The sequence below is a fragment of the Oncorhynchus kisutch genome, linkage group LG21, assembly GCF_002021735.2.
Source record: "Oncorhynchus kisutch isolate 150728-3 linkage group LG21, Okis_V2, whole genome shotgun sequence".
In the NCBI taxonomy this organism is placed as follows: domain Eukaryota; kingdom Metazoa; phylum Chordata; class Actinopteri; order Salmoniformes; family Salmonidae; genus Oncorhynchus; species Oncorhynchus kisutch.
In genome coordinates this window covers 23,707,990-23,808,920 of record NC_034194.2, presented here as the reverse complement: position 1 = coordinate 23,808,920, position 100,931 = coordinate 23,707,990, and the positions used below count along the sequence as shown (strand labels likewise).

The following is a 100,931-nucleotide window of genomic DNA, read 5'->3' as shown; positions in this document are numbered from 1 at the left end:
CCAGTCCCGTTACTGACCCTTTGGGTGTGACTGCTGTAGATGAAGTAAGTCTGGACTTTCCCCTGCCGCTCACTCACTTACAATAACACAAATAAAAGGAATAGAAAGCAATACCCTAATTTGCTGAATTCCTCTTAAAGTGTACAGTACTATATACTATGTCCTCATATGGCTCTGGACAATAGTAGTGCACAATGTGGGGTATAGGGTGGGGACAGAGCTACACCCCCTCGATGTAGATCTGTCCCCTCAGCTCCATGACGAAGCCCCAGGCAGCCAGTATCCCTTGTGTGGCCTCAGGCACCTGGATGCAGCCGCTTATGCCTGTGCTGTCCATGCGGCTCGCCAGGTTCACCGTTGTCCCCAGATGTCATACTGAGGCTTGGTTGCGCTGATCACCCTGGCAACCACAGGCCCATGAGCGATGCCTGAGTGGTGGTTAGAAATAAACGTGGAGAGGCTTGATTGGATGAGTATTGACTTAGTAAAAGTTACGCTTATTACACCGTAATCATTATTTACCCATCTAGCACATTTGGCTCCTTGGAAGTTGTGGGAACATATGTTTTTGGTTTCACATTGGTTGTGGGAATGAAGCAAAATGTTTCCTGACTGGTAAAACTGATTTAAAAAAAAAAACTTTCTGAGAACAGAAGTGGAAATTTAGCCTGTTCTGGGAACTTTTATTTTGAGGTTGCAGGGAGGTTCTAGGAACATTTTACACTGTTTCCTTGAAAATGTTCCTCTGAAGTTTTATTAACACTTTGAGTAACTTCCTTAAAACTTTCACTAAATGTTTCAATAAGACTTTTAATAACACTGTCAGCTTATTTGGGGTTCACTTTCTTGAACTACAAGCACAGATAGGACACATGGAAAATCAATTCCTTAGTCATTAATCATGCAAACACATACATTTTTTATTATGACACAGCATTAGTGAGATTTGAATCTATAATCGTTTGTTCTCTATTCATGGAATTAATCCACTGCACCACCAGGATGGAACTAGCATGCCATGTTTTTTTACGCATACAAAGCTGTTCATTTTCAAATCCATTTCAAAGGAAACAAGCACTCATTAAGATCAGTTGTGACCAATTAGTGGGTGTGGACAACACACCTGAACACACTTAAGATATAAACTGGACAATTTTTCAGATTGCTTAGTTTGATTTTGAACGACTCTTTAATCGCCTGATAGAATAGTCTACTAGGAATTATGTTGTAATTGAAATCCCTGAATCAAATATTAATGATATGGTTATGAACTGAATATTTGCTTGTTAAAAATTGCATGTGTTCGTTTTATTACCTGTAGCCTAATCAGAAGGGACAGTTACTACATCTAATTAATTCTAATGATGGCGGATAGACAATTGCGATAGATCTGTGACCATGATCATAGTTGATAACTAAGTATGGGTATTAATTATTGCATGATAATACAAGGCTACAACAGCAATGGATTAATGTTGTGGACAGAAAGAGGCTCATTGTGAACTATTAGCTCCCATCGAAATGTAATTTTTCTTTATGAATTGATGGATGTATTTTATTTGGCGCAATACATGTTCATTTTAAAGTTATGGACATTTAATTAATAAGTGTGAAGCAGAGGTTGGTATTAAAAATATAGACTAATATTGTTTGGGTAGACTGAAATGAAAACAATGCCTTTGTAACAGTATAGCTTCCGTCCCTCTCCTCGCCCCAACCGGGGCTCGAACCCGGGACCCTCTGCACACAGACAACAGTCACCCTCGAAGCATCGTTACCCGCATCGTTACCCATCGCTCCACAAAAGCCACGGCCCTTGCAGAGCAAGGGGAACCACTACTTCAAGGTCTCAGAGCAAGTGACGTCACCGATTGAAACGCTATTAGTGCGCACCACCGCTAACTAGCTAGCCATTTCGCATCGGTTACACCTTCTATTAATTTGAATGGAAATATGTTGTTAGTTATTGGTGGTTTTTGGATAGACAACTAATGCCATGTTTAGTCTCCTGGTGAAAGTTAGTCATGTTCACTGGACTATATCGATCTGTAAGGGATGCAGTGGGAAATTTGCAGCAGAGGTCTGAATAGTTGAATCGGAAACATTCTTTGATAGTTTCTGATTACTGTTGCTGGGTTTTAAAGTTTGGGTAACACCATTGAATTTGAGCAAGAAATGTATGTATTCTTAAACGATAATCTATTCCCATTGCGGGGAACAGTGTTTATGCTGATAAGACAGATTGTTTTGTCTTAAGGTTCTAGGTTTGTTAAACAGGTTCATATTTTTACTAAATCAATGTAACAGATTAAAATGATAACATTACCTGAAAGGGGCACATTCTAAGGCGATACAGCTATTACCAACAACCACACGCGAGGCCTTCCTGCGGATCTGGTGGTTGATCTCATCAATGTAGATGTCGGTGGCGAAGATCTTACGCACTGGCTCCACCCCTACCTATCAACACTTATTGTACACTTACAATATCAATCAATTGTTGTTCTGATCCCATTTTCATGACTTCTAATCTGAGATGAGTTTCTGAAAATGTGAGAGTACCATGATGTAAAGGCATCAAGTCCCACCTGCCCCTTTGGTTAAAATAATGATGACTACTAGACACACTACTTTCATTGTACCTATTAGTGGTCAAGAGGGAAATGAGACAAAGGAAGGAAGCAAGGAATGTGAACTCTTAGAAAAAAGTGTTCCGAAAGGGTTCTTCGGCTATCCCCATAGAAGGACCCTTTTTGGTTCCAGGTAGAACCAATGGAACCGAAAAGGGTTATCCTATGGCAACAGCTGAAGAACCATTTTAGTTCCTAGATAGCACCCTTTATTCCAAATAGTGTATAGTTAAGACATGGCCAACTATACTCATAGTGTAGGAGGAGAGATGATTTGTACGTGTCATGTAAGTTCACATGCTCATTTATCTCCTGTTAGCTAATGATGTGTTTGACAGCATTTTTCCACATCAGCTGTTTACGCCGCAGCCCAGGGGACAGATGTGTGGTGATGCATGACAGCTCCCTAAGCATGGGCTGCACCCCCGACGTCTCTGCAAAGGTCCCCATGATGACCTCCAAGTGACCCGACCTCCACCATCGGAGTTGTCAGGAGGTCTGGGGTGTTCCTCCTCTCAGCTCACGAGGGGTTAGGAGTCAGGGAAGGGTGGGGCGGCATCGCCTGAGAAGAGTAGAGAGGAAAGAAGGTGGGAGGGGATAGGGGATGAAGTGTGATGAAGTTAATAAGGTGGAGCCAATTCCATTTCAGAAAATGAATCAAAGTGTCGGTGCAGGGACAATCTAATCTGGTCATTCATGTGATATTTTATTGCAAAACAATGTTATTTCAGTCCTGAAAAAACGAGAGTATGATGCCCAAGAAAACAAATACTGTCCAAAGCTCTAGACTCTAAATACTAATCTGGATCATCTGCTGACTGCTGCTTCCATCTACCAAAGTTCCAACAGTCACAACTCAACATGGTGTGTGCTCTGACATCGAGGCTTGGACCACATGTTAGAGACAGGTACTGTCTGGGGGCAGGTTCTCAGCTGTGACTGAGCTGGTTGCCAGATTTAGACCTGAGCTTGTTAGGAATGAAGATATGCTATAAACTCCTGCCTGGGCTCCTTCTGGCATGTGGCTGCTCTCCCACGGCCCACTGTCACCACTCTGATCCCCACGGTGAGGGTAGAAATTTAACACATAGAACAGATACAACACTCTGTGGCATAGGAAACATCATACAAACACTGGGAGCAATGTTTGGTTGATGATTCATTCTTTTGAATTCATCTATACATTATTTCCCCATGCATCTTGCCTAGCTCTTTGATTTGTACCCTCGCTGTGTGCCTGTCTGACCTGTGCAACATGTTGCAATACATTTTTTGATCTCCACTGTGCCTTGCGTATGAAAGTGACAAGACTGACAGCTTCTCTGGGCACGGAAAAATAATTTATTAGGATCATTATATTAGATATATTAAAAGAAAGGACAATATATTAAAACAAAGGTAAAACATAAAAACAAAGGTAAAACAAATGAAAATGCACATACTGTAGTTTTATTTAATTTCAGCTGCTTGACGTGATTGTGGGTTAGATTTAACGTTAGTTGGCTAGCTAACTAGCAAAGCCAAGTAACATTAGCCTAGCCATTCTCCATAACTTTATCAACTTGACAATCAGCTGGTTTTTGCCTATTTATACATTATTTATCAAATCATTATTTGTTGATGTTTTTGTTGCCTATTTATAAATTATTTATTTAATCATCATTTATTGAAGTTTTTGTCTCTTGTCATCATTGAAACTCTGCTTGCTAGCTAGCTAGATGCCAATGATCTGTTTAGCATACCAACGTGGAATGAATAGATTGAACGACTGTGTAAAAACATCCAAAAATAATTAAATACTAGGCTGTTTGGTTAGAGACTTCAAAACCTAAGAACTAACAACTGGCTTTTGCCTGGACTATATCATCTGGTGGAAAGAGGAAATAAAACAAATGTACTAATTCAAATAAAACAATACGAAGAAGTATTCAAGACTTGAAAACAGCGTCTGCTAAAGTGCAAGTGTCACACCCTGATCTATTTCACCTGTCTTTGTGATTGTCTCCACCCCCCTCCAGGTGTCGCCCATCTTCCCAATTATCCCCTGTGCATTTATACCTGTGTTCTCTGTGTGTCTGTTTGTCAAGTCAACCAGCATTTTTGTCCCTGCTTTTTCCCAGTCTCTCTTGTCTCACCCTCCTGGTTTTGACCCTTGCCTGTCCTGACTCTGAGCCCGCCTGCCTGACCACTCCGCCTGCCCCTGACCCGGAGCCTACCTGCCGTCCTGTACCTTTGCCCAACCTCTGGATTATTAGCCTCTGCCTGCCTCGACCTGTATATTACCTGCCCCTGTTGGATTATTGAACCATTGTTAATTGGACATTTGACCTTCATACCTGATAGCAAGTGGCTTGCCCAGTACGACACAGAGATGAAGCTGAGATGCATCTCCAAACGGAGTAGGAGCCGTCATCTCACATGTTCTACCATCAGATGAAGCACACCCTACTGCATTTGCATCACGGACTCTGTCACCAAGTTAGAAAAATTATGCTGATGCACTATCAAGACTACCAAGAAAAAGTGACACCAACAGTGAAGATGATAGAGCAGTCTTCCAGATCTCTCTCATCGGCTAACTGCCCATATCTGTTTCAGACATATCAGAGGAAACAAGGAATGACCCAGTGCTTTCAAAAGTCTTGGAATTAACATTGGCAGGCTGGCCAACCTTCATAAACAAAACCTTTATCCATTCATCGACAAGAAAGACCAGTTGTCTACTGATCAAGTATGTGTTCTGTGGGGATCAAGGGTGGTGGTACCTCACAAATTCAAGAGGAGACTGCTATCTGACCTGTATGAGGGACATCCAGTGATCACTCGAATGAAAACACTCGACCGCAGTTATCTGTGGTGACTTGGAATGAATCAGGACATTCAGCGGCATATAGGCCACTGCTCACCCTGTGAAGCTGTTCGCAACAAGCCTGCTACTGCACCTCTCCATCCATGGTCCTGGGCTGCTACACCATGGGAACGCACCCATGTGCGAGAAAATCGTCAATCTTCTCAGACACCTGTTCGCATACTTTGGACTAGTCAAGGAGCTTGTCTCGGACGAAGGCCCACCTTTCACAGCGAAATATTTCAAAATGTTTCTCAAGAACAACAGAGTAAGGCACATCCTGTCACCACCTTACCATCTGGCATCAAACGGGGCAGCGGAAAGAGCCGTGCAAACCTTTAAGAAGGCCTGGACTAGACTCGGGGATCAGTCGGTGCCCACCCACCAAAGACTTCCCCATTTCCTGTTTACTTACCGTAACATACCAGACAAAGTAACAGAACGTACACCAGCTGAACTCTTTCTGAAACTTCAACCACGTATCCGTCTGACATTGTTGAACCCAGACTCGTCAAACAGTGTGGCAAAGCACCAGATATAGCAGAAGAAAGCTCATGACAGACACAAAGACAGTCAGAGATTTCAAAGAGGGAGAGAGGGTGATGATATGTGACTTAAGACACACCAAGTGCCTGTGGAATCTTGCAACGCAGAGGACCCTTGACTTACCAAGTCCAAGTTGATCATCGCCATGTCAACGTTCATGTGGATCATCTGCTATGGTCCAACGCCCTAGCAGAGACATGCCGAGAGAACAAGAACAACAATGACCCCCCAGGACTATTCTCCTGACTGTGGACATACGGGGGAGACAGAGCCTGACCTTCCACCCGAACCTGGCCCACCACCGGAAGCCCAGGAGGAGTGGAGATATCCTGTTCGACAGCGAAGGGCACCTCAAAAGCTTGACCTGTGAATTGAGCTATTTCAGGAGGTAACGAACAGTAAAACAAACAAACACTTTTTTGTAACCTTCATTTTAATAAAATGAAAGAAAAAGGACATTACCTGGGCTAGTTATTAGTACAGAATCCATCTTCCAGGTAGAATAATCCCCTGGATTTGTGCTGGGCTCTGGAAAATCTGCTTCAACCCAGTAGTTGAGAAATGCTTATGAATGCATTGTTCAGATATTGCATTAGTATTTCCCTAATGTATTTCCCTTGTTCTCTGGAAGATAAAAGCTATGGGGGAGGAGTGTAGTATTGGTTATCTATATCTGTTATATTAGTTACTATGCTGTTACTAAGCAGTAATGTATTAAGGCAGTATTATGTTACAACGCCTAATAGAAGTGCACATGCGCGCTATTGGCCCGGGAGCTGTAGGGCAAGAAATGTTCTTACTAAAAGACAATAAACTGTACTCCCGTCTCCAGGTAATTACTCCCTGTAATTTTCTCCAAAACACAAATATTACACCCGCCATCCCAGGATCCTGAGCCTGTGTAGGGACCTGATTAAAACTGAAAAGCAGGCTGATTTAGATTAATTAACATTTCGTTACTGATAGTTTGTATGGACTTTTTAAAAATGTATTCGATATTTTTACCCCGCATTTTTTTCCTTTTTGGATCCTTATTATCCACCTGTACTGTAGGTATAATTGTTGCAAACGTTATTAAGCGAAAGAAGAAGAAGCAGAGGGCAGTAGCAGCAGTAGCAGCAGATGAACCCACTACTGCCCCCAGCTGGAATAACAATCAAGGTACCGTTAGTGAGGTGGTGCATCATCCAAGGTCCAGTGAAGATACAGTACTTCAGTATTCATTCCATAGTCAGACATATACACATTTTATTGGTTCAGCCCAAATACATATTAGATTAACTAAAGCAATTGCATTTTTCTTATCCTAAATATTATGATAGACAATTATAGAAGTTCAAGAAAAAGCTAACGAATAATATGCTTAGTTAGGCTGCAGGATAATACAGCTAGCTAAATATCTACATTATTATCAATGTAGCTTACACTTTTGTTGTAAAAAGCCATTTATGGCTTCAAAACATCTGCCAGAATGTCGAGGATACTGCTCCAATAAGTGCACGTTGTTCTTGCACAGTAAACTCGAGCGTGCGTAGCGTTTTGGGGAAAGGACGGGACAGAATCTGACTGAACACTTTGACACGATGAACTGGGTGGACCCTTCTTCAAATTCAGGCTACGGGGGGTTTAAGACGGTAGCTAGCTAGCAAGATAGACAACGCAGCTGGACAGCAAGTTAGGGATACTTTTCGGCGAATCATCAATTTCATGATCTCAAGTCAACCCACGGTAAGAGCGTTTTTTACGACCACTTCTTCATTCACAATTATAGTTGTCTTTGAGTGATTCAATGAGCCAGCTCGAGCTAACGTTATTAACTAGCTAACGTTATTAACTAGCTAACCAAATGTGTGAATGCTGTTGTTGTGGCAAGCTAAGCAAACTACTGCTAAAATAACGTGGTGCTTGCAAATTGACGTTAACAATATTAGCAGAGTTTCCAAACCTACTGTACTGTCTTTGATATTAACTAGTTACTTGGTGTTAAGAGGGGAAATGATTAGCTAACTGACAAATGATGGCTAGCAGCAGCATCTAGCTAGCGTATGTGTCAAAATATGTTAGCTATCTCACGTTTAATTGTTTTGCAAGCGAATATGCTGTCAGATAGCCAATAAAGTGGTTGGTTATAGTTAATCATAATCTAGCTAGCTGGCCAGCCTACTTGTTAAAATGCTAGCTAGCTACACATGGGTTAACGTTACCAGTTAGCTAGCTTAGCTGACAGTTCATCAGTGAGAATTTGCATGTATAAACAGCCTATGAACAGAGACAGAGAAGGCAGATTGTCATCTAGCCAATGTTTAACAATAATTTCCTTCCAGTAGTTGCCTACTGTGCCAACTGTACAACCTAGCTACAAGCTAGCCTAACAACATTTTTCACAGGCCTAAGGATATCCTGCGGTTTTCCTTTTGTGTCTGCCCCCGGAAAAGCATTACTTTGGGGGTCTCTCCCAACTCAACCTCTACACTGGATTAGACAGAACCAGCTCGTAGAGAACAACGACGCCTGGTGACGAATATTGAATATGACAGGTAAGCAATATCTGCAATTTCCCCAATAGCTTTAATACTGTTGTACACAAGAGGGTTATGCATCCTGAATGCAGTGGAGGTCATTTCTAAGCTGAACTGCTGCAGAGGCTGAAAAGTCCCTGAGCTGCTTAATCAAAGTCTTCAGTGAATCACTCAAGGAGGTGCCCCTGTCCCTCTTATGTGATAGGTTGTCTGTGTGTATGTATTTGTGTCTTGAGTGTGTCCAGGTTCAGTGTATGAAAATATACGTTTCCAGACGTTTCCCCAGCTTTGGTGTCTGCTGGCAAACCTCTCGCCAAGTAGCTGAAAGGCTGCCTCTCTGATCAGTCAATCAAATGTATTTATTAGAGGGGCGGCAGGTAGCCCAGTGGTTAGAGCATTGGGCCAACCAAAAGGTTGCTAGTTCGAATCCCCGAGCTGACATGGTAGAAATTATGTCGTTCTGTCCCTGAACAAGGCAGTTAAACCACTTTTCCCCTGTAGGCCGTCATTGTAAATAATCATTTGTTCTTAACTGACTTGCCTAGTTAAATGTAATAAGGGCCTCATTTTTTAAAATCAGCAGATGTCACAGTGCTGTACAGAAACCCATCCTAAAACTCCAAACAGCAAGCAATGCAGCTTGTTCTCTCTCTCTCCCTCCCTCTCTTTCTCACACAGAGAGACAGAGGGTGGATAGTGAAGCCCATTGTGTTAGTGAGATGTTTATTAATGAGAGAGGGATAGAAAGGGAGGCAGAGCAGCTATAGAAGGGGCTAATCGCTAATCTCATAGTGCACTGAAAGCCAAGGCACCCAGGCTGTTCTCTGTTAGCTCCTCCACTAGCTGAAGAAGAAACACAGGACAGAGACTCTGAGGGAGACACAAGTTGTCTTCGGCAGAGGCCATAAGGGCTGTGTGAGTGTGTGTCTGTGAAATTCTTCACATTGGTTGGAGCTGTATGGAGGGTGTGTGTGTGTGGTGTTTTGTTGCTGAGGTTTAAGCTGGTGCGTATGTGTGAAGGGCGTGTTGTTAGTGGTCAATCCATGTGTTAAGGATTTGACAAGGTGGGTTATGGATATGTGAGTTTCTGTGTTAAGAAATGAACAGTCTTTAGTTAGTGTTGTCAGTGACACTACAGGCTTGTTTGAGGCTCTGAGCGGTTGTGTAGATTTACGACAGGACTGATTTGTATGCAAGACTAGAGAGTAATTTTTTTGTCTTGTCATTGGAACTTGATATTATATAGCCTAGCCTATGTGTTTGTATGTGTTCCAGCGTATCAGTGTGTGTTTTTGTGCGAGAATTTGCTTCTGTGTGTGAGAGACTAGCTGTGTGCTTGAGTGTGTGTGAGCCGGTGTGTGTGTGTGTACCCACCATGCCCCTGCCTGTGCCCGATGTCCCAGCCTCTCGGAGGCTGACACTGGACTGTCGTTTCCTCCTGGATCATCGCGTTGGCAGGGGTAAGAGGTCCCATCTCCACCTCACACTCTCTGTGTCTGTTTCTCTGTTCCTCTAGTTTCTTCCCACTTCTCTCTTCCTACAACTGTCTTTTTGTTTCACTGTGGCTGTGCAGTTAAAAAAAAAAATCAAGTACAATATTAATATCTCAATGACCCTTTTTGAATCTGTTCATCTTAAGATGTATTGTTTGGAACAGTATACTCTACAAGTACATCACATTTCCATAGTGGGTGCTCTGCTAATTTTGAAGTTCTGATCCATTTTATGAGCACCACCAACACAGTGAATGGTAAATGGATTCAAAGGGAACTCCCTGTGCTGGTGGTTTGCTGAATGTACAATCCTAAAGCAGGGCTGTGATTGGTTTTTAACCTATAATATACATTTCTATGTAAAAGAAAAATGGGTCATATCATTAAAAGAACCAGAGAGCAACTCTGGAAATGTTGTGTGTCTGAAGAGTATATTGTTTCAAACAATATAATGTAAAAAAAAATATCAAAAAGGGTTGTTTTGAGACATTCATACTAATGTATTTGAAAAATACTATTTCAGAATCTAGACACTCCATATTTGAGGGCACACTATAAGGACTATGCTGTAGGTCTTCAAAGGCTTAAAATGGCCACTTTCATCATATTGATTTTCAAAAAAATGGTTTGTGATATAAATGTAAAAAGCATGTTAATCGGTTAACCGCCCAAAATACATTTGATTGGTCATGCTTATCGGTCTATAGGTAAATTTTCATAATTTAGTGGAATTAAATTGGCGAATGTGTATTTTCATTAGTCCTCATTAGTGATGCACCAATATGACGTTTTTGACCGATAGCCTTGCCAAAAAAAACTATACCGCTATTCACAATTTTAATGGCCTTTAAGCATTCTAGTATAGTTAACACACACGGACCCAGCGGTCTAAGGCACTGCATCTCAGTGCAAGAGGCGTCACTACAGTCCCTGGTTTGAATACAGGCTGTATCACATCCGGCCGTGATTGGGAGTCCCATAGTGCGGCGCACAATTGGCCCAGCTTCGTCCGGGCCATCATTGTAAATAGGAATTTGTTCTTAACTGACTTGCCTAGTTAAATTAAGGTTACACCACACTGACGAAAAAGTCATTTTGTTGGTATTTACGTATTCCTAAATCATTGCAGGATTCCTAAATCATTGCTAAGAATAATGAAAATGACTGCAGGTTCTACTGGTCACTGTTTTCAGGCTGATTGTATTGGTGCTAGCTAGGTACCAAGCTAAAGCTAGCTACCCCAGGAGTTACGGTCAAACAAATGATGCTTTATTACCAACGCGGTATTGTGAACACATCGTTCGTGGCCGGTGTTGCTTTTTTGCAGACTTTTTTTGTACAGCTTTGACAGTGCTACTGTTTATTTTTTGACACGCAAAAACCCAAATGGAATTCCTTAGTATGTACAGTGGGGCAAAAAGTATTTAGTCGGCCACCAATTGCAAGTTCTCCCACTTAAAAAGATGAGGCATGTAATTTTCATCATAGGTACACTTCAACTATGACAGACAAAATTTGAAAAAAAATCCAGAAAATCACATTGTAGGATTTTTTAAATGAATTTATTTGCAAATTATGGTGGAAAATAAGTATTTGGTCACCTACAAAAAAGCAAGATTTCTGGCTCTCACAGACCTGTAACTTCTTTAAGAGGCTCCTCTGTCCTCATTACCTGTATTAATGGCACTTGTTTGAACTTGTTATCAGTATAAAAGACACCTGTCCATAACCTCAAACAGTCACACTCCAAACTCCACTATGGCCAAGACCAAAGAGCTGTCAAAGGACACCAGAAACAAAATTGTAGACCTGCACCAGGCTGGGAAGACTGAATCTGCAATAGATATGCAGCTTGGTTTGAAGAAATCAACTGTGGGAGCAATTATTAGGAAATGGAAGACATACAAGACCACTGATAATCTCCCTCGATCTGGGGCTCCACGCAAGATCTCACCCCGTGGGGTCAAAATGATCACAAGAACGGTGAGTAAAAATCCCAGAACCACATGGGGGGGGACCTAGTGAATGACCTGCAGAGAGCTGGGACCAAAGTAACAAAGCCTACCATCAGTAACACACTACGCCGCCAGGGACTCAAATCCTGCAGTGCCAGACGTGTCCCCCTGCTTAAGCCAGTACATGTCCAGGCCCGTCTGAAGTTTGCTAGAGAGCATTTGGATGATCCAGAAGAAGATTGGGAGAATGTCATTTGGTCAGATGAAACCAAAATATAACTTTCTGGTAAAAACTCAACTCGTCGTGTTTGGAGGACAAAGAATGCTGAGTTGCATCCAAAGAACACCATACCTACTGTGAAGCATGGGGGTTGAAACATCATGCTTTGGGGCTGTTTTTCTGCAAAGGGACCAGGACGACTGATCCGTGTAAAGGAAAGAATGAATGGGGCCATGTATCGTGAGATTTTGAGTGAAAACCTCCTTCCATCAGCAAGGGCATTGAAGATGAACCGTGGCTGGGTCGTTCAGCATGACAATGATCCCAAACACACCGCCCGGGCAACGAAGGAGTGGCTTCATAAGAAGCATTTCAAGGTCCTGGAGTGGCCCTAGCCAGTCTCCAGATCTCAACCCCATAGAAAATCTTTGGAGGGAGTTGAAAGTCCGTGTTGCCCAGCAACAGCCCCAAAACATCACTGCTCTAGAGGAGATCTGCATGGAGGAATGGGCCAAAATACCAGCAACAGTGTGTGAAAACCTTGTGAAGACTTACAGAAAACATTTGACCTCTGTCATTGCCAACAAAGGGTATATAACAAAGTATTGAGAAACTTTTATTATTGACCAAATACTTATTTTCCACCATAATTTGCAAATAAATTCATAAAAAATCCTACAATGTGATTTTCTGGATTTATTTTCTCATTTTGTCTGTCATAGTTGAAGTGTACCTATGATGATAATTACAGGCCTCTCATCTTTTTAAGTGGGAGAACTTGCACAATTGGTGGCTGACTAAATACTTTCCCACCCCACCATATGTCATGAAGCTAATAGCAGTGACGCTATTACTGTGTAACTCCGGTAGGGCAACATCTGAAACAGCGCACTTGGTGGTGTGTACCGGTGCTCGGCCAGTCGGTGAAAGCCAACATCACCCACGACAGAGAACGGTAGATTGTCAAGCGCAATGTATTCCATTACCTTGGCTTTAATCGATTTCACCAAATTTTGTTCCTCTTTCAAATGACTCTTTCAAATTGACTTGTTGACTGCTCGATCCACACAGCAGACATTGTGGGCTAGGTTAGGAATGCTGTGTTGCACACACAGCGCAAAATTTTATGTGCCGTTATATAGGTATGCACGTCAGCGTTGACATTGGTTTTGCACATCGGGGCATTAAACTTGACATCGGCCGATACTGATGTTGGCATTTTTAGCTAATATCGTCCGACTTCGACATTTTCACCGATATATCATGCATCCCTAGTCTTCATGTATTTTGTTAATCACACACGCACAGCATGCAGAGCCTAGTTTGAGGAGCGGAATAGCCTACCACATGTCAGACAGCGTGAGAGTAGCTCCTCAAAAAGCTGGTAATTGAGTGAAACGTGCTTTTATAAGCCCAGTCAATGCGCAACAAATAACAATTCTAAATGCAATCCCGTGTTTACTGTTTTGATGGCCACAATTTAAAAAGTGCTACTTTTTTATTTCTCTATCTGAACTCGTAATTAAAGAGCGCCATGGGTTATAGACAATGACAGGCAGGCAGTCAGCGCGTCACCAACCACTACAATGTCAGCTTGAGGCAGTATAATTGTCTAAAACCTGAACGCTTTACTTTACTTCAAATTATGAGGCCTGTCTTACCTTGCTTCAAAGTAGTCTAGTCAAAATCCAACCATAGAAACGTGGAAGCAATTATTCTAAAAATAAAATTGATTGGTTTTCATATAAACTTTCTTACGTTGTCCAGAAGCCAAAGGCACAATCCTAGTCATATTAGCAACCCATCCTAATTGTTGCTATGAGATCCCTAAGGGATTTTCTAATGGAGATGTTCATCTCTATCCCAGAACTGCTCGCATTAGGTGTACTGTTTACAACTGTGTTTTCCTGAGAATTGCGTTTTGGTAAATATTTGAAAAGGACGTTTTATTAGCGGCATCATTACAGGAGTTGCATGTTCAATAATAGACTATCTGCGTTGCTTCTACATTTGCATTGCTTGCTCTTTGGGGTTTTATGCTGGGTTTCAGTAAATGAGGAAATGGGAAGACTGATGGTGGATTGGGGGGGGGGGGGGTGATGCAGGCAGAGGGTGGAGAGAGGGAGCGAGGGAGAGCAAGGGAGCTGAAGAGTGAGTGGGTGGAGGGTTTCTTCCTCACAGCCCCTGTAGGTGCAGAGCTGTCCCCCCCACCCCTCTCTCTCTTTCCCTCTCTTGTGTGTGAATTGTGATTGGATGGGAGGTGTGTGTGCGTGTGTGTGAATCAGCGTCATTCTCTTGAGACTGAGCGATTGGGAGCGCAAACGGGAAAATCCAAGGTCATCGCGACACGCTTCTCGCTGATGCTGTCTGTCAGCCTTCTCGTACATGCGTGCGTATGTGTGTGTGCATTTTTATTGCAGGGAGCAAGCTTGTGTGCCTACAAGACTGTGTGTGTATATGACCGTGCACATATGTATTAATCCCAAAGAACACTGTGTGTGTGTATTTTTCGGTGTCTTGTTTGCACAGCAGTGTGTGTGTGTGTGTGCGTGTGACTATCCGTGACCGCATCAGAGAAGCTGCAGGCAGATAGTGAAACGCGTCAGCATCGTGATCGATGTATGGTAAGAATGCTAAGTATCCTTTTCTCTGTGTGTGTGTGTGTGTGTGTGTGTGTTCCTGCGCAATGTAAATCATCCTCCGTTGAGCCAGTTTTCCTACATTCTTTAAAATCCATGGTTTCTTATCTTCCCAGTGATGGTCACTGCTCTGGACAGTCTGTGTGATATTTTATGCATGTAGACTAGTATGTGACTTGTATGCATATGGAACCGTATAAAATATGGTACTCTAATAGCGTTAACTGTAGTGTTGTGGTGGTACTGAAGAGGTGTCCAGCTGTGTCTGATCATGTACGTTCTAGGTGAACTATGTAAGTTGCTGCTTATCGTCATCTTCTTATACTGTCCCTGAAGTTGTATACGTCTGCTGGTCCTCTATGGTATATTGACATGTTTGTGTGGGCACATCAATATGTGTGTGTAATACACACTCTTATTGCATTAGCCTAATACATGTGTGTGATACACACTCTTATTGCATTAGCCTAATACATGTGTGTGATACACACTCTTATTGCACTAGCCTAATACATGTGTGTGATACACACTCTTAATGCACTAGCCTAATACATGTGTGTGATACACACTCTTAATGCACTAGCCTAATACGTGTGTGTGTGATACACACTCTTAATGCACTAGACTAATACGTGTGTGTGTAATAGCCTAACACAGTCAACCCTGTTGAACGATCAGGGAAAAAATGCATAGTTACCTATCGCAATATTCTTTTTGGACAATATTATATTAGTACTTTGACTCCAAGTATTGATAAAAAAAATCGAATAAAAAAATACTTATAAATATATATGTATATGAGCGCTAGCTAGAGCTAGTCTGCTGTACCTGCGCCAAAACTCTGGTATTATTCATCCTAGAGCTTGTTCTCCATCTTCTTTTTAAATAGTTTGCACTTTTATGTATTTCCCTGACTGATGAATACAACTTGTTTTCTCATGCTCTCTTGTCCCTCTGCAACAGACAATAAAATCGCAGTATCGAATTGCGATACATATCGTATCATGATAATATCGAATCTTTAGGTCCCTGGCAATTTCCATGCCCTACTAGCTGTACTGCTAATATATAATTTTGCCGTTCAACCACACACACTGGCTATTGACGTGTGTGTGTGTGTGGAGGTTGTTATGTTCCAGGAGGCTGTTGTTTATTGAGATAAATCACTGTATTGATGTTGGTCCATTAGCTAAATGAATGGCTATCCACTGTTAATTTAGCTAATACAGGATGTTTTTCATTCTTTCCAATAGTGATTCAATATGCTGCCATTCATTCAGCTGTGGTATGAATGCCACATGCCGAGTCTGAGCTCACATTCAGTTCAGTGCATTACTGTACACTATAGATCTGTATGGATCATGTTCATGTAGGTCCGAAGGTACATAGTTTAACTGAGGTATGATGAATGACGTACATATAGCCTAATGATATTGTGTCGTGTTTAGCTGTGCTCATCCAGCATGTTTTCTCTCACCCACACAGCATTTGACACGTTCAATGAATTGGAGGTGTGCAGTATGTTCCGTGATCTTCTTTACGATCGGGGTGTGTGTGTGTTTGGCTGTGGAAATGTCTGCTAGTGATAGTATGTTGCATTTATTATGGATCCCCATTAGCTGCTACCAAAGCAGCAGCTACTCTTACTGGGGTCCAGCACAATTAAGGCAGTTTATACAATTTTAAAAACATTACAATGCATTCACAGATTTCACAACACACTGGGTGCCCTCAGGCCCCTACTCTACCACATCTACAGCACTAAACCCATGTGTGCGTGTGTGTGTGCTCCAATGTTTGTGTTGCTTCACAGTCCCCTCTGTTCCATTAGGTTTTTTAAAATATCTAAAAGTACTGCTTGCGTCAGTTACTTGATGTGGAATAGAGTTCCTTGTAGTCCTGTGTGCCTCCCATAGTCTGTTCTGGACTTGGGGACTGTGAAAAGACCTCTTGTTGGGTATGCATGGTGTCCGAGTTGTGTGCCAGTAGTTTAGACAGACAGCTCGGCCCATTCAACATGTCAATACCTCTCATAAATAAAAGTAGTGATGAAGATTCTCTCCGCAACATTCAGCCAGGAGAGATTGACATGCATATTATTATTAGCTCTCTGTGAACATCCAAGGGCCAGCCGTGCTGCCCTGTTCTGAGCCAATTGCAATTGGCAAAGTCCTTTTTTTTGTGTCACCTGACCACACGACTGAACAGTAGGCAAGGTGCGACAAATCTAGGGCCTGTAGGACCTGCCTTGTTGATAGTGTTGTTAAGAAGGCAGAGCATTGCTTTATTATAGACAGACTTATCACTATCTTAGCTACTACTGCATCAATATATTTTGACCATAACAGTTTACAATCTAGGGTTACTCCAAGCAGTTTAGTCATCTGAACTTGCTCAATTTCCACATTTATTTATTTGAGGTTTAAGGGTTTAGTGAGGTTTGTTCCAAATACAATGCTTTCAGTTTTAGAAATATTTAGGGCTAACTTATTCCTTGCCACCCACTCTGAAACTAACTGCAGCTCTTTTGAGTGCTGCAGTCATTTCAGTCGCTGTAGTAGCTGACGTGTATAGTGTTGAGTCATCCGCATACATAGACACTCTGGCTTTACTCAGTCAGTGGCATGTCATTAGTAACAATTGAAAAAAGAAAGGGACATAAACAGCTGCCCCGGGGAATTCCCAATTCTAACTGGATTATATTTGAGACTTCCATTAACGAACACCCTCTGTGTTCTGTTAGACAAGTAACTCTTTATCCACAATATAGCAGTGGGTGTAACGCCATAACACAAGTTTTTCAGCAGCAGACTTTGATCGATTAATGTCAAAAGTCACACGGAAGTCTGTCAAACGGTGACGGAGGCTCTCGTGTTTCTGTGTCTGTGTGTGGCCTGAGTGGCACTCAATGGTACTCTGTCTCTATTTCCTGTTAATGACTTTAACAGAGACTGGAGCTACAGACCATTATACTCTCCTCTACTTGGTCTGTGTCTGGGTGGGGCTGTAGATTTAGTGATGTTTGGTTGCTCTCTGTGCTGATAAAAATAGAAAAGAAGTGGTGTGTGTGTGTGTGTGTGTGTGTGTGTCTCTCTCTCTCTCTCTCTCTACCCCCCCCCTCCCCCTTATGTAATGGCCCTGAAGGCTCCCCGCTTTTAACCATCATGGTGAGCAGAGTACAGAGTGTGTATATGATTGCTGTGCATGTAGCATACAATAATGTGCTGGATTATCTTTGCAGTATGCACTGGTTACAGTGAAGCGTGCTGAGCACAGTAGGTAGGGAGTGTGTGATGTCATTTGGTCACGATACTTCTCAGGACATGGGCCTGCCACACACACACACACACATAATTACTTCACACCAGACCATGTGAGCATTTTTAAGAAGCAAACATCATTTCAAATTGGCTACATGTCATATTAAACCGCATATAAACACTCTAAATTGGTCAGGAGCCAGACAGGGAGCCTAAGGAACGAAAATAAATTGTCTGTCTATTCTTTCAAGGCTATAGCCTGCAAAGAAATACATTGAAGCATTTGCGAGTGCGACACAATAGGCTGGTAGGGACCTAAAGCGCACAGCATTTAAACAACATTTCATTGTATTAAATAATTCTATAAATTGTGCATATACTGTACGCTGTGACTTAGAATTAAATACAAGTTAAACAAAAAAAATGACTTGGTGCCTTTTTTGAATTCATCTTTAGAAACACGAGTTTGGCCAGTCTGTGGCTTCATGCTCATGCAATGGTGTCTGGAGAGCAGGCAAGCAGTGGAGAATATCCTCTCTACACTGGCTGAGCCACTGGGGATGCTAAACACCCTTTTTCTGGGCAGAGATGCGGAGGAAGGGAAAAAAATTATAATAATTATACGTAGGCCTAAAAGTTTTTAGGCGAAAGTCTTTAGGCAAAACCTAATCAAAACGGAAAGCTCCTTGAACGTGGGAATGGGCCAGGCCTATTGGACCAAAGTCTATTATGTTATACAGATAATAGAACAAAAATGAACTAAACATTTCAGAGATCAATTTTTTTTGGGCCACCCTCGAAGCAGCGTTACCCATGCAGAGCAAGGGGAACAACTACTCCAAGTCTGAGCTGACAAGGTAAAAATCTCTCGTTGTGCCCCTGAACAAGGCAGTTAACCCACCATTCCTAGGCAGTCATTGAAAATAAGAATGTGCTGTTAACTTGTTATGGCTGCAATCCCGTTAACGGGATAATTGTCATCAACAACCGCTGAATTGCATCGCGCCACATTCAAACAATATTACTAAAAATATTTATATTCATGAAATCACAAGTGCAATATAGGAAAACACAGCTTAGCCTTTTGTTAATCCACCTGTCGTGTCAGATTTTGATAATATGCTTTACAGCGAAAGCAATACAAGCGTTTAAGTTTGATCGCTCGACAAAACATTATGTACACTTAGCATTAAGTAGCTTGGTCACGAAAAGCAATCAAATTAATCGTTTACCTTTGATCTTCGGATGTTTTCACTCACGAGACTCCCAGTTACACAATAAATGTTCCTTTTGTTCCATAAAGATTATTTTTATATCCAAAATACCTCCGTTTGTTTGGCGCGTTATGTTCAGAAATCCACAGGAAAGAGTGGTCACGACAACGCAGACAAATTCCAAATAGTTTCCATAATGTCCACAGAAACATGTCAAACGTTTTTTATAATCAATCCTCAGGTTGTTATTTAAAATATATAATTGATAATATATCAACCGCAACTGTCTTTATCAGTAGGAGAGGGAAAGGCAATGGCAGCCCAAACTCTGTTACGCATACAAAACGCTGCTGGCACCCAGCCATACAATGACGCAATGTTATCGTTCTCGCTCATTTTTCTAAATAAAAGCCTGAAACTATGTCTAAAGACTGTTGACACCTTGAGGAAGCAGTATGAAAAGGAATCTGGTTGATATCCCTTTAAATGGAGTAAAGGCAGGCTATGGAACATGGAGTTTTCAAAATAGAAGCCATTTCCTGGTTTGATTTTCCTCAGGGCTTCACCTGCAATATCAGTTCTGTTATACTCACAGACAATATTTTGACAGTTTTGGAAACTTTAGAGTTTTCTATTCAATACTAATAATAATATGCATATATTAGCAACTGAGACTGAGGAGCAGGCTGTTTAGTTTGGGCAACTTATTCATCCAAGCTACTCAATACTGCCCCCCCCAGCCATAAGAAGTTAACTGACTTGCCTAGTTAAATAAAGGTGTAAAAAAACAATTTTTTTATATATATATATATATATATATATATATATGTGTATGTATATGTAGATATGTATGTATATATAAAAAACCATCGGAAATCTGTACTTTTTGACGGTGACTTTGCCGAGATACATATCTATATATATATATATATATATATACATACATATCTACATATACATACATACATATATATATATATATATATATATGTATGTATATATATATATATATATATATATGTATATGTAGATATGTATGTATATATATATATATATATATATATATATATAGATATGTATCTCGGCAAAGTCACCGTCAAAAAGTACAGATTTCCGATGGTTATGAAAACTTGAAATCGGCCCTAATTACCTCTAGTCTACCTCTAGTCTACACCAATTGCATTCGGCGCTTGTGACAAATAACATTTGATTTGATGAGTGTCTTTTCAGATTCCACAGTGATTCTTTAGTTGTGGACACTACATCACTGCACTCCCTCTCTTGCTCTTGGTCCTCATCTTTGTACGTCACCTTGGTTTAGCATCTGTGTGTTTTATCAGTTTCTTTATGAAAATATTTAGTGAACTCCATGACAGTAGCTAAAGCAAGGGGCCATAGCAGCACACAAGTAGACTACAAATGCGTGCTGGGGTGGGCATGCCTGAGCTCGTGAAGTGAGCACTACTGGAGTGAAATTGGAGCGGCCTTGAGGCTCCATCCTTTGGGAATCTCGCTCCACGCTCCAGTCAAATTGGGCACGCTCCAGTTCAAATGGTTGACTTCAGACACACACATTTTAAAGATGTACACATAGCAGAGGGCAATCAATCTCACGCAGGGGAGTGAGTAGCAGTTCTGTTGAAGTAGCAGATGGATAAGGCTTTGGGAGACCATATGCGCACACGCACAGCCATGGAAAGATTTAAAAGCTCTCTATTTCCTGATATTGATAGCAGGATAAAGTGCTGATGGGGACTAGGGTATACTTGCTCACATTTGCAGGCCACGTGTCTTTGGAAAAACACAGAGCAGCTTTGTGACAGCAGGTGCAGATAAGACAACGAGAAGAGCTGTTGATGACATTCCCTCCCTGTCTGTCTGTGTACTAAGTCCATGTATTTCTCTTTAGGTTAGGTTTGTCTCTCTCTTTCTCTTCTTCCATTTGTCTATTTTTGTCTCCTTCGTTCCTGCTCACTCTATCCTTCTTTCAACCCCTCTCCAGCTCTCTCTACCCCCCTCTTCCTCTCTACCTCCCCTCAATCTCTCTCTTTCTCACACGAATGAGAAAAGTACGAGGAGTATGCATAACTACGAGCACAACAACCTATCAAAATCAGAATGCACTGACATATATATATATATTAGTTGAAGTCGGAAGTTTATGTACACCTTTGCCAAATACATTTAAACTCAGTTTTTCACAATTCCTGACATTTAATCCTAGTAAAGATTCCCCGTCTTAGGTCAGTTAGGATCACCACTTTATTTTAAGAATGTGAAATGTATGATAATTGTAGAGATTTATTTCAGCTTTTATTTATTTCATCACATTCCCAGTGGGTCAGAAGTTTACATGCACTCAATTAGTATTTGGTAGCATTGCCTTTAAATTGTTTAACTTGGGTCAAATGTTTTGGGTAGCCTTTCACAAGCTTCCCACAATAAGTTAGGTGAATTTTGGCCCATTCCTCCTGACAGTGCTGCTGTAACTGAGTCAGGTTTGTAGGCCTCCTTGCTCGCACAAGCTTTTTCAGTTCTGCCCACAAATTTTCCATAGGATTGAGGTCAGGGCTTTGTGATGGCCACTCCAATACCTTGACTTTGTTGTCCTTAAGCCATTTTGCTACAACTTTAGAAGTATGCTTGGGGTCCATTTGGAAGACCCATTTGTGACCAAGCTTTAACTTCCTGACTGATGTCTTGAGATGTTGCTTCAATATATCCACATAATGTGAAGTGCACCAGTCCCTCCTGCGGCAAACCACCCCCACAACATGATGATGCCACCCCCGAGCTTCACGGTTGGGATGGTGTTCTTCGGCTTGAAGCCTCCCCCCTTTTCCTCCAAACATAACAAAGGTCATTATGGCCAAATAGTTATATTTTTAGTTTCATCAGACCAGAGGACATTTCTCCAAAAAGTATGATCTTTGTCCTCATGTGCAGTTGCAAACCGTAGTCTGGCTTTTTTATGGTGGTTTTGGAGCAGTGGCTTCTCCCTTGCTGTGCGGCCTTTCAGGTTATGTCGATATAGGATTAGTTTTACTGTGGATATAGATACTTTTGTACCTGTTTCCTTCAGCATCTTCACAAGGTCCTTTGCTGTTGTTCTGGGATTGATTTGCACTTTTCGCAGCAAAGTACATTCATCTCTAGGAGACAGACCGTGTCTCCTTCCTGAGCGGTATGACGGCAGCGTGGTCCCATGGTGTTTATACTTGTGTACTATTGTTTTTACAGATGAACATGGTACGTTCAGGCATTTGGAAATTGCTCCCAAGGATGAACCAGACTTGTGGAGGTCTACAATGTTTTTTCTGAGGTCTTAGCTGATTTCTTTTGATTTTCCCATGATGTCAAGTAAAGAGGCAATGAGTTTGAAGGTATGCCTTGAAGTACATCCACAGATACACCTCCAATTGACTCAAATGATGTCAATTAGCCTATCAGAAGCTTCTAAAGCCATGACATAATTTTCTGGAATTTTCCAAGCTGTTTAAAGACACAGTCAACTTAGTGTATGTAAACTTATGACCCACTGGAATTGTGATACAGTGAAATAATCTGTCTGTAAACAATTGTTGGAAAAATTACTTGTGTCATGCACATAGTAGATGTCCTAACCGACTTGCCAAAACTATAGTTTGTTAACTTCTCTAGGGTATGTGGGACGCTAGCGTCCCATCTGGCCAACATCCAGTGAGATTGCAGAGCGCCAAATTCAAATACAGAAATACTAATTTATAAAAAGTCAGAAAACAAAACATATTTTACATAGGTTTAAAGATGAACTTCTTGTGAATCCAACCACGGTGTCAGATTCAAAAAATGCTTTACGGCGAAAGCATACCGTACGATTATTTGAGAACATAGCCCAGTTGACAAATTATTACAAACAGTAACCAGCCAAGCAGAAGCGTTACAAAACTCAGAAAGAGAGAGAAAATTCATCCCTTACCTTTAATGATCTTCATATGGTGGCACTCAGAAGATGTTCATTTACTCAATAAATGTTCCTTTTGTTTGATAGTCTGTTTATATCCAAAAACCTCAGTTTTGTTCGTGCGTTTTCTTCAGTAATCCACAGGCTCAAACGCAGTCAAAACAGAAGTTCATAGAAACATGTCAAACGATGTTTATATTCAATCCTCAGGTTGTTTTTAGCCTAAATGATCTATAATATTTCAACCGGACAATAACGTCGTCAATATAAAAGGTAAACAAGAAATGCACTCTCTCGGCATTGCGCATGAAAAAGCTATGTGACACGTCAGGGTCCACTCATTCAGACTGGTCTTACTCCCTCATTTATAAGAATACAAGCCTGAAACCATTTCTAAAGACTGTTGACATCTAGTGGAAGGCATAGGAACTGCAAATTGAGTCCTAAGTCAATGGATACTGTAATGGCATTGAATAGAGAACTACAAAAACAAAACAACTTCCTGAATGTATTTTTCTCAGGTTTTCACCTGCCAAATCAGTTCTGTTATACTCACAGACACTATTTTAACAGTTTTGGAAACTCTTTGGAGTTTTCTATCCAAATCTACCAGTTATATGCATATCATATGTTCTGGGCCCGAGTAGCAGGCCGTTTAATTTGGGCATGCTTTTCATCCAAAATTCCGAATGCTGCCCCCTACCCTAGAGAGGTTAACAAGACATTGGTAAAGTGGTTGAAAAACGAGTTTTAATCACTTTAACCTAAATGTATGTAAACTTCCCACTTCAACTGTACATACACTGCTCAAAAAAATAAAGGGAACACTTAAACAACACAATGTAACTTCAAGTCAATCACACTTCTGTGAAATCAAACTGTCCGTTTAGGAAGCAACACTGATTACTTGTGAGGCACAGCTAAGTGAGCATAATAATTGGCTTCTTTTTTTTTTTTACTGGACTGATGGCGTGTGTCTGGTGGGGTTAACATATGGAATTGTTTTAAGATGGTCATATCAAATAGCTTATGATACTTGGTGTATAATTTTTAAGACCCCTTAATAAGGTATTACATTTTTTTTTAAATTTGACATTACTGCTATTAGCCCGTAGAAATGTATTGAATAACAGATTCACGACATGGAACAGAAAATCTAAAGGACGTTTGTTCTGAAGTGTCTGTCCTATATCTGCGAGATCTACACGGATGATCAGGAAACTATTTGTGGTCTTTCTTTTCTTTTTTGCATATACAGCTCATTCAGAAAGTATTAAGATGCCTTTTTTCCTCATTTTGTTATGTTATACAGCCTTATTCTAAAATGTATTAAATAATTGTATTCCCTCAGGAATATACAATACCCCATAATGACAAAGCAAAAACACGTTTTTTGACATGTTTGCAAATTAATAAAAACATTTAAATATATCACATTTTAAATAAGTATTCAGTCCCTTTTACTGAGTACTTTTGTTGAAGCACCTTTGGCAGTGATTACAGCCTCGAGTCTTCTTGGGTATTGATGCTATAAGCTTGACACACTGTATTTGAGGAGTTTCTCCCATTCTTCTAGAGCTCTGACTTTCTGACCTGAAGATCACTGACGTCATGGTTTGACCTTATATTTTTCAGAGTTCCCAGTTGTCTTGAAAGCACCATCGTCTGCGTTAAAAACAAATATCGATCCAGGTTGGATGTGACAGCAGGGATGACGTGCGACCTCGCCATCTGACTTTGAAAAGCTCCTCGCGATATGCATCAAGCACACCCAACTCATTAGTGGTGGTGAGCTATATTAAGTCAGACTAATTTGCAATTGACTGTCATAGCCCCACATTAAAAGTATGTGATGGTGAGATGAGAAGACCATCAGAAAGACTTCCATAGCCCCACATTAAAAGTATGTGATGGTGAGATGAGAAGACCATCAGAAAGACTTCCATAGCCCCACATTAAAAGTATGTGATGGTGAGATGAGAAGACCATCAGAAAGACTTCCATAGCCCCACATTAAAAGTATGTGATGGTGAGATGAGAAGACCATCAGAAAGACTTCCATAGCCCCACATTAAAAGTATGTGATGGTGAGATGAGAAGACCATCAGAAAGACTTCCATAGCCCCACATTAAAAGTATGTGATGGTGAGATGAGAAGACCATCAGAAAGACTTCCATAGCCCCACATTAAAAAAGTAAACATTGGCTGTTAATTACCAATTAAAATTCACATGGTTGGGGTCACGAGAATTTTCAGATATCAAACTGGGGTCGCGGGCCTAGACTCACTGGCTGCTGTACAGTTGTGGAGTTTGCTGTGCACTTTCCACCCCTTTCTTGCTTTCTCTTTTGTCTCGCTCTCGCTGTGTGTGTGTTATTGTGTGTTGGTGTAGGAGAGCAGAGGAACATGACGTACGCACAGCTGTAATAAACCTGTTTACTGTGAGTGTGAATGGACAGCCAGAGACCCCTCGCTGTGCTGCAATGTCACAACTACCATCTAGCATCCACCCCCTATACTCTCCTGACGATTCTACCATTCCTAGCTCCCTCTTCCGTACTGCCTCCAACCAGCCCACACCTTTATAGGCTAGTTCAGTACAGCACCCACCAATATGCTGCACTGCTGTCAAGAGAATTGTTATTCACCACATTTTTATTCACCCCCCTCAACAACAAAACAGAAGTCCCCAATGTCCATCCCTTTCCCAATGTGCAACCCTTTCCCCCAACCAAACTATGAACCTCCACACATACACCCTTACACACAGTTAGGGCTGGGCGGTATACCGTGTTTTCCTATATACCGGTATTGATGCACGGACTGGTTTGGTCTGTTTGGTCTGTTAAATGCGATACAAAGTGTGTAACGTCCATTTTTGTAGTATACTCTGCTACTTGAGTCCTCTCTCTCTGCTCTCTTTGCTCTCTCTCTCTGCTCTCTCTCTCTCCAAGCCACTTTCCACACAGACCTAGCCCCGCCCCCTGTCACTCAAGGAGTGCATTTGTTGTTCCTCGATCACGAGACACTTGTGTTCAGTCTGCATGGTCAATGCAGCTACAATCTAGGCCTTATTGTTTACTAAATGTTGCAATTGTGATTTGACTTGCGATTTAGTGCAAAACATTTGGGTAAACTGTTGGAATCATGGAAATAGAATGATTATTCTAATTCTATAGAATAGTGGGCTCTTTGAATACAGTTGTTTGGCATGACAACGAATTAAAATGCCAGGGAGTAGTTATTGTGTCAGGGTAGGGAAAAAAAGTGTAACTAGTGATTAGCATTAGCGGCTAACACAAATTAGGTCCAACTTGATAAGAAAATACAAACTAACCATTTTCAGATGTAAAAAAACACAAACCAATAGTGTAATTACAGAGCACTAGTGGATTTATATTAAGAAGCAAAGTGAAAAAAGCATTGTTGTCATCAACATTGTTGCTTGCCCATATCGTGCAGCCCTACATGGCAGTTTGGAAATTCTCAAATAAGTGCAGGAAATGCAGAAGGTGATAAACGCAGAAATGTACTTTTGCTTAAAGTTAAATTGAAGAGTTTAAAACAATCAGAATGGATAAACATTCTAAGTGATTTCAATGAGTCTATGTGTTGATACCCTGGGATCACTCACTACTCATAAAGCAAATGTACAACTTTTATTATTATTATTTATTATTCATATTATTTACGTTATGATGTTTTTTTTTGTTTTTTTTAAATACCGTGATATTATATTTTGGTAATATCACTGTGTATGTGTGTTCCACACAAAGTTTGTTCCTCGGGGGACAGACTTGCAGTATGTACAGTAGCACTTCTCAGTGACTCACTCACAGGACCCACCTCCACCCATCCCTCAATCCTCCCTGCTTTCTTCACCGGGGACCCTGATGCAGTCATTAATTCAGTGGTGACTCTTACTCCAGGGCCCCCAGCCAAGATGGGCGAGGAAGGGATGGAGGGTGTAAAGGAGAGGAGAAGAGTCATTTAGAGTTGGAAGTGATGGAGGAGAGGAGGAAAGCTAAGAATAGCAGCAGGGAGGGCGGATAGAGAGCTGGAGATAGCGGCTGCTTGCAGCTAGCAGAGCCTTACGGGGGCGTTTAACACCACGATGACAGAAACTTTACTGACAGACGCACAGACAGAGGCCCTAAGCCTAAATCTTATCTTAACTCCCAAGGCTAGGATGACTGAGGATACCACCTCAGAGATGTGACAGAGGGATAGACAGACACAGAACAGTTGCCTAGTGAGAGTAATTTTGAAATGCATCCTTCCTCCTTTCTACTATGAGGTGATCGCTGATGATGATTGACAACCATTAATTGATAATGATTGGGTAGCCTAGGTGAAAGCAATATGGTGGAGAGTTCAAGAAGATCTTCATGAAAGGAAGAAAATAAACTAGGAAGGATAGAATGAGGGAAGGGAAGGAAGGATCTGTATACAGCCTGACTGTCTTCAAATTGTTGGGAGCTATCTTTTTCTCATTCAGTTAGGCAAGCCTATTTGAAATTGTTAAAAGCTTATTTCAAGGTTGTCTATTGGGGGGGGGGGGGGGGGGGGGGGGGGGGGGCTAGGAATTAACTAGGAATTAGTTATATTTAGGAAATCTGCACAAATATTCCCACAAATAAAAAATAAATGAGATCTTGTCTCAATGTAATCAAGGTATGATATTTATTTTTGGGATTAATTATGTTCCGGCCCCCCGACCATCCACTCTGAAAAAAATCTCCCTGCGGCTGAATCTAGTTGCCTGCCCCTGCCCTATGACTCATCACTGCCGAGTTCTCTGCTCCAATCAGCTCCCAGCGCGTTCTCTCTTTCTCTTTCTCTCTCTCTCTCGCTCTCACAGCTTTCTTCCCTCCGCAGTGTTACACAACTTTCCTCAAGGTTGTCAATTGTGAGACTGTGATGTATAGATTGTGTGTGTGTGGGCACCTGAGTGACTGTGTCTTTTCGAGAGAAAAAAAATGTGTGTGTACAATGTCTTTAAAAAAAAAATGTGGGTGAGTCTTTCTCGTCTCAGTGTGTCTTTGTGCTCCAATGCCTTTGTGGCCACATTCTTCAGATATCTGACCTCTTTTAAAGGGAGCTTAGAACAAAGGCATCTATTTCTCAGCCTGTGTGACAAAACTGGTATTGAAGAACTGTGCAAGGACAGGCTTTCTAGTCTCCGCTGCTGTGTAGTTCTTTCCAAGCTTTTTTTTTCTCTCTCTCGTTCTCTCTCTCTCGCTCCCCCCCAAGCCCTGGGTAGATGGATGTCTAAATTTGATGAATCTTTGAGCTGTGCAAGGCTTATTTAACTTTGTCAATAATAACGGTGTTCTTCAGTCAACATGAGGTGGATGCTGCTGACACTAAGGTGTACTAGGTGACAGACTTGATGTAGCACTGTAACAACCTGAGCTTTCACTGTAGTCTCACTAACTCTCTTTGAAGGAGGACTTATTTTATTGGTGGTTTATCATGGTCAGGTATCTGCAGTTGCAAACATGATTTATTCATTCATACGTCTTTCTGTCATCTCACTCGCTCACTCACCCACTCTCCGTATCTCCTTCCCTCTCTCCTTTAGGGGTGTGTGGTTGCTGTGGGGCTCTGAGGCCCCGCTACAAGAGACTGGTGGACAACATTTTCCCAGAGGACCCAGAGGTGAGAGTTCAACTGACACTTCCTGTTTCCTGTGGCAATGCGCTCTACATCCTGTGACCTTTTTGCCATTTCAATATTTCTAGTGGTCTCCTCATCTTCACTGATCTGAAAAGACTAGACAGACATAAGTGAATTCCTGGCAGGCAACCTCTGAATTACTTTTACTGGTCCTGTCACAATGAGAGAATATGAAGGACAAAGAAGAAAGTCACTATTGAAGATATTCTACATATATCACCATATCTGTGAAGGAGAATGACTTGATTGAATTAATTTATTTGTGAACGTTATAAAAATATCCCAGTCTACCTGTCAGATCTGTTGCCAGCAACACATCTGATTTCAGAACGCAGAGACCTAATTTCTCTGCTGTGTGTGCATGTCAATTGTGAGCTGCATGCCCCAAAAACCAGTCTGTTTCTAATTTTGGGTTCTACGCTCCCGTCACAGAGACTGTAACTAATCTAATCCCCTCACCCAGGGACTGACCCACAACCCTCTATCATTCACTCATTCACACTAACAGTGTGTCTGGAATGTGTGTATGAGACTAACCAGAGCTCTCCGATAACATTAACACGGCTGCAGGGGAGATAAAAAGTGTCTTCAGATAACGTTGAGTCAGACTCTAAATACAGAGTCTGGGAGAATAGACCAAAGTCAGGTTAATTGGTTTATCATATAGAGTTATGTATAGCTCTGTCTGGTAATGACTTTTTAATTCTATCTTTGTATTATTTTCAATGCTTTACCACACATTTTATAGTTCAAGCCTTATAAAAAGTATGTCATTCTGTTCTTGTCTATTGACATTATGTTTTGTCGACCCCAGGAAGTGTAGCTGCTTTTGCAACAGCTAATGGGGATCCTAATAAAATACCAAAATACAATATACAATGGAGACAATTCCTGTGAGCAAAGTTCATTATATTTTATTGGATCATTACTAGTCTAAATGTAAATGAGAGGCTATCTCACCAGACTCTGTGGAGTGGACGATTTTAGTCCTTGAGCCCAGACTGTTTGACCTGGAGGGGGTGTGTGTTGGGGTGACCGAGAGTTTGGGCATGGCCGCATGCTTGTGTTGTTGTCCTCTTTTTCTGTCACCCTTGGTGAACATAACTCTGAGAAAATGCATATCACATGTGGCGTTCCACAAGGTTCCATTTTGGGTCTGGTACTATTCAGTTTATTTATGTTATCCCTTGGCAGCGTTATCAGAAAGCACAGCATTGATTTTCACTGATATGCAGACAATACACAACTTTACAACTATTTTAGCTCCCCTGATAAATTATTAGACTGTATTAGTGATGTAAATACTTGAATGGCCCTCAACTTCCTCCATCTAAATCAAGACATGACTGAGGTACTTATTGTTGGAGCCAAAGCACAGAGAGATAATTGAGTCTCACATTTTAATTCACTGGCAATAAAGATAAAACACCAGGTAAAAACCTAGGTGTTATTATAGATTCTGAACAAAATTTCATTACCAATATAATCGAAATGGCTTTTTACCAGATGAGGAACATTGCCAAGTTGCAGCTGTTTCTCTCTCAGGTTGATACAGAGACACTCTTCCATGCTTTTATTATAAGCAGGCTTGACTACTGTAATGCTCTCCTGTCTGGTCTACCCAAGAAAGCCATTGGTCAACTGCAAAACATACAGAATGCTGCAGCACGGGTACTGACCAAGACCAGAGCGCACTCATTACACCGCTTTTAAGGTCTCTGCACTGGCTGCCTGTAAGTTTTAGAATTAATTAAAAAAATATTCTATTGGTTTATAATCAATCCAAGATTGTGCACCCCAATACATGTCAGACATGCTTTTAAGTTATGTACCCAGTTGGTCCCTCAGGTCTTCTGGCACTGACCTTTTAACTACCCCAAAGCCTTGGACCAAGAGGCATGGAGAGACAGCCTTTAGTTATTATGACCCCAGCCTCTGGAATAGCCTGCCAGAGAACCTGAGGGGGACCAAGAGGCATGGAGAGACAGTCTTTAGTTATTATGACCCCAGCCTCTGGAATAGCCTGCCAGAGAACCTGAGGGGGACCAAGAGGCATGGAGAGACAGTCTTTAGTTATTATGACCCCAGCCTCTGGAATAGCCTGCCAGAGAACCCGAGGGGGGCTGAAACGGGTGGACATATTTAAAAGAGAACTTAAAACATAAATGTTTAGCTTTGCATTTTATTAGGGTGCTTTTTAGTCATTCAGTTTGTCATTCTTTAAAAAAAATGTTTTACATTTATTGTGTAGTAAATGTTTAATCTTTTTTTTAATAGTTAATTTTTTTCCTGTAAAGCGCATAGCATTCCATGTCTGAAATGTGCTGTATAAATAAAGCTTGATTTTGATTTGAGTATATTCTTGTTCTGTGGAGACAGTGAACCAAGAACTCAAACCTAACCCTTTTCCACCTTCATCCTCCACCTTTCTCTTGTCTTTCCCTCTCTCCCCCCCACACCCTCGATCTCTCGGTCTGTCTGTAGGACGGGTTGGTGAAGGCTAACATGGAGAAGTTGACGTTCTATGCCCTGTCAGCTCCAGAGAAGCTGGACCGTATCGGGGCCTACCTGTCAGAGAGGCTCTCCAGGGACGTGGCTAGGCACCGCTACGGGTGAGCAACACCACAGTTACACCGGAGCCATGAATATACTGCACAGATATCTGTCAACTGTCATCCATGTCGGCTCAAAATGCACCATGGCTATTACTTTCTACATTTGCATTCTAGTTGAATGTAATGGTCTTAAGACATATGGTGTGTGGCATAACTACCGTGTGTGTGTGTGTTCAGGTATGTGTGTATAGCTATGGAGGCTCTGGATCAGTTGCTGATGGCGTGCCACTGTCAGAGCATCAACCTGTTTGTGGAGAGTTTCCTTAAGATGGTCCGTAAACTGCTGGAGGCCGACAAACCCAACCTACAGATCCTGGGAACCAACTCTGTGAGTAGAATAGAAGACGCCCACCTTGATAAACAGCCTGGTTTTATCAGACAATACACACTAGCAGCTGGCTGCAATGAATCACAAAGAAATATAATTGCAGGTCTATTCTGTAGGAAATGTAATGTAGTAACGGCCATGTAAATAGAAGATGCCAGACTGTGATCTAAACATAAATGTACATTTTTACCAGGGAGGGAGGAGGTGGAGAGCGTGGGTATGCATAGAGAGAGAATGGTTATCTGGTTGATGTGTAATAGCAGCCAGCAGCAGCTATCGGTGTTATCAGACAGGGCTGTCAGAGCAGCAGGGTCAGGAGGGAACAGGAAGTATCAAGGAAATAACATTACCCATAGAGACAGACTTACCACACTGGCAACACTGTCTAGTGATACCATGGATTACACACACACTGATACACATACTCATACACACACTAGTGTTCGACGATTTTACGATTACATTGTCTATCGACAATGTTTGACAGCAATCGTCGATGGTGACGACATTGTGATTTCACAAACGATGGTTTAGCATATTTGAATTTGACTGCACCTTTGGAGTCTGGTAGCGCACAACAGCGCAGTGAGCATGCAGCAGGGCGCCATGCCAAATGGCCTTTTCCACATTTGCCATAGCCTAAATGTTCAATACACATGAGGTAGTTAGACTAACACATTGCAAGAGAACAATGTAGATTGTAGAAAGAGCGGAGAGCACCAAAGCAGTGCATAAATTCCGATGGGACCTTAAGTTTATTCCCTGTTTATTGTTTTAAGATCTTGATTTTCCCCTTTTCTCCCCAATCCTCATTCGATTTGAATGTGACTTGTTATATGCATAGCCTACTATTTCATGATCAACCATTGAATGAATCTATAGGTCTCAGAGTTCCATCTCAAAAGGGTTTTGCAAATAGCCAAAATTACAACAATAATAAGAGAGAAAACTAACATCTGCAAGATAAACTAATCAAATAGAAAGTTTTGTTTAAACCTGGTTTGTTTAAACCTGGTATGTTTCTGCTTTACTTCACCAAAATGTAGGCTAAATAAATTGTGCCATCGGAAAATCCCTCCTTGCAAACCAAAGAGACAATAATATAGGCCTACACATAGGTTACTGTCAATACAAGTTAAACTTATACATTTTATATTTAGAATATTTTCAAAGTATTTATTGATATCCTTGAATTGCACAACGGGCAATCGTGGCATAAGCTCCCGCAGCAGCACTTTCAGTAAGTGGAAACAAACATCTATAAATGATGAATTGTTGTCATACTTGTCTCACAAACTACTTTATTTTGAATTGCTTCGAAATTGTGCGTTCATATAAATGTCAACAATCAAATAAAACAAATGATTATGTAGCTTATAAGTCTTTATAGCTTAACACTTGACTACATTGGCTTAGACTAAAAACAAATAGGCCTGTTATCCTGTCTGTCTTGTGCCTATTGAACTGTACAAATCCTAATTATGCAATCAGATAAAACTAATGATTACTTATAATATTCTTTATAACACTTAAACGAATTAACAATGGCTAATTCTAAAATGAATAGACCTATTAGGATATTGAACTGTAAAAATCCTAAATATATGCCTAGACGTTACAAAATTTAAAAAAGTAGCCTAAACAAAATAAGTATGAAAATGACCTAAATTACGGCAAAAGAAAGTGTGAATAAGTCTCAAGGTTTGGCACAATATTTGAGCCTATCCTATAGGATATGTCTTTCCAATAAGATGCATCTGTATTTTAATTATAGGCTACATTAAAAAATAAAATATAGTGCAATTTATTTATTTTTATTTTTTACACCTTGTCTTAGGCCTACCTAAAGGTTTCTGTTAAGGAAAACCAGCATGTTCAGAGTAGCGAACTCCGCAGGATAATGGACTTGTAAATGTTGGAGGTTTGTTGTCCGTCCATCCTTTGCATTGATCATCTTTTTGCAAATTCTGCAAGTGACTTCAGTCAGGTCTGCTGGCTCACCTTTATCATTCAGCCTGAAACCGAAGAACTGTTTTTCTTTCCCAAGTCAGCCATCATTTAAAATACTGTAGTTACTAAGGCAGGCTATACTGTAGTTACTACGGCAGTAGTTACTAAGGCAGGCTATACTGTAGTTACTACGGCAGTAGTTACTAAGGCAGGCTATACTGTAGTTACTAAGGCGGTAGTTACTAAGGCAGGCTATACTGTAGTTTACTAAGGCGGTAGTTACTAAGGCTGGCTATACTGTAGTTATTACTAAGGCAGGCTATACTATAGTGAAATCCTTTTTACAGTCTGAAACTGTCAGAAAGTAGCCTAATGGAAGAATGTTGCATAAGCACTTACCCAGATGATCAAGATGAAATAACAATAGAATACACTTGATACAGCTATAATATCCCTCTTTAAAAGGTAGGCTTATATAACTGATATCTGAGTATTTTTATGGACAACAGAAACATAGCCCTACAAATTTGAAAATCATTGCAGCCTAGACTAGATAAAAAAGAACTAGGCCTAACACTGTTTAGGCCTAGCAATGTGTCCTTTATATCAACGTTGTTTGGACAGGACGAGGGGACGTCGCCTAATACACTGATACATACACAGAAGCACAGACCCCAAAGTAATGTGTTTATGTATGATTGCTAAATACACCAGCCAGCACATCAGTCTTTGCCTCATGCTGTGGTGTTTAATTGGGAGAGTCAGAGGGAGAGTGGGGGGGATTAGAAAGAGATTATTACCACAGTCACAGTGGTCCAGGACAGCTACTGAAGGTCTCCTGTTCTCTTTAGGACTCACCTAAAATGACTCAATACACTGAGCCTAAATCAGTTCAATTCAAATATCCTGTCTATGTATGCAGATTCCTTGTATTTATCTCTGTTTAAATGAACACTACACATTAGTCTAGACTACATTGCATTGTCACACTTGAAATAACAGTGGTACCAGATATCCTAGAGCCCTGGGTACATCACAACCACGGTGCTATTTTAGCCTCTGTGTCTGGTCTGGTCCGGTCAAGGTCACCTCCAGTTGTTTAGCCTGGTTTGTCCATTAGAATGGGTTTAATCAGGCATCTAATTAAAAAGTCATCACCACAGGTTGGCTTCAGGAAGGCTTCCCTCTGTTCCATTCTCAAGAGGAGCACTTTGTTTAGTTGTTAATTGGGGAGGGGTGTGAAAAGAAATGCTAAAGTGTTAAAGTTGAAATGGTGACATTTCAGCGGCAGTCAGAATCTGTTCTTTGCCTGGCAGTTCAATACGAGGCTTTTGTGCTACTCTTTTCCCAGAAACTAATTGCAAAATTCAATTTGGGATTTGGGATTATATTAGACAAAGAAAGCGGAAGAATATGACAGTTAGAGAGACAGATTTATTGTGTTCTTCTCCAGTTGATGGAGATTAATGTTAATTTACCTCTCTCTCTTCCTCTCTCCCCCTCCCTCAGTTTGTGAAGTTTGCCAACATTGAGGAGGACACTGCTTCTTATCATCGCAGCTATGACTTCTTTGTTTCGCGCTTCAGCGAGATGTGTCACTCCAGCTACGAGGACCCAGACATCCGCACCAAGTGAGTGGACGTTATATGGATGATCAATTGATGTTGCAGATTAGGGCTGTCCCTGACAAAAAATCTTAGTCGACCGAGAGTTGTCTTTTCTTTCAACCAGTTGATTGGTAGAAATTTTAAGACGTATATTTTTCCTTATAGACACACCCTATGTGTTTTAATAAAATCAACAATATGTACTGAATTGTCTGATGCTTAACCTTTTCTCATGTGAGTTCCAAATATCTCTAACGGTCGCCCCAGCCTGAGATTGTTTTATGCGCGTGATGTCAGAATGCACTCACTTCAAAAATGGGATAGTTACGAAACAGGACTGGTAACCCACACTTCCCTCAATCCAAGACACACGCCACCTGCTAATTATCTATAGGCTATATTTCAACATGTTCATTTTAAATGATTTCATAACAAGTTGTATTAATTCACATAGAAGTAGCCCATTTCATTGTTGCGGCCAATTTATGTTTGAGGCTTTACTGAACTGGACAAACTTCTCCCTTTGAGAGCCCAAGCACCTCACCAGTTGTTCCCCAGATCAAGTATGCAGACATTTGCGCAGTCTAGCACAAACCTTTCCCCCCTGGCACATTTTCTGGCTGGTGCTTGCATTGCCTTCACTGTTGTTTTCCTTACAAATAATAACTTTGGACATGTGTGCGTTCCAATCAAAGGTAGTGTGTTATTTTCTGTATATCGTGTTGTCGTTTCTACTGTAGCATACCGTATGGAGCATAATTCTGGTGACAAATCATGCATTCTGATTCTTGCGTAGATTGTAATGGACACATACAGTGCATTGGGAAAGTATTCTGACCCCTTGACTTTTTACACCTTTTTGTTGTGTTAGTCTTATTCTAAAAATGGATTAAATTGTTTTTTCCCCTCATGAATCTACACACAATACCCAATAATGACAAAGCAAAAACAGTTTTTTCGACATTTTTGCAAATCTATTAAAAAACTGATATCACATTTACAAAAGTTTTCAGACCCTTTACTTAGTAAAGTAAACAAACAAAAGTTCTTTGTTGAAGCACTTTTGGGAGCGATCGAGTCTTCTTGAGTATGACGCTACAAGCTTTGCACACCTGTATTTAGGTAGTTTCACCTATGTGTCACGTTCTGACCTTAGTTCTTCTTGTTATGTCTTTGTTTTAGTATGGTCAGGGCGTGAGTTGGGTGAGTAGTCTATGTTGTGGTTTTGTGTTTGGCCTGGTATGGTTTTCAATCAGAGGCAGGTGTCGTTCGTTGTCTCTGATTGAGAATCATACTTAGGTAGCCTTTTCCCACCTGTGTGGTGTGGGTGATTGTTTTCTGTCTTTGTGTATGTCACCAGACAGGACTGTTTCGTTTCATTCTCTTTATTGTTTTAGTGTTCTGTGTTTAATAAATTCATCATGAACACATACCACGCTGCGCATTGGTCCTCCATGCTTCTCTGCAGATCCTCTCAAGCTCTGTCCAGTTGGATGGGGAGCATCGCTGCACAGCTATTTTCAGGTCTCTCCAGAGATGTTCGATCAGGTTCAAGTCCGGGCTCTGGCTGGGCCACTCAAGGACATTCAGAGACTTGTCCCAAAGCCACTCCTGCGTTGTCTTGGCTGTGTACTTAGGGTCATTGTCCTGTTGGAAGGTGAACCTTCACCCCAGTTTGAGGTCCTGTGCGCTCTGAAGCAGGTTTTCATCAAGGATCTCGCAGTACTTTGCTCCATTCATCTTTCCCTCGATCCTGACTAGTCTCCCAGTCCCTGCCTCTGAAAAACATCCCCACAGCATGATGCTACCACCACCATGCTTCACTGTAGGGATGGTGCCAGGTTTCCTCCAGACGTGATAATTGGCATTCAGGCCAAAGAGTTCAATCTTGGTTTCATCAGACCAGAGAATCTTGTTTCTCATGGTCTGAGAGTCCTTTAGGTGCCTTTTGGCAAACTCCAAGCAGGCTGTCATGCACCTTTTACTGAGGAGTGGCTAACATAAAGGCCTGATTGGTGGAGTGCTGCAGAGATGGTTGTCCTTCTGGAAGGTTCTCCCATCTCCACAGAGAAACTCTAGAGCTCTGTCAGTGACCATTGGGTTCTTGGTCACTTCCCTGACCAAGGCCCTTCTCCACATGATTGCTCAGTTTGGCCAGGTGGCCAGCTCTAGGAAGAGTCTTGGTGGTTCCAAACATTTTCCATTTAAGAATGATAGAGGCCACTGTTCTTGGGGACCTTCAATGCTGCAGACATATTTTGGTACCCTTCCCCAGATCTGTGCCTCGACACAATCCTGTCTCGGCGCTCTACGGACAATTCCATCGACCTCATGGCATGGTTTTTGCTCTGACATCCATTGTCAACTGTGGGACCTTTTATATAGACAGGTGTGTGCCTTTCCAAATCATATCCAATCAATTGTCTCCAATCAAGTTGTAGAAACATCTCAAAGATGATCAATGGAAGCAGGATGCACCTGACCTAAATTTTGAGTGTCATTGCAAATATTTACACTTATTTACATAAGTATTCAGACCATTTGCTAACATTTCTAAGAAACAGTTTTAACTTTGTCACTATGGGGTACTGTGTGTAGATTGAGGATTTTTTTTACATGTATTTTTAAAATCCATTTTTAGAATAAGGCTGTAACGTAACAAAATGTGGAAATAGTCAAGGGGTCTGAATACTTTCTGACTGCACTTTATGATGTGTGGAAAATACTTTTCTGAATGTTGTACTGATTATGATGAGCTAATGCTGAACTATTTGCCGGGCCCATATTTGTTGACATTATACAATGCATTCTGGGTGTCACGTTAAATGTCTGTCAGACCAAAGATGTTATAACAAAATGAGGTGAGGGATGGTTCACTCATCTTTGGAGTAAACTTCCGGATGTGAATGATTGTAGTAGACACACCCTCTTCAACATTCATTCTGCAAACAGATTAAACTAATCTTGTTTTCTCTTCTTATAAATGGTTGACTCAAAAAAACAAACCTGGCAGCTCGCACAAACTACCCATCGTCGGATTACTTTCATTTTTAGAAATAGTTTTGCTCAATTATTTAGATCAATGGGGAGCTCACCCGTAACGTGATTAATTGTAAATAATAATTTCTATTGGCTAATTCATATTGTGGTTTATTTCAGCCAAGAGTTCGCTAAATATGGCCGCTTGTGTTAGGTCAATCTTCCATCTGTTAGTGCTAGGACTAATGTAGCCTACATTTCCAGTTTGGATGATTGTGTTATGCTGTCGCCACTTCTGTGAATGTCCGAACATTGCATCCAAATATTAACTGGTCACATTTAGGACATAATGTTGTAATGACTGTTTGTCCAAACTTTTTTCTGTGAGGGGAAAAAAAAGTGTTGCCATCTCAAACACTGTTTTATCAATGGAAACTGGACATTCTAAATAAGCGTTCTAATCACACAGGCAGGGACCACTGTAGCATGATCACACCCGTGGGTTAAAGGGTTAAAGCACACGGTTTGATTAAATAATTAAGACACATATGACTCGAGGGAGCCGGAGATCAAGATCGCTTAACCAGAAGGAAAAAAACCTGTTCCTGACTCTCCTCCCGCTGCTGGCCTTCACAGATTCTGCTGTTACGCTCCTGAACCTTTTCTATTTGAACCTTTTCCGAGTGCCAATTTATCTTAGAATTTCTGCCGATCTGCGTGCCAGTTATGATTTTCATATGTACATTTTTGTGGGACAGTTTCATTTAATTTACAATAGTTTTTATATCTCAAAGTCATTGTTATGTGGTTAATCTAAATTCTAACTTCTATTGCCAACCATGTAAAAATAGCCTACATAAAGCAAACCAATAAAAACATTGCAGCCTGCAGGAAGAAAGTATCTTATACATTACATTGGCTACGCATGGCCTGTCAGCAATGAACTTAAAAATTGTAACTATCAACTGTGTCCGGCCTGAAGCTCCTGCTAGCAAACTTGCAACATTGTATAAAATATTCTGGGGCCTCAGTTTCCCGCACCAGTGAGCTCAGGACAGACACCGCTGTAGGTTATTTGTGCAAGGGATAAGAAGTAATGAGGCATTTTTTGACATTTCTACTGGATCAGAGCATTGCATGTTTCCCTTTTATTGCTGCGTGATTATTGAAAATGTCCCAAACAGGTGTTGTTAGATTACAATATACTTTTCCTGACCATATGGAACAATGTAAACAACACAAAATAAAATATATTACAGCAAAGATTAAAAACCGTTGCATTCCTTTGTGAATGCAATTTCCGAAATGGAACGGTTTCGGCCTATTTATTTATGTTTATTGTTTCAAATCGTGAATGACTTGTATGCTGTGTGATGACATGAACAAATAAGTGATTGATTGATTGATACAGAAGCCTACAGTTGAAGTCGGAAGTTTACATACACCTTAGCCAAATACATTTAAACTCAATTCCTGACATTTAATCCTTTAAATTTAAATTTGGGCAGTTAGGATCACCACTTTATTTTAAGAATGTGAAATGTCAGAATAATAGTAGAGAGAATGATTTATTTATTTCAGCATTTACTTCTTTCATCACATTCCCAGTGGGTCAGAAGTTTACATGCACTCAATTAGTATTTGGTAGCATTGCCTTTAAATTGTTTAACTTGGGTCAAATGTTTCAGGTAGCCTTCCACAAGCTTCCCACAATAAGTTGGGTGAATTTTGGCCCATGCCCTCTGACAGAGTTGGTGTAATTGAGTCAAGTTTGTAGGCCTCCTTGCTTGCACACACTTTCAGTTCTGCCCACAAATGTTCTATGGGATTGAGGTCAGGGCTTTGTGATGGCCAATCCAATACCTTGACTTTGTTGTCCTTAAGCCATTTTGGAAGTATGTTTGGGGGTCATTGTCCATTTGGAAGACCCATTTGCGACCAAGCTTTAACTTCCTGACATGATGCTGCCACCCCCATGCTTCACGGTTGGAATGGTGTTCTTCGGCTTGCAAGCCTACCCCTTTTTCCTCCAAACATAACAATGGTCATTATGGCCAAACAGTTATATTTTTGTTTCATCAGACCAGAGGACATTTCTCCAAAAAGCACAATCTTTGTCCCCATGTGCAGTTGCAAACCGTAGTCTGGCTTTTTTATTGGAGGTTTTGGAGCAGTGGCTTCTTCCTTGCTGAGCGGCCTTTCAGGATATGTCGATATGGGACTTGTTTTGCTGTGGATATAGATACTTTTGTACCTGTTTCTTCACGTGGTCCTTTGCTGTTGTTCTGGGATTGATTTGCACTTTTCGGAGCAAAGTACGTTCATCTCTAGGAGACAGACCGTGTCTCCTTCCTGAGCGGTATGACGGCTGCGTGATCCCATGGTGTTTGGAAATTGCTCCCAAGGATGAACCAGACTTTGTGGAGGTCTACAATTTATTTTTCTGAGGTCTTGGCTGATTTCTTTTGATTTTCCCATGATGTCAAGCAAAGAGGCACTAAGTTTGAAGGTAGGCCTTGAAGTACATCCACCGGTACACCTCCAATTGACTCAAATGATGTCAATTAGCCTATCAGAAGCTTCTAAAGCCATGACATCATTTTCTGGAATTTCTCAAGCTGTTTACGTACACTAAGTTAACTGTGCCTTTTAAACTTCTGACCCACTGGAATTGTGATACAGTGATTTATAAGTGAAATAATCTGTCTGTAAACAATTGATGGAAAAATTACTTGTGTCATGCACAAAGTAGATGTCCTAACAGACTTGCCAAAACTATAGTTTGTTAACAAGACATTTGTGGAGTGGTTGAAAAAGAGTTTTAATGACTCTAACCTAAGTGTATGTAAACCTCCGACTTCAACTGTATATAAGTATTGAAATATATGCCTAAGTAAGGTACGGTATTAATACTCAACAGAATCACTCTTAGGTCTATAGCTCGGTGGTGGTTATACAAGGCTGCTGTACTAAGCATACTAATGATAATGACATTTCTTATTATTATATGATGATTTTTTTTTAAATAAGGAGATCAAGGAAAAGGAGGGTTATTTATTATTATAAACAATGTCTGGCAATTTGGAACCGTGTAAACACTAAATAAATAATAACAGAGAGGCTGTTCTAATGATAAGTGTAAAGCCTTTATTACAGTATAGCAAATTTTGTGAAATTTATTAACTTTATTGCCTATTGGTATTTTGAGAATATCAATGAGGTGCAAACTAGGGTAATTCAAAGATTTAAAAAAAAATATGTAAAACTCAAGATGGGTTAAAATGGGGGAGAGAATCACTTGAGATACCCTGTCCGCTCTGGTTGGGGGCATGGCACTCTCTCTAAAAATACTGAACCAGGCTTTACCGTAGACAACCACAAACTGCCATGTAGAAAATTCAGTTCTAGATATTTTTCTGAAACATTTTGGAAAATTGTTGGACAATAAAATCTAAACATGGCTGAACAGAAAAGTATTATGTTGTCCCAGTTAGGCAACCTCAATATTGGCCTATAGTTCATGCGGTGCAGGAACTGTTTAAGCTATACTATAGGCCTGCTCTGGTGACAGTGCAGTCAGTCTATAATAAAGCGGAATAACCAACAGGACCTCACGCTCGGAATAACAGCAACATACATTGGCCTCTTCTCTTTTATAATTCAGAAAGGCTGAGGGGTGCATTATTTCCTTTCCTCTTTGGGTATAGAAGAATGTCACGAGCCACCCGGGAACATCATGCACACGATGTTTAGATTCACTGAGAGGGCTACATCAGCCTGCCTCATTTAATTCTAAAACAAAGTTATTATAATGGTCCAGGGGTGCTTTAAACCTTTATGGGAATGGAAGCCGATACGGTCGGGTACATCCTCCTGAATTTACAGTAGGCCTACCTACCGAATGGGACGTCTGCCTTATAAGGGCACATATAAATAACTCCAAGATCAGTCCTGTGTTTGGCTCAACCAACCCGAACAGCGCATCAGATGTCCACTGCTTGTTACATTTTTCTCATCAAAATATCAGAATAGGTCAAACAGAAAGAGAACTTGTAGGCTATTTGGTCTATTGATTGCACAGTGCAATTAAAACGAGGCTTATTTATTTATTTATTTATTTATTTATTTTAGGCTTACATCTGGCTATCTGATGCACTCAAACTATTTTATTAGAAATACTGATCTTAGCATAGGTATACCCCTAAATTAAATCAATATGTTGAATAATTCTTACATGTAGCCTAGGAACATAAATAACATTATTTTATTTATTTCACCTTTATTTAACCAGGTAGGCTAGTTGAGAACAAGTTCTCATTTGCAACTGCGTCCTGGCCAAGATAAAGCGTAGCAATTCGACACATACAACAACAGAGTTACACATAGGAATAAACAAAACATACAGTCAATAATACAGTAGAACAAAAGAAAACAAAAAGTCTATATACAGTGAGTGCAAATGAGGTAAGATGAAGATGAATGTGCAGGTAGAGATACTGGGGTGCAAATGAGCTAAATAAATAAATACCAGTATGGGGATGAGGTAGGTAGATAGATGGGCTGTTTACAGATAGGCTAAGTACAGGTGCAGTGATCTGTAAAATGCTCTGACAGCTGGTGCTTAAAGCTAGTGAGAGAGATGTGAGTCTCCAGCTTCAGAGATTTTTGCAATTCGTTAGTCATGGGCAGCAGAGAGCTGGAAGGAAAGACGACCAAAGGAGGAATTGGCTTTGGGGGGGTGACCAGTGAGATATACCTGTTGTAGCGTGTGCTACGAGTGGGTGCTGCTATGGTGACGAGTGAGCTGAGATAAGGCGGGGCTTTACCTAGCAGAGACTTGTAGATTGGGTTTGGCGACGAGTATGAAGCGAGGGCCAACCAACGAGAGTGTACAGGTCGCAATGGTGGGTAGTGTATGGGGCTTTGGTGACCAAACCGATGGCACTGTGATAGACTGCATCCAGTTTGTTGAGTAGAGTGTTGGAGGCTATTTTATAGATGACATCACCGAAGTCGAGGATCGGTAGCATGGTCAGTTTTACCAGGGTATGTTTGGCAGCATGAGTGAAGGATGCTTTGTTGCGATATAGGATGCCGATTCTAGATTTAATTTTGGATTTGAGATGCTTAATGTGAGTCTGGAAGGAGAGTTTACAGTCTAACCAGACACCCAGGTATTTGTAGTTGTCCATGTATTCTAAGTCAGAGCCGTCCAGAGTAGTGATGCTGGACGGGCGAGCAGGTGCGGGCAGCGATCGATTGAAAAGCATGCATTTAGTTTTACTTGCGTTTAAGAGCAGTTGGAGGCCACGGAAGGAGAGTTTTATGGCATTGAAGCTCGTCTGGAGGTTAGTTAACACAGTGTCCAAAGAGGGGCCAGAAGTATGCAGAATGGTGTCGTCTGCGTAGAGGTGGTTATCACCACGCAGCCAAAATAGCAGCAAGCGTGCCATATGATGAGAACCCCCCGTGAATAAATTGCAGTTAAATAAATCACAGCTTAGAGCTCACGGAATCAGTAGGATATTAAACAAACACTCAAACAGGCTAGTTTCTGTAGATATACCGTACCAGTCAATAGTTTGGACACACCTACTCATTCCAGGATTTTTCTTTATTTTTACTATTTTCTACATTGTAGCATAATAGTGAAGAAATCAAAAGTATGAAATAACAATCATGGAATCATGTAGCAACCAAAAAAGTTTTAAACAAATCAAATATATTTTAGATTCTTCAAAGTAGCCACCCTTTGCCTTTTTTGACAGCTTTGCACACTCAACCAGCTTCTTGAGGTAGTCACCTGGAATGCATTTCAATTAACAGGTGTGCCTTGTTAAAAGTTAATTTGTGGAATTTCTTTCCTTCTTAATGCATTTGAGCCAATCAGTTGTGTTGTGACATGGTAGGGGTGGTTTACAGACAATAGCCCTATTTGGTAAAGGACCAATAAATATGGCAAGAACAGCTCAAATAAGCAAAGAGAAACGACAGTCCATCATTACTTTAAGACATGGAGGTCAGTCAATACGGAAAATGTCAAGTGCAGCTGCAAAAACCATCAAGCGCTATGTTGAAACTGGCTCTCATTAGGACCACCACAGGAAAGGAAGACCCAGAGTTACCTCTGCTGCAGAGGATAAATTCATTATAGTTACCAGCCTCAGAAATTGCAGCCCAAATAAATGCTTTACAGGGTTCAAGTTACAGACACATCTCAACATCAACTGTTCAGAGGAGACTGCATGAATCAGGCCTTCATGGTTGAATTGCTGCGAAGAAACCACTAGTAAAGGACAGAAATAAGGAGACACTTGCTTGGGCCAAGAAACACGAACAATGGACATTAGACCGGTTGAAATCTGTCCTTTTGGTCTGATGAGTCAAAATTGTAGATTTTAAGTTCCAACCGCCGTATCTTTGTGAGACACAGAGTAGGTAAACGGATGATCTCTGCATGTGTGGTTCCCACGTGATGCATGGAGGAGGTAGTGTGATGGTGTGGGGGTGCTTTGCTGGTGACACTGTCTGATTTATTTAGAATTCAAGGCACACTTAACCAGCATGGCTCCAAAGCATTCTGCAGCAATAGGACATCTCATCTGGTTTGCGCTTAGTGGTACGATCATTTGTTTTTCAACAGGACAATGATAAACACACCTCCAGGCTGTGTAAGGGCTATTTGACCAAGAAGATTGATGAAGTGCTGCATCAGATTACCTAGCTTCCACGAATACTTGATCTCAACTTAATTGAGATGTTTTGGGTTGAGTTGGGCTGCAGAGTGAAGGAAAAGCAGCTCAGTGCTCAGAATATGTGGGAACTCCTTCAAGACTGTTGGAAAAGCATTCCAGGTGAAGCTGGTTGAGAGAATGCCAAACGTGTGCAATGCTGTCAAGGCAAAGGGTGGCTACTATGAAGAATCTAACATCTAAAATATGATTCCCGTATGTGTTGTTTCATAGTTTTGATGTCTTCACTATTATTCTACTATGTAGAAAATAGTCTAAATAAAGAAAAACCCTTGAATGAGTAGATTTGTCCAAACTTTTGACTGCTACTGTGTGTGTGTGTGTGTGTGTGTGTGTGTGTGTGTGTGTGTGTGTGTGTGTACAGGACAAAAATAAACGCAACATGTAAAGTGTTGAGCCCATCTTTAATGAGCTGAAATAAAGATTGCATACATTTTCCATACGCACAAAAAGCTTATTTCTCTCAAGTTTTGTTCACAAATTTGTTTACATCCCTGTTAGTGAGCATTTATCCTTTGCCAAGATAATCCATCCACCTGATCTGTGTGGCGTATAAAGAAGCTGAATAGCATTATCATTACACAGGTGCCCCTTGTGCTGGAGACAATAAAATATGACTCTTAAATGTGCAGTTTTGTCACAACACAATGCCACAGATGCCTACATTTTGAGGGAACGCGCAATTGGCATGCTAACTACAGGAATGTCCACCAGAGCTGTTGCTAGAGAATTTTATGTTAATTTCTCTACCATAAGCCAAAAATTTGGTAGTACGTGCAATCGGCCTCACAACCGCAGACCACATGTAACCACACCAGCCCAGGACCTCCACATCTGGCTTCTTCACCTGCGGGATGATCCGAGACCAACCACCCCGGACTGCTGATGAAACTGTGGATTATTTCTGTCTGTAATAAAGCCATTTTGTGGGTAAAAACGAATTCTGATTGGCTGGGTCTGCTCCCCAGTTGGTGGACCTGGTTCTCAAGTGCCCACCCACCCATGGCTTCTTAGACTGATGGACTGTGCCATCCCCACAGCCTCCACAATGGATCAGTCCGCTCAGACATGCACCAATCAGACAGGTTTCTTGTACACTGTGATGATGATTATCATTATAATTATTTGCTACTGCTCGACTAATGAGATCTCGGTCAACCAACAGCCTATCAACCAAACAATCGACCAGTCGACTAAATGGGGTCAGCCCTATAGGAACTATTGTCATTCTAAAAACAGTTTGTTTACTTGCTAATTGAGGTGAAGAAAAAATTACTTTGAGAAGCTCCACAAATGATTTAGTGGTGGTGAGTTAAGACAATCAGAAATACTATCAGACATCCCCAAATAGGCACATTTATAGACTTACATTTGCGCACAGGCCAGGTTGCCTAGGCATACTTCTATATGTGTAATCGGGTGCTTGTCGTTACAGTATGAAAAAGTACAACAACAAAAAAAATGTGTGCACTCACTATTGTCAGTCGCTCTGGATAAGAACTTTCTCACAAGTGTAGCATAGGTTGTGAGCTCTGCAAACAACGTGTCCACTCCGACAATGAGAACGGTAAACTCCTCTTCTTCTTGGACCATGGCCTCCTCAATGGATTAGTCCACTGAGAAGGGCGTGAATCAGACCGGTGTCTCGTGTGCCATGAAAAACTGCTCGACTAAAGAAATCTCGGTTGACCAACAGCCTATCGACCGAACAATCGACCAGTCGACTAAATGGGATCAGCCCTATTGTAGATATTGATCTATGTACCTGTACTGTCTCATACTTGATCACTTTGTTACAAATCTTCCTGATGGGAGAGTGATTTTAAGATTAAATTATCCTCAATTAATATCAAGAGACTGACTAATTGGTTGGTTGATTCATTAATTTGTCCCCTTTCTCTTCTCTATAGGATCCGTATGGCTGGGATAAATGGTCTACAGGGGGTTGTGAGGAAGACTGTGAATGATGACCTACAGTCTAACATCTGGGACCCCCAGCACATGGACAAGATCGTCCCCTCACTGCTCTTCAACCTGCAGAGTGGAGAGGGCACTGAGAGGTGAGGGGTCAATGTGAGGGGTTATCAAGAGGCTTGCGGTCAGGGGCAGGGTCATTAGTAACAGTTTCCTTGGTAGTTAATTATATTAGAAAACTACGAAGAGGTTGTAGAGTAGTGACAGCCTGACAGGAAGACATATGTCTATGTTCAAATAGCCCATCCATGTTGTGAACGAGAGGTTTGAAAGTCCAGGCCTACAAGGACTGGAGGGTGGAGTTGCTGTGGATGGGTCATTGTAGCTGTGGGTGGGTGGTTGCACATGCCTGCTAGTCCAGGTCAGTTGGTGTTTGTGTTGACACTGCCAGCCAGCTGTTATCCACTCATCTGTGATTGATGTCACTGACAGTCCAGTTAACCTCAAGGCCATGTCTTCAGCACTGCATCCAAGGACAAACAGAGTGAACATGGGAGGGATTGGGGGGGGGGGGGGGGGGGGGGGTGGAGGGATGAAGAGATGGGGAGGGAGAGGAATGGAGGAAGAGAAGATGAGAGAAAGTCAGAGGTAGGTAATGATTGACTCAAAGTGATTAAGAAAGATAGAGACAAATAATTAAATGCATCTACAATACTGAGGGACCAAATGAGTTCTGGAGAGGAAAGAGGGGGCAATGTGGCAGAGATGCTGAGAGAGGGAGGGGGGGTGGAGAGGGTAGTGGAGAGCCAGACTGCCTCTATCCACTTTTTGGCAGGTCTCCACATGCTCTGAATCACACTGACGCCAATAAATCAGAGAGAGAGAGAGAGAGCGAGTCCTATATTTATGTTGATTTATTTTCCCTTTTCACATCATTACAACACTGTATATAGACATAATATGACATTTGAAATGTCTTTATTCTTTTGGAACTTTTGTGAGTGTAATGTTTGCTGTTAAATTGTATTGTTTATTTCACTTTTGTTTATTATCTACTTCACTTGCTTTGGCAATGTCAACATATGTTTCCCATGCCAATAAAGCCCCTTAAATTGAAATTGAATTGAGAGAGAGAGCCTCAGATTTTTTGAGAAAGAATGAAAGATAGTCAGCAAAAGAAAGATGGAGCAAACAGTTAACCTTGAAAGAGCCTAGGCCATCTCCTTCTGTTCCTTAGGCCTCAGTAGGTCAGTCAGTCCCCTGTCTGGTCCTGCTGTGTCCTCCTATAGCTCTCCTGCTGAACTCTCCATATTATCACTGGCCACAGACAACAGCAGTAGTACTGGGACTATGATACTGGCTAATAACTATTATTACTGGCCACAGACAACAGCAGTAATACTGGGACTATGATACTGGCTAATAACTATTATTACTGGCCACAGACAACAGCAGTAGTACTGGGACTATGATACTGGCTAATAACTATTATTACTGGCCACAGACAACAGCAGTAATACTGGGACTATGATACTGGCTAATAACTATTATTACTGGCCACAGACAACAGCAGTAGTACTGGGACTATGATACTGGCTAATAACTATTATTACTGGCCACAGACAACAGCAGTAATACTGGGACTATGATACTGGCTAATAACTATTATTACTGGCCACAGACAACAGCAGTAGTACTGGGACTATGATACTGGCTAATAACTACTATTACTGGCCACAGACAACAGCAGTAGGTCTTAGAGCTTGGACTATAAACCAAAAATGATCAGAACCGACCGTTTATCGCAGGCATTTTACTGATATCGATAATCACGATAAATACAATTGAATTGTATTTGTCACATGCACTGAATACAACAACTGTAGACTTTACCGTGAAATATTTACTCATGAGCCTTTTCCCAGCAATGCAGTTCTTTTTACAAATAGATCAAAAGAAATTAGAAACACAATAACGAGGCTATATACAAGGAGTACCGGCACTGAGCGGGTGATTGAGATAATATGTAGGTTTGGTTAGGTGATTGATTGATTGATTGATGTCCATGTAGGTAGGGGGTGAAAAGCAGAACGTCCGGGTAGCCATTTAGCAGTCTCATGGCTTCTGGCGCTAGCAGAAAGAGTAGACTGTGACTTGGATGGCTGGAGTCTTTTACCATTTTTAGGGCCTTCCTCTGGCACAGCCTGGTATAGAGGTCCTGGATGGCAGGGTGCTTGGTCCCAGTGATGTACTGGGCCGTACGCACTACCCTCTGTAGCGCCTTGCGGTCAAATACTGAGCAGTTGCCGTACCAAGTGGTGATGCAGCCAGTCAAGATGCTCTCAATGATGCAGCTGTAGAACTTTATGAGGATCTGATGACCCATACCAAACCTTCTCCGCCTCCTGAGGGGGAAGAGGCGTTGTCGTGTATTCATGACGGTGTATTTGCACCATGATAGGTCTTTTAGTGATTTGGACACCGAGGAACATGAAGCTCTCGACCGTCTCCACTACAGCTCGGTGGATGTGAATGGGGGCGTGCTCAGCCCTCCAGTTTCTGTAGTGTTCCTTTTGACCCAGAGGGACAGAGCAGTGTGGAGCGCACTAGCGATTGTCATCTGTGTAGCCTTTATTAGAGGACTGTGACGTTAGAAAGGAAAGAAGTCTGCTCATATGGACTATTGCTAACAGGACAATTGAAAGCACATCATTCAAAGTCAGTAGTAGTAGTATTAAGGGTGATATAAAAAAAGTTACCGGTGCACATTTCATGTTATACATTTATCGTTCAATTTATCAGTATCGTAAAAATTCTGCCAGTTTATTGTGATATCTTTTTTTTTGTCCTTATTGGCCAACTCTAGTAGGACTGCAGGGGCTAGCACACTACTAGGACTGCAGGGGCTAGCACACTACTAGGACTGCAGGGGCTAGCACACTACTAGGACTGCAGGGGCTAGCACACTACTAGGACTGCAGGGGCTAGCACACTACTAGGACTGCAGGGGCTAGCACACTACTAGGACTGCAGGGGCTAGCACACTACTAGGACTGCAGCTAGTGCACACTAGCACACTACTAGGACTGCAGCTAGTGCACACTAGCACACTACTAGGACTGCAGCTAGTGCACACTAGCACGCTACTAGGACTGCAGCTAGTGCACACTAGCACGCTACTAGGACTGCAGCTAGTGCACACTAGCCCGCTACTAGGACTGCAGCTAGTGCACACTAGCCCGCTACTAGGACTGCAGCTAGTGCACACTAGCACGCTACTAGGACTGCAGCTAGTGCACACTAGCACGCTACTAGGACTGCAGCTAGTGCACACTAGCACACTACTAGGACTGCAGCTAGTGCACACTAGCACGCTACTAGGACTGCAGCTAGTGCACACTAGCACACTAGCTGCAGGGGCTAGCACACTACTAGGACTGCAGCTAGTGCACACTAGCACACTAGCTGCAGGGGCTAGCACACTAGCTAATTAACTTCTACAATGTGGTTATGTCTTCTTTGATTATGTAATTCGAAGGACATTCAAACTAGAAATCTTCATTTATTGTAAGGCTGGAAAATAGGTCTCCCACAAGAAAGAGATTGTCCTCTCAGCGGACATGTAGAATGAATAAATAAATACAGGTAAACGTGAGGACATAATTAGAGACATTTATCTCGTCCCTCACTGATTGTTTTTAACTAGTTGTTAAGGAAATGCTAGGCTTATTGAAAGGTCGCTGATACCAATCTGCTGTGCACCTTCTCTTGGTGTATCCATTGTTTCATTAATAGCGAGGAACATATCATTTTCTTTTCTCTACCTTCATACAGCATTACCCACATGTTGAATAGATGAAAATGCTGCTATCTATGTGTTGTGGCAGGTTTTGTTTTGAATCATTTCCAAGTGTATGTTTATCTAATATTTTCTGGGGCGTTTACAGTAAGAGCATGGCTGCTAATGAGAGAGTTCTACAGAGACGGGACCCATACAGAGACGGGAAGTCCCATGACCTCTTCTTCAGTGGTGCTGGTGGTGGGGGGGCGAGAAGAAAGGCGTATGTGGTTAATAAATGATGTTATTGGAGGACCACCTGATGCCAGGCGTGGTAGAGAGTAGAACAGAGAAGACTTCCGCTCAGCTGAGAACGCTTTAACTATGTATAAGACAGGAAAGCCTGGGCCTGAGAGAAGAGGGCTTCCATGCACATTTTACAAACATTCTGTTGCACATACACACAAGCACATTAACACTTTATGCTCACGCACACTCTCGCTCTCTTTCACATTCAAGTGTACACGCATACACGATAACCATTTGTGCAGTCACCACAAACACACCACAACAGAGAGGGAGAAGTGCCTCAGGCAGGTATACACCAGCAAGGACACAACACCCTTGTTTGTGTGATTTTTATGTGTGTCGAAAGCGTGCGTTTGTGTGTTTTCGTTGACTCAAATATATTTCTGCTCCTCTTTTACTCCTTCACTCCCTACCTCCTCTCTCTCTCTCCCTCTCTCCGTCATTCGTCCTTCTTCACCCTCGGTCTCTCTCTCACCTTTCTGTCACCCTCCCTTCCTCTCTCTCGGTCTCTCCAGCCGCTCCCCCTCTCCCCTGCAAGCGTCGGAGAAAGAGAAGGAGAGTCCGGCAGAGCTGACGGAGCGCTGCTTCAGAGAGCTGCTGGGACGGGCTGCCTACGGCAACATCAAGAACGCTGTCACACCAGTACTCATGTAAGACTTGGTCCCCTCTGTTTTAGGGGACTAGGGCTGTGGACTAGGGCTGTGGACTAGGGCTGTGGACTAGTGCTGTGGACTAGGGCTGCGCATTGGTGGACTAGTGCTGCACGTTGGTGGACTAGTGCTGCACGTTGGTGGACTAGTGCTGCACGTTGGTGGACTAGTGCTGCACGTTGGTGGACTAGTGCTGCACGTTGGTGGACTAGTGCTGTGGACTAGGGCTGTGCATTGGTGGACTAGTGCAGCACGTTGGTGGACTAGTGCTGCACGTTGGTGGACTAGTGCTGTGCGTTGGTGGACTAGTGCTGTGGACTAGGTTTGTGGACCAGTGGACTAGTGCTGTGGACTAGTGCTGCACGTTGGTGGACTAGTGCTGCACGTTGGTGGACTAGTGCTGCACGTTGGTGGACTAGTGCTGCGCGTTGGTGGACTAGTGCTGGGCGATGGTGGACTAGTGCTGGGCGTTGGTGGACTAGTGCTGGGCGTTGGTGGACTAGTGCTGTCTGTTAGTGGACTAGTTCTGTCTATTAGTGGACTAGTTCTGTCTATTAGTGGACTAGTTCTGTCTTAGTGGACTAGTTCTGTCTTAGTGGACTAGTTCTGTCTTAGTGGACTAGTTCTGTCTATTAGTGGACTAGTTCTGTCTATTAGTGGACTAGTTCTGTCTTAGTGGACTAGTTCTGTCTATTAGTGGACTAGTTCTGTCTTAGTGGACTAGTTCTGTCTTAGTGGACTAGTTCTGCCTATTAGTGGACTAGTTCTGCCTATTAGTGGACTAGTTCTGCCTATTAGTGGACTAGTTCTGCCTATTAGTGGACTAGTTCTGCCTATTAGTGGACTAGTTCTGTCTATTAGTGGACTAGTTCTGTCTATTAGTGGACTAGTTCTGTCTATTAGTGGACTAGTTCTGTCTATTAGTGGACTAGTTCTGTCTATTAGTGGACTAGTTCTGTCTATTAGTGGACTAGTGCTGTCTATTAGTGGACTAGTGCTATCTATTAGTGGACTAGTGCTGTCTATTAGTGGACTAGTGCTGTCTATTAGTGGACTTGTGCTGTGTTAGTGGACTAGTTCTGTCTTAGTGGACTAGTGCTGTGTTAGTGGACTAGTGTTGTGTATTAGTGGAGTAGTTCTGTCTTAGTGGGCTAGTGCTGTGTTAGTGGACTAGTGTTGTGGATTAGTTCTGTATTAGTGGATTAGTTCTGTATTAGTGGATTAGTTCTGTATTAGTGGATTAGTTCTGTATTAGTGGATTAGTTCTGTATTAGTGGATTAGTTCTGTATTAGTGGACTAGTGCTGTGTATTAGTGGACTAGTGCTGTGTATTAGTGGACTAGTGCTGTGTATTAGTGGACTAGTGCTGTGTATTAGTGGACTAGTGCTGTGTATTAGTGGACTAGTGCTGTGTATTAGTGGACTAGTGCTGTGTATTAGTGGACTAGTGCTGTGTATTAGTGGACTAGTGCTGTGTATTAGTGGATTAGTTATGTGTATTAGTGGATTAGTCATGTGTATTAGTGGATTAGTCATGTGTATTAGTGGACTAGTGCTGTGGATTAGTGGACTAGTGCTGTGTATTGTGACTAAGATGCAACATGGTTCTGTGGGGAATGTTCTGTATCAGCAAGTTCTCTCTGTCTGTCTTCCTCTTGTCTGTACTTTGTAACTTTCACGTTTACACTTTCTGTCTCTTCTCTGTCTCTCACTCCAGGCACTTAGATAACCACTCTCTGTGGGAGGGGAAGACCTTTGCAGTCCGCTGCTTTAAGATCATCATGTACTCTATCCAGGTGAGTCACCTCTACTCCCTCTATTCCTCACTCTCTCCGTTCCTTCCTTCCGCCCTCCCGCCCTCTCTCCCTGCTCTCCCTCCCTCCCTCCCTCTCTCTCTCTGGCAGCTGTTACCTGGGGATGATCAAATAGCAGAAAAGTCAGTCAACCTAAAGTGCTTTTTGTATCCTCCCCCGTCTCTCAGAACAACCTCGTAATTTCACCCCAATTCAACTGAAATCCTAGTTACTTCTCACTCCTAGTCTCTGTGTTGCTTTGATGTACGACTGTTTTTATATTGACCCAATAAAGTGGTTTGAAATGAATTCTCTCTTGCTCTTTTGCCCTGTTTCGCTCCTTCTCGCTCCCTCTCTCCTCCTCCTCCAGTCGCAGCACTCTCACCTGGTCATCCAGCAGCTGCTAGGTCACCTGGATGCCAACAGTAAGAATTCAGCCACAGTGCGTGCTGGGATAGTGGAAGTCCTCCTGGAGGCTGCAGCTATTGCTTCCAGCGGCTCTGTAGGTGGGTAGAAAGAGGTCTGCCACACACACACACCTTGTCCTGGCTTGCCTGTCCAGATCACATTTTCTTCACACTTTCTTCATTCAGTATTATAATCTCTCTACCAGAGAGAGGTGTGTTATCATTGAAAGTGTCTATCTACTGAAGTAGGGGTTCTTTCTCTAATGACGTGTGTGTGTGTCAGGCCCCACTGTGTTGGAGGTGTTTAACACTCTGCTAAGGCAGCTGCGTCTCAGTGTGGACTACGAGCTGACCGGCTCCTACGACGCTAGCGGAAACATTGGCATCAAGATCATCAAAACACATGAGGAGAGACAGCTACAGGAAGCCGTCATCAGGACTATTGGTCAGTGTGTGTGTGTGTGTGTGTGTGTGTGTGTGTTCTTTAAGGAGAGACTGGCTGCAAATCTAGTGTGTGTGTGGACAATCACACACACCATCTCTCTCCACCTTCCTCACTCTGATATAGTCCCAAAATGTTTTGCATGTCAGCAGTCAAGTTTTCAAGATCTATAACTACCAAAATATTGACTTTCATTTGAACTGTTTGTATCTCTCCAGGGTCGTTTGCGAACACCCTCCCTACATACCAGCGCTCCGAGGTCATGCTCTTCATCATGGGCAAGATTCCTGTACCGGGGGTACACCCCGCACTCACAAACGCAGGCTCAGGGTGAGGACACACACGCACTCGCACGCACTCACGCACATTCTCACACTTTCCTGACAACTTTTTTTTATTTGAAGGGGTTGTGAAGGGACCAGGATGATCCAGATCATGCTGCTGAAGTCACTGGTTCAGGTGAGACATTAACATTAGAGACTTCTCAGTAGTCACCAAACTCTGTGTGCAGGTTTCTGTCAACTGGCCCACATTAATCTTCCTCTTTCTTTCTTTAAATCTTTCTTCCTTCTCCTCCCTCCCCTCACCACGCTCTCTCCTCCCTCTCCCCAGGTGACGACAGGGTTCCAGACCACCAACATGCTGACGGCGCTACCCAACTCATTCCTGGAGCCGCTGCTGTCCTTCTCTCTGATGGAGGACCCGGAGGTCAGACTGCTGGTGCTCACCATCCTTCTCAGTGTTATAGACAGACACGACAACACACCCAAGTTCTCCAGCATCAGGTCAGAACATTCCTTAGGTCTAGCTCTTTGTGTGACTCTCACTTTTTCTCTCATTCGCTTCCCCCCAATCTGTCTGTATTTCTGCCCCTCAGACATACCTTCTCTCTATCCCTCTGTCCTCTCTATCCCTCTGTCCTCTCTATCCCTCTGTCCTCTCTATCCCTCTGTCCTTATCTTTCACTGTCAGGCTTTTGTCTCCCCTGTCAGGCTTATTCTCATCCCTTCTCTGTCTCTGTCACTATCATTCTTTCCTCAGGCTTGCACTTGTCATTTTGAGGCATCTTGTCTTCTTGACCTGTCCTTACAGAAGCACTGCGCTATGCTTTCACTCTCTCTGTATCTGTCCATATAATAATGCTAGTCTCCTGTCTCCTACAGCATTATATCAGATATCTCTGTTCTCAAACTGAAAGTGGATAAGTGCTCTCGACAGGACAACCTTTTCATGAAAAAGGTAAACCTCTCTATCACCAGCTTGCTCTCTCTATCACCATCTCACCTTCCTCACTCTCTCCCTCTCTCCATCTGCCACCCCCTCCTGCCTCACTCTCCTCTCTTTCTCTATTTCCCAGCATGCACAGCAGTTGTACCGCCACATCTACTTGGCGTGTAAGGAGCAGAGCAGTGGTCCACAGCACTTTGAGACGCTTTACACCCTGCTGGCCCTCATCAGCATGGAACTGGCCAACGAAGAGGTGGTGGTGGACCTCATCAGACTGGCCCTGGCCCTGCAGGTACACACACACACATACATACTCATAACTACACACACACACACACACATACTCATAACTACACACACACACACACACACACACACACACACACACACACACACACACACACACACACACATACTCATAACTACACACACACACCTACTCATAACCACACACACACACACACACACACACACACACCTACTCATAACTACACACACACCTACTCATAACTACACACACACCTACTCATAACTACACACACACACACACACACACACACACACACTCATAACTACACACACACATACTCATAACTACACACACACACACACACACACACACACATACTCATAACTACACACACACACACACACACACACACACACATACTCATAACTACACACACACACACACACACATACTCATAACTACACACACACACACACACACATACTCATAACTACACACACACACACACACACATACTCATAACTACACACACACACACACACACATACTCATAACTACACACACACACACACATACTCATAACTACACACACACACACACACACTCACTCACTCACATTTAAGTCTCCCAGAACCAAGGTTATCAGTGTCATCTCTCTCTCTCCTGTAGGAGTTGGCTCAAACCAACGAGGAGTCTCTGTCAGTCTATAACCGCTGTGCTGTCCATGCCCTCTCTGCTGCCTACCTCAACCTCATCTGTCAACTCACCACCGTCCCCACTTTCTGTCAGCACATACACGAGGTACCTATGTGCATCAGACCACTCTCTTCCTGCAATGTGCCGATGTAGGACTCCTCTAATGAATGACTTGTGTGTCGCTCACTCCCTCCCAGGTGATTGAGATGAGACAGAAGGAGGTACCCTTCCTTCTCCCTGAGGACGTCTTCATAGAAAACCCCAAGTAGGTTTACATCACTTTGGTATTTGTTAAGATTGGTATCGGTAAAGCTGTGTTTTCCCTAGGTTTTTTGACAGCAGTGGTGACAAGAGTAGTGGGGGGAGGGGGTAATGACATGCTAGCTTTTCCCACAGACTTCCAGTCATTGAGCAAATGACAATCCAATTAAAACGCTTCTCGGCAGAAATATGTAATAATATATATATTCAAAAGTTTGGACACACCTACTCATTCCAGGGTTTTTCTTTATTTTTACTATTTTATACATTGTAGAATAATAGTGAAGACATCAACACTATGAAATAACACATATGGGATCATGTAGTAACCAAAAAAGTGTTAAACAAATCCGAGAGAATGCCAAGAGTGTGCATAAGGCCCTAATCTATGGATTTCATATGACTGGGCAGGGGCGCTGCCATGGGTGAGCCTGGGAGGGCATAGGCCCACCCACTGGGGAGCAAGGCCCAGCCAATTAGAATACGTTTTTCCCCACAAAAGGGGTTTACAGACAGAAAAAGTCCTCAGTTTCATCAGCTGTCCGGGTGGTTGGTCTCAGATCATCCCGCAGGTGAAAAAGCCAGATGTGGAGGTCCTGGGCTGGTGTGGTTAGACGTGGTCTACGGTTGTGAGGCTAGTTGCACGTACTGCCAAATTCTCTAAAATGACATTGGAGGGAACTTATGGTAGGGAAATTAACATTACATTCTCTAGCAACAGCTCTGGTGGACATTCCTGCAGTCAGCCTGCTAATTGCACACTCCCTCAACTTGAGACATCTGTGGCATTGTGTTGTGTGACAAAACTGCACATTTTTAGTGGCCTTTTATTGTCCTCAGCACAAGGTGCACCTGTGTAATTATCATGCCTTTTAATCAGCTTCTTCATATGCCACACCTGTCAGGTGGATGGATTGTCTTGGCAAAGGAGAAATGCTCAATAACAGGGATGTAAACAAATTTGTGCACAAAATCTGAGAGAATTAAGCTCTTTTTTGCATGTGGAACATTTCTGGGACCTTTTTATTTCAGCTCATGAAACATGGGACCAGCACATGTTGTTTTTATATTTTTGTAAATGTCGATATGGTTTGTTCTACTACGAGTGCCTCTTGCGTCCCTTCGATATTTTAAGTAGAAATGTTTCCCCAATATTGCACCCTGTGTAACTTCTAGGAAGATTTTAACCCACTTAAACCCACAATTTCTCCCTAGTTTTCACCATCATTGTCAAGCCCTAGTTATTTTCAAATTGTATTTATCACCTACAGCAGTTCGAACTTAAGGTGAATGACTTACTTACAAGCCCTTAACCAACAATGCAGTTTTAAGAAAATAAGAGTTAAAAGTTCAAATAAAAATTACTTAAAGTTTTAAAAAGTAACACAATAAAATAACCATAACGAGGCTATAAACAGGGGGTACCGATTTAATGTGCAGTGGTACAGGTTAGTTGAGATAATATGTACATGTAGGTAGGGTACAAGTGACTATGCATACATAATAAACAGCGAGTAGCTGCAGTGTAAAAAAATAAATAATCATAATCAAATGTGTGGGGGCCAGTGCAAATAGTTTGGGTAGTCAGTTGATTTACTGTTCAGCAGTCTTATCTCAGGCCTTTTGGACCTGGTCTTGGTGCCCCGGTACCACCTGCCGTGCGCTAGCAGAGTGAACGGTCTATGACTTTTCGGCCTTCCTCTGACACTGCCTAGTTTAAAGGTCCTGGATGGCAGGAAGCTTGGACCCAGTGATGTACTGGGCCGTACGCATTACCCTCTGTAACACCTTACGGATGCCAAGCAGTGACGCAACTGGTTAGGATGCTCTCGATGGTGCAACTGTAGAACATTTTGAGGATCTGGGGACCCATGCCAAATCTTTTCAGTCTCCTGAGGGGGAATAGGCGTTGTCGTGCCCTCTTCACGACTGTCTTGGTGTGTTTGGACCATCATAGTTTGTTGGTGATGTGGACACCAAGGAACTTGAAGCTCTCGACCTGCTCCACTCCGGCCCCGTCGATGTGAATAGGGGCGTGTTCGGTCCTCCTTTTCCTGTTATCTACGATCAGTTGACGTTTTTTGTGTTGACAGTCATTTCTGAAGTGTAGTATTTATTTAGTGTGATTAGTGATTCATTTGTGTCTACGGTGCCTTCAGAAAGTATTCACACCCTACGACTTTACCCACATTTTGTTTTGTTACAGCCTGAATTTTGAATGGATTTAATTGCAATTTTGTATCACTGGCATACACGCAACACCCCATAATGTCAAAGTGGAATATGTTTTTAGAAATGTTTACAAATGAATAAAAATGTAAAGCTGAAATGTTCTTAGTCAAGTTTTCAACCCCTTTTGTTATAGCAAATCTGAAAGCAGACATTGAATATCCCTTTGAGTATGGTCAGGTTAATAATGACACTTTGGATGGTGTATCAATACACCCAGGCTTTATGAAGATACAGGTGTCCTTCCTAACGCAGTGGCCGGACAGGAAGGAAACCGTTCAGCGATTTCACCTCGAGGCTAATGGTGACTTTAAAACAGTTCCAGAGTTTAATGGTTGTGACAGGAGACAACTGAGGATGGATCAACAACGTTGTAGTTACTCCACACTACTAACCTAAATGACAGTGAAAAGAAGGAAGCTAAGAAGAAAAATATCCCATATGCATTCTGTTTGCAAAAAGGCCTAAAGCAAAACTGCAGAAGATGTGGCAAAGTAATGGACTTCATTTCCTGAACATTGAATGTTCCTGAATGGCCTAGTTAGTTTTGACTTAAATTGGCTTGAATATCTATGGCGAGACTTGAAAATTGCTTTTCAAGGAATTTTTTAAAGAATAATGTGCAAATATTGTACAATCCAGGTGTGCAAAGCTCTTAGACTTACCCAGAAAGACTCATCGCTGTAATCGCTGCCAAAGGTGCTTCTAAAAAGTATTGACTCATGGGTGTGACTACTTATGTAGATTATATATTTCTGCATTTCATTTTCAATAAATTTGCCAAAAAATATATATGTTTCGACTTTGTAATTATGGGGTATTATGTGTAGATGGGTGAGAATTATTATGATTTGTGGAATAAGTCAAGGGGTATGAATACTTTCTGAAGGCACTGTATTATATTATAGGTCTCAGTGGTAGTTCTGTGCGATTAACCGAAATGTTGGTTATTTTTATTTTTTTAAACAACTAATTGACCGACATTGGTTCAATTATTTTGAATTCCATTTTGTTCTTTGTTTTCTGCAAGCTTAATTCACACATTGCACAGTTTCTCTAGAGATAAATCAAAACCAGCCCGAACTGTGCGATGGGAGTTTCCAACAGGCCAATATTCTACATAGTTTATCGCATAAAATGTGGTAATTAACTACAATGAGCATCATCTTTTGTGCATCTACTTGTCTGGTCTGTGTTTCTTTTATGCCTCCTACGGAAGAAACAGAAGAATGCGAGATTGAGGAGATAGAGCAGCTGTTGCTCCGTGAGGTATCTACCTGAAAATACATGATCATAAAAGTATGCCTTATTTACTTTGAAGAACTACTAAAATAATGATTTTGTCAGACAGCATAGGCAACAGCTCTATAGAGATGAGATGAAGACTTGGAATGAAATAATAGTCATCACTTAAAACAAATGTAATATACACAACTGAAATATTTTCGTAAAGTAATGTGAATAAATTATGGTTAATTAGTGATGAGCAGTAATGGGCAGTCACTACCATCATGGGACTTTTATTCATTGTTTTATTCTGTGTTACAGCGTTCAACCCAAATCAAATCAATTTTGAATCGAACCGACCTCGAAGTTCACTAATCGCTCAGCACTACTCCGTGAATAGGAGTAGTAGTCTGGGATCTTGTTCTTCCCACAGCCCTCTAGTATTCTTTCCATTAGAAAGACATTTCACTTAAGATTCATGAAGCATTCAGCCACAGTCAACACAGCTTTTAACAGACCTTCCTTCCTTTTCGTGTCAACCCGAAAATCCTATTAGTGATGCATTTAAAGAGAGCTATTCTAAGTTCTGTGTGTGTGTGTATCTGTGTGCTCTTTGCTGTTTGTCGCTCTGTGAACTTCCTCAAGGCTTTTGTGAACTCTACAGATAAAAGCGGTGCAGCTTATGGATGCAGGGTTACTTTCCTCCATATATTGCTTTCATTCTTCATCTCCCCAGTCTTTTAAGATGTGGAGTAAATAAGATCTGGAGTAAATGGAGAAGTTTCCTCCCGTTTATTCCTTCTCTGATCTTCCTTCTGTCTTTCCATGTCTTCTGTCGCCGTCCTGTACCCCTCTTCTTTCATCTCTCTTCTTCCCCATCTCTCTTACCGTTTGTCTTCGGTCTCTGCGCTCTCCGTCTCTTCTTTCCCGTCTCCCAGGCTCCCTGCCTCTCTGGAGAAGTTGGAGGGGGATGTTCTGTTCCAGCAGTCTAAGATCACAGAAGTCTTGGGGGGCAGCGGCTACAACACAGACAGGCTGGCCACACCCTACATCCCTCAGTTCACAGGTAACACACACCTTTCAACATGTGCTCAACTCTTACTAAGATCAGTAGCTTCAATAAGGATGGGTGATGAGGAGTAATCCAACTGAAATGGTTAACCTTTGGAACAGCAATGCACGCAGCCTGTGTTTTGATCCATGCCTGTAGAGTGAATGGAAATAGAAAACCACTTTGTTGTTGATTGAATCCCAGATTGCCTCTTTAATCCCAAGCCATTGTACTCATCGTGGGTCATTTTTCAGCTAAATTGTTGTGTTGTCTCTAGACGAGGACCGTCTGTCCAAGAGGAAGAGCATTGGAGAGACCATCTCACTACAGGTGGAGGTGGAGTCTAGGAACAGCCCAGAGAAAGAGGAGGTAAGGAGAAACACAAACACATGCACACCAAAAATGTCCCCCGTCTCTTCTGTCCCTCAGTCTCTCTCTCTCTCTCATTCTACAGAGGACTCCAGCAGAGGAGATCACATTTGAAACTCTGAAAAACGCCATTGGTAAGTACCCATCAGCACGATATCACTCATGAGTCATTTGGTCAGGCAGCAGGATATTGAGTTAGCTGACAGTAAAGTGTTCTATTGGACCGTTATCAATCTGTACCTCCAAGGACATTGTGATTGTATCAGCAGTACAACAATACCGAAGTGTGTGTGTCTCCTCAGTGGACAGTGTGGGGATGGAGGAGCAGGAGAGAGAGCGCAGGAGGCAGGTGGTGGAGAAGTTCCAGAAGGCCCCCTTCGAGGAGATAGCTGCCCACTGCGGTGCCAGGGTAAAAAAATATATATAATTCTACCCCCATGTTTAAAGAACCTAAATTCTGCCGTTGCATGATTTGAATATCACTGTTGAGTTTTTCAATCCATTATCTTACTCCTGTATTTTTTATTTTGTGGCTTCATTCTATTTCTGACTCTGATGCTCTTCTCTGCTTGTTCTTTACAGGCCACGTTGCTGCAGAGCAAACTCAATCAGATCTTTGAGATCACAATCCGGTAAGAACCAAGAAGAAAAGAAAGAATAGTCCAAACAGAAGCTATGATGATGTAATTCCCACTTTAGAAGTGCTCAGAAACATCTACTCACTCAGTACATTTCTTCAGTTATCATTCACCATTCAGTTCATTGTGTTCAGTGTACATTGTAGACATGATGAGTGTGTTTGTGTGGGTGGAGGGGGGATGGTGTTGCTCAGGAGCCAGATATTTAACAGAGGTTAGCGTTTATTGGCAGGGTCTCGCCCTGGAGGCAAAATTGAGCTGTTTCAAAATTGGCTATATCGTAAATGTGCTTTTTGGTCTTAATTGAAGGTTAGGGCTAAGTATTAGGGTTAGGTTTAAAGCTGGCACGGTGGCTGTGCCAGCTATTGAACACTACAGTGCAGCCTCTGGTAGACTACTCATCTGAATAAATGCTAACCTGCACATTTTTAACAGGCCAGGTTGGAGGGTACAATTATATCATAATGTTAGGTGCATTCTGAAGTTATTTTGGCTCTTGGTATGGGCACAAGTAGGCACACTATGACTTGAACAGCATAAATTGGAATGAATAGCTTCACCCCCTCCCCACCCACATAAACACATACATACTTCTCACCACTGTAATGTATGCCAGTCCACATGCCAAAAGAACAGAGGATTCCCGTAGGCACTTAGTAGGATATAATTGTACCCTCCAATCTGTCCTGGTAAATATCTGGCACACTCTATGACTTGAGCAACATAATTTTGAATGTTTTAGAACATCTTCCCCATGTTCTCTCTCTCTGCCCTCCCCAGACCCCCTCCCAGCCCGTCTGGCACCATCTCATCAGGCTACGGCCAGACCCAGAGCCGCTCGGTGCCCGTCTACGAGATGAAGTTCCCTGACCTCTGTGTCTACTAGCCCTAAAGGTCAGGGGTCACCCTAGGAGGAGAGGGGAACAGGGGGTGTGGAGCTACAGCAGCCCTCGGTGTTAAAACAACTACAGACACTGACCTGTTCCCCCTGCTCCCCATTCTCATTCTGTCAAGAGCTACTGACATGACTGACCATGTGTTTTTTGCACTGTGATCGCAGACTAAACAAAGACAAACAAAAAGGCAGCAGTGTGAGATATCGACCCTTCACCCTTTGCTCGACCCCTCCCCCCACCCTAAAAATTCCCATATGACTGTCACCGGCTTGGGTTAGACTGTAGCCAGAAAGACCGTGGAGAAGAACAATGGATGGACTGAGGATGGATAGAACAGGGAGGAGAGAACATAGTGATCCCCAGTTTTAACCTTCTTTCCCCCCTGATTAACTTGCTGCATGCCCACCACTCTAAACACCACCCTTGAGCCCATTACTAGTGTCTAGTCGTTGTCCTAGTTTATCCCTCAATGGATGCATTACTACCCAAAGTGCACCAACAACAAAATGGCTAATTGCCAAATGTAACTAAATCAAATGTTCTCATTAGTTTTATTGTATTGCAGTGATTTAGTTTTTCAGTGGAAAGGGACAACGTTAAATACCTGACAATGGAAGCTGTAATGAAACATGTATGGAATCTAGTGTTTTAGTTTTCAGTGGGATGACTACTTCTGAAACACTATCCCCACTCCCTGCTCAGACCATTCAGTTCTAAGTCAACGGTGCATTGTGTTTGCTTGGTGCTTTTCATGTCTTTTTAGGTTTTTATTTGAAGTCTCTGGGGTGAGAACTCCAGAGTATTTTTTTGTGTCGCTGCGTGTTAGCCGGGTGTGCTTTTGATGCTGACCCAAATGATCTTCATTTTGTATTTTTTACCCCCTTGCTTTTTAAATGTTGTATATTGTAATCCATGATTTGACTGCAAAGGTTAAAGTGTGTGACGTGTGTGCTGTCCTCCGAAATGTGAGAGTGCCCTACAGGTGACAGCAGAACTAGATTCAACCAGTCCAACCGTTCCTAAAACCAGTCATAGCTTTCCCACTTTGTAAGGATCTGAAGAGTGTACAGTTATGTTTACATGCTCAAACACAAGCATATGGGTCGTTCCATCAATACGGTGCCTTTTGAGATGTGGAACTTGGTTAAAAGAAACTTCTGATTTCACCTCATTTTAACATTGTTGTAAAGGGCAAGATATACAAATAATACTATATAATACTATATATAGTAAGTGGCAAATAAAGTAACAGGATTGACGATTTCATTTTAAATCAGCCACCCCGTTACAAGGGAATTGTAAGCTTGTTGTGTGCAACAGGGAGGGGCAATTGCATGGATTTGTTAAAACATTTCTAGCCTGTCCATATGGGTCACAGGCTTGACGTGTTATGCTTGACCCACTCAGTTTTCACCACAAAACACCAGAAAATGGCCAAAAAGAGTGGAACCAGCTCACCTGCTCTTACATTACGATTTGACTATTAGATGGTTAACATTTCTTGAAGTTTTTATTTTTTTTCCAAAGGAATAGTTTCACCATATTCAGTTCACATAACAGGGTTAACCATAAAATGAGGAACATGTTGTTTTTTACCTTAAAATGAATCACTAATCACATGAAATAAATGATCATCTTCAGAAATGACTTTGTCAAAGCAACAAGGGCTTTGATGGTGAAAACTTTTGTGGGGTTAAGTATGTTCAAATCTTCCTGGAAGTCAGAGGGTGCAAGGAAGGACATGTCAAAATGCTGAATTTTGGCACTTTAGCAAGTCTTTATTCATATACAAAAATATGTATTTAGTTCTCTATATGGTCTATAATAAAGGGCACTTCATTGACTATAACAGGCTTTTAAAATTGAATATTGATGCACAATTTCAAAAGGTGCTCATTTTGTTGAACGACCCATATAGACTAATTAACCAACCCACATTTATTATTTGTCATATACAGATCTGCTATCTTAATTTTATCTCTCGGTTGTCGCAGGAAATGGTAATTGTAGTGTATTCAAGGTTTAAAAAGGCTTCTAAAGTTTGTAATTTCCACTTAAAAATGTGACTTGATTTGACCAAACGAAAAATGTATCAACACCTACAAGTGTCCAATAATTATAATCCACATAATTCACATTTCCTGTTGCTGTTGGATTATTTTCCTGCTGTGAGAAGCAGGGTCAAATTAAGATGTTGTACGTGTATACAGAGTACATTACATATCTAGCTATAACCATGATGTAAATTAGTTCATTTTGTTTGTGTATAGATCTATAAATATAATTTTAGATTGCACTGACTAGCCATAGTTAAGGGAAATATCTACTAATATGTTTGAGTGTGTGTGTGTGTGTGTGTATGTATATATATATATATATATATATATATATATATATATATATATATATATATATATATATATATATATATATATATTCTGGAACAGGGATGGCTTGTAAAGAGACTGCAATATTATGTTTAGAGTTACTGCCAGACAGAGAGCAGTGGAAGAGAGTGATGAAGATCTAGGGAGTAGTTCCCTCAGACATATTAAAGTGAGATTGCACTTCCTGATGTAGCCTCATTTTGACGATTGCTCATTAAGAAATGCCAGTGGCCATGGCTGAAGTCAAATGAGAGTTGTCTTAGGGGTGTGGATTGATGTGGGTGTGTTGTGTTCACTTAATCGTACCCTGACAGGTACTGTTGTTTGTCCCTCCTGAGTCACTGTACAATAACACAGCCACTTCTTCAAAATATTCCGATTTAAGATCAATAAAAACATCTGTAATTAATTTAGTCGTGCAATTTTAGATCTAGCTAAGGTGTTTGGTGCAGTATATCTCAAGTAAATAAATGCATGAAAAACTAGTCTGTGCACTGCATACAGCCTATCGAGTCGGGAAAGTCTGGCTGCTCGCTCAGGACTGATTTCTGAGAACAATAACTTGTCTACAACTTCATCATCTGCAAGCTGTTATCAGTGCCCAAAATCACTTTCCAGCTAAATTACAACTCTGTTTGTCAATGAAGCTAGCAAGTAGTAGCTAGAAGGCGTATTGAGCACAACCAGGCCACAATCAGCTTATCAAGTCACTCAAAATTGAGTTGCAGATGGGATACAAGTGTGATATAAGATCATCTCAATTCTCATTTTGCCCCCAAAAAGTGGCAGACTCGGGGGTTTGACACTCTCAAACACATCCGCATGTGGCCAGTCCTTAAAGGGCTTAGGGCCAATGGTTATTTCAACATAACATTGGTGACGGGTTGTCTTATGTAAACAAGTCTGAGGCGCTGCGTAATTGGCAGGTCTGTTTCACTGTCTGGAGGTTCTGGCTGCTAGTGGGCATGATCCTAATCCCTACCCAACACTTCAGGAAGTCATGACCTATTCACTTCATAAACTAGGTTTTATCCTATTTCCCTTTGTAATCAATTTTGACACTAGAATGAATGTTTGACTCATATCGATGCCACACAGGCCGTTTTAAAACCAGAGACGTTAGAGATGATCTAGTGTGTAGTTCCCTCAGACATCTTAACGTCTGTAAAACACCAGAGAGATGTTGCAGGAGGGAAAGCTAGTTAGCAACATACCCCCCTCCCTGTAATCATACTGCCATTATTATCCTTTATTACAACTAGAGTCAGTGTGTTTAGTCCAATGATAGTGCCACGTTATTATATCAGATCCTCCTCATCCTTTCCCTACTGATGACGTCAACGTTATGATTGTTTGCCCTTTGTGTGTGAGTGGAGAGAGACGAGCCTGGACTGGACAGTAGATACTGGTCACAGAAGTAGCTTCTTAGGAATGTCTCTGCCGGTGTGTCTGGGGCTCGTACTTTCAGCTCATGCTCTTACAGATTGTCGCAAAACAAAGTACAATGGCAATAATTATAAGTCTTATGATGGTTTGAGGTTTTCTGAACTAGCCAGATCAGGCAGTCTAGAGTCCAATTTAGCCACCTCCGAAACAGACTGGCCTTCCAGGCTGAAATAGAATAGCCCCATCTGAAGATAGTCCATATTCTGTGTTTTAATAAATGACTTCTGTACCTGGACGGTGCTGTGACACCTTCTGTACCCGTGACATTGTGAGACTCCTTCCTTCCTGTGCTAGTGTAAACTGACTCTCAAACTGTGCTAGTGTAAACTGTGCTCGTGTAAACTGGGCGTGCTCTATATGTGTCACTGTCATAACCAGCTGTCACTGACAAAATATCATATTGTGATTCGTGTTAACTGCCCATTATGCAGTGTTCTGTAGGTTTTGTTTCTACTATGTATTGTCTCTGTCAAGTCAACCCATGCCAGTAGTTTACCGGATTGTCCATTGACGTTTCAATTTTTACAAGGTTCATGTTTACTGAGTAACTTTGTCATTGTGTGTGTTCGTCCGTGCATTCGTGTGTGCATTTGTGTGTGCTTGTCTATTCAGTCATCACCCCAGACCAAACTAATGATCAGACCCAGTTTACAACCCAGTCCATTAACTCCTCTTCCTCCTTCTCATGAAGAACAATGTAATCAGCATCACGCAGCTCTCTATCCTTCCAACGAAGCCAATAACAAGTCACAGTAACAGATGAACACTACAGTGTTTTTTTGGCAGATAATACTGTAGTATTTACTATAGTGTACTTCAATATTCTATAGTAAGTACTACACATGATCGGGGGATACTACATTGTGTAGTATAGTAAGTACTGTAGTATTCTATAGTAAACTTGTGTTTTTCATGTGGGTACATTTATTTTGAACTAAACAACAACAGTTCTGCTTGGTGTAAATCTAATGCTTATTAGATCTGTTACACCTTTCTGTCCACTCATCTCCTTTTCCTTGTATAGTAAATGTAGCTCTTTACATTGTAGTGCTGTAGGTCAAACTATCTAATCTGTGAACTTTGCACTTTAAACTGGATTCCCTAGTGACAGAGGCAGCTTGTACATGGAGAAAATGCCTTATGATGAGTGCTGGACCTGACTTTGCATGCTAGTGACGTAGCTACGTACAGTTCAATGACCATCTAGCTGAATTTATGTATGTTACTGTTTCTTCCTGATCAAATTTCCATGAAACATTTAAGTTTGTCTTTGCCAATTGCACTGAAGATGTTCTGTTTCAAAGAAACCTTTTATTGCTGAAATTATAAGAAAAACACATACTTTTTAATTGAACTGTATGTAGTATGGCTGTTGTAGAAGCACCATGTCTCTCAGTACCAATGTCGTAAGATGTAGACATATTGTCAAATACAGTCGGACGCCCACACAGTTGGTGTACATACAGCAACATTTTAACAGACAGAGCTACGTAGTAGAAATCAGCATAGTTCATTGCCAATTAGTAAAAGAAGAGACCGTCTTAGCATTGGCAGTGACGTTGAGGGCTTCCACCATTTGAATGTAGTCAACTGGGTGGAACTTCCAAATTCATTGGCGGATCCCTCCTGGTGACTCTTGGAGTCATGTCCAACCAGGTGATCAGGAGGGATCAGACAACCATGAAGAAAATTGACTACTTCAAAATGGTACTGCCCATGCTGTCACAGATGCTACAATGCCACAGATACAAAGATAAGTCCTCTATCTATCTGAGTAAAGCTCATCTCAGAAGTGAGACTGGACTGTGGTAGAATGTCCCCCTGTGATTTCACCTAGCTTTTCCAGGTGAAATTGAATTATATTTGTATAATAGGCTACAGTGTTTCAAACAGTCGTAGGTTTTTCCATCACAATACAACAGCATGTGGTTGTGTGTGACTGATTGTCAGACTATAGGTGAGGTGTTCTCTCTCCCATAGTTTGATAGACTGCAGTATGTGATGTTTGTATTGTTATTAAAACACTGTGCCGCACTAACTGACTGACTGACTGTATCCTCCTGATCCTGAATGTTTGTCCTGCTCAGCTGTTTTTTTTTCATCCTGATTGTCATTTGATTGGTTGTCAAATAAATTAACCTTACGAATGTTGGCGTCGCCAAAATATGCTGGTATGGTGTTTCTTTCTGAATCTGTAAAGGTAATCCTAATAGCAGGAGCTCTAATGCATATTGTAGCATTAAAGGGTGTTACCATACCCACTGAGGGTAGGACAGTGCTCTATTGGGTAGCATGCTGTATATCTGACAGCTGAGTGAAGCATGACTTTTAAGACTAAGGATTTAAGAATATAATTACGAATGTGTCTCTGAGGAATGAGAGACTGTCCACCAGTACAGCACACAGTCTTCTCACCTCATTAGTGAAAATGTACTCTGCTTCAGAGAAAAAAAGAGATACAGTGCCTGATGAAAGTCTACACAACTCTTGCAGCACAGTCTTCACATTTTGCTGCCTTAAAATGAAATCAAAACATTTGTTAAATTAGATTTTTTTTCCTGATGTACACAACCTACTTCACATCTTCAAAGTGAAAGAACAATTATAGAGAATGTTAAACTTTAAAAAAAAATAATAATTCAAACAAATTTCTCGATTGCGTATGTCTTCACACCCCAGCATAAATACTTAGTGTAATCCCTTTCAGCAGCCATTACAGATGTGAATCATTTTGAATAAGATTTGACCAACTTGGCACAACTCTTAGGGCAACATATACCTATTGTTTTTGTAAAAATTACTCCGTAAATTTGGTTGGGAGTCATTGATGGAAAGCAATATTGGAACACTCAACACCTATTGGAAAGCCATTCTGGTACGTCTTTGGCATACATTTTTTTGTAATTTTCTCTGAAAAATACAACTATACCAGGGTTAATTGTTTAGAAGACAGAAGTGGGGTTTCCTCAAACTCCTGATCCTGAGTTGTGCCAAGTTGGTGATAATGCCAGCCAAAGGTGTTTCCGCTAAGAATTATCTTAGGTGTGAGGCTTACACATAACATTCTGAGAACCATATGTTTCTTAGTTCTGTCGTTCTGCCCCTGAACAGGCAGTTAACCCACTGTTCCCAGGCCGTCATTGAAAATAAGAATTTGTTCTTAACTGACTTGCCTGGTTAAATAAAGGTAAAATAAAAAATAAAATAAAAGGTGTGAGGCTTACACATAACATTCTGAGAACCATATGTTTCTTAGGTGTGATTTGTTTTCTGCGGGTTTCTGCAGGCATAATGTTTTCTGCAGGTTTCTGCGGGCATAATGTTTTCTGCGGGTTTCTGCAGGCATAATGTTTTCTGCAGGTTTCTGCGGGCATAATGTTTTCTGCGGGTTTCTGCAGGCATAATGTTTTCTGCAGGTTTCTGCGGGCATAATGTTTTCTGCGGGTTTCTGCAGGCATAATGTTTTCTGCAGGTTTCTTCATGTTTCTATTTAATGTCATGTTCTCAGAACATTAAGCAAATGTTCAATAAAAACCACAAGAAAACAGTAAAGTTCAAAGGACAGTCTTAAGAATGGAATTTACAAAATACTTTTGTATATATAGTGTATGTTGACACCGATTCAAATTAGTGGATTCGGCTATTTCAGCTACACCCGTTGTTGACAGGTGTATAAAATCGAACACACAGCCATGCAATCTCCATAGACAAAAACATTGGCAGTATAATAGCCTTACTGAAGAACTCCGTGACATTCAACATAGCATTGTCATAGGATGCCACCTTTCCAACATGTCAGTTTGTCAAGTTTCTGCCCTGCTAGTGCTGCCCCGGTCAACTGTAAGTGCTGTTATTGTGAAGTGGAATCTAGGAGCAACAACGGCTCAGCCACGAAGTGGTAGGCCACACAAGCTCAGAACGGGACTGCCGAGTGCTGAATGTGTGTGTCGTCTGTCCTCGGATGCAACACTCACTACCGAGTTCCAAACTGCCTCTGTAAGCAACGTCAGCACAATAACTGTTTGTCGGGAGCTTTATGAAATGGGCTTCCATGGCCGAGCTGCCGCACACAAGCCTAAGGTGACCATGCACAATGCCAAGCGTTGACTGGAGTGGTATAAAGCTCGCGGCCATTGAATCACGCTTCACCATCTGGCAGTCCGACTGATGAATCTGGGTTTGGCGGATACCAAGAGAACGCTACCTGCCCGAATGCATATTGCCAACTGTAAAGTTTTGTGGAGAAGGAATAATGGTCTGGGACTGTTTTTCATGCTTTGGGCTAGGCCTCTTAGTTCCATTGAAGGGAAATCTTAACTCGACAGCATACAATGACAGTCAAGGTGATTCTGTGCTTCCAACTTTGTGGCAACAGTTTGGGGGAAGGCCCTTTCTTGTTTCAGCATTTCAATGCCCCTGTGCACAAAGCATGCACAGAGCCATGACCTCAACCTCATCAAACACCTTTGGGATGAATTGGAACGCTGACTGTGAGCCAGGCCTAATTGCCCAACATCAGTGCCAGACTTCACTAATGCTCTTGTGGATAAATTGAAGCAAGTCCCTGCAACAATGTTCCAACATCTAGTGGAAAGCCTTCCCAGAAGAGTAGAGGCTGTTATAATAGCAAAGGGGTGGAGTGTTGGCCGTGCCCACTAATTGGCCACACCTGATCTTAATGAGTGCTTGTTTCCTTCACTTCCTCACTGATGCCATGCCACAATAAAAAAAGACATGTTTTTGCATGATTAATGCCTAAGCAAATTAATTTCCTTTGCCGCGTTTAAACAGACAGCCCATTCTGATCTTTTTTCAACTAATTGGTCTTTTGACCAATCACATCAGATCTTTTCACATCAGAGCTTTTTTTTTTTTGAGCTGATCTGATTGGTCATAAGACCAATTAGTGAAATAAATATCAGAATTGGGATGCCTGTGTAAACGCAGCCCATGTGTCCTACAGTATCTGTGCTTGGAGTTCAAAACTGTTAACCTAAATTAAGCTAGCAGTGTTATTAAAAGTATTATTGAAACATGTTCTCAGAATTACCTTCAAATAACCTATAATTTCTGTTCCCTTAACGTCAATAAAACCTCCCAGGAAAACCTTCAGAAGACCATAGTAAAACATGTTTTAAACACTTCCCTGCAACCAAAACATATATGTTTCCAGAACTGGCGACATGTTCACTTCCGTTCTCATAACGTTTAAAAAACATTCCGTTTTACCGGTCAGGAAACGTATGCAGGGCTTGTCCAAAAGCTCAAGTCACTTGTTCCCAATTTGAAGTCTGTAACAGCATGGGCCAAAAAATGTGAAGGAAAATTGTGTTGTATGATGCAAGGAAACACTTCCCAAAATAACATTCATTATTATCACTGGTATTGACAATGGAAGGCTGCTAGTCTCGGATCCCATGTATTATACAGTATATCCTGCCGTTGTGACCTTGAGCAAGGCATTTAACCCCCCACAAAGTAAAATACTGCACTGATTGACTACTGTATAAAACACACCGTCCGTCAACTTTCCATCTGGAAAGCTACCAGGGTGGCAGGCTTTTGATCCAACCCTGCTCAAAGTCACCAGTCAGCTTATCAAGGTCCTGTTGAGCAGCTGATTCTTTACAATGTGGTGTGTTCGAGCAGGGCTAGATCAAAAGCCTGCATACCCTGCAGCATTACAATTACAACCAAATACTTTTTGTGTTTATAAAATAATTCCCTCATTCAATAGATCTTTAAAGCATAGGAGTTACTTGTCAATTAGGCCATTCTAAGATTTGTATTTTTTTTACTTTGTCAGAATTACATAGTATTGATTAAAGGAGAATCCTAGCAAATTTTGAAAAGTGGAGAGACTGCTTTACAACCAGCGTATGTAGCATTGGTTTCATCAACTGCGCACCCGTATCAAATGTGTGTCTGCCATTTGCAGATATACACAAGTGCTAGTAGAAAGTTATTTTAGGACATCGGACATGACAATGACATTGATACATGCTAAATAGTTAACTAGCGAGAGAACCAGCCAAACTGCACTATGTTTTGAATTGCCTATCTAGTTAGTCTGAGCATAATGTCGGCAAATCAGATGGCTTCCATTTTACCATCCTGTAACCAATTGTGCCTTTGTGTATGTTTTTTTGCGTTATTTGTAACTTATTTTGTGCATAATGTTTCTGCCACTGTGTCTTATGACCGAAAAGAGCTTCTTGATATCAGGGCAGCGATTACTCACCCTGTACTGGAGGAATTCTTCTTCTTCAACATGTCAGACGGGAAGGATTTACATCCTGACGCCGACAGGAGGAAAAGACGGAGATATTGTGGATGACGGTCCTGGTGCCCTGTAAGGATCCGTTGCCGAGAGAGTAAACTACCTTTACCATCGGTCCTATTAGCCAACGTACAATCAATCGATAATAAAATAGACGAACTACGAGCACGTATATCCTACCAACGGGACATTGAAAACTGTAATATCTTATGTTTCACCAAGTCGTGGCTGAACGACGACATGATTAACATACAGCGTGCGGGTTTTAAGATTTTTCAGCAGGATAGAACAGTGGCCTCTGGTAAGACAAGGGGCGGCAGCCTATGTATATTCGTAAACAACAGCTGGTGCATGAAATCTAAGGAAGTCTTGAGGTTTTGCTCACCTGAGGTAAAGTATCTCATGATAAATTGTAGACCACACTATTTACCAAGAGAGTTTACATCTATATTTTTTGTAGCTGTCTATATACCACTGCAGACCGATGCTGGCACTAAGACCCCACTTAATGAGCTGTATAAGGCCATAAGCAAACAGGAAAACACTCATCCAGAGGCGGCGCTCCTAGTGGCCGGGGACTTTGATGCAGGGAAACTCAAATCCGTTCTACCTAATCTCTACCAGCATGTTAAATGTGTAACTAGATGGGGGGAAAAACTCTAGACCGACCACCTTTACTCCACACACAGAGAGGCGTACAAAGCTCTCCTTCGCCCTCTGTTTGGCAAATCTGACCATAATTCTAAACTCCTGATTCCTGCTTACACGCAGAAACTAAAGCAGGAAGCACCAGTGACTCTGTCAATAAGAAAGTGGTCAGATGAAGCAGATGCTCAGCTACAGAACTGTTTTTCTAGCACAGACTGGCATATGTTCCAGGATTCCTCCAATGGCATTGAGGAGTACACCACATCAGTCACTGGCTTCATCAATAAGTGCATCCATGACGTCGTCCCCACAGTGAGTGTACATACAAACCCGAACCAGAAGCCATGGATTACAGGCAACATCCACAATGAACTAAAGGGTAGTGCTGCCGCTTTCACGGAGCAGGACTCTAACCCGGAAGCTTATAAGGAATCCTGCTATACCCTTCGAAAAACCATCAAACAGCCAAAGCGTCAATATAGGACTAAGATTGAATTGTACTACACCGGCTCCAACGCTCGTCGGATGTGGCAGGGCTTGCAAACAATTACAGAATACATAGGGAAGTACAGCCATGAGCTGCCCAGTGACACACACCTACCAGACGACCTAAATCACTTCTATGCTCGCTTCGAGGCAAGTAACACCGAAATATGCATGAGAGCACTTGCTGTTCCGGATGACTGTGTGATCATGCTCTCCGTAGCCGATGTGAGTAAGACCTTTAAACAGGTCAACATTTACAAGGCCGCAGGGCCAGACAGCTTACCAGGACGTGTACTCCGAGCATGCGCTGACCAACTGGCAAGTGTCTTCACTGACATTTTCAACCAGTCCCTGACTGAGTCTGTAATACAGACCACCATAGTCCCTGTGCCCAAGAACACTAAGGTAACCTGCCTAAATGACTACTTTGAAAGGCTGGTCATGGCTCACATCAACACCATTATCCCAGAAACCCTAGACCCACTCCAATTTGCATCCGCCCCAACAGATCCACAGATGATGAAATCTCTATTACACTCCACACTGCCCTTTCCCAACTGGACAACACCTATGTGAGAATGCTATTCATTGACTACAGCTCAGCGTTCAACACCATAGTGCCCTCAAAGCGCATCACTAAGCTAAGGACCCTGGGACTAAACAACTCCCTCTACAACTGGATCCTGGACTTCCTAAAGGGCCGCCCCCAGGTATTAAGGGTAGGGAACAACACATCTGCCATGCTGATCCTCAACATGGGGGCCTCTCAGGCGTGCGTGCTCAGTCCCCTCCTGTAGTCCCTGTTCACTCATGACTGCATGGCCAGGCACGACTCCAACACCATCATGAAGTTTGCCGATGACACAACAGTGGTAGGCCTGATCACAGACAACGACGAGACAGCCTATAGGGAGGAGGTCAGAGACCTGACCGTGTCGTGCCAGGACAACAACCTCTCCCTCAACGTGATGAAGACAAAGGAGATTATTGTGGACTACAGGTAACGGAGGACCGAGCATGCCCCCATTCTCATTGACGGGGCTGTAGTGGAACAGGTTGAGAGCTTCAAGTTCCTTGGTGTCCACATCACCAACAATCTATCGTGGTTCAAACACATCAAGACAGTCGTGAAGAGGGCACGACAAAGCCTATGGGTCCTCAGATCCTCAAAAGGTTCTACAGCTGCACCATCGAGAGCATCCTGACTGGTTGCATCATTGCCTGGTATGGCAACTGCTCGGCCTCCGACCGCAAGGCACTACAGAAGGTAGTGTACATCACTGGGGCCAAGCTTCCTGCCATCCAGGACCTCTATACCAGGCGGTGTCAGAGGAAGGCCATAAAAGTTGTCAAAGACTCCAGCCACCCTAGTCATAGACTGTTCTCTCTGCTACCACACGGCAAGCAATACCAGAGTGCCAAGTCTAGGATCAAAAGGCTTCGTAACAGCTTCTACCCCCAAGCCATACAACTCCTGAACAGCTAATCAAAGGGCTACCCAGACCCCTCTTTTACGCTGCTGCTACTCTCTGTTTATAATGCATAGTCACTTTAACTCTACCTACGTGTACATATTACCTCAATTGCCTAGACTGCACATTGACTCTGTGCCGGTGCACCCTGTATATAGCCTCCACATTGACTCTGTGCCGGTGCACCCTGTATATAGCCTCACTTGTTGTTTTACTGCTGCTGTTGAATTATTTGTTACTTTTATTTAAAATTTTTTACTTATCTATTTTTAATCACTGTTGGTTAAGGGCTTGTAAGTAAGCATTTCACTAAGGTCTATCTACACCTGTTGTATTCGGCACATGTGGCAAATAAAATGTGATTTGATTTGTTGAATATAATTGCATTCAAAAATGCATCTTGCGACTCTATGATTGAACGGCTTCTTTAGCCTGTCAATGCAGGCCTACAATAATTATACTCCGATGTGCTCTGCAGAGATTGGGACAACAGTGTGCAACCCATTGCATTCGGAGGATACTGATCCAATTCTGATCGGGGGAGTCTAATTGTTTAATATTGTTGTTTTTGTCCATCAGACAACATAAATGTCCATCAGACAACGTAAATGTCCATCAGACAACGTAAATGTCCATCAGACAATGTAAATGTCCATCAGACAGCGTAAATGTCCATCAGACAACGTAAATGTCCATCAGACAACGTAAATGTCCATCAGACAACATAAATGTCCATCAGACAACGTAAATGTCCATCAGACAATGTAAATGTCCATCAGACAACGTAAATGTCCTTCAGACAACATAAATGTCCATCAGACAACGTAAATGTCCATCAGACAACGTAAATGTCCATCAAACAATGTAAATGTCCATCAGACAACGTAAATGTCCATCAGATAATGTAAATGTCCATCAGACAATGTAAATGTCCATCAGACAATGTAAATGTCCATCAGACAACGTAAATGTCCATCAGACAACGTAAATGTCCATCAGACAACGTAAATGTCCATCAGACAACGTAAATGTCCATCAGACAATGTAAATGTCCATCAGACAGCGTAAATGTCCATCAGACAGCGTAAATGTCCATCAGACAACGTAAATGTCCATCAGACAACGTAAATGTCCATCAGACAACGTAAATGTCCATGAGACAACGTAAATGTCCATGAGACAACGTAAATGTCCATCAGACAACGTAAATGTCCATCAGACAACGTAAATGTCCATCAGACAACGTAAATGTCCATCAGACAACGTAAATGTCCATCAGACAACGTAAATGTCCATGAGACAACGTAAATGTCCATCAGACAACTACCCCATAATGATGAAGCGAACACAGGTTTTTAGACATTTTAGTAAATTTAATACAAATAAAAACTGAAATAACTTATTTACATAAGTATTCAGACCATTTGCTATGAGACTCGAAATTGAGCTCAGCTGTATCCTATTTCCATTGATAATTCTTGAGATGTTTCTACAATTTGATTGGAGTCCACCTGTGGTAAATTTAATTGATTGGACATCATTTGGAAATGTACACACCTGTCTATATAAGGTCCCACAGTTGACAGATGTGTGCATGTCAGAACAAAAACCAAGCCATGAGGTTGAAGGAATTATCTGTAGAGCACCGAGACAGGATTGTGTCGAAGCACAGATCTGGGGAAGGGTACCAAAACATTTCTGCAGCATTTAAGGTCCCCAAGAACACAGTGGCCTCCATCATTCTTAAATGGAACAAGTTTGGAACCACCAAGACTCTTCTTAGAGCAGGCTGCCCAGCTAAACTGAGCAATCGAGGGAGAAGGGCCTTGGTCAGGGAGGTGATTAAGAACCTGATGGTCACTCTGACAGAGCTCTACAGTTCCTCTGTGGAGATGGGAGAACCTTCCAGAAGGACAATCATCTCTGCAGCACTCCACCAATCTGGCCTTTACGGTAGTGGCCAGACAGAAGCCACTCCTCAGTAAAAGGCACATGACAGCCCGCTTTGAGTTTGCCAAAAGGCACCTATGGGGATGTTTTTCAGCGGCAGGGACTGGTAGACTTGTCAGGATCGAGGCAATGATGAACGGGGCAAAGTACAGAGAGATCCTTGATGAAAACCTGGACCTCAGACTAGGGCGAAGGTTCACCTTCCAACAGGACAACAACCCTGAGCACACTGCCAAGACAACGCAGGAGTGGCTTCGGGATAAGTCTCTGAATGTCCTTGAGTGGCCCAGCCAGAGTCCGGACATGATCCAGATCAAACATCTCTGGAAAGAGACCTGAAAATAGCTGTGCAGCGTCGCTCCCCGTCCAACCTGACAGAGCTTGAGAGGACTCCCTAAACACAGGTGTGCCATTCTGGTGGCGTCATACCCAAGAAGACTCAAGGCTGTAATCGCTGTCAAAGGTGTTTTAACAAAGTACTGAGTAAAGGGTCTGAATACTTATGGAAATTATATTTTTCAGCTTTTTTTTCTTGCTTTGTCATTATGCGGTAGGTGTGTAGGTTGATGGGGGAAAAATGTAATGGTACAAAATGTGGAAAAAGTCTATGGGTCTGAGTACTTTACGAATGCACTGTATGGCTTCGTTCCCAGAAACAATGGGAAATAAAAAATGTACGGTCCCATAACTTTTAAGGAACAAAATGTGGTAGCTGGGATAAAATCATACTTTTTCTGATATTTTTTGTGTGGTAAACTTTTTATACTTTTTTATAATGACTTTGAAAATGTGGAGTAGGTTGTGTAGATCAGTAGGAAAAAAATATATTACATTTTTAGATTTAGTTTTAAGACAGCAAAATGTGAAGACTGTGCAAGGGGTGTTTAGACTTTCACTAACTGTACAGTATATACAGTATAAAAGGCCTGAGAAAGTTAGTCTGTGTCACATATCAGTTTGCAATCAATTTTGTTTTCTTGAGTAAGGCAGCTCCAAAAATCAGGTGTTTCAGCCTAGCTCTGTGCTTTCTGTGGTGGTGGGGCAAGCCAGCAGAAAATATGAAGCGTTATGACATGATTGGCTCAGTGTTCTGTCACTCATGGGGACACAATGTCACTGCCAAGTCTAAGGGTAGAGCTAGAAAATTCTAGCCCTTTAGGTGCTTCCATAGAGTTACATTAGAAGTGCCCATCCAAGAAGACTCAAGGTCATTGGCCACAGATAAAATGACATCAAATCACGTTATATGTAAAGTAGCTTTGATTGGACTGATCATGTCAACATCATACTTTCAAAATCTTAGCTATCAGTCATCATCATGAATCAAGTTGACAATCTACTGGCAAATCCTTTTAAATCCTTGTCATATGAAGAGAAATTGTCACATGAGTTGACGCTGGAGAGACGAAGCAGGTACGGGAGTCAAACATTTAATAAGGAACGGACATGGAACGAGACAGGAACAGCGTTAGCATACAAGAAAACAAAGGCAAAAAATAATCAATGCATCAGCAGGGAACAGAGCAGGCAAACTGACAAATATAGGGGAGGTAATAAACAGATGATAAGTGAGTCCAGGTAAGTCCAATATCAGCCAATTCAGCCATTGGACATAAACATTCAAATTCAACTATTAATTGTTTGGAAGGAATCAGTGACAGTGGCTAACTGCAAGCATTGTAAAGCAATCACAAGCCTGCTATTCAGTGGAATGGCTGTGTGGTCCCAAATCTGGGCTTAAGGGGCTCTTTTCCAAGTCAATGAAGCATGATTTGTGCCGCGCTCAAAACAACAGTTAACACGGAACTGCGAAAACTTGACTTCAGTGAGTTCAAGACAACTGGAACGTCGGGAATAAAGGAGCTCTGACTGGGAAAATAAGTTTTGAACGGTCATCCAACTCGGAATTGTAAATCTGGCCTCTTTCTACAGCTACAACCTGAAGATCAATGACGTCATCATGATTCAACCTTATTCTTTTCCGAGTTCCCAGTTGTTTTGAAAGCACAATAAATTCAGAGAATGCCAGACTTTGATGGACCGCCATGCCTCCTTCCTGTTCAAGTGAGCATAGCACAACAAAGTGAGTCCAAAAATGTATTGTATGCTCCTGCATAAGTGATGTAATATTGTAAGAGCTTTCATTGTTTGCTTATCCCGCTTTATTTATCCTATGGTTCTTACTTGGTGTACAGGGAGAACACTGTAAGAACAGCCCATGTTCTGAATTCTGTCGCTGTACATTTCAATAGTGCTAAACAAATAGTTATATTGACTACGTACATCCTAGCTCGCTCATTAATGTCTTAATTGAAATTACGGATTGCCTCTTATCCGCTTGTCGCCCCCTTATGCCATAGTTTGTACATTTCAATTGTTCGTAGAAACCACATTTGTTTAAGCAAGTCAGCCATATCAGCTATATATTTTTTAAAGGAAGTCAATGAGGCTGAATGAACTGTTTCACTGCCAGACAAGGCTCTACTGATAGCCAGGTGTAGCAGTGGTAAGAAGTTGGGACTGCTGTTGGGACAGCTTTATGTAGGCCCAAACAGTGTGTGGGCACCATTTTTCAAAGTTATAGTGCAATTACTGTATTGTTTAGTATTGTGTTGTGTTGTGGCCTTGCTGGCATGCACCCCACTTGTTTATTTTTGCCCCACCAAAATTGACATGCTAAAATCGGCACTGCTTATACCTGTATAATGACAGCACCATTGATTTTATCTTGGTTGCTTGTTTGGTAGACCTCAAATAAACGTAATGTACAGCACAAAAAAGGAAGTCATTCGTGTTGCTTGCCACAAAGCAGTATCTGTTTAATACATACATTTACAATATGGTACAATTTATCTCAATAAAAATAATGAGGAAAAATAGTATTCCATTTGAAAGGATCTTCTCTCATACCCACTCCCTACCCCAGTCTGTCATCTATACACAGTATTCAGTATGGTCACTGTTACCGAAGACTTTCTAAGTACTTCCTTCAATTTATACTTTCTCATACAGCATTCAAGCCAAGGCCATAAATGAATTCTACAGCTATCAATGGCCATATTCAATCAAAACCATTATGGGGTATCTAGGGCAATGCTAATATCCCTTTCAAATACAGACAAAAATCACACTATTTTACCATGCCAGCTTTTTATACAGTACAAGCTTTTTTTTGTCATTCTGAAAGGGATAAGGGTTCAAAAAACATGGTAATTTAAAACCCACCTAAAGACCTAGTCATGATTCCTGTATTTTCACAGACCCTCTAACCAAAATACAGGTATCAGGTCTTGGTACAGTATGGTTCTCCGGTTCTTTGCAGGTAAATTAATTAACACTTTGATTGTTTAACGGCACACCCTACCCTCCCAATTTTCCAGTTACCCACTGATATGTATAAAAGGGCATACCTGCAAATAAGTTGTAAATAAGGGTCTGTTTGAATGGGAACATTACCTTATCTTTTTTACAGGTAACATACCATACCTTGTCTGAAATGTATATAAGATTTTTTGGGGGGACTTATTTGTTGTTTCATTGTTTTATATTGCAGAGCTATAATTCGTTTTTTGTGTTACCTTGGAAACTTGGCTACAGATTAAATACGACCCTTAGTTTTCAACAGTTGCCACTGGTCTTCAAAACATTCAGTTCAACTTTCATATTTTCCTCTTTACTACACTCATCCCATCCCTCCCCTCTATCCCTTGTTCCTGCTGCCCTCCTCTACTGCTCGTTCTTAAGGATGACGTGCTTGAGCAGCGTGATCAGGGGCTTGTGGGATTGCTTGGTATATGGCTTCATGAAGCCACCATAGCGCTTGATAGCGGTTGGGCTGCCCCAGCGGAAGTGACCCATCCGATAGGACCCATCCTTCTTATCTTGCAGCCCTGTCACAGTGAGGGTTCTGGGGACTACCTTGGTCTGAGCCTTGGCCCCCTGGTTCCCCAGAGCTCCCACCATCTCGTCCTCCCAGCTGCCCAGCTGCCTGCGTGCCTGCAGGGGAAAAGTGCCCTCGGAGGAGTCCCCCCCTTCCAGACTGGAGGCATAGACTTTGATGGGGCGGCGTTTGTGCCCAATGGGTTTGCCCCAGCGGAAGTGCTCCATGGAGTAGGAGTGTCTCTTGTCGCTGTGGGGCTCAGGGTCAGCATCCAGGGCTCTCTCTCCAGAGGTCAGGGCTGCCAACAGGATGCCCAGGGAGAGGCTCTCCTCAGTGGACTGCTGGGCAGCCGATCTGGGCTCTGGGGATTCGTCCTGGAGCCCAGACCTGAACAGGTGGGTGCACTCCTGCCAGACGGAAGAAGAACAGGAGACGGGAGTTCAATACAAATGGACGGACAGGAACAGTGTTTAGTGATATATGGATGGATGGGTTAAAGAACAATCCATGAATAGTGAGTGATGAAAATTGCTATAGATGATGATTAAATCTCATACTGATTTTGATGATGATTACTGAATGAAGGTGATGATTTTAACTCTGACTCACCAGTATCTTGTCCTCTGAAGGGAGGTCTTTGCAGTGGGAGCTATCCCAGCACTGCCCCCCCACCCCGGGGTTGCACACACACACCACCACCACCACCGCTAACAGCCAGGGCGCACACACCATATTCAACCTAATACTGCACAAGACACACAGAGGCAAAGGGAGGATTAGCCAATGACAAAGACATGTACAATGATTTAATTCTGATCAGAAACACGCCATGAAAATAGACTGCAGATGACGAGGTGCATAGAGGAATAGGGCTTGAGTCTGTGGTCATTTCACCAGCAGTTCTACTTCCTCTTGATCAACTTTAACCCTGTCCTGCATCAATCTGAAATAATCCCTTACACTGAATAAAAAGTATGTATGACACACAAGTGAATGAATGCAGTATTCACAGGTAAACTGGTGAAGGGCAAACTATAAGAAGGATGGATTAGAACCCATACCATTGGAATTCTATCACCCAACGTATGTGACGCTCAGACATTCTTTACAAAGGTGACTTCACTGACCTTTGTTTATCTGTTGCTCCTATATATCAGTGCCGTTGTGAACACACACACAACACAGATAAGGAGCTCATTCATGCCCCTGTCCCACACATACACCGGAAAATTTTCTATAAAATATTGTGGCAGATGTGCAAAGGAAGTCTCTGAATGGGAGGCAGCCTTCAATGGCCTTGTGACGCATCTCCCCTCGTCTATTGCCCCCTGTTATCTTTAAGTTAGCAGTTAGCACAAGTTAAAGTTGACAAACCACCGCTCCTGCTCCCTATATCCTTAACTTTGTGGCTGTACCTCAGTCATCCCATCACTGATAACCATCCAGGTGTTCTATAATAGAACCTAGAACATCCAATTATGTATTTTCATTCAGAAAAAGATTCCAGCAAACCATAACTGGTTCTGTAAATGTTCCCAGAACATATTATTAAGAACATTCCCCTCAAAAATTATAATAACACAAAATCTGTCCAGTTGTGTTGATGATTATACAATCTTTGTATTAGGATGTTAACATACCTCTGATTTTGCAAGAATGTTCCGAACATACTGTACTAACACCAGGTACTGTAATGAAGGCAGGAATGTGTTGCCTTTAAATAATGAAGAAACACCTTTTACTGAACATACAACATACTTTTACTGAACATACTAAAACAGTGACTGAAAAAAGGAACAAAGTATTGAGTTACAATGTAACGGAGCGTTTTGTCATGGCATCCTTACTGCTGTGGAGTTCTCTGACAAACCCAATAGATCTATGTCTGTGGAAACTTGTCTCACCTTAATCAGAATGTTATTTAAAAGTTCCCAAAACATTTAGTTGGGATCTTTGGAGTGTTATCCCAGGAATGAATCCACCACACCACTAGCATGGGACTAACACAAGTACAAAGCTGTTTACAGCGTTATGTTAAGAGTTCCAGGTTGTGATGTTTGTCTTTGCAGAGAGAGGATAACTACATCTAGAAAAATAAGTACCCTTTATTATTTCTTACTCTACCAATCAATTATATAGACATTATATAGACAGTACTTTTAGTTCCCTACAAACCTCATTTCAGAAATCATATTACATTTGTATTATTGCCTGATCGATTGTGGTGAGGTGTAAATAGATGTGAATATGTACTAAGAGTAAGCCATAGTTGGCATCTTATAGCCATAGTTGGAATCTTATAGCCATAGTTGGAATCTTATAGCCATAGTTGGAATCTTATAGCCATAATTTCAATCTTAATTTAAGGATTTCAATGCAAAGGGAAATCCAATGGAAACATTGGGATTTGAAAGAAAGAGAGGATACTTGTGAATGTATCATTTTTCTATATCAATTGCAAAGGTAAATATGAGACATAATTCTTTGATTAAAACCTCTACGGGATCAGTGTCCCCCCGTGGGATGGTTGAGCTAATGTGCGCTAATGTGATTAGCACGACGTTGTAAGTAAAAAATCAAATTTCCCAGGACATAGACATGTCCTATATGGGAAGAAAGCTTAAATTATTGTTAATCTTATTTTGCACTGTCCAATTTACAGTAGCTGTTACAGTGAAAAAATGCCATGCTATTGTTTGAGGAGAGTGCACAAAAAAAACTTTTATCACAGCAACGGGCTTGATACATTCACCTCTGAAGGTAAATAATGTACTTCCATTCAGTAATCTGGCTCTGATTTGTCTTCCTGAGGGTCCCAGAGATAAAATGTAGCATAGTTTTGTTTGATAAAATCAGTTTTTATATTCAAATGTAGGAATTGGGTTCCACAGTTTGAACCCCTGCTGTGTCTGAACAGCTTTATGTACAGAATGAAACAGATGAGCTCTCTCCTGGTGGCTTAGCAGACTATCAGGGCTGTAAGACAGCAGATTGCTGGTTCAATTCTACTTGATTACAAAAAAAAATTTAAGCTGTAACTATTTTTTGAAATACCCTAATAAATGATCATACAAGGGGTACCGGTACCTAGTCAATGTGTAGGGGTACGGGTTAGTTGAGGTAAATGATTTAATATGTACATGTAGGTAGGGGTAACGTGACTATGCACAGATAATAATCAGAGAGTAGCAGCAGTGTATGTGAAGAATGTGAACGCATGTGTGTGCATGTGTGTGTGGTGTCAAAATGCATGTGTGTGTGTTTTGTGTTTGTCCCCGTGTGTGTGTGCGTGTTTGTGTGTTGGAGTGTCAGTGTAGTGAGATACACTACACGACCAAACGTATGTGGACACCTGCTCGTCGAACATCTCATTCCAAAGTAATGGGCATTAATATGGAGTTGGTCCTCCCTTTGCTGCTATACCAGCCTCCACTCTTCTGGGAAGTTGGAACATGTTGGAACATCTAGATGTTGGAACAATTCTTCCACACAGATCTCGACATACCATTTCTGTATGGTCCTCGCTTTGTGCACGGGGGAATTGTCATGCTGAAATAGGAAAGGACCTTCCCCAAACTGTTGCCACAACATTGGAAGCACAGAATATTCTAGAATGTCTTTGTATGATGTTGCTTTAAGATTTCCCTTCACTGGAACTAAGGGGCCTAGCCCGAACCATGAAAAACAGCCCAGTTGGCACTATGAATTCAGGTAGCATTATCCTGGCAAACCCATATTAGTCCGTCGGACTGCCAGATGATGAAGCGTGTTTCATCACTCCAGAGAACGCATTTCCGCTGCTCCAGAGTCCAATGGCACCGAGCTTTACACCACTTTAGCCGTAGCTTGGTATTGAACATGGTGATCTCCGGCTTGTTTGCTGCTGCTCGTCCATGGAAACCCATTTCATGAAGCTCCCGACTAACAGCTATTGTGCTGACGTTGCTTCCAGAGGCAGTTTGGAACTTGGTAGTTAGTGTTGCAAACGAGGAAAGAAGATTTTTAAGCGCTACGAGCTTCAGCACTCGGCGGTCCCGTTCTGTGAGCTTGTGTGTCCTACCACTTCGAGGCTGAGCCTCTGTTGCTCTTAGACATTTCCACTTCACAGTAACAGCACTTACAGTTGACCGGGGAAGCTCTAGTTGGGCAGAAATTTAACAAACTAACTTGTTGGAAAGGTGCAACGTTGAAAGTCACTGAGCTCTTCAGTACAGGCCATTCTACTGCCAATGTTTGTCTATGGAGATTGCATGGCTATGTGCTCGATTTTTATACACCTATGAGCAACAGTGTGGCTGAAACAGCAAAAACCACTAATTTGAAGGGGTGCCCACGTACTTTTGGCCATGTACTGCATGTGTGGGTGTGCGGTTGGAGTCCAGTGAGTGTACATCAAGCCTGTGCAAGAGAGTCAGTGCATAAAATAAAATAAAGGGGGGGGGTTAGCCATTTGATTAACTGTTCATTAGTCTCCCAGACTTGGCACTCTGGTACCACTTGCCATGCAGTAGTGGAGAGAACAGTCAATGGCATGGGTGGCTGGAGTCTTTTACCATGTTTAGGGCCTTCCTCTGAAGCTCGGCTGAGTGATGTACTGGATGTATTGGAACATCATGACATGAATTTGCAGAATAACTTAATAACAGTCTTGCAGGAATGTTTCTTGTTTGTTTGTTGTAGGTGTCAGTAGTAATACTGTATATCCACCAACATTAGTTGAATATTCCAGGAATGTTCTCCAGCATTTTCTATTTCTCCTACATTTTATTGCTGAAGTATGTTCAGGGAACGCTAATGGACACATCACACTGTACCTATGTGAGAGTTTCCATGGACATTAGCAGAACGATCCTGCAATGTTGTCATAACCAATTCAACTGAATCCAGACATCATTTCATGAAGTATGTTCAAGGAATGTTTTTGGAACATAAGGTCAAAACGTCACACTAACTTTATGAGACCATTCATTGTAGAAATATGCCCTTTATTTTCCCATATCCATCAAAATAAGCAGAACGTTCCTGTAACGTTTCCTCAGAACCATTTCTATTGCTCCCACATTTTGTTGTGTCAGTATGTTCTAAGAATATACCGGAACATTGTGTTATTACGTTCCCTGGCAACCTAATGACAACCTTAGGAGAATGTCCTGTAGTAGTTTTAACAGGTGTTGTGCACAACATGTTTGTGAATGTTAGGAGAAAATTCCAAGGATATACTCTATTTGGTGATCAAAAACATTCTTAGAATGTACGTGGGATGGTATCAGATGATTAGCTCAACCCTTAACAAGAATTGAATGGGAATGTTAACTAATGTCCTGGGAATGTTCCCGGGTTTGCTGAGAATAAGTTGAGCTCTGCATTGCAGAAAGGTCAGCCACTTGTTTCGTCAGAAAGACTAGAGGAGGAAATGCCATTTGCTTGTGAATGGCTCAAAAAAAAGGTTATCTTGGGGGGGAATTAGCATTGATTTTACAGTAACTTTTAAACTCAATTGATGATGACTAATACATTGACACACAAGTATACCTTTGTGTCCAAAAGTTACAGTAAAATAAGTATTCCCCCAAAATTCTTGTAATTACTAACAAAGTAGTTTATATATATTTTTACATTATTATTACTACAAAAAGTGATGTTATGAGTTGGTAGTCCATGCATGCATGTTCATATTTCCTATCCATGATCAATTGATACCTAAACAATATTTCTCATCTCTCTACTTTAGGACAAATAATCTCACTGAATGATTTGGTGTTGTATTAGACAGATTTGATTGTATTGGAATTGAATAATCACACCTTCTTCGCTATTGTAATGAATAGATGGTATGTGGGCAGACCTCACAGTCACAATAAGTCTGTGCGTTCAACAGTGCGTACCTTTTATGAACCATCCTCTAGCACTAAGCTTTGCTCTCCAAGGAGGCTCTCACATACACAGCAGTATAGTAGTGCATTACATTATTGTTTGAAATTATTATTATCAGGAGCCATTTTTATTACACCTTTGATATGCACCAAGCAAGAACTTCATTAAACTTTGTTTAAATTATCAGGAAACCTTAAGCGTTACCAAATTTGAATTCTTACTTATAACTTAACATTGATTTCATCATTATTTGATCGTATAAGTATTTGATGTGTCCAATCATTTGTGTCCCAACTAATTGAAATATTAGTTAACCTAGTTGATATACAGTAAATGTCCAATGTTTCAATGTTTATTTAAATTCCATTATACTAATCTGTGTTTAATAGAGATGAACATTATCAGCCTTAAATTTATCCAACAAATCTATTTCAAACATAATGAAATATATATTGCAGATAAGCACATTAGTCAGCTTACCTCTGCTAATATTCAGGGTAGGAATGTAAACATGCAATAGACCTGTGCAATTATCTAAAATCATATTTATGCACACAGCCTAGTGCTAAGTCTTACTAATAATTCTCAACAAAATAAGACAACAGCTAATTCAGAGTATGAATGGAAAATTATGCAGAAGTTTGCTGTTGCTCTTTAGCAGGTTCATCTTCCTTACCTTCTTTCACTTTCTCGTTTTGTTCTTCCACAGGTCTCCTGTCTTTCTCTGCAGGATCTCACAGCGCAGAATGGAATCACTCCTTCTCTCTCTCTCTCTTCCCTTGGTTGTCTGATCAATTTCTTTGTAGGAAGTCTTCCTGTGTCTATGTCTGTGAGGTGGGAGCACCTTTTATACTGTAGCCAAAGACACGTGTGGGTGGGTAGGAGGCTAGGGGTGGGGAGGTCATAGGAAATTCCACCCTCACACACTTTCCCTCTCTCTCTCTCTCTCTAATCGATGGGGGCTCACGTTACCAGATGACAGGTGAGGTCTTAGCAGGTAGCTGCCACTTGTTGAGTCATGCCATAGCAACTAACGTTGTGTTTCTTTGCGTTGATCAGTTTTTGAATCATATGTGTATGTGGGAAAATTGACACATCTCTTTCTGGGTTTAAAAGGTGACGCTGACACCGGATCTGAGGTTCTCTCCAGCCCCTATTGTCAGTAGATGGATACTCAAGGAGGTGCTAAACACTGCTACCTATTCAGCTACGGAGGAGTGATGTGGAGTAACATGTTTAGGAGAAAGGGCAGCAGTGGGTAGCGTGCAAATGGAGTTGGTTCCATTGGTTTTCATCAAGGATAACATTTAAGGCCAAATCAAAATTTTCTCAGAAATCTGACTCACTGATGATCACACATCATTGCTACACCTTAATAAACCCTTAGAAGTTGGGTTGTAGAGGGGCAAGCAAACACTCTTTCCACCTTACACACGCAAGCAGGATTGAAGCAGACACACACACACACACTGTAGGGTTGCAAAACATAATTATCTATAATTTTGGCAATCTATGGTAAGTAGGAATTTATTCTTAAATATATTTTTGAAATGTATTCATGTAAAATATTAATTTCTCTTCATATTTAGATCTGTGTCCATATTATTGTCCATGAGTTTTTAGTGTATAGACCATTATGATCAAGAGAAAACAGCCTAATAAATTTTTAAAAAAAGCATCTATTAAATCAATCAATTCCAATGAACTCTGCAGCCCTATTTACATTTACAACAAACACATATTGACAGATGAAAATAAATCAAAGCACGTCAAAATATGAAGGATATTTCATGCTGAAACCCTCCCTTTTAAACACCAACGATATGCACAAAGTTGATGGGTTATATTTAGGATAATGTTATACAGCTTTTGTCATAAAAAAAAATTTGTCTTAATTTACAATGTCATTTATTTGACATGTTATAAACTTTTAAAGTTACCAGTAATACAGTATACCCTCCCTTTGCAACCCTACACATCAGTGGAGGCTGCTGAGGGGAGGACGGCTCACAATTATGGCTGGAAATTAGCAAATGGAATGACATCATACATATGGAACCCATGTGTTTGAATCATTCAAACCATTCCATGTATTCCACTCCACCATTACCATAAGCCTGTCCTGCCCAATTAAGGTACCACCAACCTCTTGTGCTACACACACATTGTGAAAAACAATGGCTTCCATTGCAGTGGATGATCTGAATGCACCATTGTGACTGCTCCATATAATTAAAGGAAACAAGATACAAAAAAAGACCACAGAAATCTCTGTTTGTGGCTGGAGAAAGAAAGCAATTACACTTTTAGTTATTGACAAATTTTTCTAGAAACAAAGGTTTTACACACTTTACAGTACACTTGAATTGATTTGTAAAAAGAAAGAGAACTTTAGGCTAGCCACAGAATGGCAGAGGGTGACATGGTGGACCCAAATATAAAGCTTTTCTCTCTCCAATAAAATGTTGCTTTGATGTTGCAAGAAGTATATTGAAAAGCGTATTGAACAATTGTATTTTTTTGCTTTAAAGGGGATATCAGCAGTTGAAACTTTAACAAAGCTTACCTCCGCCTCTGATTCGGTAGAAAGCTGAGGGATGGATGAGGTTGGAGAAATGTACCCACTCTCAAATTCATTGACAGAGCTATGGATGCATGGCTATGGCCATCCATGATATCAAAATGAGAGTTTTAATCAAGTTTTTGAGGCTATATAGTGTTTGTTTACATTTACCTAATTTACAAACATTGGAGTAAAACAAGCTTATATTTGGGGTTCTGATGGGGTATGAGGCATGTATAAGATACATTTCAACGAATCAATGGGTCCATATAATTAATTTACACGTCCAAACATGGATGTAGCTACTGCAGATTGCCACTTTCAAGATGGATTAAAAAAAAATATGAAAAGCCTACCATTAGCTCAAAGACCTGAACTTAACTGGTCTTAAAACGGTGTGTGTGTGTATGTGTGTGTGTCTGTGTGTGTCTGTGTGTGTGTGTGTGTGTGTGTGTGTCTGTTTGTTTTGGTTGGGTTAAGAGGCTTTTAATGGTTGGTTACTCAAATATACATTACACCAGATGAACACACACTTTGATATTTGGAATGCATTCTAGGAAAGTTGTTTTGTGCTCTGTCAAATAGTTATTCAACAGCAAGCTTGTCTGAACATGACCTAAGTGTGAAGTGAGTGATCTACATTGATGCCATGGAAATGTCAAAATGCTCCAACATAACCTGTAGGCATAGGATCTTAATTTGATCACCTTGTTGTTGCTGGAAATTTCCTGCACATTTGTAGTGTATTCAAGGTTTTAAAAGGCTTCTAAAGTTTGCAATTTCCACTTAAAAATGTCAGACTTGATTTGCCCTAACAAAAAATGTATCAACCCCTACAAAAATGTCCATTAATTATAATATTATTATAATATTATAATATTCACACAATAATTCACATTTCCCGTTGCTGCATGATTATTTTCCTGCTGTGAGAATCTGATCAAATTAAGATCTTACACCTGTATATGCTTTATTATGAGCCATCAAAACAAATGATTTCAGGTTGATTTAAGAGCCCTATAAACTCAGGGAAAGGGCAACTTTCTTTACATGACAACCTGTAAAGTTTTAAGGGTTAGGATTGGGGTTATGGCTAGGGATGGATTTGAACTGGGGTGTGGACATGAAACTAGAGTTAGGGTTAGGCTTAGCCTAACCCAGAGGTTCCCAAACTTTTTAAACCCTAGCTTCATGTCCACATCCCAGCTCATCCCTAAATCCTACCACAGTGGCGATTTTAGCGTGTAAATCTTGGTGGGACAAACCCTCTAACATTATTTTAGATGCATGCCAGCAAAGCCACAACACTAAACAATACATTAATTGCACTAAAACGGTGACAAATGATGCCCACAATGTTACAGTATGGCCTACATAAAGCTGTCCCAACAGGAGAGCTTTATTTTCAGCACCATGGCTTGAATCCTTACCACTGCTACACCTGGCTATCAGCAGAGCCTTGTCTTCAGAATATGGGCTGTTCTTACAGTGTTCTCCCTGTACACCAAGTCAGAACAGTAGGATAAATAAAGGGACCATATAAGCAGACAATGAAAGCTCTTACAATATTTTATTATTACATTTCTCAAAAACAGGTTATAGGCTAAATGTGCACCACCAAGTCAGAACAGCAGGTGAAATTAAGAGGTGAAAATAGACCAAATTATTAGGGTGAGGCACATGGGCTATTCACCTTATTGTGCTGTTCTCACTTGAACAGGAAGGTGGCGCGGCGGACCTTCGTGGGCGAATTTTGCCATCAATCTTCGTCATCAAAGTCTGTCACTCTTTGGATTTATGGTGCTTTCAAGACAACTGGTCATAGCTCTAGAAAGAGGCCCGAGTTCCTGATTTACAATTCCGAGTTGGATGAAAGTTCAAAATGTATTTTCCCAGTCGTAGCTCATTTTTCCTGATTTCCCAGTTGTCTTGAACTCACTCAAATCAGATTTTTCAGTTCCGAGTTAACAGTTGTTTTGAGTGCGGCACAAATCAGACAGCATGGCCAATGTTGAATGTTTATCATTTTAAACTAGGAGAATAGACCCATAGATCTTAGACTTGGGACCACAAAGCCACTCCACTGAATAGCAGGCTAATGATTGCTTTGAAATGCTTGCAGTTAGCCACTGATTCCTTCCAAACCACTCATTGTTGAATTTGAGATTTCCAACTTGTTGTGTAATGTTTATATCCAATGGTCGATGAACACCGATGTGTTTTATCTATAATTTCTCTTCATTATTTCTCTTCATATGACAATAATTTAAAAGGATTTACCAGTAGGTTGTCAACGTGATTCATGATGACTTCTAGCTAACATTTTGAAAGTATGATGTTGACATGATCAGTCTAATCAAAGCTACAGTAGATACAATATAACGTGATTTTACGTAATTTTATCTGTGGCCAATGACCTTGAGCCTTCTTGGGTGGGCACTTCTAATATCACTCTATGGCAGCACCCAAGGGGCAACAATTTTTTTAGCTCTACCCTTAGACTTGGTGGTGATGTAGTGTCCCCATGAGTGACAGAACACTGAACCAATCACGACGCAGCGAGCTAGGCTGAAACTCCTGCATTATGAAGCTGTCTTACTCAAGAAAAAAGACAGAATGTTTATATGCAGCTTTATTAACTCAATGATATGTACTTTTTTTTTACATTGTTTGCAAACTGATATGTGACACGTATTAATTCTAAAATAACATGCAAAACAGGCAAGCCCAATTCTTTTAACAAAACATTTATTTTATTATTATTTTTTGCAAAAAATGTTGGGTTCAAACAGGTGCCCTGAATGAAGGGCCGCCACTGCCCCACCCCTAGCTTCATGTCCACATCCCAGCTCCTCCCTTCCCCTAACCCTTTTTATGGGCTCCCGAGTGGCTCAGTGTTCTAAGACAGTCTCAGTACAAGAGGCGTCACTGCAGTACCTGGTTCAAATCCAGACTGCATTACATCCGGCCGTGATAGGGTAGGCCGTCATTGTAAATAAGAATTTGTTCTTAACTGACTTGCCTAGTTAAATAAAGGGTAAAAAATAATAATAACCTTAGCTTCATGTCCACATCCCCAGCCTGGTCTCACAGATGTAATGTTTTGTATTTTATAGTATATTTTTGCAAACGCATAACATAAATTCAGCAAACAAAAAGTAACAACCCTTTTTCAGGACCCTGTCTTTCAAAGATAATTAGTAAAAAAACAAGTAACTTCAAAGATGTTCATTGTATAGGGTTTAAATACAGTTTCCCATGCTTGTTCAATGAAACATAAACAATTAATGAACATGCACATGTGGAACGTTCGTTAAGACACTAACAGCTTACAGACGGAAGGTAATTAAGGTCACAGTTTTGAAAACTTAGGACACTAAAGAGGCCTTTCTACTGACTCTGAAAAACACCAAAAGAAGGATGCCCAGGGTCCTTGCTCATCGGCGTGAACATGCCTTAGGCACTTTGCAAGGAGGCATGAGGACTGCAGATGTGGCCAGGGCAATACATTTCAATGTCCGTACTGTGAGACGCCTAAGACAGCGCTACAGGGAGACAGGACGAACAGCTGATTGTCCTCGCAGTGGCTGATCACGTGTAACAATACCTGCACAGGATTGGTACATCCGAACATCATACCTGCGGGACAGGTACAGGATGGCAACAACAACTGCCCGAGTTACACCAGGAACGCACAATCCCTCCATCAGTACTCAGACTTTCCCAAATAGGCTTGAGAGAGGCTTTACTGGGGACTTGTAGGCCTATAAAGCAGGTCCTCACAAGACATCACCGGCAACAACATCGCCTATGGGCACAAACCCACCGTCGCTGGACCAGACAGGACTGGCAAAAAACGTCACTGACTAGTTGCGGTTTTGTCTCACCAGGGGTGATGGTCGGATTCGCGTTTATCGTCGAAGGAATGAGCATTACACCGAGGCCCGTACTCTGGAGCGGGATTGATTTGGAGGTGGAGGGTCCGTCATGGTCTGGGGAGGTGTGTCACAGCATCATCGGACTGAGCTTGTTGTCATAGTAGGCAATCTCAACGCTGTGCGTTACAGGGAAGACATCCTCCTCCCTCATGTGGTACCCTTCCAGCAGGCTCATCCTGACATGACCCTCCAGCATCACCAGCCATACCGCTCGTTCTGTGCGTGATTTCCTGCAAGACAGGATTGTCAGTGTTCTGCCATGGCCAGCGAAGAGCCCGGATCTCAATCACATTGAGCTGGTCTGGGACCTGTTGGATCGGAGGGTGAGGGCTAGGGCCATTCACCCTAGAAATGTCTGGGAACTTGCCGGTGCCTAGGTGGAAGAGTGGGGTAACATCTCACAGCAAGAACTGGCAAATCTGGTGCAGTCTATGAGGAGGAGATACTTTTGATTTTGACCCTTTGTTCAGGGACACATTATAGAATAATGTCTGTGGAACTTGTTCAGTTTATGTCTCAGTTGTTGAATCTTGTTATGTTCATACAAATATTTACACATGTTAAGTTTGCTGAAAATAAACGCAATTGACAGTGAGAGGACGTTTCTTTTTTTGTTGAGTTTATAATATTAATTGTAATTCGTAACATATAAGAAATGGGTGATGGATATCCACAAATTAATACATAGAGACAAAAATATAACATAATACTAAATGGAGTGTTACGTATTGACGTACAGAATCAAACGAAATGTTCTGAGACCAGGATGACGTCCCAGCTCATCCCTACCCCTAACCCTAGATTCATGTCCACATCCCAGCTCATCCCTAACCTTACCCCTAACCCTAGCTTCATGTCCACATCCCAGCTCATCCCTAATCCTATTTTCACAGCATCCCCTTCCTTCCTTCCTTCCTTCCTTCCTTCCTTCCTTCCTTCCTTCCTTCCTTCCTTCCTTCCTTCCTTCCTTCCTTCCTTCCTTCCTTCCTTCCTTCCTTCCTTCCTTCCTTCCTTCCTCCCTCCCTCCCTCCCTTCCCTCCCTCCCTCCCTCCCTCCCTCCCTCCCTCCCTCAGGGGAATCCTCTAAGGTGGATTATGGGGATAAGATGTCCACTGTGTTACAGCCACACTGCTCTAAATCACTCTTTCACATAGAGAGATAGAGAGGTGGAGATTGGAGGAGAGAAGGAACGACGGAGACGGAGAGTAATGGGGAGGGTCTTACGACCAGGATGGTGTAAGGACAGGGGTGAGAGACTGGCCAGGAGAGAGGTAAAGAAATACCAAACTTCTTTGTTTACACAGCTCTGTATCTAACTCTGTACATGCACAGGGGGGTTCTATACTGGGTTTGTTGTTGGGTTTTATTGTGTTGTGTGAATAAATAGAGTGATTAAATAGTATGTTGTTTTGGAGGGGGATTTGAGATACATTGGCTTATGTATTTGTGTGTCAGTAAATGCTACTCAGTTATTTGAAAACATGTATATCAGTTATGATGCAATTAAACTATTACAACATGGTAGGTTCACCTAGTATTCACTTCAGTGCTCAGAGTTCACAACCTATTAATCACGCTATTAGAGCAGGTCAAAGGTTGTGGTTGGGAGGTGGGCATTGGTGTGAGCTATGAATATGTCTACGATGGGGCGCCAGGTAACCTATTGGTTAAGAGCTGAAATATCGCTGGTTTGAATCCCTGAGCTGCCTAGGTATAAAAATCTGTTGATGTGCCCTTGAGCAAGGCACTTAACCTTAGTTGCTCTGCATAAGAATGTCTGCTAAGTAGAGTAATGATGATCTGGTGGTACATATAGGCCTACCAGTGTGCAGTGATTTTATAGTACTAAAGCTTTTTTTGCCCATCCTACAGAGAGAAAGCTAAACCTGAACCTGAACCTGCCAGTCTCCAGAGCCAGACAGACCACTCTCTCTGACCAAGATAGGACGTTCCAACCAGAGGAGAACAATGGCCTTCCTACCCCCTCACTGTACCCCCCTCTTGGGCTTGTGGCTGGCTCTGTATGTCCTCCTGGTCCGGGAGGTCCATGGAGAAGACCCCACTAGTCATCAGATTGGCGGTGGTGGCGGGGGCTCCCAGTGCGGGGACTACAGTAACCAGGTGATGGAGGATGGGATGTGCCGTCTGGTGGCCACCCTGCCCCAGACCGAGGACCAGCGCTGTCCAGACATGTTCCGTTGCACAGACGAAGTCTCCTATTGGCTGCATGAGAACGAGGAGAGGAAACAGCAGATTCTGTCGCTGAGGGAGACCATCTCAGAGCTTCAGGAGGAGCTGAGGAACCACAGGCACCGCGTCAAGGTTCTGGAGCTGCAGGTGGGTTCTAGAGATAGAACTGGAGGAATAGGCTAATGGTGTAGAGAAATAGATGGCATTCAAATTCTAGAACTAGAGTTCAGGGGAAAAACAAGTAGGCCAGGGTTATAAAGCTTCATGGAAATAAAAGTTCAATGACTGAGATACACACTCATACAGAAACTAGAGCACTGTAAGGCTGGAGGTGAGCCACTGCTTCAGACTCAGAGCAGGACATGTGCCAGTGGTCTAGAACTGCAGGTGAGCAACTGTTCTTGAGATACTGCTATGGTTACTTTACGTTAAACTGAATGCTAAAAGCCTCCGGAACACACTCTAACCCTACGTCATAAAGGAGGACTTCAGCCAACTAACACACATACTGTAGACACACACATACACACTGACACCTGTCTCTGTTACTCCCCCTACGCCGTGGCAGCCGGTAGTGTACGGTATCTCCCCAGGTGTCCCTCCCTCCTAGCAAGTCCTTGACCCTGGCGCTAAGGGGATTAGCCCTGGGTACTCTGGCCTGGCTCTCCTGGCCCTCCTCCACCACGTGCTGCCTCGTGTGTCTGTGGCACTGGGACTCAGCCCTTTGGCTAACCATGGCTTTTACCTGGTCTGGGACGAAAGGGGGGTAGTGCCACTTGGATGTGGTTTGGGATATGGGCTGGGAGTATAGCACCTGTAGTTGGGATGGTTGGGGTTAGTGTGGTGGTTCATTTCCTTACTATCAAATGAGGAGACAACCTTATCACACAAGTCAGAGTTATACTTAAACTAAATCTTTAATCACTTATTAATAATGGAGCAGGTCAATACAACTCACACATATAAAGTGAATCGATTGAGGGCTCTACGATAATGACGGCTGGTCATCGAGTCACCCTCAGATGACTCGTTGAGAGCCCTGAGACAAAAATACAAAGGTCTTTTATAGCTAAGATACACCCCTTTCAACCTACATGATGAACAACAGATATATAGAATGGGTCACAAGGTTAAGATTTGTATGAAAGATACTTATAATTCACAGCAGACAGTATCTGCTGTAAAAACAGTTATCTTTGTGTAGAGACCAGTGTCTGGCACTGGGGTCATCTCTCCCTGGTACCATATAGAACAGAAACATAAACTCATGCTCTGGAATGCGGTCTCTTTAGGTTTTATCACCCAAAAGACATCATAAATCTCCTGTAAGTGTTATCTCCCAGAGGCCCATCCTCAGTAGAACACACACACAATAGTTATAAAAATCCTCTATTCGGTTATATAAAACAACCATTTGATGCAATAAAAGTATTATAACATAATCTTGTAATTTCCACCATGATAGGTGGTTGAATCCCTTCTGTCTGTCTGTCTGTCTCTGTCATTTCCCTTATCTATTTTACTCCTTTCTCTCTCTGCAAATCTCTTTTTCTGGGGTCATACAGTATATTGCCCCACTATTGTATCCCAACACTTCTCACCTTACAGGGGAAAAGGGCATAGCACTTACTGCATAGCAGTAACTTTTCTTAGCATGTACAGAACATCTTTGTTTATGAAAATGTACTTGTATATATTTATTAGATATTTTCAAGGATGAAATCTCTTGAGAGGCACCAACTTGTGTCCAAAAAAATAAAATAAATGAAACAAACAAACAATACTTAACAACAAATAATATGGCAACTACGGTCTAAAAATAATAAAAATTAAATAATAACAAACTAAAAAGTACATTAACAGCATAAAACAGTTAATAGGCCTACAACTAATAATACAACTAATACAACTACTGCTAACACTACTAATACAACTAATAAAAACTACTGCTAACACTACTAATACAACTACTGCTAACACTACTAATACAACTAATACAAACTACTGCTAACACTACTAATACAACTACTGCTAACACTACTAATACAACAAATAAAAACTACTGCTAACACTACTAATACAACTAACACAAACTACTGCTAACACTACTAATACAACAACTGCTAACACTACTAATACAACTAATACCACTACTGCTAACACTACTAATACTACTAATAAAATCTACTGCTAACACTACTAATACTACTAATAAAATCTACTGCTAACATTACTAATACAACTACTGCTAACACTACTAATACAACTAATACCACTACTGCTAACACTACTAATACAACTAATACCACTACTGCTAACACTACTAATACAACTAATACCACTACTGCTAACACTACTAATACAACTAATACCACTACTGCTAACACTACTAATACAACTAATACCACTACTGCTAACACTACTAATACAACTAATACCACTACTGCTAACACTACTAATACAACTAATACCACTACTGCTAACACTACTAATACAACTAATAAAATCTACTGCTAACACTACTAATACAACTAATACAACTACTGCTAACACTACTAATACAACTAATACAACTACTGCTAACACTACTAATACAACTAATAAAATCTACTGCTAACACTACTAATACAACTAATACAACTACTGCTAACACTACTAATACTACTAATACAACTACTGCTAACACTACTAATACAACTAATAAAATCTACTGCTAACACTACTAATACAACTACTACTAACACTACTAATACAACTAATACAACTACTGCTAACACAACTAATACAACTACTGCTAACACTACTAATACAACTAATAAAATCTACTGCTAACACTAATAATACAACTAATAAAATCGACTGCTAACACTACTAATACAACTAATACAACTACTGCTAACACTACTAATACAACTAATACAACTACTGCTAACACTACTAATACAACTACTGCTAACACTACGAATACAACTACTGCTAACACTACTAATACAACAAATAAAAACTACTGCTAACACTACTAATACAACTAACACAAACTACTGCTAACACTACTAATACAACTACTGCTAACACTACTAATACAACAAATAAAATCTACTGCTAACACTACTAATACAACTAATACAACTACTGCTAACACTACTAATACAACAACTGCTAACACTACTAATACAACTACTACTAACACTACTAATACAACTAATACAACTACTGCTAACACAACTAATACAACTACTGCTAACACTACTAATACAACTAATAAAATCTACTGCTAACACTTCTAATACAACTAATACAACTACTGCTAACACTACTAATACAACTAATACAACTACTGCTAACACTACTAATACAACTAATAAAATCTACTGCTAACACTTCTAATACAACTAATACAACTACTGCTAACACTACTAATACAACTAATACAACTACTGCTAACACTACTAATACAACTACTGCTAACACTACTAATACAACTAATACCACTACTGCTAACACTACTAATACAACTACTGCTAACACTACTAATACAACTAATAAAAAATACTGCTAACACTACTAATACAACTACTGCTAACACTACTAATACAACTAATACAACTACTGCTAACACTACTAATACAACTACTGCTAACACTACTAATACAACTAATACAACTACTGCTAACACTACTAATACAACTAATAAAATCTACTGCTAACACTACTAATACAACAAATAAAAACTACTGCTAACACTACTAATACAACTACTGCTAACACTACTAATACAACAAATAAAAACTACTGCTAACACTACTAATACAACTAATACAACTACTGCTAACACTACTAATACAACTACTGCTAACACTACTAATACAACTAATACAACTACTGCTAACACTACTAATACAACTACTGCTAACACTACTAATACAACTAATACAACTACTGCTAACACTACTAATACAACTAATAAAATCTACTGCTAACACTACTAATACAACAAATAAAAACTACTGCTAACACTACTAATACAACTAACACAAACTACTGCTAACACTACTAATACAACTACTGCTAACACTACTAATACAACTAATACAACTACTGCTAACACTACTAATACAACTAATACAACTACTGCTAACGCTACTAATACAACTAATAAAATCTACTGCTAACACTACTAATACAACTAATAAAAACTACTGCTAACACTACTAATACAACTACTGCTAACACTACTAATACAACTAATACCACTACTGCTAACACTACTAATACAACTACTGCTAACACTACTAATACAACTAATACCACTACTGCTAACACTACTAATACAACTACTGCTAACACTACTAATACAACTAATACAAACTACTGCTAACACTACTAATACAACTACTGCTAACACTACTAATACAACTAATAAAAAATACTGATAACACTACTAATACAACTAATACAACTACTGCTAACACTACTAATACAACTACTGCTAACACTACTAA

The 100,931-nt window shown here is 41.4% G+C and overlaps 3 protein-coding genes across 5 annotated transcripts in view; 2 read left to right on the top strand and 1 right to left on the bottom strand.

Moving 5' to 3' along the window:
• The first annotated feature begins 7,523 nt into the window (after positions 1-7,523).
• On the top strand, positions 7,524-69,312 carry LOC109866523 (protein EFR3 homolog B). 3 transcript variants are annotated; one of them, XM_020455232.2, is made up of 24 exons: positions 7,524-7,752; positions 8,412-8,561; positions 28,853-28,929; positions 31,432-31,559; positions 31,740-31,890; positions 35,350-35,471; positions 47,089-47,238; positions 51,695-51,829; positions 53,547-53,625; positions 53,993-54,128; positions 54,313-54,474; positions 54,690-54,801; positions 54,876-54,930; positions 55,084-55,256; positions 55,635-55,710; positions 55,829-55,990; positions 56,618-56,749; positions 56,842-56,909; positions 61,300-61,427; positions 61,690-61,781; positions 61,867-61,915; positions 62,084-62,190; positions 62,364-62,413; positions 63,200-69,312. In XM_020455232.2, the coding sequence occupies exons 2-24, from the start codon at positions 8,555-8,557 to the stop codon at positions 63,303-63,305; spliced, it is 2,457 nt and encodes an 818-aa protein (XP_020310821.1). In that variant the 5' UTR covers positions 7,524-7,752; positions 8,412-8,554; the 3' UTR covers positions 63,306-69,312. The 3 variants fall into 3 exon arrangements, with proteins under 3 accessions (XP_020310821.1, XP_020310820.2, XP_020310822.1); XM_020455231.2 differs by lacking the exons at positions 7,524-7,752; positions 8,412-8,561 and adding an exon at positions 9,349-10,003; XM_020455233.2 differs by lacking the exons at positions 7,524-7,752; positions 8,412-8,561 and adding an exon at positions 14,445-14,835.
• Positions 69,313-80,776: 11,464 nt separating this feature from the next.
• LOC109866727 (pro-opiomelanocortin) lies at positions 80,777-88,555 on the bottom strand. The gene is made up of 3 exons (XM_020455544.2): positions 88,415-88,555; positions 82,474-82,609; positions 80,777-82,271 (listed from the first exon to the last, which is right to left on the bottom strand). The coding sequence occupies exons 2-3, from the start codon at positions 82,594-82,596 to the stop codon at positions 81,711-81,713; spliced, it is 684 nt and encodes a 227-aa protein (XP_020311133.1). The 5' UTR covers positions 82,597-82,609; positions 88,415-88,555; the 3' UTR covers positions 80,777-81,710.
• A 6,810-nt stretch (positions 88,556-95,365) lies between these two features.
• LOC109875743 (angiopoietin-related protein 7-like) overlaps positions 95,366-100,931 on the top strand; it is a 60,192-nt gene continuing 54,626 nt past the window's right edge. Inside the window, exons 1-2 of the mRNA XM_031800152.1 lie at positions 95,366-95,510; positions 96,112-96,576. Coding sequence (XP_031656012.1) covers positions 96,208-96,576 — 369 coding nt within the window. The 5' untranslated portion in view covers positions 95,366-95,510; positions 96,112-96,207. The remainder of the gene's footprint in view (positions 95,511-96,111; positions 96,577-100,931) is intronic.

Coding starts and splice junctions, on each gene's coding strand:
- LOC109866727 (XM_020455544.2), bottom strand. CDS start 82,596: ATGGTGTGTGCGCCCTGGCTGTTAGCGGTGGTGGTGGTGGTGTGTGTG. Junction 82,272..82,473: donor CTTCAGAGGACAAGATACTG/GTGAGTCAGAGT, acceptor TCCGTCTGGCAG/GAGTGCACCCACCTGTTCAG.
- LOC109866523 (XM_020455231.2), top strand. CDS start 9,808: ATGTGTTCCAGCGTATCAGTGTGTGTTTTTGTGCGAGAATTTGCTTCT. Junction 28,930..31,431: donor TTTTCCCAGAGGACCCAGAG/GTGAGAGTTCAA, acceptor GTCTGTCTGTAG/GACGGGTTGGTGAAGGCTAA. Junction 54,475..54,689: donor AGCCGTCATCAGGACTATTG/GTCAGTGTGTGT, acceptor GTATCTCTCCAG/GGTCGTTTGCGAACACCCTC.